General features: G+C 38.3%; 12 protein-coding genes and 1 pseudogene across 25 annotated transcripts in view; 8 read left to right on the plus strand and 5 right to left on the minus strand.

Annotated features, from left to right (window-relative positions):
- Positions 1-3,318, minus strand: part of LOC140858201 (kinesin-like protein KIN-10C) — a 6,400-nt gene extending 3,082 nt beyond the window's left edge. Inside the window, 13 exon segments of the mRNA XM_073258579.1 lie at positions 41-87; positions 166-443; positions 551-638; positions 712-852; positions 968-1,105; positions 1,189-1,366; positions 1,469-1,770; positions 1,856-2,061; positions 2,167-2,298; positions 2,301-2,337; positions 2,460-2,660; positions 2,758-2,923; positions 3,017-3,318. Coding sequence (XP_073114680.1) covers positions 41-87; positions 166-443; positions 551-638; positions 712-852; positions 968-1,105; positions 1,189-1,366; positions 1,469-1,770; positions 1,856-2,061; positions 2,167-2,298; positions 2,301-2,337; positions 2,460-2,660; positions 2,758-2,923; positions 3,017-3,198 — 2,096 coding nt within the window. The 5' untranslated portion in view covers positions 3,199-3,318.
- Positions 3,319-15,277: 11,959 nt separating this feature from the next.
- Positions 15,278-18,241, plus strand: LOC105045668 (mitochondrial import inner membrane translocase subunit Tim9). The gene is made up of 2 exons (XM_010924032.4): positions 15,278-15,485; positions 17,737-18,241. The coding sequence occupies exons 1-2, from the start codon at positions 15,391-15,393 to the stop codon at positions 17,921-17,923; spliced, it is 282 nt and encodes a 93-aa protein (XP_010922334.1). The 5' UTR covers positions 15,278-15,390; the 3' UTR covers positions 17,924-18,241.
- A 1,827-nt stretch (positions 18,242-20,068) lies between these two features.
- Positions 20,069-27,046, minus strand: LOC105045667 (protein TRIGALACTOSYLDIACYLGLYCEROL 2, chloroplastic). 2 transcript variants are annotated; one of them, XM_010924031.3, is made up of 6 exons: positions 26,883-27,046; positions 24,952-25,483; positions 22,396-22,725; positions 21,202-21,317; positions 20,553-20,643; positions 20,069-20,468 (listed from the first exon to the last, which is right to left on the minus strand). In XM_010924031.3, exons 2-6 carry the CDS (start codon positions 25,465-25,467, stop codon positions 20,376-20,378), a joined length of 1,146 nt encoding a protein of 381 aa, XP_010922333.1. In that variant the 5' UTR covers positions 25,468-25,483; positions 26,883-27,046; the 3' UTR covers positions 20,069-20,375. The 2 variants fall into 2 exon arrangements, 1 of the variants encoding a protein (XP_010922333.1); XR_832102.2 differs by having other exon boundaries at positions 20,114-20,468; positions 21,202-21,328.
- A 4,190-nt stretch (positions 27,047-31,236) lies between these two features.
- LOC105045666 (uncharacterized) lies at positions 31,237-37,595 on the plus strand. 4 transcript variants are annotated; one of them, XR_003800987.2, is made up of 3 exons: positions 31,237-32,480; positions 34,700-34,784; positions 37,099-37,595. XR_003800987.2 is itself a non-coding variant. In XM_010924030.4 (2 exons), exon 1 carries the CDS (start codon positions 31,399-31,401, stop codon positions 32,467-32,469), a length of 1,071 nt encoding a protein of 356 aa, XP_010922332.1. In that variant the 5' UTR covers positions 31,237-31,398; the 3' UTR covers positions 32,470-32,480; positions 37,099-37,595. The 4 variants fall into 4 exon arrangements, 3 of the variants coding, with proteins under 3 accessions (XP_010922332.1, XP_029120679.1, XP_029120678.1); XM_010924030.4 differs by lacking the exon at positions 34,700-34,784; XM_029264846.2 differs by lacking the exon at positions 34,700-34,784 and having other exon boundaries at positions 37,108-37,595.
- Positions 37,596-38,716: 1,121 nt separating this feature from the next.
- On the minus strand, positions 38,717-45,081 carry LOC105045665 (uncharacterized). Its single transcript, XM_010924028.4, has 2 exons — positions 44,615-45,081; positions 38,717-41,339 (listed from the first exon to the last, which is right to left on the minus strand). The coding sequence occupies exon 2, from the start codon at positions 39,637-39,639 to the stop codon at positions 38,980-38,982; it is 660 nt and encodes a 219-aa protein (XP_010922330.2). The 5' UTR covers positions 39,640-41,339; positions 44,615-45,081; the 3' UTR covers positions 38,717-38,979.
- Positions 45,082-45,149: 68 nt separating this feature from the next.
- Positions 45,150-47,383, plus strand: LOC105045664 (glucan endo-1,3-beta-glucosidase). 3 transcript variants are annotated; one of them, XR_012141700.1, is made up of 3 exons: positions 45,150-46,184; positions 46,285-46,452; positions 46,734-46,915. XR_012141700.1 is itself a non-coding variant. In XM_010924027.4 (3 exons), exons 1-3 carry the CDS (start codon positions 45,150-45,152, stop codon positions 47,160-47,162), a joined length of 1,344 nt encoding a protein of 447 aa, XP_010922329.1. In that variant the 3' UTR covers positions 47,163-47,383. The 3 variants fall into 3 exon arrangements, 2 of the variants coding, with proteins under 2 accessions (XP_010922329.1, XP_073114683.1); XM_010924027.4 differs by lacking the exon at positions 46,285-46,452 and adding an exon at positions 47,134-47,383 and having other exon boundaries at positions 46,734-47,013; XM_073258582.1 differs by lacking the exon at positions 46,734-46,915 and having other exon boundaries at positions 46,285-46,551.
- An 809-nt stretch (positions 47,384-48,192) lies between these two features.
- On the plus strand, positions 48,193-50,373 carry LOC114914215 (uncharacterized; annotated as a pseudogene).
- Positions 50,374-52,288: 1,915 nt separating this feature from the next.
- Positions 52,289-66,858, plus strand: LOC105045662 (transcription factor MYB3R-3). Of its 3 annotated transcripts, none has more exons than XM_010924026.3 (9): positions 52,289-52,591; positions 52,729-52,933; positions 57,377-57,428; positions 57,978-58,035; positions 60,381-60,475; positions 60,578-60,681; positions 61,884-62,012; positions 64,024-65,212; positions 66,482-66,858. In XM_010924026.3, exons 2-8 carry the CDS (start codon positions 52,779-52,781, stop codon positions 65,201-65,203), a joined length of 1,773 nt encoding a protein of 590 aa, XP_010922328.1. In that variant the 5' UTR covers positions 52,289-52,591; positions 52,729-52,778; the 3' UTR covers positions 65,204-65,212; positions 66,482-66,858. The 3 variants fall into 3 exon arrangements, 2 of the variants coding, with proteins under 2 accessions (XP_010922328.1, XP_073114684.1); XR_012141701.1 differs by having other exon boundaries at positions 52,290-52,933; positions 66,482-66,627; positions 66,706-66,858; XM_073258583.1 differs by having other exon boundaries at positions 52,290-52,933.
- Positions 66,859-69,241: 2,383 nt separating this feature from the next.
- LOC105045661 (uncharacterized) lies at positions 69,242-80,703 on the plus strand. The gene is made up of 4 exons (XM_010924024.4): positions 69,242-69,671; positions 79,672-79,764; positions 79,874-79,985; positions 80,375-80,703. Exons 1-4 carry the CDS (start codon positions 69,336-69,338, stop codon positions 80,470-80,472), a joined length of 639 nt encoding a protein of 212 aa, XP_010922326.1. The 5' UTR covers positions 69,242-69,335; the 3' UTR covers positions 80,473-80,703.
- Positions 80,704-88,847: 8,144 nt separating this feature from the next.
- Positions 88,848-92,258, minus strand: LOC105045660 (transcription factor AS1). 4 transcript variants are annotated; one of them, XM_010924023.4, is made up of 2 exons: positions 91,854-92,258; positions 88,848-90,230 (listed from the first exon to the last, which is right to left on the minus strand). In XM_010924023.4, exon 2 carries the CDS (start codon positions 90,141-90,143, stop codon positions 89,118-89,120), a length of 1,026 nt encoding a protein of 341 aa, XP_010922325.1. In that variant the 5' UTR covers positions 90,144-90,230; positions 91,854-92,258; the 3' UTR covers positions 88,848-89,117. The 4 variants fall into 4 exon arrangements, with proteins under 4 accessions (XP_010922325.1, XP_010922324.1, XP_010922323.1 ...); XM_010924022.4 differs by having other exon boundaries at positions 88,848-90,244; XM_010924021.4 differs by having other exon boundaries at positions 88,848-90,247.
- Positions 92,259-97,540: 5,282 nt separating this feature from the next.
- LOC105045658 (triosephosphate isomerase, cytosolic) lies at positions 97,541-107,793 on the plus strand. The gene is made up of 9 exons (XM_010924018.4): positions 97,541-97,698; positions 98,189-98,264; positions 102,443-102,566; positions 103,810-103,894; positions 104,793-104,925; positions 105,281-105,375; positions 106,526-106,604; positions 106,952-107,034; positions 107,590-107,793. The coding sequence occupies exons 1-9, from the start codon at positions 97,660-97,662 to the stop codon at positions 107,638-107,640; spliced, it is 765 nt and encodes a 254-aa protein (XP_010922320.1). The 5' UTR covers positions 97,541-97,659; the 3' UTR covers positions 107,641-107,793.
- A 2,436-nt stretch (positions 107,794-110,229) lies between these two features.
- LOC105045657 (receptor-like cytoplasmic kinase 176) lies at positions 110,230-113,780 on the plus strand. The gene is made up of 6 exons (XM_010924017.4): positions 110,230-110,728; positions 111,244-111,569; positions 111,695-111,830; positions 112,019-112,161; positions 112,260-112,383; positions 113,077-113,780. Exons 1-6 carry the CDS (start codon positions 110,665-110,667, stop codon positions 113,511-113,513), a joined length of 1,230 nt encoding a protein of 409 aa, XP_010922319.1. The 5' UTR covers positions 110,230-110,664; the 3' UTR covers positions 113,514-113,780.
- Positions 113,781-116,245: 2,465 nt separating this feature from the next.
- LOC105045656 (serine/arginine-rich SC35-like splicing factor SCL30A) lies at positions 116,246-127,616 on the minus strand. 3 transcript variants are annotated; one of them, XM_010924015.4, is made up of 9 exons: positions 127,461-127,616; positions 123,280-123,444; positions 123,025-123,102; positions 121,914-122,078; positions 121,765-121,805; positions 120,125-120,197; positions 119,851-120,033; positions 116,475-116,621; positions 116,246-116,391 (listed from the first exon to the last, which is right to left on the minus strand). In XM_010924015.4, exons 2-8 carry the CDS (start codon positions 123,432-123,434, stop codon positions 116,498-116,500), a joined length of 819 nt encoding a protein of 272 aa, XP_010922317.1. In that variant the 5' UTR covers positions 123,435-123,444; positions 127,461-127,616; the 3' UTR covers positions 116,246-116,391; positions 116,475-116,497. The 3 variants fall into 3 exon arrangements, with proteins under 3 accessions (XP_010922317.1, XP_010922315.1, XP_010922316.1); XM_010924013.4 differs by having other exon boundaries at positions 116,246-116,621; XM_010924014.3 differs by having other exon boundaries at positions 116,246-116,621; positions 123,280-123,449; positions 127,461-127,615.
- Between the last annotated feature and the right edge of the window lie 14,730 nt (positions 127,617-142,346).

Consider the following 142,346-nt stretch of genomic DNA (forward strand, 5'->3'; position numbering starts at 1 on the left):
TTTCCAGATGATCTTGTCACACTGGGAGAGCAAAACTTACTTGCTAGCAACATTCAAGAATGCAAGATATTCCTGAAGAAGAGACTCCTGTGCATGGAAATGGCATCGTCAGTAATATAAAATATGATTGCCAAAACAATGACACCATTAAATATCGATGCAAACCTTCAAGTTAGAGCTCAATGCATTGAATTTGTCAAGAGGGGTGCCAGAAATTCCAACTTCATCCCTCTCGCAAGTTGATTTTGGAGTTTTTGGGTCTAACAAAATGAGACAAACGCAGTCATCAGATGACAGATGCTTGACTGCTCCTATGTTGGATGAAACTGGAGACAGAACTTTTCTAAGAGAATTTTTCAATTCTCTAATCCTTTCAGTGGCTGCTGGCGATCCCACATTATTTATAAAAGGAAGATGTAAATTCTCCTTCTCAAAAGGGGTTCCTACACAAATAATTACACAAAAAACAACAACCTAGATATGAGTTCCTCATTACAAACTAATAAAAATTCATATGACATTGCTGGAATTTTACCAAACCAACTGATACCAGGAAGATCAAACGTCTTGGAGAACTTAGCATCATCAGTATTCTCTCTGTTATCATCATTGGATCCAATAAGGGACAATGGTACAACCTGCAAAAGAGTTTCAAAATGAAATTTTGAATTTATACGTTCTTTTTAACAAGGCTTAATATTAAAACTTTACCTTAGACGGCTCTAACTGATCACCACCATCTTGAGTTGCCATATATATCTCAGAGTTCTCATATTCATGAAGGGATGAACAATAATTTAGCAGACCATCATCATGTTCTTTTGAATAGCTAGCTCCGCATGAGTGCATATTCTATTAAAAAAAAATCAAAAAAGAAATGATCAAAAATTCAAGGTACACCAAGGAAGAGTTTACATTCACATATTTCCCTTTTTTCCTATTAAAGCAGGAATGGATAAACACAAACCTCAGATGTCTTTTCTTGAACCCTGTCATACAAAGCGTGTGTGAGACCTTCACAGATCTCATCCTTTACAATGCATGAAGAGCTGTCAAGCCTGATGTCATGCTGGACTTCTTTATCTACTTTGAATGGACCTATTTTCTGATAAAGAAACATATATATCAATTATAACATAAAAACGAAAAACTGAAACGCATGGAGTATGCATGAGGGACCAAACTTACTTCCTTCAAGAGTGATGCATTATCTGCAGCAAGATCACTTGGAAATATGTTTCCCTGATGCAAAAATGAATGTGAATTAGGGAGAGCATTCATGTCTGGGAATAATGCGCCGTCTGGTTGAAGATGAGCACATACTTTCTTAGCAGCTGAAATAGGAGCCCCTGAATCAAATAGCTTCCTGTGAACAACACACCAAGTGGAACAAGACATATTATGAGCAAATAGAGGGGATATAAAGAGAAATTACTAGGTAGATAAAAAGACTAGAAGAGAGATTGACCTCCCCTTAGTGGCACCCCTATCAGCAGTCTTTACTTTTGCAGAAGACCGGACTGATCCTGGTTGCTTTAGATAGCTAATAGAGGTTGGAGTTTTGCCCACAAACGGAGAACAAGGGCCTTTTATTCCTTGAATTCGCTTGGTCTTGCCTTTAGATTCAAGCCAGGCTCGAAGCTTTGCCTCCATATCAACTTTCACTTTTGGGATCTCCTTTTTGTTGGCGGATCCTAGATAGTTTACAATCTGGCGAGAGCGAGCAGCCAAGCTGACAGTGTGGACTGCTTCTTGGTAGGACACTGGATTCTGCACCAAAAAATCCAGTAAACTTCAAGTGCACATCAAAACAAAGCCACCAAAAAAAAATTTCCAGCATATCTAAAATTCCTACGAGACAAGCGATCATCAAAGCACGACTGGTCCCTCCCAGTGAATCCTGCAATATCCTTGTCAGTTTGCTGTCTCGGTAGGGAATCCATGGCTCGCTGTTGTTGAGAGCATATATGACGTTCGATAAAGCAAATAAAGATTGATTAATCTTTGCACTCTCTTGGAGGCGGATTCCTTCATTGCAGGTTCTTCTGTTATCTTCATTACCTATAGAAGATTTAAAAAGAAAATATAAACTACAACAATGTCGCTTGAGAATATTTTCAGTAATCTAAAGAATTGAAAACAAAAAGCTCTCGAGAAAGCAAATACCTGCCAAGTCTATGAGATTAAGCTTCCCTTTAACAGCACCATTCGTAACAGCAATTGCAAGCACTGCATGGCTTCTGCTGGAGACGTCATTAAGACCTGTGTGCGCTACTTTTCTCCTTTGGACACCAGTAGAAAAACATCACAGAACTCATCCATCGAGTGCACTGGGGCCTTAAAATCATAATAATAATAATAATAGTAATAAGAAGAAGAAGCAACAACATGAAAATTAATCAATTTTCAACTCAGAAAAAGGTGGACGGCTAAGTATGTGACTAGCTGCAAGACCTTACCCAAGAAAGTCCCTTCATTTGAAGCCTTCCCTCTTTGTCATCAAGAGTCATGATCTCCTTCGCCTTAGGCTCTAACAAATCATAGCACCGGTCCATGTAAATTTCATAGTATGCAATCTCCACGGAGCCTTGTGCGTTCTTGCACGAAGAGAGAATGGTTGACATCGCTAATGGAATCAGGCCTGGTTCATCCTCCGTTCCCTGCTCCGTCAACCAATCGAGTCATGATACCTCTAATAGAGAACAGAAGTGGAGAAATATCATGGTATCAGGACTCATATTTATCTAATCAACTCACCAGCATCGTGTACGTCTTTCCACTACCTGTTGCCCCATAAGCAAACACAGTGGCATTTAATCCTTGAAAGATCCCCGGAATCACAGTACTGACTTCCCTCTGGAAGATCTGACCCACTCGGTCTTCTTGCCCAAAGAATGAATCTAAATGGTAGCACTCGTTTCGGCTGCATGATGAGATCAAGATCAGAACTGGCGACCCCCGAACAGAAGAAAATGTAATTTAACCTTCAAACTCTAGAATTGAACAGGGGTGTCACCTTGTCCATTGGTCTTTGATGTGAACGGTGACTTCCTGACCAATATGGTTTTCCTGGTCGAGCAGAGTGATACATGGGATCGGGCTCCTCTCCTTGGACTCGATCTCCGAAGGAAGAAAGGGACGAACTCTCAGCACAACTCTGACTCGGGAAGATTGAGAATTTGCTGCTGCGTTTGCCATCGCATAGAGAGAGAAAGAGAGAGATGGAAAGCGGTGTAAGGTGATTGACCGTTGCTAGAGGAAGAAGAGAAACAGGGAGAAACAGAGGTGTGGGAGAAAGGAACCGGGGTTGCAGGTTGGTTGACCGTTGGAGCTGGTGGACCGTTGGCGGAGAGCGGTTTGAATTTGAACTGGGTCGCGGTCTGGTGGACCGCGTGTCAGAATAGGGGCAAAGCGCACCAAAGGAAACACCCCGGAGCGGGCAAACCGGAGGAAACTCGTGAAGTCGTAAAATGGCTAAGTCCACGTAGAGGGTTTCGCATCTGTTGCGGTACACCGAGCTTAATTTAAATTTCGAACTTCGAATTCTCACAGCAGAAAAAGGTAAATGCAACTGGACCGATCCATCTGCTTTAATCCAAGTACAATCAAATCTAGGCTCCAGGCTTTATGTAATTTATTTATTTATGTATTTAAGGGATGGAATCAAACAATGTTTGGTCCCTTGGATTCTGTCTGAAATTTATTTAATTAATCTTAAAACTGGATGATCTATTAATGTTAAGTCAAAAGGAAATGACAAATTTTCTTATCTACAAATACAACCATACAACCAATTATGACTTCTTATCATTCATCCGGTCATCTTTTTAACAAAAGAGAATTAGTCAAGTACAATTAGAGTATACATGAATTGAATTCACAAGATATAGGCTATTAGCATCAATGGTTGAATGAAAACTATAGAGGTTAGTCAAGCATTTCCTAGATTAAGATTTCAGATTTGTGAAAGTTGATAACTCTCTCTAAACCATATTATACAGACAAAAATTGTATTTGTAAATGATCTTTTTTTTTTTTTTGAGAATTATTAGGACAGAAAATAACCTGCTCAAAATCTGGGTGAGGGACTAAAATCCAGGTTCTTTAATGCGAACTCACACAGAACTAGTTTGCACCCTTATTTACTCATAAAAGTTGCTAGAAGAAGTTCCACAAGAACATAGCATAAATTGAACCCTCTTTACCTGAAGGAGGAAGCATTTCATGATACAAACAATATGTTTTTAAGGATTTATGAAGCTAGCTTCTACCACAAAAAAAGCATTTATGAAGCTCGTGATGACAACAGTGTCAGCAAATGCCCATGAAAAGTATCTATATAGCCCAACTTTGATTCCATAAACGTACCTGCGATCTGTTTCCCTATTAAATATAAAGAAAATAAACATAAAAATACTAACTAATTTGGTATGTACGTTAAGAAGGAGAAAAATGATACAATGTCTCCTAATTGTCTTCAAGGTAAGTAAATTTGAGTTTTGAATTTTGAGAGGTAGGTCAGGGGTTCAAAATTGGTGTCGCAATACATTAACAATTGAATTACATGTGCTTTGCCCTAATTTGATTAATTTTTCAATTTGTAGTCCAAAAGTCAGACCTTAGAAGCCAAGGATTATCTTTATCAAGAAGTAAAATATCATAACGGATAAATCTTTGTCTTGTCAAACATAGAAATAACATACATATGGGAAAGTGAAGGCTTGGTCATAAAATAGTTGCTGGAAGAAAACTAACCATTTTGCTTATTTTGATCATAGAGTCACGACAATGCATGTGATAGCCCAGCCAGCTCAAAAAAAAAAATGATGAAGACTCCCGCAGGGAGTCTTCTTCTCCCGACCGGCTCCTAATCGGAGTCGAAAACCTCACCGGAGAGGAGTCAAACTCCTCTCCTCCGATTCTATTTAAAAGGGAGACCCTTCTCCCTTCTTCCTACCAAAGAATCCCGGGGCAAAACGGCGGCAATCGCCGGAAAATCCACCGTGGAAGACCGTCCCTGTGCCGTCCAATTTCTCGCCGGAAAAATCTCGCCGGCGTCGGAGGTAAGCTTCCTCCCCTTCCTTCCCGTGCCGATGTGCACGCTCGTCGGCGACCGGAGTCGCCGGATTTTATTGCGGAAGAACCTTCCTTTTTGCCGTTTTTCCATCGCTGTTGGTCACCGCCGACCATCAGTTTGATCTCCTCTTGCCGTCGGATCACCTCTCCTTCGGCCGCCGACCATCCCGCGCCGGCTGCGCCGCCGGCCGGCCAACCAATGAGGGGATCAAAGATCCCCTGTTTCGGTCAAAAACAAGCCCACGGGAAGAAGAAAAGAAAAAGAAGAAGAAGAAGGAAAAGAAAAAGAAAAAGAAAAGAAAAAGAAGGAAAAGAAAAAGAAAAAGAAAAGAAAAAAAAAGAGAAAAAGAAGCAGAAAAATAATATAATAATAATATAATAATAATAATAGGATTTTCTCTCCTCTCTTCCGTGAAGAAAAAGAAAGAAAGAAAGAAAGAAAAGAAGAGAAAAAAAAATTTATTAAATTAATTAATAAATAATGATATAAATAATAAAATATGAGAAAGAGAGTTTCTCTCTCTTTCCTCTCTCTTCAGCCTGAACTAGTATTTTCTCTCTCTAGAATTGGACTTTCTCTCTCTACTTTCTCTCTCTAGAATTCTCTCTCTAGATTATTTCTTTCTCTTAAGATTTCTAGAATTTTGAGAATGATGATGAATTTAAATGATCTTCATGATGGATTTTTGATCTGTGATCGTCGGACGGTACACCGACATCCACTTTGATCAGATCAAGTATTTTTAGATTTTATTTCTCATAATTTTATTGAATTATCCACATGATAATTTCAGCATGATTTGATCTGATCGATCGGATTTGTTGAATCATATTGTCTGAAGAATTCAAGATGAGTTTTCTCTCTCTAAAATTTTCTCTCTCTTGATTGATTCTCTCTCTAAAAAGGTTAGTGAATGAAGAAATTTCTTTTAATAGTCCTGATCTGATTCTAATGAAGAACCCTGATCCATGGTTGTCAGACAGTGTACTGGCATCCATCTTGATCAGACCATGAATCTTTAGATTTGATCATCCATGATTCCGATCTAGCCATGACTTGATTTGATCATGTTGATTTCACCAATTGAGATATTGGACCCATCGTAATGTTAGATTGTGTCACCTGATCAATTCGAATTATACCTCATGAATTCTCTCTCCTCTGATTTTCTCTCTCTACTTGATTTTATGAAATCGACGAAGAAACCTCGATCCTATCACTTCTTATCCGATTTGATCTGATAGATAAACTTTGGATCGTTTAGGTCCTAATTAAATTTTGATTAGATGAAATTAGATGATCGGACCCAATCTAAACCGTTGAAATATGGTGTTCGTATTCTTTCTAATTATTGAAATTGATTCTGTATAGGATTGTGGATGTTTGATCATGGGATATCGCGATATGATCTACGAACAGAATTTTTGAAAGAAAATTTATAGAATTATGTGGATTTATTGGAAAGCGTTCGAGGTAAGTAATGTTTCACTTTTTCTAGATTTATCGACAAATTATAATGTATTTTTCTGACATGATTTGTGAAAGATGCATGAATTGGATGAATGGTATTTTGTTATGAAAATATCTTATTTGAAATGTTATGGTGAAGCACGATTGAACATATTGATTCATGATGCATTACATTGATTGATTTCGATATTACATGATTATATATTTTATTATCGAAATTAGAATATGAAATATGATTTATGAAGAATTATGATATAAGAAACATTATGAATTGACAACCTGACTATGTAAAGGACCCTGCCAATGGGAGCATATACGTTGGCAATTGATTGTCCAGAGGGTTTATGTCGCCAGCGAGACCAGCGACATGTCGCCAGAGAGACCAGCGACAAACCGCCAGCGAGACCAGCGATTCTAAAAGACATGGCTGTCAGATGATTCGCAGCCTACCGCAAGCAGATACGCGGTATTATGACTCTGTCACAGAGAAAATGTGGTCATAGCTCATGGTTGACGAAAAGAATTGAAGAACAAAAGAAATTGAAATATGAAAAGAAACTTGAATTTTCAAAAAAGAAATGAATTTGGCATGAATTATATTGCATAATTGAAATTGATTTCGAATTGATGAACTCTATATGCTTATTTTTTATAAATGATTATTTACTTAAATGCCTGATGAAATCTGTTGAAAAGTGATCATTGCTTACTGGGCTGTCTAGCTCATTACCTCCTATTTTACTGTTTTTACAGATGTTGAGGAATTAAGATGATACAAGATATGAATGGAAGAGTGATCAGAAGCAGAATCTTCGTACTTTTATTTTAGGTTGAAAGGCTTATTGAATTAGATGTAAAGCCTATGAATTATTGTTGAATTTATTGAGATATTAAAGAAGAAATTTAGATCGTTATGTTTTAGATTTAAATTATTGTCTAATTATTCCATTATTGTTTTAAGATATCATAATGAGATGCCTTGCATGCTTATGGAAAAAGTTTTCTATGAGTATGCGGCGATTGTCATGACCCTCGATTCACAATCTCGGATCGGGGATGTGATAATTAAAATGGTATCAGAGCATAAGTGGATAAATTATGAAACATAGAATCAGTTATAGAATGGGTATAAGTGGATAGACACTAGGGACATTATAGTGTAGATCTTTGATGATTGCAGTGGGAGAAATTTTTATGAATTTTTGGTTAAATATTGAGATTATGTATAAAAGGATCACAAAAGATTATGACATATAGAATTTGAAATATGATGGATGATCTATTGATCATGATATGATTAGTTAGATTTTGATAGAAAGTAATTACAAAAGGATTGACATAAAATTTTATTATGCATTATGGTTATTAATTTGATCATTAGTTATTCAAGTGAATCGTAAGTTCAAATTCGATGTGAGAATAATACTATGATATTACTTCTAGTTGAGAAGTTGACTATTATTGGCAAGATAAAGATTTGATGATAAAATATTGTTCCAGGATGGACTAAGAAAGTCTCTTATGATGCTTGATTAGAATATTTATCAAAATTGAACTTGGTATGTGGATCATATATAAAGTGACATATTAGGATGAATGTATATTTGAGGATATTACAAAGAAATCTATTTCTTATTGATGAAATCAATTATGAGGTTGTAGAATATTCATCATACTGGAATCTTTAATCATCATCCTTAAATCTAAATAATGGATCTTATTATGTCTCTTAGAGACTACATGATGTGTATAAAATTTTAATCTAAAGATTTCGTATCTAAGTTGATCAAGAGATTTTTTGATATTATTGTTGAGGTTGTTAATAAAAAATTGATATCTTTAGATAAGATAAAATATCTGATTTATATTTATTTCAGATTAGGGGATCCATGTGAATTTACAATTTAGAAATTTTGGATTTAAGAATTGATATGGAGTTCCTTTGCTTTTGTTAACGAGGTCTCTAATTGAATCTACTATTAAATGGAGATTTGATTTTTTTGAAGCTTGTATGATTGTTATGAAAGGATATTTGATAGATATTGAAGATCCTGATGATAAAATTTTTTTTAAAAAAAATAATAATTTAAAATTCTTATATATTCTGATTATGTCCAAATTTGGTGGAGCATCGAAGGATTTTTTTTTATTAATTTGACTTATAAGGATTTTTGGTTTGAAAATTATCGAATTAAATTGATATGAGAATTAAGATTTGATTCATATTGATTTTAGTAAATCTATATGATAGTTTTAAATATGATATTGGACTCAAGGGTTAATCAAGATTATTATACACCAGTAAAAGTATGAATGAGAATCGAAAGTTAATCTTTAACTTCAATTGAAATTTAAAATTTGAGATTTTTTCTATTGATAAGATAAAGAAATAATTTGATCAAAATTTTTTTTGGTGAAGCTAAGAAATTTTGATTGTTAGATCAGAGTGCGCAGCGGAAGCATGGTAATCTGGATTACTTTGAGTAAGTCAGGAATGTTGATTCTTTGAGTCAAAGAATTATGATAGATGATATGGTTTGAAACAAAAAATTTATTGATATTAGAAAGAATAATATTTTAAAATTTTGAATTATTTTAGATATCCTAATGTGATTTTTAAAAGTAGTGCTTCCACCTACTATGCTACAAAAATATTTAGCATCCTAATTCTAGGATGAGTGGATCCTTGATTTTTTATTTTAGATTTAGAATATTTAGAGATAAATTTTCTCTATCCTAGAATTAAATTTTATAATTCTCTATTTATTAGAAAAAAATTGAGATCGTTTATCAAATGATGATTTCAATCTTAGATTATTATACTCAAATATTTATCTTCAGGATATAATAAAATTTAAAGTTTGGACTCTTTGATCATTATTATTTCTCTGACTGAATGAAAAAGATTGAGGTTATCTATTGATATTGACGATTGTTCTACAAAAGATGGATTGGAGTTATTTATAAAAATGAATCAATTAATTAAGAGTTGTTAATATTTAGATAAAGAAAATTGATATACTTACTTAGAATAGAGACATTAATTTTGATTATAAAAAAAATATAGTTTTGATTTAGATCAATTTATGAGTTATTAATTTTTATTATGAAATGACTTAATGATAAAATTTACTTCAAGAATTAGAATATTTAAGAGTTTGAAGCTTTGAGTAAGAAAACTTTCGATGACTAGAAATAGGGATATTGATTCAATCAACAATGGTGATATTGATCTTTATGAAATGACTTAATGATGAAGTTGTATCGAGAATTAAAATACCAAAAGTTCGAGAATGAGATTGAAATGATAAATCTTCAATCTTTGAAAGTACGAATAAGAGATAATATTTTTGAATTTTGATTGATTGGGATGTCATCATATGATTCATAGAAGTATGTTTTCCTATCTTATGATGAGTTGAAATTAAGAGTGGTTAATATTTTAGAATAAAAAAAAAATGAATGATGATGATGAATGAAGTTTTTATGCAAGAATAGAGATATTGATTTTCTTCTATTCACAAGAGATAGATTTGATTTTAATTTGAGTCATGAGATATTGAACATGATTTTTACAGGAAATGAGATCATAATTTCGAAATATTGAAAATTTTTGAGATGTTGATCTTGATAAATAAGAAAATGAATGGTTCCATTTTAGATCGATATTAATGTATTGACTTTTTCCTTATGAAATGATTTAAGAATGAATTTGTATTAAGAATTAGAATTTTGAAATATTTGAGGATGAGATTCAAGTAAGAAAATATGAAGACTCAAGCAAGAAAAATTTCGAGGACAAAATTTTTTTTAGAGGAGAAGAATGTGATAGCCCAGTCAGCCCAAAAAAAAAATAATGAAGACTCCCGCAGGGAGTCTTCTTCTCCCGACCGGCTCCTAATCGGAGTCGGAAACCTCACCGGAGAGGAGTCAAACTCCTCTCTTCCGGTTCTATTTAAAAGGGAGACCCTTCTCCCTTCTTCCTACCAAAGAATTCTGGGGCAAAACGACGGCAATCGTCGGAAAATCCATTGCGAAAGACCGTCCCTACATCGTCCAATTTCTCACCGGAAAAGCCTCGCCGGCATTGGAGGTAAGCTTCCTCCCCTTCCTCTCTTCTCTCCCTTCCTTCCCGTGCCGATGTGCACGCTCGCCAGCGACCGGAGTCGTCGGATTTTGTTACGGAAGAACCTTCCTTTTTGCCATTTTTTCGTCGTCGGTGGTCACCGCCGACCACCGGTTTGATCTCCTCTTGCCGTCGGATCACCTCTCCTTCGGCCGCCGACCATCCCCACACCGGCTGCGCCGTCGGCCGGCCAACCAATGAGGGGATCAAAGATCCCCTGTTTCGGTCAAAAATAAGCCCTCGGGAAGAAGAAAAGAAAAAGAAGAAGAAGAAGGAAAAGAAAAAGAAAAAGAAAAGAAAAAGAAGGAAAAGAAAAAGAAAAGAAAAAAAAAAGGGAAAAAGAAGCAGAAAAATAATATAATAATAATATAATAATAATAATAGGATTTTCTCTCCTCTCTTCCGTGAAGAAAAAAAAAGAAAGAAAGAAAAGAAGAGAAAAAAAAAAGAAAAATTATTAAATTAATTAATAAATAATGATATAAATAATAAAATATGAGAAAGAGAGTTTCTCTCTCTAGCCTGAACTAGTATTTTCTCTCTCTAGAATTGGACTTTCTCTCTCTACTTTCTCTCTCTAAAATCCTCTCTCTAGATTATTTCTTTCTCCTAAGATTTCTAGAATTTTGAGAATGATGATGAATTTAAATGATCTTCATGATAGATTTTTGATCTGTGATCGTCGGACGGTACACCGACATCCACTTTGATCAGATCAAGTATTTTTAGATTTTATTTTTTATGATTTTATTGAATTATCCACATGATAATTTCAGCATGATTTGATCTGATCGATCGAATTTGTTGAATCATATTGTCTGAAGAATTCAAGATGAGTTTTCTCTCTCTAAAATTTTCTCTCTCTAAAATATTCTCTCTCTCTTGATTGATTCTCTCTCTAAAAAGATTAGTGAATGAAGAAATTTTTTTTAATAGTCCTGATCTAATTCTAATGAAGAATCCTGATCCATGGTTGTCAGACAGCGTACTGGCATCCATCTTGATCAGACCATGAATCTTTAGATTTGATCATCCATGATTCTGATCTAGCCATGATTTGATTTGATCACGTTGATTTCATCAATCAAGATATTGGATCCATCGTAATGTTAGATGTGTCACCTGATCAATTTGAATTATACCTCATGAATTCTCTCTCCTCTAATTTTTTCTCTCTACTTGATTTTATGAAATCGATGAAGAAACCTCGGTCCTATCACTTCTTATCCGATTTGATCTGATAGACAAACTTTGGATCGTTTAGGTCCTAATTAGATTTTGATTAGATAAAATTAGATGATCGGACCCAGTCTAAACCGTTGAAATATGGTGTTCGTATTCTTTCTAATTATTAAAATTGATTCTGTATAGGATTGTGGATATTTGATCATGGGATATCGCGATATGATCTACGAATAAAATTTTTGAAAGAAAATTTATAGAATTATGTGGATTTATTGAAAAGCGTTCAAGGTAAGTAATGTTTCATTTTTTCTAGATTTATCGATAAATTATAATATATTTTTCTGACATGATTTGTGAAAGATGCATGAATTGAATGAATGGTATTTTGTTATGAAAATATCTTATTTGAAATGTTATGGTGAAGCATGATTGAACATATTGATTCATGATGCATTACATTGATTGATTTCGATACTACATGATTATATGTTTTATTATCGAAATTAGAATATGAAATATGATTTATGAAGAATTATGATATAAGAAACATTATGAATTGACAACCTGACTATGTAAAGAATCCTGCCAATGGGAGCATATACGTTGGCAATTGATTGTCCTGAGGGTTTATGTCGCCAGCGAGACCAGCGACATGTCGCCAGAGAGACCAGCGGTTCCAAAGGACATGGCTGTCAGATGATTCGCAGCCTACCGCAAGCAGATACACGGTATTATGACCCTGTCACAGAAAAAATGTGGTCATAGCTCATGGTTGACGAAAAGAATTGAAGAACAAAAGAAATTGAAATATGGAAAGAAACTTGAATTTTCGAAAAAGAAATGAATTTGGCATGAATTATATTGCATAATTGAAATTGATTTCGAATTGATGAACTCTATATGCTTATTTTCTATAAATGATTATTTACTTAAATGCCTGATGAAATCTGTTGAAAAGTGATCATTGCTTACTGGGCTGTCTAGCTCATTACCTCATATTTTACTGTTTTTACAGATGTTGAGGAATTAAGATGATACAAGATATGAATGGAAGAGTGATCAAAAGTAGAATCTTCATACTTTTATTTTAGGTTGAAAGGCTTATTGAATTAGATGTAAAGCCTATGAATTGTTGTTGAATTTATTGAGATATTAAAGAAGAAATTTAGATCGTTATGTTTTGGATTTAAATTATTATCTAATTATTCCGCTGTTGTTTTAAGATATCATGATGAGATGCCTTGCATGCTTATGGAAAAAATTTTCTATGAGTATGCGGCGGTTGCCATGACCCTCGATTCACAATCTCGGATCGGGGGCATGACAATGCATGAGTACATAAAAAATATAGCTAGCAAATAATTTGAGACCACAATCAATCGATTCTTAGTACCTCATGTATCATGGAGTCTAACTTGCTGCATAATTGGTAAGCAGTATGAGCTTATACATGTGGAAGTAAATTAACTAGGACATAGGACAAACACATTATCTGGATTCAGCATGGTTCATGTTATCGAGTGTAAGAAAACACTCGGGATAAGAATACACACTAGATAAGAAAAGAATGATGAGATAAGAATGAAACAGAAGTCATAGCAATTTGCTCATGCAAAGATTTGTTTCCCACCTCTATATGCACCTTGGTTGATCTTCAACTTAAATTGACAAGAAAATATCAGCAAAATTGCAATTTCATAATTTATCTGGTTTTCGTGTGCTAACCCCACACCATAACAAATTTTGGCAAGTTCGGTGACTAGCTTTCTAATGTTTACAATTCAACTTCAAGGATTTTGATAACAGAAATGTTTTTATATCACTTATGTGACCAAATGTGTATGGGGAACTTGGCTCTTGCTCTTAGAGTCTAAATTACATTGGCTTCATTCAAAAACATATTAAAAGATAAGAGAACACGTTGACAACTTATTCTAGTCCAATCCGTTTTCAGACCTTGGAATGTATGCTCGGGAATGCTACCACATTATGTTGGGTGACTCTTATTCCACACATGGTCCATTGAAGAGATCGGGTCAGGCTTGAGTTTGAACAATAGAAGCGTACATTAGGTTCGAATAGAGAAGAGGTCATGGCAACTAATTTCATTGGCTTCATTTAAAAACATATTAAAATATGAGAGAACACATGAACAACTTATCTTAGTCTAATCCATTTGCAGGCGCTAGACATATGTCTAGAGGTGTTACCTTGTCAGGTTTGAGTCTTATTAGACCTAACCTTATATACTTTTGATGTTCCTAGTCTAACTTTTATTCCATATATGGTCCATTGAAGCAATCGATTCAGGTTCGAGCTCAAACAATAGAAGTCTTTCTTGGGTTTAGATAGGGTAGAAATCAGGTCAAGTTTAGAAACCCATATGATGTAATTTCATCTTTCGGAGACCAAAATTAATCAAACTAAACAATCCATTTATACAAAAAAAAAAAAAGCTAAATAACCCATGCTTAAAAGTTTTATTAGTCAAACAATTAGTGTATACAACAAAATTAAATCATGAACATCAAGCTTTAGCTTTACTATAATAACAATGGAGCAAAAATGAAAAGATACATGTTGTTCATGGTTTAGTATAAATACCCAAATATGGTCTAACACATCATTACCTTTTATCTTTCAAATTAGAATATATATATATATATATATATATATATATATAAAATAAATCAGATAATTTATACATGATTGGGCCATATCAGGTTCGGGGTGGGGTGAGTAAGGCTATAAATGGATTGGTTTGACCCATAACTCGATCCAATCCAATCTAATTAGACTTAGTCCGACCTATTCTTAAAGACTCATGGGCATGGTTGGATTTAAATATTAGACTAATTTCACATTGCAAATCAGGTTTGGATTTTATAAACTTTAACCTGACATGATCCGACCCTATTTGAATTGACCCAAATAAAATATTTCAAACCATTTCTTCTTTTTCTATATGAAGAGAAAAGTATTCAAATTAATTTCACTACATTAAGACAAGCCACTTGTTGATGTTATTAACCACTTGAAGTTGATTGCAGCTTTGGATAAGCATTAATTAATGAGCTTTGACTGTATTCGTAAATAATTTTTTTGGTTGTTAAAATTTAATTTAATTCATAAGGACAAAATTTTTTTCATCAAATTTTGTTAGTAAATAAATAAAAAATCTAAACTTGAATTGGACCCAATCAAACTTGAATATTTTGGATTAGATCTGGGCCATTCATGATGCTGACCTGATATTGCCCCATGGAGGTCGGTCTAGAATTTTTTTCATGGACCCGTTCTGAGATGATGATCTGTTGAATTGGGTCAAGGTCTAATAGCAAAGCTTGTACACGTAAGTAGGGGTCAAACAAACGTCTGTCCAACCCGACCGGTTTACAGCCCTGGGTCGAGGGTTCGATATGTAGGCGCGGTGAACGGCGGCCTTGGGTTTTAATCGTTTGGAGCCGCCAGTCTCCGTCGCCCCAAAACCCTAGAGCCCCAGGAAGGTAGAGAGCGAACTGAGGAGGACAGGATGGACAAGAGCATGCTGGGAGATCTGGACTCGCTTCCCGAGGAGGACAAGATCAGGATGTCCGCCATGATCGATCAGCTCCAGATCCGCGACAGGTCTTAACCTCCTGCATCGATTCTTCTGTCCTCTTTGTTTGTTTTTTTTTTTTTTTTTCCATCTTTCTCTGTATGAGACGTCTTCTCATGCGATTCTTCTTTTCTTCATGTCATCATTTGCATCAATTTTACCTTTTCGGTTTTCCCCTCGCACAATTTATTGCGCAGAATAAGTGTATTGTTGAAAGCCAAAATAGAAGGGATCCGTTTGCTTTGGTTTAATTAGTTTGAGTTGGATCAAAAGATTGAATTTTTTTTTTCGTTTTAGTTAGAGTGGTTTCTGGCACAAAAGGGATAAGTAGGGTGGGTTTCAGAGATTGAATTTTTGATTGTCTGTTTTTCCTCCCATAGTTAGGCAAGGGATATTCAAGGATAAGAAGTCCACTCGCAAGCTGATCTTTTGGTGTCAGCACTTAGCACAATGTAAGTGTCAAAATTTTGTAGTAGTGATCTATTAGGAATTCTAGTCATAGAGAGATAGTATGCTAATTCACTGATCCAATGAATCGAACATTATGTGGCAGATGAAGTAATTTGCAGTTCCCATTTTGAAAAAGCAAGGGGTGTGTGAATTACAATGATTAGTTCAAAATTTATCTCATAGGCCATATTAGAAAGAAGTTTGTGGTGGCATCACTGCGCTTCTCAACTTGCATGTATTAATTCTGCTGTGACTATAAGAGCTTTGCTTTTGAGCTCTTTGTTTGTGGTATTGGTGACTTTCAAGATTTGTGTCCTCTTGGAACTTCTGTGACTTTCTTCGTCGACTCTCTTGTTATGTAAAGTTTGTATCTTAGTTTGTGTCTTCCGTAACAGCTACTAGCATTCAATATTACTCTCTTTAATTTCAACAGTCAAAATAACAATTTATTCATTGAAGTCAACCACAAACGATATTTTTCATGTGTTTAGTTACAAGAAAAAGCTCATAGGATTTCTACCTAATGAAAAAAATTTTATATTTCCTAGAACCTGTGAGGCAATTTGCAAGGAACCTCATGCGAAAAGAAAAAGAAGATGAAAGTATTCCAAATGGAGTACAAAAAGTGAGTTTTCTCTAAGCTTTCGGTTCACTATAATCAAATACTTATTCTTTATCTTTTTTTTAAAAAAAAAAAATTTTGCGTGTGTGTGGTCTATTGGTACCGTTAAGAATTAAGATAGATTTGCATGGATAGGTTTTGGATGTCTTTTTATGAAGTGACAATTAATTTCTAATCATTTGGACTTGCAAATTGAGCTCAAGAGGTCTAAAGGAAATTTTTTGAAATGTTTTGAGGGCATCAGAAGGGTAAATATGCTCAAACTTTAAATGCATACTTCAGAGATGATGTATGCAAAAAAAGGAATATATATCACCTTTTGTATTTCTCACTACACTAGAAATTAATCTCACGAGAAATATTGTCAGCAGGCAATTGATTGGTCATCTAAGAAAATAGGATTGATCTTACTTGTTTCACTTCTTAAGGTCCATTCATGATATGATTGTTTCAATGATTTTCCGGTAACCAGGCCAATATGCTGAAGGAAGGTATGAAACGCTTCCCCCCTCCTCTTCCTGATTCTTTTTATTAGGCTATGCATGGTCATGTAGTCGTTGTATGGGCATTTAATGTAGATTGCCTACTTAAATTCAGGGATGACTAGGTTTAGAGGTAGTATTCTTTCTTGGAAGATGTAGATAAACCTGGACAATGCACTATGACATGGCCAACACAGAGGGGGCTCCCTTGTAAATAACTGAAGGTCAATTTTCCTACTGGGAGCTGCCGTTACATTTTCATTGAACTATGTTGCAACTCCAATATCGTATTGACTGGCTAGGCATATGGATTGATTTAGTCAATGGTATCTGTATGGTGTACTTGCTCCTCCTCTCTTCCACCTGGAATTATCATTCTTAATATTTCATTTTGGTTTAGCATAGTACAATTTCAAGTTCATTGTGACTAGGTGGGAACACAAGTTGGCTTGCTTTTCCTTGGGGGAGCTCCAGTCCCCCTGGCCTGTCTTCCAAATAGAAACTCGAGGATGTTGTACGGTAGAGCCATTTACATAAGAATTTATACTTGGTCACAGAACAAACGTAAGTTGGTTTCAAAGGATGGATGGCCAACCACTTGGTGGTTTTGAGGCCTTTTTCAAAGTGTACACAGTGATTAACTTTTTATCACTACTAGTTAGATGACAAAATAGGCTGTTAGCCTGTTGCTAATTGGTTCTAACCTATTGTTATACTACCTTGCAGTTTAAGAATGTATAATTCACTGGTAGAGAGATGCTTCTCTGATTGTGTGGACACCTTTCGGCGCAAGTCTCTTGATAAGCAGGAAGAGACGTGTGTCCGTCGGTGCGCGGAGAAGTTCCTGAAGCACTCTATGAGGGTTGGAATGAGATTTGCAGAGCTCAACCAGGGTGCTGCCACACAGGATTAGTCCCCATGCAATTTCAAAAGAAGCGAAGTCACTGTGATTCTGTGGTTTTTTTTTGAGAAATCACTTCGGTCCTAATACAGTGCTCTTTTTTTTTCTGTAGTAGATTTATTTCTCAGCTCAATGGTTGTACCCTTGCTGAAAGGGGATGAAGGAATTTTTATTTGTTTTGGTGAGAAGATTTGAGTGTTAACAAAACTTGCAACAAGTTTTTGACTTGGCGGTTGTCTGACATAGCTATTGTTGTGTTTGGCACCAATAGCATTTCTAAACTGTTTGTCATCAGCAGGAGCAGCGAATAATATGAACTATTGTCTATTATATACTTCTATGGGTATGATGCTGTTCTCGTTGGGATATTCAGTTTGGTGTGTTTTTTTTCCCCGTTGGCTGTCCCTTCAAATAGTAGAATGACCCCACTTTCGAGTTGTGGTCGGCTGATTGGGTGAGGGTATTTTGGGAAGTGAAAAGTGGGCATAATTTTGGCGTTAGTTCTTCTATCATTTGTCCTTGGCTTTCCAGGGCAAGCCTGTGCCGTGACGTAGGCAGATTTTTTTTTTTCTTTTTAAAAAAGAGGGGCGTCGTGGCGCTTTTAGCTGGCAGGTTTTGACGGGTATCTTTCTCTGGCTCCGATTAGCCTCGGGAACAAGTCGTTGAAAGAGCTTTTTTTTTTTTTTTTTAATAAATATTCAGAGAAAAAAATATATACAAGCCAATTCCAGAGGATAACGAGGTAGTTTATTTTATTTTATTTTATTTTTAAGATATTAGACTTTGACATCTATAGGAAAGACCGGGTTTTTTCTTGTTTCATTTTTATTTTCTTGTTTTGAGAGCTTTCGGATTCCGCTATCCAGGAAGCATTAATAGTAGGTTTGGGACATTTTTGTCAATTGCTTTTGACTTGCCATTGGGTTTTACAGGTGGTTTTTTAGATCTTGTGAGCTGCCCTTCCTCTTTGCTGCTGGGATGAAAACAAGCACATAAAACCCACCTATTATTTGACCGACCACCCTATAGTTTTCTTTCTTTGTTTTCTTTTATTTTGTCCATTTCGCTGATGATTGCTTTGAACTGCTATAAGGACGTTGGCAAGTAGCTTGATTGAGCAAGTATGCTTGTTTTTATTATTTTATTATTAATTAAGTGTAAACGAATCTAATTGCTCGCAAACTACTTGAATTCAATTTGATTCAACTATTGTTGAGTTCGAATAATAGGATATTCAGTTCGAAAGCTTACGAATCTACTCGAATATATATATATATATATATATATATATATATATATATATATATATATATATATATATATAATATTATTATTAAATTAAAATTCGATTTTGAATTTAAACTCCAACTCGAATATGGTTCAATTGATATCCGAGTCAAACTGGTCTCGAATTTTATCTATTTTTTTATCGAGTCAAATTCGAACTTAAGATACCAAGACTGGAATGATAATAGATCGAATTTTGAATCCGAATATTTTAAATCAAATTGAACTCAAGTTTTCAACTACTCGATCGCACCCTTAATTAATTGATAATTGAATGGCTTTGCCCTCCCAAAAGGTCTAAAGGGATTTTTCAAATAGACCCTTTCCCTCATGCTCAACTCTATTTCTCCCACCCTGATGTTCTATATTGCATAAAAATCAATGGCAAAAAGAAAGAAAGAAAGAAAAGGAAATGTTAAAAAAAATATTGTAATAAACCTGAGGGTCGCTTACAATGCCCTCAACCATGATATACTGGCATATTACCTCGACCATATACGACAAGGAATACTCGGACACCAGCACCTGAGGCAAGTGCCCACCCGATATGCAATCGATGGGGAAAAAAATTTAAATTATTCCAAGCTTAATAAGATTCTCATCTATTTTGTTCTTATATTTGAGCAGTCTTTCTTTCACCTATATAGTTATAATCTAACTGGCAATGCCATAATCTCAAGGTAACCTCTATCACCAGTTAAAATAGTAGAATCCATGACTTTATACAGTAAAATCTTTTTTAAAAACAAAAAACCCAGTATCGAATATATTCCTATAAAGTTAACTCCTTGCTGTTCCAACTGGTAATAGCTACAGGAATAACCAGCACTGCCATAATATAACCAAAGCTCAAGAAATTCACACATCATAAATCATAATATTGCTTTGTGATAAGCAATTCACATAAACTGGTAATTGAAAAGTCATTTCACCTGCTGACCACAAGTGAAAAACTCAATTTAACATTTCAATCAGCGGGGGTGGGTCGAAATCTCAAGGCAGAATTTGTATACAGAAACAAAACATAAGTTATATTAGGATGAAGAAAAAAGCTAATGATTTGAGCCAAGCACATCCTATGTTTCCATATTCGTTTGTCTAACATATGTTGCCTGTTCCCTGCTGACAGATCAATGCCATTGACATATACTACTCTGCGGGCAGGTTCCGGTCATCCTCACAACAGTCTGCTGAGTGACCTGATAAGCGACTTCAAATTCTCTCTGGTGGCCTCATCACCTGTGAGACCTAAAATGTCGGAGCTTATACCCTGCAAATCCATGAAAAAAATATATATTTACATTATAAAACCATCCTCAGGTATACAATACTAAGACCAGGAGAAAAACATCACCTCAATATTCTTTAATGTGATAACCAGTGTGGATACCGACTTCTGAATCATTTGAGTATTTTCAGGAGTGAGGATGGAAGTGTTGACCTTCCTGCAAGACACAGATGATAATTTCAAACAAGTGTGTTCATGGGTGAGCCAGTGTTCTGCCAGTAGAACCCAGGACAAGCTCCCACCTTGCTCCCATTCCCTTTCCCTTTCATCTCTATAACAGATGCCTGAATAAATAGTGGAGATATACTGGAGTGAAGCTTCATGAGCAGGTCCGTTTTTTGGAGGGTTCGGGTATGAACCACTTAAGTGCCATGAGGGCACACTTTCTTAAGGATTCATGGTGAGATCACTTAAGGAGTTTAGTTAGCATACAAGAAACGAACTAGTGATATTTTGTTAGAAGGATTGGAAAAAGCTAGGCAGGGTTTAGAGTTTGGCTTTGAAGTAATAACATTTAATTCTGGCTTGCTCCAAAGAAATGGGGTCAGTAGGTGTGCTTTAAATAAATTGGGATCCATCCAATTTTGCTGGACCTGGGCATAATCAACTGCTAAACCCCATACCCCTGACCTAGAGCTTATTTTTCAGTTCTAGGAGAAGTTGAACTCATTAAAACCTGCTGATTTATGCAATTTACAATATACACTATACATACCTCAGATCTTCAGTTGCTTCAGCCAGGCTTTTAGTTAAACTCTCAACTTCCTTCAACAAAGCACTATCACGAATCTCAGCAAGCAAAGGTTGAATTGCTTCAGCCATGGCTTCAATCTGTTGTGACACTACAACAAGCACGTTTCCATGAGTATTCCTAGTTGCATACGTCTAACATTATACATTTTATCCAAAAAAAAGGGTGATTCTCCAAGTCCAGGGCCTTTCTCTAAGCAAGGAAGTAAAGCAATGCGGTAAATAGAACAAATAACAATGAAACATGGACAACATGCACAAGAGTGTGCTCTTAGTCTACTTAGCTACAAAACTGACAGAACGAAAGCGACATTAGGTAGACTAGATTATAGGTGCTATGTGCTTTTAAAGCTTATGATAATATTTCAAATATAAAGAAGAAATACTATATAAGATATCTTTGGTCTTGGATCTGGAGATTCACATGTATCCCTATCATTCAGAATTGCATATTTAATAACCAAATAATACAATTTTCCCCCTAACTGTAAGATTTCTCCGATCATCCAGGAAAATAAGAATGAAGCTTTCCGATGCAATGTACTGATCCAGATACGCTACACAAGTTGGCAATAAGACAATGTATCAGGACTTCTCATTGGGAACAAAAATATGATAGGACCTTTAGAATCAATTAATCCACTAAGCTCAACATAAGGAAGGATCACTACACTGCAAACAAAAAATAAGATAAATTTGAATAAGTTTATTAAATTATCTTGTGTTGATTAGCTTTTTCTAAAAATTTGCATGTAATTGTCGTGTGGCCAGCTGAAGCATCTTCAGAAAAATAGCCTATTGATGTTAAAATTGAACTCTTATTAAGTTGAAGAAAGGTAACAAAAGATAATCCTCTTCTTGACCTCTGCTTTCTATTCTTGTATGAACATGAGGAAAAGCTGGATGGGGTTTTAATTGTTCTCATGCCACTAACCCCTTTCTTTTGGTCACCACATAACAGAATACTGATACTGTTGCAGAATGTCGTAAACAAACTCATTGGCAAGATTATAAGGCAGTTGATTCATAATTTATTACCGAGGAAAAAGTAACCACAACAAGTTACAAGAATGTTCACAGTTACCACTATTAAGAACAAGATATATAAATAAATTCGAAATATCCTCTACAAATGGTTACGCATTTAAAGTGCTCAAACCTTTGTAAGCAGAGGTTGTGCTTCTTCTATGACAGCTGCAACTTTTTCAGCCAACTTGTAGCTTCTTTTAATACCTATTTCCTCCATTTCCCGTCCAAGACGGGTGAGTATCCCAACCAATGCATCCAAGCTCACCCCTTCTTGTCCCTTTATCCTCTCTCTGTCACAAACAATAAGACCTTCTTTGACACAATCTGGATCCAGAGGGCCAGCTGAGGGAGTTGGTAGTGGATCTCGTGGTGTGATATCAATCAATGTCTCCATAAGAAGGCCAGACTGATTCACCTCAACCAATGAATTTCGAGGTATAATAGTCTTATCATCTTCAACCTGCCAGAATAAAATGACAAGGAAATTAATCTCAGTTAAATAACTTATCATGCTGCAACCAACATTAAAATATGTAAAGTTTATGGCATTTGTGCGGTCCTGGGAACAACACTTTGGCATGAATTTCCTTCAATGCCTGTTTTTTCACTGTTTAAGACAGCTGGCAACTTTCCATTTTCCTAATTTTTCTCCAGACGTTATATGTAATTTTCACTGAACATTTTTCTAGAACTTAAAAAATGCAATACAAACAAAAAACATCTTCCGCTAATTTTCTGCATTTTTTTCCTTTTTTGATAAAACTTCCTATGATGTTTGATGCATCAAAATATGGAAAGAAACATCAGCTTTTACACAAACAGAAATAAAATATGAACTGGAAATATAAATTTCAGAAGTTTTAATTATCAGAATTTGAATATGCACAAATGAGCTAGAAGCCAAAGAGGAAAAAAATAATCAAAGGCATTTTGACGAGAAGAGGCTGACGTGAACAAGGCACTTACCATTTATGCAGTGGTGAATCATGTGACTGAGTTAACCAATTCACATGATAAGATGCTGACTAGCAGAATTAATGATGCTCTATCAATTCAGGAAAAAATTTTGACCTGGAAACAAAAGTGTGACTAAAGGAAAGGAAGTAAAAACAAGCCTACCTTGGCTTGCTCATCTGGTGGGGGAAAGCTAAAAACCATTTTGGCATATTATTACGTTCTATTTTATTGTGGTGGTATGGTTCAGTTTTGGCATTGCTTTAAACCTGCTCAACACAAAGGACAGAATAAGGGGCTAAACTGAGAGAGGCATGATTATCATACCAATAACGGATACTTCGAAGGTGGAAGACCTCATGGTGAAGTTTTATAAATTCTGTAAAAGACCTGACAGTGAAATTTTGTGTTCAAAAATACCACAACACCCCAAAGCAACTGGAGAGAACTGAATATTTAACTGAGGCCAAAAGCAGAATTTGTGCAATTAGAAGGGGCTCACAACCTCCATTAGAGAACACCAAGTAGTACATGTATAAGAGGAATACATTGAATATATAACATGACCAATATAATGACTAGAAAACAAGGATAAATTAGGATAACACATTGAACATTATGTATGTATGAACGACCATACAGGTACAAAGCTATCTCAAATAATTCCATAACTCCAGGTGCAGATAAATCATTTCAAACATCAGTGAAATCTTCCGATGTTATGTTCAGGAACATGCTGTAGTGGCACTCCCTATCAACATTCTTAGTTCACTGAATGAAGGCTGCCTGTGCAATCAAACACTTGAAAATATGTGAACCTCTTGGGTGTGGATGGCAACATGCAAGCTCATGACATTTAAGGCAGCAACAAGGCACATGTTGCTGGTTAGATAGTTCTGCATTCAAGCATAAATGCTTAGATTGTGCTGGCCATCTTAGGCCCACTGTGCCTATTTAAAAAAATAGTGCCTTTTTTCAGTCATGTTGAGGCCAACTTTTGTTAAAAAAAAGTAGGTCATATTGTTTGTATTGAGGTGATCTTATGCTCATAAATGCAGCAAACGTATTCCAAATGTAGGATATTAGAAATGTGCAAACTGCATGTTTGATGGTGCAACTTCACAAATGAAAATAATGATGACTCTCTGTACAAAGCTGTCATATTTAGTTTAATCAGGGAAAAGAGATTCTACTGCAAATTGCTCGCTACCATTGGTGTCAAACACTTGGGAAAATAAATAAATAAATAAATAAAAATGTGTGTGTAACTATTTTGGATATAAAAACATAGTAACAGGACATTCTAAACCCTGCATATAGGCAAAGCCTGGATCCTCAACTACATGTTCAAAGTGTGAAAACAAAGTTACAACTAATAAGGAATGGAAATTGAGTAGAATGAAAGTTATATTTGTCTAAACCATTCGATAATATAACAATTGATATTTGGGAAAACGATAAACTATATTGCAGATGTTAACTGGTGTCTGCTGGATATATAAATTTTAACAACTTGTTAATAACTTTGTGAGTACTGCATGTGATATCATATAAAAGACCTACTACTATTTTCAATTCCCTGGAAAATTGCAACAAAACGAATGGAAGATGCCAAACGGAAAAGCTATTTTGTTGATCCCAATACACAGGAGATCCATAGCATAATTAATAACATCTCAAAAAAAACTCCATAATATACATCTACATTGGTACCTCTAGAGCATTTACACACCTCAACAACTGCATCAACGCTCTTCAAAGAAGAATCAACATGGATGACATTTCCAACAGTCACACCTCGGATCCTAACTGGAGTTCCTATGCAGATCCCACAAGCTTGAGAGAACTCGAACACTGCCTGATACTTCCTAAATCGTGACTTCAAATAAAATCCCCTCAACCATGCCATACTTAGAGCAAAGAGAACAACCCCAGAAACAATGAACAAGCCAACACCCCCCTCCCAGACGCTCCGCCGGCCAAAACCAAAATCACTCAGCGGCTGCAAGGTCTGCCTCCAGATTGTCCGTGGAATCTCAAGAACGAGTGCAAGAGGGTTTTTTCCTTTTGAAGACAGTGGTAGATTTTGCTTGTCATCCATTGACTTTGCTTTTACTAGGGGAAGTTTTCTTAAGGGCTTCGTGGGAAGACAAGGAGCAGGATGCCGTAACCTATTAATAGAAGCACATATTGGCGACAATAACATGGCTTTAGAGGAAGAAGCTTGGACCCACATATTTGAAACCATCTTCGTACAATCAACACTACAAAATTTCAAACAAATTTGGACACTGAGCTGATAAAATTACTAAAATTTCAACAGAAATTGATGGAAAGCTGATGTGTTTGAAATTGTTATTAAAAAAAAAAAAATCCAGAACTAGAATGATTTCTTTCTTTCTCAGACTAGATAATAACATTTCAAATGGCTCAAACTTTCAGAGGATTGTGTCCAAGGCTCCTGCTGATACTGAGTCATCAGTTCAGCCTACTGAAGCAGTGCCTTGATACAAATTTCTTGCTACCATTTGGGACTGATCTTTCCATAATTCATCTAAATGTTGATTCTAGGATATGACCAGAACTAGACTAACTAAGACTCTTTGCTATAACCTGCATTGCAAAAGGGAGAAAAGATTTGACCTCTGTGATTACGGAATTTAGGTTTACCATATGATAAAATCTTTTGTATATATAAAGCAGATGCCCGTGGTTTCAACCCACTCTAGAGAACTCAATACCACTTTTTATACACTTCCAAAACTGCTCTTTCTCAGAATCAAGAGCCTCACCCCCTTTCAGCCATTTAAATTATCCAACTCTACATGGTTGAAGCTTGAATCTAGATGCTCTCTTCCTCCCCGACCCCTTCCTTTTTCGAGTGGTAAACCTAGATAATGCATACTCCGATTCATCTGTTTAGCTTGACCTTTGCTTTAACCTTGTCAAAGAAACGAGCATCAGAGAATGTTCAACACAGGAATCAGAAGAGATGTGATGCAGTAGTCTATGTACCTACCAGTGTGCTATCTGATACTTGAACTAGCAATGTTCGGTAATGGTGCTGGTTTCTATTGATCCACCAAAAATTCATTACAGTTTGAACAACGTATTCCTCTACAAATCTATAAAACGAATGAATAAAATATTCTCATCTCTATACATACAAACTCAGTCATTCAAAGAATTTCCTCTCCTTTATCTATCACACTGATAGGTTTCTGTGGTTCCCGTTGTGATTCCACCGATGCTTCTGGCAATTTAGGACTTCGCCCTGATACATTCCGGGGTGAAGCAAATCTTGCAGGCCCAGTGCCTCTTGGAGATAGGTTGACTTGTTCTTAAGCACGGAGCTGAAGCTTTGATGGATGGTCCCTCACACACCCAATCCAAGGCTAATTACTTAACCTCAAGGTCTAGAAATCAATAAAACTCTACCATCTAGTCCGAGAAAGAAAGAAATCAACGATCAACTGCACTCAAATTGGCCGCCAGCGCGACACAGTCAGATCAATTGAAGGAAGGGAAAAGGTTGGAACTTTGTGAACAAAAATCCACGCAAGTACGCTTAGTTCTTCCGATTTATGAGAAAAAGTCGAAAAAATTTTTGAAATCTGACAAGAACGAAGAGAATGGTGTGAACAGGAATGGAAGGAAGATTACGGCTCCGGTCTTTCCAAGAATCATTCACCGCCCGATTGAGGAACGGAGCCGGAGAAGCCACTCCTCGGCATCTCGCCCTCTTCTCTTGCGACCTGATGATGGGATGGATCCCTCGCTACGGAAGAAAAGCTAACCCTAATGCAGCGAGGCCCTACTTCTCCAGCTCTGGACTCGGTAAACATAAAAGCGCACTAGATTGGATAAAGTTCGTAAGAGTACGCTATATTCTATTCTAGACCAGTGAAACGCCAGGTGTGGCCACAGAATAGCTATATTCTATATTAGTTCACCATCACAGTATCATTTGTTTAATTGTTTTCGGTAATTACCATCGCGGCATCATTTGCGGAGTAAATTACCCATGCTCTGTGACCGTGCTTAAATTATTTTGAGTTCGCTAACCCACCGCACCGCCACCCCGCCACAACCTTTGCTAAACCACCATTATTTTTTATCGCTGGGGTTGTCGATGGGGATGGATTTCCGAACCAAATTGGGTATTTTACAAAATTAAATTGGAATGATTTCGATGATGAATTTAAAAATTAAAATTTATTCAGTCTGAGTTTTGGGTTGTATGTTTGATGATTCTTCGACCTGAAATCGAACTCCACATCGTATCCGAAGCTTAATCCAAAACCGAACATATACCTCATTTTTAATATCTTTCATGTTCTTTATATTTAGTATAAATCTAAATAACTAATTCTATGGGAATGACCATCAAATAATCCTAGCTCTCTATCCCACTCGATATATGCCGTTCGTAGCCACATTGCCATGGATCTTAACATTAAGAGAGGCGGTTTTTTGATGCTCTACCTTTCTTCAGTATTCTTCAAATTCCCATCCTACCTAAGATCAGCAAAATATCATCAGATCCATCAATCCGACTTATATTTGATTCACCATAAACAGATTTAAATTTAAGCTAAACATATTCGAATCATAAACAAATCGATTCATTTAATATTTGAATTAGATTTAGATTTCAAATATCTGATCCATTTAATCTATTTAATATTTAGATCGAATTAAGTGAGATAATCTATTTAACTCATTTAAAATCGAATTAATCTATTTAAAATCTGCTTAATATGTTTCTGACATGTTTAATCCGATCTGTTTAACATGTTTAACCTATTTAATCTGTTAAAAATTTATTTAACTTATTTAGCATATTTAACCTAACTTCACTCGTATAATAAACAGATTAAGTGGGTCAGATCGGATTATCCATTTAATAAATAGATCAAATTTGAGTTAACGATTTTTTGATCTAATCCATATCGATCCGACATGTATCCGATCCGATTCGACCCAATTGTCACCCTATCCATAGCTCCCCCCTCAAAAAATCATAGCCTTGCTTTCTGGCGTGACCAAGACCTCCCTTCACCTCATGACCATGACCTTACTTCACTGATCTGCTCGTCCTCCTACCTTCTCTCTCCAATCTACACCTTAATCTAGGGGCAATGCTATATATTCTTGATGAGATTATCGTTGGCGTTGCTATAACCTCCCCCTTTATTTCTCATCAAAAAAATTATAGGTCAATCGAGTGATCTACCTCCATTGCCTCCTTCCTTCTCCTTAGTGGCTTCTCCACCCTCCCAAACCACACCACCCCTATCTCTCTCCTCTCTCTTTTTGATCATTCTATCTTAATTTAGCAATTTTTGATTTTTTAGTTTCAATTTTAGTTTTATAATTTTCTTCCAATGGCGGATTTTTTTTTTGCTTAAAAAATCATTTGATTTTTATTTCAATTTGAAATACAATAATGGATTTCAATTTTTATTTCAATTTTTTCTGACTATATAAAATCCACCTATTGATATCCCTATTTATAGTTGTCCCTATCATATTATCTTCACCTATATGGCTACCACCATTGCAGCCATCATCATCATCTTTATAACATCAATATCGTTGTTGCTACCACTTTTGATATGCCATCGTCGTTATTATTACTGGCCCCTTTATGCCCCCACTTTCAACATTATCATCACCTTTGCAATCTCAAAACTTCTATTTCCAAAATAATTAATTAAAATAAATATATTTATATTTTAAAATTTTAAAAATATTTTTTAAAAAAATTAAAATTAAAAAAAATGAAAGTGATATAAAATGTTTCTCTCGTTCTCATCACCCATTATTAAAATGGTACGGCAAGTGACTTGTTCATTTTGTTTGTCATCTAGATTATTTGCAAGTTTTTAAGTAGATCAAAATTATTTTCAAGTCCATCATCTAACTTGTTGTAATTTAAAATATAATCTAGACACTTCAATTTAAACCCGGCAAAGTAATTGCATTAACCAAACATCCTCAACTTTTTGATTGATCATGTCTTATTTTTATGTTAGATTGTCCCCTTTTTTTTCTTCGAAGAATATTCTACTTTCCCCATTTAAACCTATGGCTTAAAGCCCCCAATAAGTTGATAGATAAATATATTGATATTATTATTTTTTTAAAATTGTACAATGCAGGTATTAGATTTTATCCTACCCCTTTCTAGTAAGTTGAAACAAATAATACCACCACAATATATTATAAATAAGATGAATATACTTTGCTTCGGAGAAAACATATCTACTTCTCTCGTGTCCAAACTAATAACATGGCATTTAAATCATATGTACAATCATTCTTCATCATAATATATACTACTGAAAATGTCTAGAAACTAAATATCATATATCTTAGTGGTTTCTAATACGTGCATCATATAAATAAAAGATAAATTATTTTTATTATACTTATATATTGTAATATATAATAAAATATTTAAATTAAAATTCTATCTCATTGATGATCATCTATGCAAGTTAATCTCTCTCTCTCTCTCTATATATATATATGTATATCGAAAAACTGTAGATTTTGATGCTTATAATGTAATAAAAAGTGGTTTAGTATTATTTTAACTTTGTATTTATGCACTAACTTGATACATCAAGGACTACATAATTACATGATTTTTTGAATTTTAATTATTTTTCATGGCACATATTACGACCAATGGCATAGACCTTCAATTTGGATGTTCCACTATTAATCTTAACTTGAGAGGAATAGGTACCTTTTTCCATCGAGAAGAGCAAAGTTCATCCAGTAGTAAATTAATCAAAGATAACCTTGCATGCTCCTCATTCCTGCACCATCTCAGTACCAATGTATATATTTTATACTATAATGCATAAAGGATCTTTTTGTTGATCATCACAATCAATTACTTGAGCCTTTTGTTCATGATACTTGGGTTCAAGAGTCCACTTATAATGAGGTGCAACCTTAATAAACTAGAATATTGTATGTGTGATGTACATGACCAAAAGGCTAGTACGGAGCAGATAGGTTGGGGGATTGAGTGCGTGTTATACGCTGTAAATAGATATACATCATTGTCCAATTTTTATTTAGGATCGACTTAATTTGAAAATATTAAATTATAAAATAATCAAATGATTTTTAAAAATTATTTATCTTAAAAAAAATAATTATAGAAAAAAATAAGTTTGATTGGTAAAAAATTACTTTAAAAAATGATATTGAATTGATTGAAGATCATAAAAATATGATCGAATTTATAAATATATTTATTAATAAAAAATAATTTTTTAATATAAAATAATATTATTTTTAATTTTTTTATATAATGACTATAATCACGTAGCTCTTTGCATAATATCATTTATATTTTTTTTAAAAAAAAATTATTAAATAAATATAGAAAGATAATACAACAAAATTCAATAATTATATGTATACTTTATTTTTTGAGCTTTATATTTTTAATATTTTTATTAACAACAATATCTCATTCAGCACCTATAATTTATTGTATTGAGGAGTTTGAGAATATTTTTATCAAATATGAATTATCATCATTTAGAAATTTATTTAATACTAATCATTCATGATATCTCTCAAAAAAATTTTTTTTTTTATCATCTTTATCTTCTATTTTTTATACTAAATATAGTAATTTGATATAAAATTTTATTTTTCCATACTAAATTCCAATCAAACGGATCCTTCAAAAAAAAATAAAAATAAAAATAAAGAATAAAGGAGAGGTAAACAAAAAGGTGTTCACGGGGGAAAATGGGCGCTCCTCCAACGATATTCAAGTTGCTGGAGGCTTTATGCTTTTTCTCTGGGGACCACGTCGGGCCATGGATTTCTCCACGTGCAACGCACGTGATAAGAACCGGTGCGGTATTATTTCACGTATCCGTTCGTCGTGTAGCCACGAAAAATATATTTTTTTGATCACCGCCTAATCATATCCGTATTTCGTACCTGGCGACCCAACCACGTTTTATAAAGCGGGCGACGGGTGAATGGAGGAGACCAAATCAACTTTTCAAATCCGAAACCCACTTTTCTCTCTACAGCCATCCACAGAAGCACCAAATCGAGAGCCTTCGATCGACATCCTTCCAAACCCTAACCCTAATCCTAGAATCCGTCTCAACAGCGTCCTCCATCGGCTGTCAAGATGCCGGCGACGGCGGGAAGGGTGCGCATGCCGGCGAACAACCGGGTCCACAGCAGCGCCGCCCTCCAGACACACGGGATCTGGCAGAGCGCCATCGGATATGATCCCTACGCCCCCACCAACAAGGACGAGGACGCCTCCAAGGGCGGACACGCCGGCAAGCCTGGCGACGACGGTGCCGAGAACGCCTACGCCAGCTTCCAGGGCCTTCTCGCCCTCGCCCGCATCACAGGCTCCAATTCCGACGAGACCCGCGGCGCCTGTAAGAAGTGCGGCCGTGTCGGCCACCTTACGTTCCAGTGCCGCAACTTCCTCAGCGTCAAGGAAGACAAGGACAAGGATGCCACCGCTGACGCCGCTGCCCTCCAGACCGCCTCGGCCGTCTTCGAGAAGATCAAGAAGGCTGCCGGGAAGAAGGAAGAGGAGGAGAGCGACGAGGAGGAGGACGAAGAAGAGGAGAGTGAGAGTTCGGATTCTGACATGGATCCGGAAATTGAAAAGATCATTGCTGAGAGATTCGGGAAAAAGAAGTCTTCCTCCAAGAAGAGATCGCCGGTGGAGGGTTCAGGGGAGGAGAAGAAGGGGAGTCGGAGGAGGAGAGGAAGGTCCAAGAAGAGGAGCGGGAAGAGGTCGAGCCGGAGCGATGGGACTGATAGCGAGGAGGAACCTAGGAGGAGGGAGAAGAGGAGGAGGAGGAGGCATGGGGGTTCGGATGATGATGTGGAAGAGGAGGATGGGAGCCGTAGGCACAGGAAGAGTCGGAAGGAGAAGAAGAGGCGGAGGAGCCATCATAAGAGGGATGAGTCTGATGAGTCATCGGAAGATTCTGGTAGGCGTCGCCGACATAAGCGACGGCATGGGAGGAAGGATGTGTCTGAGAGTGACTGGGATGGTAGTGATGATTCATTGGATGATCGGAAGAGGTCCGGCAGGCACCACGAGCGCTGGAGGAAGAGGAGGTCCACTTCCTCTGAAAGTAGTGCATCGGATGATGAAGACTATCGTGGAAGAAAGGGGAAAATGCATTCTCAGGACAGGAGCAGGAACCATAGGCGTGAAGAGAGGAACTGAAGAAGGGAATGGTAATTGCTGTGTGTCATTGATGCGACTTTTCTGTTACCAGTGATATGGGTTGTCTATTAGCTTCAAGTTTGTGTTTAGACAATATTGGTTACTATGATTTGCATTATGCTTGGAGTTTCATAATGTTTTGTGATAGTTGATATAATCTGCTCATGTCGATCCCTGCCATTGTATCCTGGTATAGTGTCAAACCCTTTTTTTTTTTTTGTTCCTGTGCGTATTATTGTAGTAATTGTAACAGCTTCTGCTGATATGGCCATGTTCTAGAACCTATTTTATTGATCTTGATCTCCATATGCTAAAATATGTATAGATGGAAAATAAATAAATTTCCGTGCTTAGATCATATCAAAACATGATCCCACATCATATTTATGGTTCATTTTTGCAGCCACTTGATGCATAGGTTAGAGACTACTAAAAATTATGATTTTCAATTTCTAAGCATTTTTAGTGGTATAGATCATGGGATCTTCAATTTAAATGTCTCATTATTGATTTTGGAGTCGAGTCCCTTCATATTGAGAGGAGAAAAGTCCATCTTAAAGAAACATTTTGTATTGAGAAGTATATTTTTTACAGTTTTCATCATGCAGTTAAGCAAGGTCTTATTACATTCGAACTGTTGTTTGTATTTGGGTGATTAAATCTAGATGGTAAGGATCTTTTTTTTTAACCGTTACATTTAAAAATTGGAGTGAGTGATGGCTTGAATTTGCAGATTAGAACAAATGTTGTATGTAAGATTCTAGTGTTTATAGGTATCTTGGTAATACTAATATTTGTTATTTTGACTTGAATTTATATATTTGATGCATCAGATGCTTACCAAGCACTATGTGATACTTCTAAAAGGTGTTTGCTCTATTTATTTTATCTTGTAGTAGTTTTTGATATTTTAGTTATGCATTTCTCAAAGAAATTTTAGATCATCGTCAGACTTTGCAAAATGTTTTCGGTTATCGGAACTATGCAAAATATGCTGAATGCCCTAAACAACACAAAATGCACGCACTAGAAATATGTCTAACATATCTTTTTGTGTTTCCCCATTGATTTTTGTTTAAAGAAAAGAAGATCCAACACAGTGTTGTTAAAGGCCCTAGGCGCGTCTAGGTACTAGGGATCCCTAGAGCCTAAGAGCAAGGCGCAAGGTGCAGGCGCGGGCCTGAGAGAAGTCAGGCACCAAAACTAGAAAAATAGAGAACTAGCTATAGACAAAAATTTCAGCTAGTAAAAACTAGCATCTTATTATTTAAAAGTAAAAATAGAAAAAGATCTAGCTATAGGCAAGAAGTTCAGCATGTAAAAACTAATTCTAATCCAAAAACAATCAAATAAGTACTTTTTAAATTCCTAATTGGCTAATCCTCCTCATCATCATCATTAAGCAAACTAATTTCATCATTTTCTTCTTGTTCCTTTCCAATATCTTTCTCATACTTATCTTAGAAAATAGAAACTAGAAATTAATACTCGCTGGAATCATATGTAATATAATTGACCTTTCCTATGTACTATAACTAACCTTTCCTATGTACTATAATTGACCCTTCCTACATACTATAACTAACCTTTCCTATATACTATAATTGATCTTTTCTATTCCTTTGGAACTAGAAATTAATATTATAACTGACCTCATTACATCTCAGAACAATGCAGAGGCGTGCGCCTGAGGTGCCTAGGCTGTGCCTAAGGGCTGTCACCTCGCCTGGGGGGTACAGAGGCGATGGCCCTTGCATCTAGCGCCTTACCTCAGGCACGTCTTTAATAACGCTGATCCAACATGTTAGTTTCAAAGTTAAGATGAAGTCATTGAAATACCTGAAACTAGAACTAATTTGTCCAGCTGATATTGAAACTTAAACTGTGTTCTTGAACCATATTCCAAAATTGATTCCTTGACCCCTTTCACTGCAGCAGAAGGCTACTCACTGTGTGAAATAAAAGAAGATAACCATAATTCAATTAGTCACTTAATAAAAGACATCAGAGGATATTGCAAATCAGAATACATGAACTTCCTTGTTAACATCATTTTGCCTATTTTATGCTGAACTAGCCTCCAGATCGATCTGATTTTCGGTTACAATGTTGACATTCTCATGTTCAGAACTTTATGATGAATGCAGTCATCAAACAAGTGGATTAGTAATAAAGTATTGCAAGTCCATTTGCTTATATTGCTTCTTATCAAATGATAAAACTTTGGAAGGTTATATGGATAACGTTGGAGAATCATGCTAGAATGGATCCATGTGTTGCTCAACATCCATCATTTAAGGCGCGTATACTGCCTGGTTAGTATTATTATTTGCAACAGATACCCTTTGATCAATCTCTATCTAATGGATCTTGTGGTTCTTTAAGAATCCCTTCTGGAAGTTGGGTTTGCAAATAGGTTAATACGGTGATTGGTTTGGGAACTTCATATGTTCTGTCAGATGGCCCCATTTTCCCCTCAGTTCTGAACTTTATTCTTCATGGTGTAAAGCTGTTCTATGACTCTTTTCAAGTGAGAGATGCACTTCTAGTTTGTTAAACAGCTTATCATGGAAGTATTGTTCCATATTGCATTTGTACATTGGCATGTGCTGGAATTGCTGCTGGGTTTATACCTAAGATATTCAATTAAGCCATGAAAGCCTGTTGATTTTATTCTGAAAAACATATACTAATGGTGAATTGATTTTCATTTAAAAATGTTTCCAGTAATTCGGTAAACTTTGTATAATTTAATGAGAGCTGGATCTTTACTTGCGTACAGTACTTGTAAGGAAATCCTTGTACTTATTCAAGGAAGTATAAAACTAATTGACAAATTTTCTTAATCAGTGCTGGTGTTATGACTTATGATATTATGTTTTGGGTTGGTATGTTATCCAACACCTAGAAGACACATTAAACTTATAACCAATTTCAATTACTTAAATTTCAGCCATTGTGGATTACTGATTTTCTATAGATTTTTTTTTTAATGTTTCCATTATTTTAAAAAAAATCAACTCTATCTTTATCTGCTTTACTGGGCATATTCAGGGATAAAGAACTTCCATTGTCATTCCATCCTGCAGCCTAGCTATCACTTTTGTGGAATCTAATTCCACTGAAAATAGGACATCCAAAGGAAAAGTTTTATTGGCATTTCTCCTGTTAAATACTTATGTAACCACTTCGAACCAAAAGTGTCTTTAAGGAATTGGAAATCAGCTGTGGTTTACAAGCTATATTGAGTGCATATCGTATTTGTCTTTACTCTAATTCAATAACCTACAAAAAATGGTGAGTTAAACTTGACACTAATCATTAATTGCTGCTAGATGGTTTTGGCACATTGAACATCTGGACTGCGGCATAAATTATCTTTGATTATCCATCGGCCAACCTTCCCATGTAGTTTCTTATTAATCATCCATTTGTTGTTCCAATGAAAGTATGTTCCCTTTGTTTTAGTTCTGCTTTGTAAGCTTGTTGGTTTCAGTTATGCAGCTTATTGCTCTTTGTTCTTGGCTTGAGGTCTTAGAGTTATGGTTGCCGGACATCTTAGATCATGAGTCAAATATATCTTGTTCAGTCTTCTTTGTGAGAAAGTGGCACATTATTGGTTTTATAGTTTATCCTGCACCATATTGTTCTTCTACTTGTGATTGTCTCCTTAAATCTAACGTTGAAGTTATTCATATACATGATTGAATTTGAATCAGTGTGGAGGTTAAGTTCCTTTTGCATATGATGGTTCAAATGTGCATATTTTGTAATGGTTACACGCACCACTTTGTACCTGGAAACTTGCACTTACGAGCTTCCATCTCTCTCTCTCTCTCTCTCTCTCTCTCTCTCTAATTGTCTATTTTATTCTGTATTGACTTCTTATTGAAAGTAGTTCCTTCAGGTGCGGCCATGTGAAGTGTTTTCCCATGGCATGGCCAGTTTGCAAGGGAAATTTCTTATTAAAGAACTTGACATTCTTTATTTATATTCGTTCTTTAAGTTTGCTTTTTCTTCCCATCGTATATGAAAATTTAAGCTGCAGATCTTCTCATTCATCTAATCAAGTTATCGGAAAACCAAATGGCCTTTATTTTGCATCCCGATAGGAGAACGTACATGAAAATGGAAAAATGACGATGAGGTAGCCTGCTTCTTTGATGTCATATGATGTTAACTATTTCATCTATTCGTTGCATTTGTTATTTACCGGGCTGTAATTATCATGTAAATTGGAAATAGTTCTTAAGTTGCTAATAGTCTTGATGCTTCAAACCCCTTTAATTAAAAGCATCCAAAGTTTTGTGGGAGGTGAATTACTTGAACCAGAGCCTCTCTTACCATAATTGTTTTGTATTGGAGTGATGATGATGATGATGAATGTGGTATTACTGAAATTGTTGCATTTTAATTTTTTTTTGTGACTTGAAAATGCACACAAGTGACCGAGCAGTGTTAGCAGGACCTTGGTAATTGGTCATTGGTTTCGATAATGTGACCATCTGGCAAGCCCCAGACATGGGTGGATCTTGCATGGACGGTCTATGATTTTGTATAACGTAGTTGCTTGTGTTCTTTGAATGTTCTATGCTGCCTTTTCTCTCTTTTTTATTTTTTGGTTTTTAGCTTTTGTAGTTTCGTGGTACGTTAGTGATGTTGGTTCTCGAAACACCGAATGATAGCTTGAAGGTGACTCAGACATGCGGCCTTCAAGCTATGCAAACGGAAGGACAAACAGCATGTTTGGTCGGTCGGCAACTCGAAGCTTTGATTGCTGGATTCAATTCGGGTGGCAACTTAGCGTGGCAAACCTTTATATCGCAAGAGTGACGCTGTCCAACTTGTCTGGCCGAACCCTTTTGGGTGGGTTAACATGCCTACTAATTAGTGTGGGACCAGGTCTATATTGTGTTTGGTGGAGTGCTGGTGCTGGTTCATCTTGGTGGTCGTATATTTGTCGAGTACCTTTTGAAGTGAATTCAGATGGAGGCAACCTTTTTTTTTTTTTTTTTTTTCACTCTTCTGCCACCTAATGATGGTCGTATTAATCGTTCCCATCTTATACAGCAAATTTTGTAGTGCTTCTAAAAATTTAAAAAAATTCGGAGTACTGCTTTGGGTTCCCTTTATCATGTCCCGATTGAGCATCAGCCCGGGCTTTTCATGAAGGACAAAGTATTTTTTCTCTTAAATTTAATGTCAAAGAATAGCTATTACTTCTATAATTCTATCATTATAGAATACAAATTTATAAAATAGATATTATTTCTTATATATTATTTAGGATGCAGCTCTTATATTATATATTTGTTTGCTTTCATATGTACAGAAATTGCGCATGTATTAATCAGGGAAATAAATTTCGGCTTAAAAGGCACGTTACATTGGAGAAAATCAGCGGATGCCTTGTCATCGAATCGGTTAAAACTAATATTCAAGAATATAAGAAACGAAGCCCTGATTCATGCTCCATTAGCGGGATGTACAGTAGCCCTCGAGCACAGCGGTGCACGATGTGCTAAAACGTGTATGCTCTAGTGCGGGAACCTAGTAGTTATTTCATGGTTCCATCGCCGGTCCAAAAGGACAGAAGAGGGGTGTGGGGGTCCCGGGCATGATTAAAGAGGTGTGAAGTAAAGCAGGCTGGCTTGTCTTTCTTTTTGGTAGACTAAAAGTGGGAAATTCTGAACATAGTTGGTCAGGTTGGGGTCCCCCTCCCTTGCTCCTTCCATAATGGAAGCCACCTTTTCTTACGGTTTAGTCATCATCATTCCATCCACCCAACTACCCCTTGCCCAACTCCTCAGTCTCCAAAGACCGCACCCGAGTCCTATCCTTCTTGAAGGTATCTCTTCTAAAATCTATACTAATGTCAATGTCGCAACGTTTAGGCCCCTCATAGATCTTATAGAAACAGCACCATAAAATTCCTCCCGTCTTTTCAGATGACTGCTCCCCACCCAAAGCATCCTCCCACTTTCTCAAAGATTCTGTACCGGATCACTTTCATCCATAGAATTTAGTTCCCGTCACCACGAACAAATTTAAGCGAACAACACGCATTGAAAATGAAGGATCAAAATCATCTTTATCTTGAGACAAATCAAAGATGAGCTTGCTTAATTTCTTTCCCACGATTATGAGACCAGCCCGAGGAAAACTGAAACATCTGTCCTCAGGTAAAGCACAATAAATGAAGAAGAAGAAGAAAAGAAAGCCAAAAAAGAGGGAGACACACCAGCAATTCTTAGGGATCAAAGCCCAAACGTTTTCACATGAAAGAAGATAGATACATAGAATTCTGTTAAAATGGACGCGTGCACCACTCTGTTCATTTGTACTGGAGAAAAACATAAAACACACTCAACGAATTCCCTGCAAAAAGGAGGGAGGAGGAGAATAGGGTATGTCGAACAAATTAAAAAAAATTAAACATGTTTAATTAAGTTGCCTTCTTAGTTGTCGATAATCTAAGAGAAGTAAAGGAAGGAACCAAAAAAAAAAAACTCAATGCGCCATGGCGACCGGCGGTGGGAAGGTGATGCTCCGCTGGCTGGGGAAGGCAAGCATTGCTGTATGGTCCAAAAAGTCTTGGAGAGCCACCACAGCCTCCAAAATGCTTCTGAGATCATCAGCGCAGGAGAAGCCGGCGGCCCCCAGCCGGCGCACAGCATAAACGTAGAAGGTCAAGCACCCTTTCCTGAACTTAAACCTGGCCATCTCGCACCCCGAGAGCCCGCGAATGAGCTTCTTGTTGACATCGCCCAGAGGAATCATCGGTGGCCAGAGCTGGTCTATCGCCGACTTCATGCTCTCGGACTCGAACACGAAGAGCACCGCCTTGGACTTCTTGGTGCCGAGGCCGAGGGTGAGGGTGTGCCACGCGTGGTGAGCCAAGATGGTGAAGTTGGTAGGCAGGTAGGTGGTGGTCGAAGGGAAGGGAAGCGTCTGGCACTGGCTCAGGAACGAAGGGGGGATGTCCAGGAGGCGTAGCAGCTCCAGCGGCGTGGCTCGCCGGACGGTGAAGGACTTGACGACGAATTGGCCGCCGAAGCGGATGCCTTTGACGTCGGAGCTTGGCTTGAAGTGAGGGTCTGAGGTGGATTTGTTAGGCTGTTGCTGTTGATTTTGGTGCTTATGTCTGTGTTTCTTCTTCTCCTCGGCCATGCTTAAGCTTTTGGCCTTTGGTTTGTTGCGAGTGCTTCGTGATGTTTGTGGACTAAAAAGTTTTAATGAGGTTGCTGGTCAGGGACCAACTTCCATTTTTTTTAACCGCCTTCGTTTTTTTGGTGTTACATCACACCATGGTCAAACGGAAGGACCACCCACCATGTCGTAGTTTATGTCGAAGTGGTTTAACTCTTGGTGCCTTCTTGTGGTCTAGCAACTAAATTACATGTACATCACAAAATTGTCGATCAAGATGAGCACACTTAGAATTATGGAATGGCGGCCAAGGCTCGCTAAAGCCAAGCAATACGAAGTCTTTGATCATATGAAGGAAATTACAGTTCTTTGCCAATCTATTATTGTGTGATGTCTCTTTCCTATTCATTTCCCTTAAACTAAAAGCAAGAATACCAGAAAGAAAAAAGTAAAATAAAGAAAAATGTGATCACTACACTAAACTTCACCTCGACGGTCCTGGTGCCTTACTGGATTGGAATTGGAGGGAGTAGTCATCCACAGACTGATCACCTACCTTGTCTGATGGGAGTAGGTATAAGCGAAAAAATGATCTCTTCTTGAATTGGAAGGTATAATATGCTTGCATCATAACATGATCTAAACTTTCGATGATGCAACAGAGGGGCTGCACCAACCAATGCTAGCTTTCTGTGTAATATTTTATCAGCTTTCAGCCAGCAACTATGCATGTTTGAGGTATTAATGCACAGTCTAATTTGGTTCTGTACATAACTGGAGAAGGTTCGGCTTTTGGTGAATATTTGATTCTGCTATTTCTTTGCGCTAAGAGAGAGATATTATTAGCATTTAAGTGCATATTTAAATTGGCAAGAAGAAGGAAGAAACAAGGGAAGGAGGAGAAGATGAAATTTCTGTAATTCTAATCAATATATGAATTGATTATTTATAACAGTATGTAATGGGTGTATCATCATCATTACATTTTTTTTTTTTAATTAAATGGAAAAGCTTATCCAATGCCACCAAATATCATGACTCTTTTGTGCTTACCTTGACTTCACTGGTGTCAGCAAATACCCACATTTGTTTTAATTTGAAAAGAGGTGACTCAGCTGTGGACCGACACCAGACTTTGGAGTCTTGAAGATGTTAGGTCATTGGGATCCTTTTTGAACAGGCCAATTCACAGTCACTTCATGCTGTTACTAGTTTAAAGAATAGAAATGAGGTATAGAAGAATACAAACTTCTTTATTAATTTATATATGGTTGATAACATCATAAAATTGACTGTCTTGAATCTTGATGATCTTGGCAAATCATGCGCAGACGCTGATAATGAGAGGGTATCTAATTCGGAATCCATCTGTTGCTGTAAGTTGGTTTCAGAACAAGGGACAGATGCTTGTCGATATGAAGTAAATCCAAATACATGGTTAATCCCATAAATATATGCAAATCTAACAAAAGTAAAAAAATCATAAAAAACACTATAAATTCCGAATCTAAATGGTGTACATGGAAAAAAGACGCACCTGAAGTCAGGAATCACGATAAATGTGTTTCTTGCATCTGAATAATTTCTAAGTAATTAAAGATTCTAGTAACTAAAGAACTTCCCAATAACTTGAACGTCGAGCTTCGTATCAGAAAGACTGGGGCATCATCTCTCCCGTCCCCTTCTCCTCCTCTCTCTCTCTCACAGTTGAAGGTTCATACCTTGGTAGGATCAGAAGATACTGGAGAATGTGAGGTCATGGATTTGAACATTATCTAACGAAGAAAGGATAAGGCAAAGAGTGATCTCTATTTCTTTAAAATGCTGCAGTGTCAGTCTTTACACTTGCCAGCACCACAAAGAAAAATCTTTTGATTGCTGAATATTTAGGCTTAAAGTGCATATTTTTCATTCTAACAAATGGTCCTTTTACCTCTTGAGTACTTGGGATCATGAAAAAAAACAAAAATAGTATTAATCATATAAGATGATTATAAATTGATGAAAGTTACAATACAGCCACCTGTGATTTATTGCAAGTTCTATGTTAATTACAAATTTAATAGTCTCGAAGCTCAACACTTTTTTCAATATATTTTTTGACCGTTGTAGTTCATTAGCAGAGCACCAATGAATTGCCAGCACCCATTAAAAGGAAAGATTTACTTCCCAAATGAAAAGATTTACTTCCCAAATGAAAAGAGTTCTTTTTTTTTTTTTTTTAACAAAAATCAATTCTGTGGTGGATTTCTGTCATATAAGTTGTTCTTTGTTGATTTCTCACAGTCATTCATAACTATAGGCATAATTGTGGAGCTTCATTCAAAGATCCAACTATTTGGGTTCAGTCTTTCAAATCCTTATTTGCCAATAATAATTAGTAAGAATTATTCTATATTCGATCAATTATACAACAATGTCAGTTACACTGTCTTACAAACTGTAGAAGAAAGTGTGCGTGTGCTCTGCTTCATCCCAAGTCTCCACACTCTCCTGTACCTCATACACTGGAAGAATCTAAGGTCCTATCGTAGGCTTCCTGAGAATTCGTTTGTTTGAACCACATGATGAGGTGGCACATTTTGACTGGAGGTGGAACATTTTTCTCCAGGCACAAATCAAATTCAGTTCCATAAACTTAGATTTCTTGCAAGAATAAGACATTGAAAGGTCCTACTATTTATGTCACCAGTAATTACTTCTTCCAGTGACAATTTATCACCAAAGGTTCATCAGTCTGTGGGAACCTAAACTTCTCTCCATGTAACTCTTATGAACCAAATGGTATTTAGAGAGATTAGCATTCCAATCTTACATGCAGATGGGCGAACGATATAATAATGGAGTCCACATTTACCCTGAATAGCTTCAAAGTATCCTGATCGTTGTAGTCCGAAAACATGAATTTGTTTTGGTCTTATAGTTTATCAAAAGGGTTCCTCTTGGCTGCGACCTCCCAAAAAAAGGAGGACTTCCACTTTTACAGGGCAGTGGCAACTCAGAGCCAAGCTTCAAGAGATCTCATGCCCTTCCCTCACTCACTTTGTATCGTATGTTTTAATACACTTCCAAAGCAAGAGAGACTACAGTATCTACATCTTCTACTAAACCACTCTCCATCTTCGAAATCTTATTACCGAGTAGTTGCTTACCAAGTAACAATAGTTCCTTTTTCAAGCACTTCTGTCTCCAAACCTTCTCAAGTTTGTATTTTCCCTTTCCCATCACCAATCAATTTTTGCTTCATTCACACTTCGGAGAAAGTGTTTCTGAGACTCTTTATTCTAACAACTGCAAATGGATGGATCCCAAATAATCATAAAAGAAGACTGTAAAGGGGCAATTTATTGAAATGATCCATTTTCTTCAGGGGCATGATGCCTTTAATGGGGGAAAAAAAAATCTGGGCAGTCATGGCTGGTTCACCAGCACCCGACCAGACAAAAACAACCAGAGGATAGGCGACTTTCCTTTCATAAAATGCCACTTATCATGACTAAAGTTATCCTTCACCAAAGAAGAAGTCACTTTATTCCTCAATCACTTTTCAGTTCTTTTCATCCTCTGGATCCCAAATCAAAGTGAATATTGCCAGTGATCTCAAGAGGAGGCTCAAATGTAAGTTTTTCAACAAATTTCCTGTCTAGATGGGGAATTTGGAAAAAAAAAAATATAGCATGATGCAAGAAATTATTATTTTTTATACTACACAAAGATCAGGTTTACTTTAAAACTGACAGCTATCTTGAAGCTACCAATCATGCATAACATTCCAGTTTTTATTATCTTCCTCGTTAAAATGGCTTTAACTATGCAAGTATCATCTTGTACCCCCTGCCGACACCAAAGTCGGTAGCTCTGAAACCAAAAAAGTTCAAAAGACTTGAAAGAAAAATCAACTCTGCAGCCTAAGATATTTTGAACTGTGATGAGCTAAAAGCTTCTGGAATCACTTGCAAGTATTGATTCAACAGTGAGGCAATAACCCAACCTACATTTTTAATGGACCAATACTATGAATGCTTTCTCCCAGCAAATCATCATTATGCTCATAAGCACAAGGTCTTTAATTTAATCACAGGAACCATGCAAATATCCCACCACATTCATCTTGAAAAATGATTCTATGCTTCTGAAACAACACATGTTCTGATGTCAGGGAATCATGTTAAAACTAAAGGAATACATTCTTGAATCTAGATTCATGATTCCTACCATTTAGAAGTTACAGGCTTACATACCTTATTTTTCCGAGGTTTCATAAGAGGAACATACATCTTGACAGCACCATAGTCTAATCCTAAGCAAGACAAGTTTCCATAATTAAGAAAGCATTCTTTCTATACCTTGCGAATAATCAAATCAATGTGAAATTCACCTCGAAGCATAACACGAGATATATCAATTCAAATCCCATGTGCATATTATGCATGCGATGTGCATGTGACTTAACCCACATATGCATGATGCATGCTTTGATACATGTACTCTTTTATATATATAGCTTGGTGCAATGACGAAAGGTTTGGCTAGATAAGTGCAATGATTTCGATTCAAGCCTCGGAGAGCTACATTACAAGAGGAAAAAAAAAGGGGTCAAAGGTTCCGTTTGTCCATCATCTGCCAGTGCTGAGACGGGACTTTTATATCCATACAAATCTAAATTAATAGAACAATTTTAGCAAGCACCCGAGAGAGATACATCTCTTAAGAGACATTATTAAAAAAGAAAATTTATCTGACAATCAAGAATCTACGCATCAAATCATGATTCCATCATTATTAAACTTTTTTGCTATATAAATAAACGAAAACGTGGTATTCAATGTAGAGTAGTCGATCAACAAGGAGAAAATAGTCGATATGCAAAATTAGTTAAAACTAAAACAGTTTTTTTGAGACATTTTCTCGAACAAGTTTGTCTGATCTCCGGAAAGCCTACAGTCACATGAAGAGGCAACGTGAAGTACAGAAGAAGTTTAGGATAAATTCTAACCTTAAGTGCTCCTCGTACACAGATGGGTTATACCGAACCCGGTCGGAGAGGAAGAAGGGATCGTTCATTACCCGCGACAGACGTAAGCGCAGCTAACGTGTTAGATAATTGCCGCACGAGCTTGCCGTCCGCTATTCCAGAAGTGACAGCCAAATCCAAACACGCGAGTTCCTTCATCATTATATGCCGGAACTAAATGTACCAAATTAGGTTCCACGGCTTCCCAGACTGCAAGCATTTTGGTTTGACCCGGCGTTTGTCACAGGGGTAGCGGACGGCCGTGATCTTCCTATTTTCCAATCCAAAACTAAAAGCCAAGCATAGGTCACCACAGCCACTGGTGAGCGGAATCCTTATCGCCCGACGCGACGCGCCGCGCCGCCCCACGAACGCCAGTACACGCGTCTCACGCTGTAGCGCGTCAAACAAATCCAACGCCCTCCCTCATGTTACGGCCCAAATTTTAAGCAGAGCCCCTTATAAATAGATAAGATCTCAGCCCCTTCCGGGACTAAACCCACCGCCTCTGCTACCAATGGCGCCACCACCAGCTCTCCGCCTCCTCGCCCTAACGCTCGCCCTCCTTCTCTCGCCGGCGGCGTCGCTCTCCATCGGCGTCAACTACGGCACCCTCGCTGACAATCTCCCGCCGCCGACACAGGTGGCGGCTTTCCTCAAGGAGCGCACCTTCATCGACCGCGTCAAGCTGTTCGACTCCAACCCCGACCTCATCCGCGCCTTCGCCGGCACCGGCATCTCCGTCATGATCACCGCTCCCAACGGCGACATCCCCTCCCTCGCCAAGCTCCCCGGCGCCCAAGCCTGGGTCGCCGCCCACGTCGCCCCCTTCTACCCCGCCACCAACATCTCCCTTATCGCCGTCGGCAACGAGATCATGGCCACCGGCGACCGCTTCCTCATCGCGCACCTCGTCCCCGCCATGCGCTCCCTCTCCGCCGCCTTGGTCCAGGCCGGATTCCCCAAGATCCGCGTCTCCACGCCCCACTCCCTCGGGATTCTCTCCGCCTCCGAGCCGCCTTCCTCCTCCCGGTTCCGGCGAGGCTATGATCGGGCTGTCTTCGCCCCGATGCTGGATTTCCACCGGAAAACCAAATCTCCGTTCGTCGTCAACCCCTATCCCTACTTTGGCTACAATCCGAGGACCCTAAACTACGCCCTCTTTAAGCCTAACCGCGGGGTGTTCGATCCCGTTACGAAGATAAACTACACCAACATGTTCGACGCGCAGCTCGACGCCGTTTACACGGCGATGAAAAAGCTCGGGTACGGCGACGTGGAGATCGCCGTCGGTGAGACGGGGTGGCCCACGGCGGCGGAGCCGGGGCAGGCCGGCGTGAGCGTGGAGGACGCGGCGACGTTCAACGGGAACTTGATACGGAATGTGAACTCCGGCGAGGGCACGCCGTTGATGCCGCATCGGATGTTCGAGACTTATATCTTTGCCCTGTTTAACGAGAACCTGAAGCCCGGGCCCATCGCGGAGCGGAATTGGGGACTCTTTCGACCGGATTTGACTCCGGTCTACAATGTCGGGCTTATGAAAACTCCGGTAAAGTTCGTAGCTCCTCCTGCTCCTCGTGGTGTGTGATTTTTTTTTTTTTTTTTAAATTCTTGGTTTTGTTTATCTGTGGAATTGCGATGGCTGCCAGCTGGGGGTGTCGGCCTGTCTGTCCGGAATAGATCACTATCTCCGCTTCTCGATGCCCCGCGTGGTGGTATTTTCGTAGTTGTGGGGAAGTTGGTGGGTTTTCAGTTCAGCCACGACGCGTTTTGTTATTCGTGGCTCGCGTAATTAGCTGAAAGCCGAGACGAGTGAGGTAAAAACATTGTAATATAACCTATTTCTGTGTGCCGCGTTCACGAATCGTGATCCAAACAAGCGGCTTTCTTTTATTTCAAAATGACAAAAACACCCGTAGCACGTGTTTGTAATGTCCCGGTTTTGTCGTTTAGAAGGCACAGCGGTTTGTCGTTTCAACTAGATACGACCAGCCTTATTCCACGACACGTGTCTCATATATATGCTGTGAAGATACTTTTCTCCGTCTCCTTGGTTAACTTTGTTCCGTCTGAAGTTTGTTTCTTTCTTTGCGTGCAGTCCGGTGGTGGTGGTGGTGCGACGCCGGCGCCGTCGGGCAGGAAGTGGTGCGTGCCCAAGTCCGACGCGAGCGACGCGGCGCTTCAGGCGAACATAAACTACGCGTGCAGCAGCGGGATCGTGGACTGCAAGCCGATCCAGGAAGGAGGGGCGTGCTTCCTCCCCAACAGCCTCCGGGCTCATGCCGCCTTCGCCATGAACGCCTACTACCAGGCCGCCGGCCGCCACAACTTCAACTGTGACTTTTCCAACTCCGCCGTCATCACCTCCGCCGACCCCAGTAAGATAGACTTTCCAATTAGAGAGAGAGAGCTCTCTCTCTCTTCTCATTATTTTTTGGGCTCTAATTGTTGGTATCAATAATAATTTTTTTATTTTTTATTTTATTTTTTGGTTGCAGGCTCGGGGAGCTGCAAGTTTAGCTCGTGAGCGTCGGACCATGCAGCTAGCATCCGGAGTCGATTTTTATTTTCATTTATTTATTTGCTGCTTCATTTCACTCGCTAAGTTATCGGCCTTCGTTGTTGTGGGAATAGTGGCTAGTATTTATCTATTAATTGGAATGATGGAAGTTTTGAATCCGATGGCGTAACATTGTAACTGCCAAGCAAGAACGGTTTCAACTAATTAATATTGTTAATTATGTATTAGTAGGCTTTTTGGCATTTTAAAGTTCAGTGCCTTGGCACGTGACTTCTCTCTATTCTGAATACAATTGCTGAGATTTTCTGGACGGCGAGTGTTGTTAAGACGGGAAACCAGTGCTTCTTGTTGGCCATCAGGTCTTGTTTGTCTGAGAAATGAATCGAAGGGGTGGCAATGGGACTCAAGTTAGAGGCAGGATATAGTGTCAAGGTGTCTCAATCCAAAAAAAAAGGTTCAACAGGCTATTGGTTGGGTTTGGTTCTCGGAGCAAGATCTAAAACCTTGTCCCGTTGGTTCCATTGTAGGCAGATTTGACTCAAGTATATCGAATCATGTTTGTGTAGTTGGGTCTAGAATAGAGCTGCTGGTTTCCCAACTTAAGTTTTAAGCCGTCCTCCAGCTACCCTAACTCAAACGCAGCCAACCCAACTTGCTACTTCCCCAGGCTTTTAACCAAGCAAAACTTGTGCCGTGGAGGATTATTTTGGGTTGGTTAGGCTTGGATCGGTCATGTAATCATTGTAGGTTAACTTATTGATGTCAAGTTACGATGAGGAAAGGGCAAAGGTTTTAGAGCCAGATGGTTAGAGTTGGATCAGGTGTAGATTGCTTTCAGTCATCAACCTGATTTCAGATCAATTTTGTATTCATCAATTCAGACCCAAACTCACCACCCAACCCAAACTACAACTCTGGTTCAAGTTTGCGCTGTCCAAATCGATTCTTCGGTAGGCAACATCGATTTCATAAAATGAATTATGGGGGACTAGACATCGAATGATGGCGGAAATTTTGACATTGTCCTTAATCTCTGATTCGTTTAATTTTCCCTTCTTGGATACAAAGAGGAGAAAGACGACCTAGAAGCCATAAAACCCTTCCTCAATCTCATCCAGAGTGGTCAAGGCCCATCTCCACTGCCCTCATCTTCGATCTCCTCGTAGCTGCCCGCGTTCGTCACCAACACGCGGATCCCGCGGCCCTCTACCTCCACCGCATGCTCCAACTTGGCCTCGCGCCCAGACCCACCACCTTCAACGATCAACAACCTCCTCCACTTTCTCCTCTCCTCCCACCGCTTCCCAGAGGCGCGCGCCCTCTTCCAACAAGCTCGAGGCCGAGTCCAGTTCGACTGCCACAGCTTCGGCATCATGATCCGAGGCCTCTGCAATGTGGGACAGCTCAGAGAGGCTTCGTCGTTGTCCCGAATGAGTTCACCTGTACTGCAATGTTGAACGGATGCTTCAGAAAGGGCATTCGAAATAATGGGTATCAGCTCTATGATGAGATATGAAGGGAAGAGGATTACCTGCTAGTCTTTACACATATAATCCATTGATATCCGCATGCTACGAAGACGGAAGCTTTGATCTTGCGTTCAGTGTGCTCGACGAAATGGGTGAGAATGGAGTTTGTTTAATGTTGCGACATATAATGCATTACTTGGTGGGCTTTGTAAACAGGAAAAAAATTGCAAGTCACCAAGAAATTTTTGGGAAGAATGAGAGGTGGAGTGAGGCGAGCTTGGTTACATTTAATATACTCATTGATGGGTATTGTAAATCAGAAAAGAGATCGAATCCATTGGTCGTAGTGGATCACATGAAGGCAGGCGGCAGTTCTCCAGGTATTGTTGCTTATAATGTACTCATCGTTGGCTTTTCTTGGGTCGGGGATTTGGTGGGGCTACCAAGCTTACAGAGAAATGAAGGAGAGGGGCTTGACTCCTATTAATGTAACGTACTCCATTCGTATTGATGTTTTTGCTAGAGGAAATGATATGGAGAGGGCATTTGAGATGTATGGATGCATGGAGAGATGGTTTGGATGAATACACCTATGGCGTTTTGATACGAGGGCTCCTGAGTGGGAGGTATCATGAAGGATGTGTGGAAGTTGTTCAAGTCGATGAGTGAGAAGATGTTGAAGCTGAGTGACATGATGATTTATGGGCACTCTAAGGAAGGTAGCACTTGTCGGGCTCCAAGGTTGCTCAAGGGAATGAGTGAGAATGGGATGGCCCCTAAAGTTGCTGGCTATAGTGTAAGCATCTGTGTGCTTTGCAACGAGGGGAACTGGCAAGAAGCTGAGGTTCTGCTTAATGAGATGCTGGTGTCTGGCCTTCAACCAAACGAGTCCATCTATAGAGTACTGTCTGATGCCAAGCTGAAGGGCCCATAAATGCTTCAGAAGTTTTCTGATGAACAAGCCAGGGCAATCCACATGCAACTCACACCTTGAGGAGACAAGCAAGCAAAAGAGGATCCAAGTGAAGGCTGCAACATCGACAGGGAGCAACATCAACAACCATCGAGTTGATTGCAGCATCAATAGGCTATTAAGGTCTGAGCCCTTGGTACAGAATGTGGGATCAAGCCGTGTTGGCTGATTCAATCTCTTTTCTGATTACATGCTTTGCTTCAGGATGCAAATCAGCTGTCCGCTTGGATGCTATCAATCCATTTTATAATGGAAATTGATATTTACTCTCAAAGCAAAAGGGTTACCTTTCCATTTGATGGCTGTGGAAAAGACCTAGTGAGCATTGTGCATTAAGTTGCATTCTAACAGCTGTATTTCAGAACATGTCAAAAGCATCATACACATTTCTGAATTGCAGATGATATTCTTGTAGATTATGGAGAGAAGGATGCAAGTCACTAAATTTGGCGTGGACCTGGAGGTGTGACAATTTATGAACCGGAGACTAAATTTGGCGTGGACCTGGAGGTGTGACAATTTATGAACCGGAGACTAATGGATGATGCCACCACAGATGCTCGAGTTTTCCTTCATTCTGAATGTGGACTTTAAATGTGGTAGATGAGGTAGTAAATTTACCAACAGTGGTGGTTCCAGTTTTTGATCATTTAGAAATATGCCAACACTTATCTGGGGAGTACTTCCAGCATTATATTTATTATTGGAAGCATGATTGTTTAATTAGTACGAAATCGTTTGAAATCAAAATCTGCAAGCTATGTGACTTCTCTGATATTTTGAAATTAAGATGCCAAACTAGGATGGCCTGTCAATGTTCGACAGGAGGATGTTGATTAGCAAATAGCAACGGATAATATAAGAGGTGGATTTCAGATAATTGCGCATGGCTACCAGTAGTCATTCTCACGGAGTTAATGGGTATACAGATAATTTCTGTCTATTGAACAGATAGCAATCTGGTAATTAGGAACATTTTTGTGGACTGTGGCTTCTCTTGATATAATTGTCTGGAGATATTTGAACAACCGCTATCTTACTATATTGACTACGTTTCAAATTTTCATGCAAGTTGTTCACACTTTCAGAGTGTTTCATCATTTAAATAAAAAAAAAAACATAATTAGATGCAGGACCCATGTGACATTGCTTTCCTTTTATTTTTGTTTTCAAAATTGATGCAAGGGCCATGCAAAACAGTTGATGTCACAGAAGAAGACCAATCAATCTTTCGTGTGAAAGATACAACCTGAACCCAAAAATAGAACCAGGGAATAGTGGAAATTCTGTGGAAACATTGTCTTTCACGTCAAGTTCCACATGAAATTTTATTAATCTAATATATACATATATATAAAAATGGAGGCCTCTCAATGGAGAAGCTTTCATTTGACACGTGATTTATTAGGAAGAGGAAGAGGGAGATACGTGGATAAGAAAAACCAGCACCCATGTGCCAAAGCTTCTCTGTCCTCTCACGTTTTTTTGTTCGTCCGCTTCGTAGAAGATTCTCTATTCACCTGCAGTATCTCGATGAAAGCCTTCCACCTCCTAGACGGTAATACCGCCGGTGAGATCGAAGGGATCCATGGGGAAGGAGAGTACCTGAGGGAGATCGTAGGGGTTTCTTAGGCTCTGATTGGGGGGGGGGGGGGATGGCGGCGGTCGGTGGCGGTGAGTGAGGGAAGAGGTGCGGCCGCGACAGAGGAGAGATAATCGGGGTCTCAATTGTGGAAGTCTCAAGATCAGGGAAAGAAGAGGGGAGAAGAAGTGGAGCAACAGGAGGATGGGGTGGCGGAGGGCTTCTCGTCGGTTTGGTGTTGCTCCAACTTCGGCTCTGGTGGTAGTGGTGAAGATCGCAGGACAGTGCCACGAAGGAGTTACTAGCTTCTTTGTGAGGAAGACGGAGAAGATTGTCGATATGCCACTCAACAGTGATAAGATTGCTCATCACCAGCGACAGACGACAGAGAATTGACCGCAATACATAATAATAATAATAATAATAATAATAATAATAATAATAATAATAATAACAACCATGTCAACCAATAATTTAGATAATTATGATATATGAATAATTATATATAGTTTCATCACAACCCGCCTATCATACACCAGCAAGAACTATGATATTGATGTTAGGTCCACCTATATTCCGGTATGCAAAGCCTAGACTCTACTACGTCCTTCAGCTAACACCGTGATATTAATTAAACTTAAAACAAATGTGGTCCGTACCAATTCCACTAATGTCCTTCAACTAGTTAGCGAAATCCCCTTCCCTTCGTTCATCCAACGAACCGCATTTAATCCATCTATTCACCAATTAAATCCGGCCATTAAAACCCCATAGCCCCTCAGTTAACTCCAGTTAGTTCGAAAGGTCCCCTTCATAACCCCCCAGCATTAAAACGTTGCATTAAAACCCTCCCTCCGGATCCGACGGCCCGCGTAAACCCGCGAACGATCCGACGGCCTCCTCCACCCCTTACCCCTCACCATAAAAGGGGGAAGGCCGTTTGAGGTTCAAACTAGTTCGACAACGGTAACGGGCGCCGTCAGTGACCGTTACCCGCTTTCCAGCTCACGTAGCGATATCGCTGATGGTGCCGTCACTACTCCGTGACGCGGTCGCTTTCCTTCACCATTTCTTTCCTTCTCTAAATATTAGTATTTTAATTCTCCCCCTTTCTCTCCCCTTTCCTTCAACGGGCAAGGTCTTTTTTGAAAGGCTTCTCGGCTTGGCGAGAGCTTTCTTGGATTCGAGGGTTTCGAACCTCTCGGCCCCCCACCTGGCCAGTTCTCCGGCGATTCCCGCCCCCGCCCCCTGGCGGAAGGTTCTCGATTTCTGGATCCTCTTCGGTTCTTTCTGCCTCTCGCTGGAGGGATCTTAGTCCTTGAATTCCTACCGACCGCTCTGGATTGCAGTTCTTGATCCATCCCCGCTTTGATTCCTCCAGTTGCTTGATCCGAAACACTGGAAATCTGAGGTCTTGTTCCAGTTCCCCTTTTTGCTGCTAATTCTTGGTGTTCAAGATCCGTGGTTCTTGAATTGGGATTCGAACGTTGGAGTTCTTTTGTCAGTTTATTATATTTTTTGTTGATGAGTTCTTGGAAGTGATACTAGGGTTCTTGTGGGGTTTATTGATTGAGGATGCGGCGTTGGGGAGGTGATCCATGGAGGTGATGGCGGCTGTGAAGATAGAGCAGAGCTGTGTGGAGAACAAGCAATCAGCTGCTGCTTCGAGTTCATCTCTCTCCGAGGGAAGTTATGGCTTTTCTAGGATGTCCCCTGCTGTTTCCAGCCTGGCGACATCTTCGCCATCACATAGGTAATGGTCTAGTTTGTGAATTTGGATGGGGACTTGATCTTTCTTGCTTTAATTTAGTGCTCTGTGCATGTTCTTAATTCAATTCATGACTTTTTCTTGTTTGTTAATTCTTAGAGTTTGGATTTAATAAGTTGTAAATTTGAAGGGGTGATCTGTATGTTCAAACTGCTGGAATATGTAGGGAAGAGGAACTAACTCTGTGTAGGTTGCTAGGGTTCGATTTCTTGCTTTATCTGTGATTATGTATATTGCTTAGGCTTCCAGGTTGGACCAATTTTCTTGTAGCCTTAGAAAGTTTCTCAGTTAGAAGTGCAACATATATCAATAAAATTTACACAGTTGCCAAGCGTTTTGACATAAGTGATACAAGAAGACATGCATGCTTAAAGGCAAGAAAAAGAAAAGAACGAGTGTCTTCAGTTAGCCACAAAGTTTCAGGAATGAAGATCATCGACCAAAAACAGCAAAAAATTACTGTTGCTCATGTTTTATTTAATGTTGTCAAGAGTCAAGACCTGTGCGCTTTTTTACTGCTACTTATTAATACATCTTCTGTTTGCCACACTTCAAAGTAGACTTCCCACTGAGTTCCATCAAGGCAGCTATTTTGAATGTAATGTAGTTCTATCCCCAGCATAGCCTTCTAAAATATTGAAACTCCTGAAGACATCCTAATATGGTTGGAACTTCAGATTCTGCATAACGTGCCCATCATATTCTACTGGGGTCGTCTTGTTAAAAATGAAACTTGTGAATATATATGAGTCTTCAACTGTTCGATATGATGATAGAAGGATGACACTATCATTATTGAAGCAAAATGATTAAGTTTATTTGATAAGCAACAACTGTGTGTGAAATGAAAGGAAGAGCAATGAGCTAATCATAAATTTAGCAGATTGTTAGTGATTTTAATCATTCTGATCAAAACATAAGTTTTGTGGTGAAGGAGGTAAATTTCTTAAAAGCCCCCATTCTTCACTCCTCAATTCTCATCTATCTGCCTATCTCTTGCCTTCCATTTTTCTTGTTGCTCTTGCTGTTGCTATTCCTTATCAGTGCTCCTATTTCAGAAATCCTACTTAACTTTTGGGATTTTTTTTTTGGTGACTAAATTCTAGAAGCAATTTTCAGGATTTGCTAGTGTATTATGCCCATACTTGACCCTTTTAATTGATGAACTTTCCTGATCTTCTTTAGGGTGGTGAAGTCTCTAGATTTATCAATAATACGGCCACCCTTTTCAACAAGATAACCTGTTTGATTTTATGATTTATTAAGCTTTTCATATGATTATGGAGCTTTTGTTGATGATAATCTAGCATATCATATGTGTTACAATGCAACAGCCAGCCCATGCTTAACATGTTAGAATCCTCTCTGTCATCTCATAGCTATCCAAGCGAGTCAGAAAATTGTAAAGTGTTTTATCTGTAGTACCCTGAAGCATAACAATTATGGTGTCCATCATCAAGATACATGTTTGCAGCCCTCATTTGAAATAAAATTCAGTTTAAACCCATCTCATCAGACATCCTATGTTCAGGGATTTGTGTACAACTTGTGTTTGTATTTTGTTAATGGAATCATTGAGATCCTTTGGCATTCAGTTACAACCTATCTCTTACACTTATGAATGTTGAAATGCAATTATCCTTGCTAGTCCTCTGTCACTTAGTTGCATTCAATTATCATGTATCTAATTTAACTCATTCATGCCTGATCTTGGCTTTCTTTGGCATCTGAAGAATGCTAGAACCTTCACATAAATTCAGACATGGCATCATTATATTGGTAAGTTAATAGAGAGTTAATTATGAATCTTTTCTAAGATATCCAAAAGTCATACTGCTAACAGAATTAAATATCTTCATGCAACTCAAAAGTCCTGTAGTTATCAAACAAGCCACCATAGGGAGATTCTTCAGAAGACTACAGATTAAAGCTACTTCGGAATGGATATTGATGCAAGCTTATATATAATATATCTGATTACTGGAAATTGAATTCTCGAATTGAAATTTTTCTTAAGCTATTTTCCTCCTGCTTTTTAGATTGTTAAGCGGTTAGAATTGGTAAGGATTTCTGAACTACTAATAGGAAAATGATTTTCACTTTATTGTTCCATTGGATCATAAATTTCTACCATTCATTCACATTCAAATGCGGTGGCAGCTAAATGTTCAACAATTAGTTAATTTTCCTAGTTTAACAACCTTTACTTTAATTGCCAATGCACATAATGAAGTAATCTTTGGATCGCTTGTATTCTACTTTGTTCTTCCAACTCTTGTGTTAGATAACATACTAACATACTTCTGCTTTGGAGGACACAGTGTCTTCAAAATGGAATGTAAAAGGCTACTTATGGTCACCTTATTTACAGGAGTGCTAAGAAGTAGCAATTCCAGTAAACTTTGCATGCAACTCATTACAAAAAGAAAAGCTATCTCATTTATATGTTAAATTCTATTCCTAACTCATGTCTCAAACTAAGACTTCCCCAAGAATAACCGGAACTGTTATAAATTTTATTACAAAATTCAAATTCGGAGTTCCAATGAAACCTTATCTAGATACTACCAAAACTATGACTCGGTCTATATACTTAAATTCCTTAAATAGAAATCATACTTCCAGAGTGAGGATATTAAAGCTTTTATGTGAAAATGGACCGCTACAGAGAGAATGATATGGATTGTTTTTTTTTTTTTTTGGTCTTGAAGAATTTCTACATCATGTAGGCTCCAAAGTCTTTCAACATGGTTGAATGTTCATGTAGTTTTCAATCACTCTCCTTTGGTTTCTACATGAATGATGGTTCTTCATCTTCTTTTCAGTTATTCATCAAAATGGAATTTTGATATCTTTCTATAGAAGCTCTTGTAACTGTGCATGACCATGGTGTTGACTGATGAGTCAGATTTAAGCTTTAATCCAAACACTTGTGCAGGAAAGGACTTGAGAATTACGAAATTACTGCAAGAAAGCAAGATTGGGTGTTGAAGTTTGAATTTCAAACTCAATGCCAATATAGGTGGGAAAGGGCTAGAAAAGAGCTTTTAGGAGATTTCAAAAGTCAAGTGTAGAAAATGAGGGTTGTTGAAGTTGTGGCAAGTAGTCACCTCTATCTTAGAGTATTCACCAAAAGTTTCTCCCGGATTTGTTATCATAAGTATCAAAAAGCATAATATCTCTCTTGAGAACAGAAACTATTAAGCTTAAAATGAATCTGTGTGCTGAAAGTAGCAGATGACAGCACATGTTTCCTTATATTAGATGGTCAGAAGATGGTCTTTCACGATCGTGATATTGACACAAAACACTTCTTAATCGTTCTGTGGCATTCCGCCAATTAATGATCCTCCAATGACCTAAATTTCTTATTGTTCTCCTACTTTGGTACTATACAAGTTCAAGTCCAAAACTTTAACTTTGCTCTAGTTTTGCTTGCCTTTGATCTGATCTGCTGATCCATAATTTTGTCAGGTTTTATCTGATGTTTTTTGATCTGTTGTTACAAAGTCGATGAGATTTCACCTCAAAATCGAAGTTACTTATTGCTGTATAAACATATTATATAGGATTAGGTTGTCTTAGATAGAGGGAGAGAGTATGAAAAGACTTTGTATTCACCATGAAAGTGGCTAAACCACAATTTGCAGTTTGTTTCATGCTAGTGAAGATGATAAAGGTACTCTGATCATCTTAAATATGTGCAAGATGCATCCAAAATATTTGACAAGTGGAGTATTTATGAAACATTTGATGATTAAAGCATACGTTACTTTTAGTTGCATGTGAAACCAACATCAAGGAGATGGTTATTTTCATATCCATTAAATGGAATTAAACAAACTAATTTCAACACTTTTTTTGTATTAAATTTATAGCTCATAGCAGCTGCCACATGAGCTGTCTTGGTTACTGCAGGCTGAGCTCATTGCATGATGTTATTCTCTCTCCTGGGAGAGGAGTCCTTACTCTCTCAGTTGAGCTTCACAATCACGACGAACCTTTGCCAAAGAGGCCCTCAAGTGGACAAAAAACAAGTCTTTTTTTGTGGAGTACAAAATAAGTGTAATACATAGATCATTATCTTTTGATTTGTGTTATTGTAGAAAGTAGAGGTCTGAGTAAGCAGCCGCATATAAGTTCAATGGCTCAGTGAATAGGCAGATAGGATTATTACACATCATCTATAGATGCAACTTTTTTCCTTGTGATTACTATTTCCATTCATCTTTTGAACTTTTAAGTGGTGAAGTAGACTTGCTGCTTGGATTTGTTCACCTGCTTCTGATGATTATTTTGTCTGTATCCTATTGGTTACAAATTCCTAGTCACTACCTGCTTTTTGATGCAACAATTAGGTTTCCCATAGCAAAATAGATTTTGTTACTAATTTTTCTTTTGATGCTATTGATCTGCTTTTAACTGTAGGAGGACTAGTGGCCCAATAAGGCGAGCTAAGGGTGGTTGGACACCCCAAGAGGTGAGAACATTTATTGCAGTTCCTTTTTGCCTTTGATGTCTATATATCACACAACAATTTAGGCTGTCCAAGATCTCAATGAAGATGACTTTGGGGAAGGTTTGATTGAGTTTTGCATGTATTTTTTTCTCACACCTACATTTATCTTCATGACTATTTGATTATGGAGTTCTCTTTCAGATATTTCTTTTTTATGTGATACAGAAGGTTACTTGTCACAAAAATTTTTTTTATAAAAAAATGTAGATACATCTGAACCTAATATTGCCTCTCCTTGTACCATGTCTTTTGAATTGGTAGGATAATTGCAGGTTCATGTTATATATTGGTATCTTAACCTTGAATGCATTAGTGCATTACTTTCGTAGCCTTCCTATGCCTCAATTGATGCCCTATGGATTAGACTTTTTGAATTTTGAAGATTGTTTTGGCCATGGTAGCTTTGGATTTTAATTACTTGGATGCTTGAATAGGAATAATGTTTTCTATATTCTTATTATCATAATACCAATTTTGCCGACCTCTGACATGTTTCGGGATGCCCCACAGGATGAGACACTGAGGAAAGCTGTTGAAGCTTACAAGGGAAGATGTTGGAAGAAAATAGGTTTCCACCTATCTGTTCTCTTTTTTGTACTTTTTGCTGTACCTAATGGGAACCATTCTGAACACCAGTATTCATGACTTTTTTTCTCCTGTTGTATGATGTCTTAGTAGGTTTTTGTAGTGATATATAATTTGACATAGAGATGATTTTGGTTGTGCCTTTTATTTTTAGAAGTGGTAAAATCAATGGAACGTTTACTTTTTAAATCCAGAGCATAAAGCTGGACTGCACATTAACCTAATGCATTCAACGAATACATACACTGAAAATCCGATGTGCTACGAAGCCTTGAATAACTCAAAAATTCTGCAAGTGGGTCAGCATAAAGGGAAAGTACCCCAAAAAAAGAAGTGTCATGGGCTTGTCAATGAAGGTTGATGATCAACTATTTGGTAACTATTAGTACCAAATATGAGATTTGCAAATAAATACTGGCAGATTAGTGTCATAAATACTAGATCATCTTTCTAGTTATATGTAAGATTTCATAGGTGAAAATTTTCAAGTCAAAACTCTCTTTCACTCACCCACTCATTGATTCACTCATTCATTCACTGAGGGGAGGGGGCACTCATGTGACTAACCTTTTCCTCTAGCAATTTGAGGGGGTGCTGCTGCTGCTGCAACCTGATTAGTTTCATTATCTTAGATCAAATAAATAAATGGGGAAATAGGTGAAAACATCCATGGAATGAGAGCCTGGTGGATGAAAGGAAAACTGCATTGAGAATCTATGCAAATACTGTGGATGCTGCCTTAGTGACTTGAAGCATCTATAATGATGATAAATTATGTAAAATAACTCAAGCTAATTAGTGAAAGGGACAAGGAAATAATGGTTTTGTGAGCTTTTTCTTTCAAATCTCATAATGAGCTGTGCTCCATAATGAAAACTAAAGCAAACTGTCTAACAGATCCAACTTTATTAGCTTTTATGGAGATTGTCATTGAAGAAGTCACCAGTCATTCGTCCTGAAACCTACTGTTCAAGGCAGGAGGACGCTGTGGAGATAAGATTTATTTGGGTGGATTGGAATGGATGAGCCATTTGCCAACGACAACTTCTTGAAGCTATTAAAAAACAATCGCAGAGTAACTGAAACTGCCAGTCTTGGAAGTTTACGGCAGTGCAATGAATCCATAGGTGAGGGAGATGTCTAGATACATGCAATCAAAAAAAAAAATGGCAGTAGCCCCTAATAACATTTGGGCCCTGATTTATTCACACAAGAGAATGACTTAATATTGGATGTTGGCTCTGCTAGGTGAAAACATCTATAGAATTAAAGCCTGATGGCTGGGAAAAAAAAAAAAACTGCATTCGAAATCTATGCAAATGCGGTAATGCGGTAGATGTTGCCTTAGTGACTTGAAGCATCTCTGATGGAGATAAATCAGATATAATATTTTGAGCTACCATGCATGGGTGAAATGGACATGCACGATAATGGTGGGGGTGAGCTTTTTCTTACAAATCTTATAATGAGCTGTGCTCTGTAATGGAAAAATAAAGAAAACTGTATCCAACTTTATCAACTCCTCTGATGATTGCTGTTGACAAAATCACCAGTCTTTGGCACTGAAACCTACAAGCAAAGGTCCAGGGAGGTTGCGGCGGAGGTTAAATTTATTTGCGTGGAGTAGCAATGGATGTGCCATTTTATAGTGGGGACTCTTTGATGTTATCACAATGGTCTTGATGTAACTGAAAGTGCTAGTGTTGGTAGTTTACAGCAATGCAATGAGTCAATGGGTGAGGGGGATATCTAGATACATTCAATTAGAAAAATATTAGCCCCCTAACTTATAACATTTGGGCTTTTGATTTATTCACAGAGATAGAATAAAAGGCTTGGGCCAATGAGCACAATGGTGTAGGTTTGAGTATTAGGGCAGCCACTTTGTGTTAAAAAGATGCCAAATGTTAGGTCTGTCCGCAGTCTGCCCCTCCCAGAAACCTGGGTTGCTAGCACAATAACGGGTAAAGGCTTTAGATAGAATAGCCTAATACAGTCCTTTAATATATCTAATATCCGTACCTATGAATAGTGCAACTCATATTTTCAATATGATGTAGATTTCCCTTGCCAATTTGAGTAATTGAATGAGCCTTGTTTGTCTGCATTATTGCATATATATGCCTGTCATGCATGTTCAGATCAAGTTATTTGCTAATAGTCTTAGAACAAATTGGCACAGTCCTGATAGTCATATTTACAAGCATTAGAAATCTGGGGAGCTTTACTGAGTATCTAAAACTAACTCCTTCCAGTTTTAACTTTTTCTAATGCAATCCATTTGAGAATTTGGTCTGATTTTCTGATTGTTTATATGTGCCTGTGCAGCTGAGTTTTTTCCTGATAGAACAGAAGTGCAATGTCTTCATCGGTGGCAAAAGGTTCTCAATCCTGAACTAATAAAAGGTCCATGGACTCCAGAGGTTTGATGCTGGCCTACTACCGAGTTCAGTAACAGTTTTAACAAATCAATACTTCAAGATGAATATTTTTTTTTTCTTTCCCATTGTTCCTCTGCCTTACAGGAAGATGAACAAATCATTACTCTTGTACAGAAGTATGGGCCAACAAAGTGGTCTGTTATAGCTAAATCTCTGCCTGGCCGCATTGGGAAACAATGTCGGGAGAGGTATTTCCGAGTCTAAGTACTAGTTACTTAACAAATCATCTTTTGTACTAGTTCTGTATTGCATATTTCTTTGAGAAATTTCACAATCCATTTATTGTTCACTGCTAGCTAGGTATATGATGCAAGGTGCAGAATAACCATAACCAGGATTTAGAAAAGATGGTGTAATGAATCCCAATAAATGTTACAGTTCACCATACATTTCAATCATTGGGCAAATAGTTGCAAATTTCTGGCAGGTGCCAACTCTTTGACCCGTAATTTATTTTGCGAAGAAGATTATGAATGGTAGAATAGAAAGAAAGTGGCACAGCAGTCCTACGCATCTCCTTATGAAAATTATTATGATTCATGAAGCAGGGCCTAAACGGGGAAAGTAATTAAATGATGATGTATTGTTTATATCAAACTTTTTATTTTTTTCCTTAACTCTTTGCATAAAATTGCAAGATATGTTGATCCTGTGCTATTTTTTGGCTGTGATTTTGGATGAAGATCAATGTTAACTAGGATCCTTTTATATAGTATTGCTATCATTTTTTGTTGGATTTATTATTGTTGTCAATTACAGAGAAGTGTAAAAAGTTTCTCAAATAGGTAGCTTAAGGCCTAACAGAATGGTTTAAGCTCATATATCAAGTATTTATGGCTACTTATTATGGTGGTGATTAGGATAATTCACAGTGCAGTCTTGAGGCAAAAGATGCTTCAGGGGCTGTATCCTTATGGTTAAGTGCAAGGCCTTATAGGAACACAACTATGCTAGGCTTGCTATAAAACCCTTATATTTGATCTCATGCAAGATGACTAATGCATAATTCACGAGTTCACTTAGATAAACTTTGCATCTGCTAAAGAGTAGGTTCCACCTTTTTCCCTTATTTTGGTCATTATTATCTATTATAAGAACTGTTAAGAGAGCACACTTTAATGGCTTATCACCTCCCAGTAACCATTTCTAGATATTTTGTTTGCTTTACTTTGCAGGTATCTTCTCTATATATTCAAAACAAGGGAAATATTGACTTGTTAATCGCCCATTTTGTTTTGGAAATAAAGTCTTTTATCATTAACTCCTTAAAATTATTAGTATAAGAAACTAAGTTTCTTACAGTTGTAAATTGCTCCACTTGACATCATAAGATTCTATGTTTTTATCATATTAAGTTTGCTAACTCATTCGGTCTCTAACATTTTATCAGGTGGCATAATCATTTGAACCCTATGATAAAAAAGGATGCTTGGACAGCAGAGGAGGAACTTGCTCTCATGAATGCTCACCGCATACATGGAAATAAATGGGCAGAAATTGCAAAAGTTTTACCTGGAAGGTATTGATTCTCATGGAATATTATCCTTTTGAGATTTTTTTCCTATTTTCCCTCTAAAGTAACAGTGTCTTAGTTTCTACTTTAATTTGCTTCTTTAACTATTAGCAATGACTGAACATCTTTTGAAAACATGCACCCTTTTATTGTAGAAATTATATATTGGATCATATGATTAAGAAAATTGAGATGCATAGATGCACATGCATGCATGAGCATATATGTCTGTAAGTTCATCTAAAACTGAGGAGAGTACAAGTTGGTAAACAAACAGATCTTACTACTACTTTATTAAGATGACAGTTTTTCTGGAACATCTTCAAAAGGTGGTGTTTCATTTGTAATATCCCCAGCGTACTACTTGTGGCACCTCTCTTGTTTGAGTTTTCTCTCTTCTGCTCCTTGAAGGATTCAAAACCAACATTGACTACTCCTACTTCATGATTGGAGTGGCATTGTTAGCAAAGTCAAATGAAGTAAAAGGCTCATCACTTTAGATTGACCTCAATCACTTTTTTAATTGACATTTTCTCTAGTGATGTCTTCTAAAATTTCAGTTCATAAAAAGGCTTGGATTTTATGTGAACGAGAGGATAATAGAACATATTCCTTCCAACAGCAAGGTTTACCTTTAGAATAAAGAAAGCTATAGAAAGATTCAACGAAGAAGATGCCATTGGACTTCCATCCTGTGCATGTGTAATTTTCAGTCTTTATCCTCTACTACTTTGGAGATCATGAATAACAAAGGGTAAGCTTTACTAGTTTCCTTAATTGTAGGTTCTCAAACACATGGTTACATACTCCTTGTGTTCCTGTTTACATATCAAACTCCTCGTAGAAGCATCAAGGACTTGCACCAGCTGAAGTCCTAAAGGACAAGGAATTACCAACACTCTCCATATGATCACCCATTATGTTAATTCTGATGTTGTCACCTTCCCACCAAGAAACATAACCCCCACATTATAGCAAGCCACTCCCTTTCCCGATGAATGTCTTTCTGCATACTTGACATGATTTTAATCACTTTGTCATTCCATTCATGAATTCCTATATCATGTCTGTTCTAATGAACTTTATGAAATTCTTATAATCATGAACCTCAAAAAATACTTACAAAGGGGACCGCATATCCATTTCTTAGATTACGTAGAGCCCTCCTTGTTTCTTATTAAAGGCCAGTGGAGAAGTTATTTTCAGCAATTTCACATCCTCTGTCTCTACAGATTATTAGGTTGCAATCTTCTTGTTTAATCACTTGTGAAAAGTAGAGCTCTAAAGGTTAGACATATCACATACAGGAGGCCATAACTGCTTCAGTAGGATGATTCTTCCCCTGTCCCATTAACTTCTTAACAACCCTTTCTGTGACATGATTTAGTTCATGCTTCAAAGTCTATCCAACATCAAAGGCTTCCATGATGCTCCAAATGAAAGCTACTTTTGAATTTCCATGATGATAAACCTAGCCTCTCATCCCTCTTCATAGAAATAACCACAAGACCCTCAAATTGATTTTATGCTGAATTCTCTCAGAGCAGAATCTGTTTCTAAAGTTTTCTAACTTTTTTATGATTTTCTTCACAAAAAGAGGAACTAATCAACAGGTCAAAGTATAGAGATCCATTTCTTCTTAAGAAAAACATTCTCACTTGGTTTGACTATTTGAGGTTTAAATAGTTCTATCTTTTTTTTTTTTTTCACTGGAGTATCAACTTTTTGCTTGTTCCTGTGGTTGGTGCTTCTTCTCCACCAGTTTGATGCAGGATTCCATTGCTACTATAGTTTGCTTTTGTAATCATTCTTTTGAATTTTATTATTTCTGAGGGTGTTCTATCCATGTCATACCGGCTTCTAATTGCTTGCTTCCTTCTGCTTATTAAATTTGAAATTTGTATAATTCTATAGAATGTGGTCACCATTTTATGGATAGTTAACTGCTCATCCTAGTTGATGGTCTGAGGCTATCTGATCTATGTTTATTTTCTTCCTTCTTCCTTTTTGTATCTAGGACTGATAACTCGATAAAGAATCACTGGAATAGTTCATTAAAGAAAAAGTTAGACTTCTACTTGGCAACTGGAAAACTTCCGCCGGTTCCAAATCCTGCTGTGCACGGTGGTTCAAAAGATATAGTAAACCAGGCTAGTGGACAATTATTTCTTTCTTCAAATAAAAGGTCAGATACAAGTACTGAAGCTTTATCAGAAACTGCTGGTTCAACCCATTCTTGCCTGCCTTCCGAATCAAGTAAATTGGAAGAGCATAGGGAGTCGTTGGAGTCCATAACCATACAAATTTCTCGTTCAGAAGCTTTTACAGGTGTACAAATAATAGGACTTAATACTTCTGCTGCTGAATGCCAGGCACCAACCCTGCAAGTGGATAATTTGTGCAATGGATCTGATCCAGGAGTAAGGTTGGGGAGTTATAGTAACACTGGTGAAATTGATAAAGATGACAAGATACCTGGGATAGCTCTGCACTCTGAACTTTCTTCTACATTCGGTTCTCTCTGTTATAAGCCACCTCAGTTAGAAGATCTTGGTCTTTCTGTAGCTTCTGCTCTTTTAAGCACATATGATCCCGCTCAGCAGTCATACAGCTCAGGGACAGTTACATCCCCCATTGGCTACTCCACTCCACCCTTTGTGAGTGGAAAGAATTCAGGTCAGCATAGTGCTGAATCTATATTAAAGAGTGCAGCTAGGAGCTTTCCTAATACTCCCTCTATTTTACGAAGAAGAAAAAGAGAGGGAGGCACACCTCTTCCACCTGATATAACTGTACAAACAGATCGGATAAAAATCCAGGACAGTTCTTGTACTCCTATAGAAGGAAAATCTAGAAGTGACCCAGAGCCCTTGAAGTCTTCCAAAAGTCCATGTGGTGATGGTGGAGTTGTGCCACATAATATTAAGACTTTCAATGTTTCTCCTCCATATCGGTTGAGGTCCAAAAGAACTGCAATTATCAAATCTGTGGAGAAGCAGCTTGATTTTACATCGAGGGAAGACAATATTGATGGTAAAGCGAAGTCTCTGGGTTTGGCTATCAATGGCAGTTCTCATAGCGCTGATTGCAATGGCAACCTTCCAATCATGCAGGGGAGGAAGCTGAGTGAATGTCCAGTTGGATTGGAAAGTTTGGCCAATGACTTGGCCCATACAACTAAGTTGGGTGTGACCTAAGCACCAACTGTAAGTATGAGCTTTTATTCAATTAATAAATGCATGTCAGTTGGTATATTCTGTTGTCTATGGATATCCTACAGTGTAGGATACAGTTACTTTCCCATGTAGTATTTTTTGTTTTTCTTTTTTTCGATCAATCTCATTGGTGAGCAAATTAACCCTTTTTGTCTAATTCTTAATTAGCCTTTTCATTTGCTTAAATACTTTTGACAGCTTTGAAGACTTGGGACTTGTCATGTAATCATTTCATTATTCCATGTGTATAGATTATGTTCTAATTGCACTAATTATTTTAATTTTCTTTTGGATCCATATTCAATGAGGCTAAATATTAATACCTTATTAAATCATTTCACCGAAGTTATTGTTGATGTACAATCATTGAATATTGTTGTGTATATTTATATATACTCATCACAGATGCATGCATCTATGCAAAATGTGTTTGAGTACAGTTTTTAGGGGAAAATCTTGTACATCCATTGCACAAGAAAGGTAAGAGCAATGCTATGGCAGCCCGAGCATGGTAGCAAAAAAAAGTCACCTCATAATTGAAGGCCACCTGACACATCCTGAAGCATTTTCTTGGTACCCGGTTGGGGCCTGGAAGCATTTTCCAAAAACTAAATTTGTCCTCGTTTGACAAAAGCATTTCATATTCTACTAATTTTCTGAGCCCAATAGTTGGGATGAGGCTTTTAGTTGTCATAATAATTATATACTAGGCCAATTTTAACTCGAGATATCTAAAAATCTTGATAAATTCATAATGGCCTATTTTGATAAAAATCTTATAGGATTTGTGGGTTGGATCAGTACAACCAGCAAAATTATAAGATTATAAGCTGGACTAGATTTATATTCCTAAATATCCAACAGTAGCTTTGGAGTGGACCAGCTCGATTCACATAGGGAGAAAGCCACTGGATTTTTTCATTGATATGGCTTTTTAAATAACAGTTTAGCAAATGACTGGCATATATATTACTGGCTTTGATTTTTTGCTTGGGTTTGGGAGCATCCATCCACAGTGATTGGTAGGATCTCACAGTCCATTTAAATGGTGATTTGCATGTCTCAAAATTTTTCCTATCTCAGGCTCAATGTTCTTTTAGTTGACTCCTCATCACTTTCTCCCTCTCCATCTCAACTGAAATGAAAGATACTAGCTCTCCAGTAACTTTGGAGTTGAATTCTGGAGTCCTATATGCTTTCGTTTGTAACTATGTTGTGGTTATGAATTGACCGCTGATTATGTTCTTTTGTATGTTGTAGGTTTGAAGTTTTACATTGATCCAGAAGGGTTGAAGCCTCGAGATGTCTTCATCACCAGATGATAGCTCCAAACAAGAAAATTTGGGTAAAAATTTCATTGCGGATTGATATTCTGGACAAAACCAGTCTCTGCATCATACAGAGTGGTGAGAAAATCTAAGAAGCTTGCATGTTCCACTGTTAACAGTTTGGATAACATCTCATGTTGCATGTAATTTTTTCAGTACAGAACCAGGATCTACATAAAGTCAAGATGTTCAGACGTTAGAAAAGGAATAACTTGTACATAGACCTTCACAAAAAGATAAGTGGCTTTAGAACCTTTTAGTTGAATAAGAGGTTCGGGTAGAATTATATGCATCACCCTTTCTTTCTAATATCTCTGTTTGCTTTGCCAAAGTCAGCTCCTAGACATCACTATTTTCTTTTTTTTTTTTTTTGTTATGATCAAACAAAAACCTACTTGTAGGAGCCCCTACCTCATTCATCAAGCTTTAATAGTATTGAGCTCAGCATATTCTAAGAATTGCATCATTTTAATGGCCCTCGAAGTCTAGATTCCTCCTGCTTTGAGATATTCTAAAATGCATAAAATATTGAAATAAAAGACAAGCAAATCAAAGATGCATAAGAACAAGAGCATGTCAGCAATAACCAGTTTTTGCAGTTGAACAAACAGGAAAAATGATGTAGAAGGGAAAAATAGAAGTGAGATCTTGAGACCAGGACTTTATGGAAATAAGAAACATGCTTTATGCTTCAGCATGCAGCAAAACTTCAAAGTTTGGACTGCGTTGGTTAAAAGTAAGAAGAGGCATCCTTTGGCAATTCCATTTTCCACTCAAAAATCTCTTGCTCCGTTTCCGTAGTCGTAGTTGATAAGGGTTGGAAAAGAGAGCCACAAACCGGGATGTAAACATCCGCCATACTTCTAATTAGCTAAGCCATTTCTAGTGATCCAAACACTCTAGATGTGATGCTTAATTCAGGTACTGAGGAAGGAATTCCCTCAACAGTCAAGATGACAAATTTTATGAGACCGAACCGCTCTCTGACTTCTCACGAGGGTTTATTCCAATATGAAATACATGGCTGAAGAAATCTGCCATGTGTTAGCAAAGTATATATCTCATTATATTTAAACCTTTTGTTTTATATTGTATTGTCATACTTAAGGCAAAAGATCTCTCACCAAGCCTTGACCACTATACTTCAAAATTCTGAAATTGAAAAAAAAAAATCCAAATTTAATTATCAATTGCCTCTATCTCACTCCATTAATTTATTTCTATTGGAAATCTTGTAATAGCCGTCACCTTCGATTAGTTATCTTAAATCCAATGATGGAGGTATTTCATAACACCATAGAGCATATGTCTCTCTATACCTAAAAGTTTTTGTCCTATACAGTAGGATGAGATATACTCCAAAATTTCCAAACACAAAAGAAGATACAAAAAGATATGGTTAGCGACCATTATCATCTTACTGCATTAATTCCTTACCAATGAAAATCTCATGATAGCTGTTGCCTAGATAGGCCATCTTGAATCTAATGTTATAGCATTCTTCCAAAACTTGTAAAATATATATCTCACTAAATTTAAATATTTTGTTCTACATGATGGGTAGAGCCACACTCCACCCAAATATAAAAAGGAGATAAAACCCAAATAGGCTCAATAATCGCTGCCATTCTTACTACATTAATTTGACCAACAAAAAATCTTATGACGGCCATGGCTTTCTAATTGACAATCTTGAACCCAATATGCCCCACATGGGGCTAGCATGTGTACATAAAAGAAGTCAAATTGAAGAAAACATGGACAGCCCTATCACTAAATGCTAGTCAAACCAAGAATCAAAAATTAATTTTAAAATAAACACTTTACGGAGCCAACGGACCAAAATTTATCTAAAACAGATTTTCATGTCCATGCGGACTGCCATTAGTGTTGCATTAAATTATAGTTTGAGATGTGGTCCAAAAGATAGTAAAGATACACTCCAAAAAGCATATATATCACTGCATTTATATCTTTTTATCCTGTGTGGCAGATAAAGATAAAAGATATAGCCCAAAATTTCCGAACAGAAAAAAAATTAATATAGTCTAAATTTGCTCAGCAACACTGTCCCTTTTTTTTTTTTTTTTAGTAAGCTGGATTTATTAAACCCATTTAGTATAAATACATTCATAAGAATAAAAAAATAATATATTCAAAAATTCATAAAAAATATCTAGCATAACGTTCTCGTTTTTTGACTGCTTTAATTTCTTACCAACTGAAGCCTCGTGACGGTCACAACTGTTAATTGGCCATCTCAAGTCCATCGGCTCAGAATTTTGCTGGCGCTGGTAAAGCGTATACCCACTGTATTTAAACCTTTTCGTTTCCACGTGGCCGTCAAAATTCCAAAACGGAAAAAAGAGATACAGTCCAGATTTGCTCACAGCCGTTACCATCTCACTCCGTCAACTTTTCGCCGACGGAAACCCCGATATGCTCACAACCCCCGGTTTTCCGTCTCAAGTCCAACGGCCCACAATTTTCCACAGCCTGAGAGTCTAAAAAAGTGACAATACTCACTCAAAGTAACGCTATCAATCATCCACCGCTCATCTCAAAAATATTGAGCATCTAGACATGCCACGTTACAGAGAGTGCAATTCCAGGTCCATTCATTGTTTGCCATAAAATTTTGATATAAAGATGCGAGTTCAGAGGAAACACCGTTCGGACCCCTGAGAGCCCCACCAACTTACCAGCCCGAAGCGCCGCCGTGGCTGTCGGTGTCGCTTCCCCCCCCATCACCAACCGTTGATCACCATCACGCAACCACCGGCACCATGTCCAGCGCCTCACAGCCCAAGTCCCTAAGTCCGGAGGAGGAGACCTTGGACTCCTCCCCGGCACCCGAACTCCAACACCTCTCCCGCCACCTCGACGGAGTCCCCTCCAACTCCAAGCCCGAGCTCGAAGGCGAGGCCCCGCCGCAAGGCCACGAGCTGGTGCTCGTGACACCAGACTTCCCCATGGATGCACCGGCGTTGCAGCCGCCGCCGCTGAAGGAGGAACCGCGACGGCGAGGATCCCGGCGGCGGGCTGAGTGGACTCCACCAGAGGGCTTGCAGATGATCGTACAAGAGAGGAAATCTGGCAGGAGCAAGGGAAACAAAGATACAGTTCGTCTCTTCCCCTGACCAACTTCTCCTTCGTCTCGTTCTTCTCCATTCTATCTGTTTTCGTGTACGTTCTCGGATTTTAGATAAAACTAGCGTCATGTTTGTTACCTGTGAGCATGCATGCTATATAGAACGACGTGGCAGGTGAGAACGAGCTGCTTCTAACCTGCTACGTACGTTGTTTTGTAGAAGGCGAGCTTGCAAAGTGACGAACATAAGATCGGCACTGAGAAGCATTTGTGTGATAGGTTTCTTGGATTCATTATCTGAAATTGAGCCTTTTCATTAGAAGTGATTTGACTGATCAGCTGTGTTTAAGCTTAATAATTATTATTATTATTATTTTGTTCTTAATCTTATGGTGTTTGGTGTGAATGAAACGAATCTATGTGATCATTATCTTAGATTTATTGCTAAGCGCGAAAGATTTGTATTGTTCTTAGAGTGATTGATTAGCTGATCTCTTTTTCAGCTTCATTATAATAGGATTTCCTCCTATTCCTCTTTTTTTTTTTGGAATCCATTTGAAGAAGATAGAAACTGGAAATAAGAAATCCACGGATATCCACAAAAGTTAGCGTGAAAACGTTCAATAATAGAACGGATCGAGGAGTTAAAATATGAAGAGAAGGATCGGTAGGTTTAAGATGCGGTTAATTCAACATGACAACAAGTAGGGGTCACAGAAAACGCAAAACGTACAGAAACAAAAACAGAAGGGAATAGCAAGGTTCCAAGAATGATGCATTGTTTTGATGGAAAAAGCCGCCAAATAGAGAATCATGTTACAAAATTTGATTACTTTATGTTGAAATTCCTTTTTACTAGTCTGTTGTCTAGTGAATATGTAACCTTTTGTAAGCTAAAATACCTGGTCATATGTTATCGCTTGTTACTCCATGATGCACCAAGTCTAAAATATGTTGTTTCCACTCTTAGGATCAAGTAGTAGGCTTTGTAATATATGAAGGCTGTTATTGATGGTTCTCTTGCATCTCAGTTACATCATACACATACAAAATGACATGCAAAACAATGACAATTGTAGATCCATCATTGTTGCAATCGTATTGTTGAGCAAAATTGTCGCAATGGTGTTCTCTGCAGTATCATGTGCAATACTAATTTTGCCAAACAAAGATCTTCATGTATCATGCGAATGTCTTGCTTTAATTGAGCATAGGCATGAAACTATATATGGAGCTTGATTATATAGATCAAGGTTTTATGTTCCAGCAGAATTGGAGGCGTTTCAGCCCTCCCATTTTATTTCTGTGAGAAAATAGGACTGGGACAGACTCAGGACTCCAAAACCCATTCTTGCAGGGAGAGAAAAAGGAAGAGGAAAGAAGAAAATGAAGGAAAGATAAGGAATAGGCCAGAAAAAATAAAAGAAAAGAAGAAGAAAAATGAAAAAATAAAAGAAAGAAAAAAAAAAGGAAAAGAAAAGGAAGGGAAAGAAAGGAAAGTAAAGAGAAAGAAAAAAAAGTAGAAATAAAGAAAGAAAATTAATAAGAATGAAAGAAAAATAAGAAAAAAATAAAAGAAAAGAAGGAACAAAAAAAATAGAAAAATAGAGGATATCTACTGAGATGCATGATCAAAACTATTGTCAGGACGAAATAGGATAATAGGGCATCATGTTCTATACAGAAATCGGGACACCTTTGTCCCACTAGATTAAAACCTTGATATAGATTGTCTTTCTTTTTCAATAAATACCACAACTACCATGAAATATGTATTTCTTACTCCACTCAATGTTTCATAGAAAATGAATTTGGAAAATGAATTCTACTATATTTTTCTAAAATTAGAAGAATGTTGGAAATAGGGGTGGCAATCAATCTGGGTCGGACCAAATATAGGTCGGGTCGGGTATAGGATAGATTAAAAATTTATCAACCTGAATCTCATCTGTTTGTGAACTAGTCAAAAATCAAAATCCAAACCTGACCATTTTATTAAATAAATAACCCAACCTATAATAGGTTAAATTAAGTTAAACTGGTTAAATATTGCCACCCATTGGAAACATGGCAAACACTACAAGGGAAGCCTATATCTCCAGTCTAGCTAGAGAAGTTGCTAAGTTACTCATGTTTGACGTATCAAACCTAATTCTATTAATAATGGAACAAGGATGAAGGATAAAGAGAGAGGTGCAATTATCAAATGTGCATCCACTATAACAGAACAGGGTATTTGTTAGAATTAGGAGTTTGGTGTATGCATATGTATTTCAAAATTTTATTTTTCAAACACTGCAGTGAAGAACAAGATTAAAACACTTTTAATCTGAATTATGTATGCATGAAAATATAAAATCACATCAAGCTATTTTATATGCTGAAATTGATATATGCTGAAATTCAGATTGTGATCAAATCACATACCTGTTTCACAATCCTTCTCTTCAAATCTGGATCTGAAAGAGAAGAGATTCTCTCTTAGCCGCACTAGTGTTCGGTCTTTACGAGTATCTACTTGAGATCAGCTTGGAACAGTCCTTTTTAATCTGAATTTTTTCTTCAAAAATTCAGCTTACTGAATCTGAACGAAGCTTAGATCGTGATCAACACTTGATCTCTTTCTTTAATCTTTTTCTTCTCCTCTTCTCTAGAGTTTTTTCTTACTATGTACTGCTACTAGATACTAGAAACTAGTAAGGAAGAGGCACCCAACAGTCTTAGACGTGGAATATCTTGTGATGCGCGTTCCAAGAGAAGGGACGTATAGAACGCCCAAGAGAGAAGAGAAAAGAGGAGGAAGAGAAAATAGGACTGGAACGGTCTCAAGACTCCAAAACCCATCCTTGCAGGGAGAGAAAAAGGAAGAAGAAAGAAGAAAATGAAGGAAAAATGAAGAATAGGGAAAAATAAAAGAAAAGAAGAAGAAAAATAAAAAAAAGAAAAAAAAAGAGAAAGGAAAGAAAAGAAAGGACAGTAAAGAGAAAGAAAGGAAAGTGAAAATAAAGAAAGAAAATTAATAAGAATGAAAGAAAAGCAAGAAAGAAATAAAAGAAAAGAAAGAAAAAAAAAGATTGAAAGATGAAGGATATCCACTGAGATGCATGATCGAAACTATTATCGAGATGAAACGGGATAATAGGGCATCATGCTCTATACAGAAACAGAGACACCTTTGTCCCACGAGATTAAAATCTTGATATACATAGTCTTTCTTTTTCAGTAAATACCACAACTACCATGAAATATGTATTTCCTACTCCACTCAATGTGTCATAGAAAATGAATTTGGGAAATGAATTCTACTATATTTTTCTAAAATTAGAAAAATATTGGAAATAGGGGTGGCAATCAATCTGGGTCAGACCAAATATAGATCGGATCAGGTATAGGATAGATTAAAAATTTATCAACTTGAATCTCATCTATTTGTGAACTGGTCAGAAATCAAAATCCAAACCTGACCATTTTATTAAATAAATAATCCAACCCATAATAGGTTAAATTAAGTTAAATTGGTTAAATATTGTCATCCATTAGAAACATGGCAAACACTACAAAGGAAGTCTATATCTCCGGTCTAGCTAGAGAAGTTGCTAAGTTGCTCATGTTGACGTACTAAGCCCAATTCCATTAATAATGGAATAAGAATGAAAGATAAAGAGAAGGGTGCAATTATTAAAGGTGCATTAATTAAAAAAAATAATGAGAATCAATTAGGAAGTAGGTGTTTGGAATATGTTTCAAGGGAGAATCTTGTCCCTAAGGAGATTCAAAAGAGGGCATACTACTCTTCAATAGAAGAGTCTTGCTATTAAGAGAAGAAGATATGGAGAAACAGAGTGTGTGATAGAGAGAGGTACAACCACCAATCATTGTCATTCCTGCTCTCTATGTCTTTATTGGTCATTGCTCCAAATCATAACCTTGCAAAGAGAAGTTTCAACAGGGATTTCCAAGTATGAAAAATCTTATGGTTAATTCGAATCTATAAAATATTCATAGTTGATCTATTTGTATTTGATTTCTTGCACTTTGATTAGAGGGTGAGCTTTGATGCAATGATAAGATTCCATTGTGACCTTTTGAGTTTAAAAATGAAAATAGCCTTTACACAACGACAAGGTTACATATATCTGACACTTTCCAAATGCCATAATGGCCGGAGTCTCATGCAACGGCCATCCTTTTTTCTCACACTTTGGTTCTATAAAAGATATATAAAAGGTATGTTCCAACAAAAAGAGAATTATTATATGATGAAGACCAACATATTTGGCATTAATGGGAGCCCCCTTTACTTCAATGGAAAGGGGGGAATCGTCATTTCACAGCCACTCCTCTATAAAATTTTTATCTATCTTTTCAACTAATATGATGATGAAAAATGATAGAAAATTACATAGATAGGAGGAAGAAACGAACCAAATCAGAACTCCGAAGCAAAGAGGAATGAAATGGAGAAATGATTGGAACAATTAAAAAAAGAAAGAGAACAGTGGCCCTTTTCATCCTGGGGACATTGTAGGAGAATAATATCTAGAACGTGCTTCAAAAGTTATTCATTATTTATATATACAGATAGATTCTGATAGTGATCTAAATCTTTTTGTAAATATATGGATTTATTAAGAAATTTCTATTGATCTGATTTCGATGGGTACTCAAAGTATAATTTTTCTAAATACTTGCCATTCAAAATATATGAGTGAAAAGACTATCAAAAAAAGAAATTAGCCTACTCCAAATGGCGGCCCACTTTGCAATGAAGGATAAAAATTAGTAGCCACCTTCTCCATGCTCCACCAAATCATCATGATCCTTTCGAAAAGATATTGGACATATGCTTTTAACCAATCTAAAGCTTTTTAGACAACTTAAAGATCGAAAAATATCAAATCTACTATGAGATCAAGATGGAATTTACTCCACATACTAATATATTGGCAAGAAAAAAATTGAGTCTTCATTTGAAAATCATCTAAATCATCGACACTTGTCATCATAATCTTCTCTACCTAAGAACTAAGATTAAAGTAACAACCAAGAACACACCCACTTGTCCTTCACATCCTCAATATAATCTTCGCTCTCAGAGACCAAATTCTTTCCACCACATATGAAGATTGTGACTCATTTTTACATCTTAACAGTAACTCCAAGAGGCTTAAATCTTCCTTCCCTCAAAAATACAAGGGGAACTAATTTATGATCTCTCCACAAATGGTCTAAATAGTAAACTAAAGTTGCATTGCATTAATTAATTGCCTCATCTAAAGAAACTAATCTGAAACCATGCTTTTTATTAGTTTCTCAATGATATTGTTATGGGGTTGCCACTTTTTCTGTCAATTTGTTACTTTTTCATCATTCCATTTTTCTTTACTATGTTTAGGTGGTGAGGGTTCCAAGACATCATTTTTTCCTACTTACATATTGCTTCTCACATTTGTGTATTATAGTAGTAGTGATATTGAAAAGAAAAAAAATCATGGTTGAAAGACTTAGTTCCAAATATAGTTGATGGGATTGTATTTCTCTAGAATCAATAACATGCATTGCACTTGCTGAGTAATTATCTTTTATGGATTTTCTTCTAGCAACACAAACCATCTAAATGTTGTGCTCAAGTATGATCTAGGAGGATAATTTGAACCATTGAAAAATACTTTGGCCACTTGGGAAGGCCAGTATATAAAGTTTTGAAGAAAGACCACTACATCTAAGACTCAATCATTATTTCCAATTTTCAAGGGTCATGATTTTCTCATTTGGCATCCTTTTTTGTATGCCATGCACCAAAATAAAGCTCTCAAAGAATGTTGCTACAATGCATCTTTGGTTAGGGGCCTCGATGATGGTTCAGCCTCTAAATAGGCCGGTTCAAATAAATATTTTCTTTTCATAAAAGATTTTAACCAGCCATAATTCACAATCCAGGTAAAATTAGACGAAGTGATTACGAACAAAATTGGTATAGGAAGAAAAATCTAGCTCTAGTACGATTTCAGCTTTTTCTTGATTATTTCAATCAGTTATGGCTATGTTAGAAAAGCTATAATAACCTCTTCTAACTAGAGGAAGAATTTGATCTAAATTTGATAAGGATAAACCTCATTTGTATAAATAAAGGCATTATAACTGATTCTATTATAAATTGATGAAAGAAAAAAGAAATTTAGTTGGAACTCTACTTTCAAAATTATTTTAGTTTCATTATTCTTTTAAGAGGTCTGACTTGGATAATTTGAAAGAAACTCTTTCTGTTTCTCGATCCAATCAAAGTTGCTTGTAGGGGTATTTAGATGTTGTACGCATGAAATATCTAATTACGCACCTTAACATAAAAGATTCTTTTAAAAGTTCATATAATAAAGATGGGTCATTTCAATAGTACCATATAAGTTGAGCATAACTACAAAAATATTGGTATATTTTGCTATTATTTTTATCCTTAAATCACATGAAAACTCCCCTGCACTTGTATGGAATTTGAGGAAATATTGAAGCAAATTCCATGTTACATAATACGGTGCCCTGCCATGGCAATACAACATCAAGATTCTAGATAGTAATAGCATGAAATGTACTTCATAGGTCTTTGTTAGATGGATCAACTAGTGAGATTTCATTTTCATAATCCTATATACATCTCAAAAGATCTTGCCTATTTGGATAAGATAAAATATGATAAGCAAATTAGAAAATGTACTAGCCATTCTCCTACTATATTTGTTACTCTTAAGGGGCCTATATTAAAGATAAAAGTGTTTATTCTATGGGCCTACTACATACACCATGAGAATGTATGAAGCACTTGAAGCACAAAGAGCACCACAATAATCTATCTGAAGTTTGAAAAAAAAATCAAAAATTAGATTTTGGGTTTATACCTTTATGGATGAGCTTGAGGATCTACTTAGAGAGTATCTTCGTGATGAGAGGCTTCACAATTGGAGTGATCTACTAATAGATGATGCTCAAGAGAAGAGGAGGCGGCAGTGATGGAGCTAATTAGGGCTGAGACTAGTAACATTCGGTAGAGGAGGAGGAAGAGAAAAAGGAGGAGGACAAGCTGGTAGATAAGGAGAAGAGGGAGGTTGAGTATGCTGACAAGGAGCTTGGAGTAGATGACGCTTAGGAGAGGAGAGGAGGAAGAGGAGTAGGCCAATGGGGATCTCAAAGTGGATGATGTTTGGGAGGGGAGGGGGAGGAGAAAAAGGTATAAAGCTTTGTGGGGCAATAAAACTTACACGAAGACGAAGCCACCGAAACGATCCAAGACCTCTCCCATCAACCTGCATGTCGAATCAGCAACCACCTACAACTATAAGAGAATCAAGCTGGATGTGCTTCTCGCTGTCGTTGAGCAACATCTTGATTTTTTAATCTCAACTCCAAAAATTTTTAATAGGGAGGATTTCACAAGCTCTTGGATAAGTTGGTGACCAAGTCTATATAGGGTATCCTTTTATAACATACCTTATCCATCAGAGATAGTATCTGAATCAATCATAAAGATTAAAAAATGGATGTTATTTATGATAGTTATAAAGAAATTAATTTTATTACAATAACCATCAAGGATATGCTTGTCACTTTATTGAAGACATCTTTAGTCAGAGTCCAGACTAATTAAGCCAACTAAAATAAATTTCGATGTATGTTTAGTATGGGCCACATTCGGATAGGACTTAATCAGATAAATTCTAACAGAAGGCCCCATGAGGAGAGGACACTCAAGAGAGGAGGAGGTTAGATGAAGAGCAAGAGGAGGAGGAGTTGGGATCCATAGAGGATTAGGGTTGCAATGGATAATCTGAGGGTTGCTGTGGATGGCAGTTCTGTGATGTTCGACAATGCTTATAAGTATCATTTTATGGGATATTTTCAACAGTGTACCTTAGCATCGTCTAATGAAAATGTATACTAATATTCATCTCAAAAATATCAAAATAAATAAGTTTAAAAGTGCCAACGCTTATAAGTATCGTCAAGTTTTGATATTTTTTAAAAATGTCAACAAGATTTGGCATAGTGGTTCACTTTTCGACGCTTTCTACTAGCGTTAATAGGTGAGAGACGGGATTCTCCTATTTTTTTGTAATGCTATAAATATTAAATACATACTATGGGTAGTAAGAGAAATTTGATTAGTTTGCAAAATCGAAGATAGATATTACTACTATTATTTTTTACATTTGGCTATTCAGATGGGATCGAATTTAATTCAAAATATTTGAAGGGATGAACTTTTCCATGTTGGGAGAATTTTTCTATATTGTGATGAACTTTTCTATGTTGCAAGGGACTTTCCTATACTACTTATAGGTTGTGAGTTGGATGCCAAGGAAGAGTTAGAAATAGGAGTTGTCTTGAGTGGGTATATTGTCTATGAGAGATATTTGCTTGTGTAAAATGATGCTTAGAGGCAGAATCTTTTTTTATTCTTTTCAAGAAGATGATTGTAACTATTTTGTGATGATGCTTAAGATGATCCTTGAGGATTAGGGTCCGATCCCATTTGCTCACGAGGTACACATATATTTTTCTATAGAACCATTTGTAATCCATGGTTTATCTTGTTTTAAGGGAAGCTATGCTTTCAATTTGAATTGCTAACTATATTTTTTGTTGAAAGTCAAGTATTTTCTTCCAAAAGGCTATGAAAGTAATCAAACAATGTAAACCTAATGCCTAACAAGATTAAAGATTCAAGTGGAGCAGACTTAGGATTTATTAAGTTTCGCTTCCACATTTTTATTATCATTAGGTTTGTATCACATGATTTGGTTAAATAGATAGTTTTTTGAGTTTCTTGTTTTGTCACTAGCCAAGGTCAATCCCGTATTAGAGGTTGCACTTGATCTTTCTTATACATTATATATAGGACTAGCGAAAATTAATCTCATGTGGATTAAGGGGCAGGTTTCATGGACCGTTCCTCACCAAGCATTCCTATTTAGGGCTACTCAAGGGGATAGCATTCATAAATATCATATTTGGAGTTATTTCATAGTTTGACATGCTTTTTATAACTAATGATCAACCTAATGTCAACATTCTACTTTTTTCATCAGGATGTGATGAAAGAAATTTATATTTGATAGATCTCTCGAATTCATTACTGAGGGGGTGCTTGGTCGGGAAGAGTGTGGGTCAAGAATCGAAATGAAAATGGATGACTCCCATTCCAACCATTTAGTTGGGAAGAGTCCTATTCCGATTTCGATTTCGAGATGGAATGGGAATGGCCCAATCTACATAGAACTCAATCCCTACTCCTCTGTATGGATTCAAATTTTCATTCCAATTTCAATTCTGATCACGAACCAAGCACTTTAGAAGATTTGGCTATTATGATTCTGATTTCAAGCCATGTCAATTTTCGTTCCGATTTTGATTACGTTTGCGAACCAAGCACCCTTTGAAAGTAAAATATCTATATTGTAGATGAGATACCTAGGTGTAAGCAGGATTTGAATCCAACTCATTCGGTACCATAGCCCAGTGGTTTTGCCAGCTGAATTAGTTAGCACCCACACGCAGAATTTTAATTGTTGTACTTTATTAATTGCAACATGTGAAGCTAATGTGATTAAAATACCATATTTTGCTGATGATAATTTTATAATCTTGAGCATTTGCTATTTTACATTGTGCATAGCATACAAATGTCAAATGTGATGGATCATTTCACTTTACTATTAATACCTCTCTACTGCCCCATAGAAAACCTGACATCCTAAACTATTATGGTATTGCAATTGTTTTTAGCAATTGAGCATTCTAGTGGTTGAACTGAATTAGCAATGTTGCTAGAATAAAATGTTATATGCATTATCAGAAATATTTCTTTAACTTTTTCCTCTACCCCTGGTACCAAACTACCTATTGCCTGCAGAAGAGTAATATATCTGAACTTTTAGCTGAATCCTTCTAATCAGGCTCACCAAATGTGTATCTTCTTTCCTGCAAACTGCTTGTACAATGTCATATCTAAACCAAAGCAACATTTTTGGGTGTCGCAGTATTACACTCTTCCGGGAGTACGCACAAAATTCAGGTCCATACCAGAAGTCCAAAGATATCTCGAGAAAAAACCCGTTAGGATTTGGAGGAAGGTAAGGTTCAACATTTTTAATGCTATAACGTGTTCAGAATTTTTCTAATATCTTTTTGATGACCCATGTGAGCTCCCGTTATTGCTATCATTTACTCGTAAATTCTCAGAATTCTGGAACTCGGCCTTCCCAACCTGCTGAAGCCGGAAGTTCCTCTAACCCGTCGGACCCACAACCAGCTGCAGAATCTTGTCCAGAGGAACCTAAAGAACAAACTAAAGGTATTCCCAAAAATTCTGGATTTATAACATCTAATTTTCATGCTTGTCTTTATGCTTACTTGCCTGACTTGATTCAGATATGAAGTTTTTTCCTCATTTTTGGCTTCTATTTTGATTGTTCGACAACTTAGACATGCATTATCAGTTTACCCCAAAATATATTATATGAACAAAAGCAAGTGAATATATTATTGGTTCGTACATTTAGACTGCATGTATTATATGAACGCTTGCTATATAATTGCTCCTTATTTGTTGATGAGTGATGTTCCTCCTTTGTTGGTTCATGCGGGCGGTAAAGAGCACTATAGTTTTCTGCTTTAAAATATCTGCACCTATTCAGCTTTTTAGTGATCTTCTTTGTTTTTTGTGTGTCTGTCCTTGAATAGATGAGGAACGAGCAGAACGACCTAAGAGTAGACCAAAGTTATGCGTGCAACGGAACTTGTTCAAGCGTTCTCGTAGGCACAAGCACAAGAAGCTCTGAGGCAACAGAAGAGGGGGATACTCTTTTTTTTTTTTTCGTTTCAGTTTTGCCTTGTAAATAATTCTCTTATTGCTGTCCTATGAGCATTTTTTCCCTCTGCAGTGCTTTGGTGCCTGCCTAAACCTTTGATGTATAGCCTTACCATCTCAAAATCCAATAATGTGCATACCAGTACTTACAAAGATCTGGTGTTTTCAAGAATCTTTAGATGCTGTATGAGATCGTACAAAGTGGAGAAGAATTTAATAATTTGTGTGAAGCATGGGACTAATATTTCTTCATTATATTGTATGGTTGTGACAGAATCTACAAATTCTTTTTACAATACTATCATATGATAGTGATAATTAATCATGTAATTCTTTGAATCTCTGAATTTTTTCCATGATATACACAGCAATATAGGAGGTATCTTGGACGAGAATTGCTGCTAATGGATGACAATTAAGCTGCACTTTTTTGGATTGTTCGTCTTCAAAGGATACTGACTTTGTTGATTGTCAATGAATTAGGGCATATTTTGGAATAGTGACTGATAGGTTGAGCCTACTACATTTTAACAATATGCTAGAAAGCGCTGAAAATTTTCTTGCAATATTAGATGCCAAAGTCTGTAATTTTCTTTGTGTTATGGTCAACCATAAGACCTTCCATCTCTTGAATTTAGACTGATAGGTTGCGAGTGGGTTGGATAGACCAATTTTTGATATGGAATCTATGCAACATTAATCTAGTCTAGCCCAAACTGAAATTATTTAGATTAGGCTTGGATTCAGAGATATGACCTGCTTTGAATATAAATTGGATTTGGATTGCTAAACTTTTGCAATTGAAACCTGAACCGACCCAAACCATTGTGAAACTAGTACAATATATACTTTAAATTCCTCCTTGATTGTAAGAAATTGGTTTCCTTTTGTCATATGGTTAGCCAATAATATATGTTGTTACTTTTAACCATATGTTTTTTTTTCAATCAATCTTCCATTGAACGTTCCTTTTGTTTAGTTACAGCTCGGCTTTATGAAATGGTATAGGCGTACATATAATACACATCAACTAAAACTAGAAGTATGCATGATTTCCCTTATTTTGTCATTTTCAACCAATTTTAGGCTTTAAATGAAGGGGAAAAAAAAAAAGGAATGGAGGAAGCAGGTGTCTATACCAAATCCTACCTTAGATTAGGACTTTAGAAAAAGGAAAACTAGTAGCTCCAAATGATTTTCCTCACCTTCCCCCTTCCTCTTCTTGTTCTGGCATTTGACTTCTCCACTCTTTCTGGTTACCGAAGGGTTTAGAATCAACATGAATCGAGTGGAATCAAGATTGAACCTACAAACTAACTTTGTTCTGCACAAATTCAATATGGTATCATCCAGAGTGAACTATTCGGGTCAACCATGCAAACCATGATTTTAATATATTTTTTCATTATTTTTTTAAAATTTTAATATTTTCTGCTACATTAAATTATATTTCAGTTTTCAATGGCTATCAATCTTATAACAACTAATGACTATACATAAAATAGAAATAAGAAAGGTGAATAATATACTTCACGAATGATAACTAAACAAAATGTGAATTAGCCCAATGTTTAAATACTAGTCAGAGCAAGGGTTGAAAATTTAATTTTCAATTGAGTGAGAATGGGCTTATCTTTAAATTTAAAATTTGTAATACTCCAAAATTTATATAAAGCAGGTTACATGCCGCATAGATGTTGCCATGAACGATAGGTGGAGATATCGTCCGATACAATCAAAAATTTACTGGAGAAGCACATGGATCACTACATTTAATTTTTTTGATATATATGGTTAACAGAGATAACACTCCAACTTCTTAAACAAAAAGGAGATATAATCGGAATTTGGTTAGTATCACTAAGGATGTATTTGGTTATATTTTTTGATTTTTATTTTTTAAAAAATATTTTTTATTATTATTATTTTTTTATTACTGAGTAAAAATAAAAAAAAAAAAGTAAAAAGTATGTTTGGTAACTACGTTGCTATAAAGCAAAAAACAACGATTGGGGATGGCAGGTGAACAGCTCGATGAAAAAGAAGGATTCAGAAAGGGAGGAAGAAGGAGATGGGGAGGTGACGAACTCGACGAGGGAGAAGAATTTGGATTCTTTACTTTTTTGGTTTGGCGTTTTAGATGTGTGGAAGAAAAAAAAAGCAGAAAAATAAGTTTTGGGAAGCAAAAAATTTTTGCTTTGCATATAAAGCAATTATTTTGATTTTTACTTTTTGCTTTCCATGATGTTACCAAATATTACTTTTTGATTTTTATTTTTTAAAAATTAAAAAAATAAAAAAAAAATATATTTTTTTAATAGCTAACCGAACGCATTCTAAGAGTGCATTTGGTTACACTTTTTGATTTTTGATTTTTAATTTTTAAAAAATATTTTTTATTTTTTTGATTTTTATTATTTAGTAAAAATAAAAAAATAAAAAATATGTTTGGTAGTTACATGGCTATAAAGCAAAAAACAATATTTGGGGATGGCGACGAGGGAGAAGGATTCGAAAAGTAAAAAAGAAGGGGATGGAGAGGTGAAGAGATCGACGAGGAAGAAATGTTTGGATTTTTTACTTTTTAATTTGACATTTTAGACGTGAGAAAGCAAAAAAAAATAAAAAAATAAGTTTTAAAAAGAAAAAAAATTTATTTTATATATAAAATAATTATTTTGATTATTTTGATTTTGATTTTTTACTTTTCATAGTATTATTAAACATTATTTTTTAATTTTTATTTTTTAAAAATTAAAAAATAAAAAAATATTTTTTTAATGACCAATCAAACGCACCCTAAATTAATTTATTAGAAACAGAGACCTTGTGGCAATCACTGGTCTCTTGTTGGCCATCTTGAATCCAAAAGCGCAAATTTTTTTTTGCACTAATGAAGCATATACCTCAGTAATTAAAACATCTGGCACCCCACAATTCTCAAACAGAACAAGATATACTCCAGGTGTGGTCCATAACCATGACCATCTCACTGCATTAAATTTACCAACAAAAAACCGTGACAGTCACTGCCGTCGATTGACCATCTTTAATCCAATGGTTCAAAAATTTTTTCACGCATCTCGAAGTCTCATTACATGGTTGACATGTTAAACTGACTATATACACCACAGATTATAATATCCAAAGCCCGAAGCACCTGAACATGCCATTTTGTTGGCTCAAATGCTGGTTTTCTTATTAGTTGTCATAAAAGCTTAATAAAAGTAGAAAACCAACCATGGGAATAACAACCAAACGAGTCTAAACAGTCAAAACTATGAAACAAATACAGCATAAGTGTACCTATCATACACAACAGGAGTAACGACTAAACAAAATATGAACAAGCCCCATTGTCAAATATTGGTCTAAACAAGGTGAAAAATTAAATTTTAAAATGAGCGAGAGGGTGAATATCTTTAAATTAAAAATTTGTAAGGACCAATACTCCTAAATTTAGATAAAGTAGATTTCCATGTAGACTGCCATGCATTTGGTGTTGCCATAAATAATAGATTAGAAATATGGTCCAAAAAGTAAAGATAAGCATATATATATATATATATATATATATATATATATAACATTTCTAGAAGATAGAGATACACTTCAAAATTATCAAATATAGAGAAACAGACTAAATTTGGTTAATAATCACTACCATCTCACTATATTAATTTATTAGTGCTAGAAACCATGTGACAGTTGTCTCTTGTTGGCCATGTTGAATCTAAAAGCCTAATTTTTTCATATATATCTCACCACATTAAATCCTCTTGTCATGTATGGTAAGTAGAGATATATTCCAAAATTTGTAGACAAAACAAGGGACAGTCCAAATTTGACTAAATAACCATTGCCATCTTGAAGCAAATAATCCAAAATCTTATAGAACTTCTTGAAGTCTCCATACACACTTTCACATATCAACCTTACTCCAACCAATCGATCAATGATTGTCTACAAAGCCTAAAGCATGTGAACATGCCGTTTTGATGGGTATAATGGCAAGTTTGATTTATTAGTTGCAATAAAATTTTAATAGGTAATCAGCCAAAACATAACCTAAAATTTATATAATATTTAGAAAGCATAGAAGAGTCATGACTCAGAAAGAAAAATGGCACAAGTGTAGATAAAATATATTAAAAATAATAACCAAAGTAAATATGAATTGGACCAACAAGTAAATGATCATTGAAGCAAAGGCACTGAAAATTATAAACTAGTGTGACGGGCTTATATTAATTTAAAGAAGAGTAGAGGGGTAATGCTCCATAATTTACATAAAGTAGATTTTCATGTAGAGGGACCCTAAGATGTTGCAATAAATGATAGAAAAAGATATGGTCCAAAAGTTAAATGTCCCATCCAAATTTACTAGTCAAGCATATTATCTCACTCCATATAAATCTTTTAACCTATATAGTAGGTGGAGATACAGTCCAGAATTGTTAAACCGTAAAAGTAATTTGTCCAAATTTGAGTAGTAAGTACTGCCATCTTGATACATTAATTTATTATTGATAGGAACCTCCTGATAGTCATCATCTCATGTTGGCCATGTTGAATCCAAAAGTCTAGCACTAGTAATGTGTATATCTCACCACGTTTAGAACATCTTGTCATGTATGGCAAGTAGAGATACATTCAAAGTTCTCAAACAGAATCTATAAAATCCAAAACTGCTTGATAAACATCTCTACCTTTCTACATTAACTATCAGCAAAAACCCCATCGTAATCGTTGCTTACTTACTGGCCATCTGGAATTCAATGATCCAAAATCTCACTCGCCACTTAGACATATTAAATTGGCAGATTTATTTTATTACATGCCATAAATTTTAAAATAAATAAAGAACTAATCCACGTAGCCAAAAATTTTATAGAGCAATTCTTTGTGCACCGCATACGGTGATTGGATCGTATGCAGGAAAGAAATGGTATGAGACGGAATAAAAGAAAGGAGAGTTGCGTGCGCACCAATCACCGCATGCGATGCAGAATGAGCTGCACCGCATGCGGTGTAATAAGAGTTTTACAAATTTTATAACATGCAATATGCACGAAACTATCATTAGTTTACGAGGAATATAGCATAAGTACATGTATATATATATATATATATATATATATATATATATATATATATATATATATATATATATAGCATGCATCACGAATGATAACTAAATAAAATATGAGTAAATATTGGAGTTTAGAGCTAGTTGAAGGAGGATTGGAAATTAATCTTTAAAATTAAGATTTATCTGTAAATTAAAAATTTGTAGGGGGTAATATTCTAAAATTTATGTAAACAAATATCCACATGCCTTGCATACCGTCCCATAGGTGTTGGAATAAATGTATCACATTACATTTAAATCTTTTGCCGTGGGTGGTAGGTAGTGATGTGTCCACGTCAAACAGATCATCGGAGTCAACCGCTGTTCTACCCCACGAAGTATTGTCCGCTTTGACTAGGTCCGAATGGAGAGCGTATCCCGTGGTCCCCACCAGGGGTTGTCTCTGGGGCCCCTGATCGGGCCCATCGGGGGATGTGTCCCCCGGCCCAGCGTCACGCAGACGGCCTCACGATTTTATCTTTTCACCCTCTCGCGGGGGAAAAGGTGCCTCGTGAGGGAAGGACGTGCTCGTATCCCTCTTAAGCACATGACACTTCAGAGTTTGCCCGATGTGGAACTTTTAAGGGAGGTCCCCCCGTGGCCTGCCCACAACATAACCCCCCATTCTGGAGGGGCATGTACTATGGAACAGGGGACGGGTGGCCACTAATGTGTCCACATGTCAAGCAGGTCGTTAGAGTCAACCGCCGCTCCGCCCCACGAAGTATTGCCCACTTTGACTAGGTTCGGATGGGGAGCGTGCCCCGTAGTCCCCATCGGGGGTTGTCCCTGGAGCCCCTGATCGGGTCCCACCGGGGGATGTGCCCCCCGGCCCAGCGTCAAGCAGATGGCCTCACGATTTTGTCCTTTCGTCCCCTCACGGGAGAAAAGGCACCTCGTGAGGGAAGGACGTGCTCGTATCCCTTTTAAGCACATGACACTTCAGAGTTTGCCCGATGTGAGACTTTTAAGGGAGGTCCCCCCGCGGCCTGCCCACAACATACTGATGTGTTCACGTGTCAAGCAGGTCGTCAGAGTCAACCGCCGCTCCGCCCCACGAAGTATTACCCGCTCTAGCTAGGTCCGGACGGGGGACGGGGAGTGTGCCCCGTGGTCCCCACCGGGGGTTGTCCCTGGGGTTCCTGATCGGGTCCTACCGGGGGATGCACCCCCCGGCCTAGCGTTACTCAGACGGCCTCATGGTTTTGTCCTTTCGTCCCCTCGCAGGGGAAAAGGCGCCTCATGAGGGAAGGATGTGCTCGTATCCCTCTTAAGTACATGACACTTCAGAGTTTGCCCGATGTGGGACTTTTAAGGGAGGTCCCCCGCAGCCTGCCCACAACATAGCCCCCCACTCTGGAGGGGCATGTGCTGTGGAATAGGGGACGGGTGGCCCCTATCTGGCGCGCCACTGATGTGTTCATGTGTCAAATAGGTCGTCGGAGTCGACCACCGCTCCACCCCACGAAGTATTGCCCGCTCTGGCTAGGTCCGGACGGGGAGCGTGCCCCGTGGTCCCCACCGGGGGTTGTCCTTGAAGCCCCTGATCGGGCTCCATCAGAGGATGTGCCCCCCAGTCCAACGTCACGCAGATGGCCTCACGATTTTGTCCTTTCGCCACCTCACGGAGAAAAAAGTATCTCATGAGAAAAGGACGTGCTCATATCCTTCTTAAGCATATGATACTTTAGAGTTTGTCCGATGTGAAATTTTTAAAGAAGGTTTCTCTGCGGTCTGTCCACGACAGGTAGCTAGGGATATGCTTCAAAATTTTTAGAAAAAAAAAAGATCCATTCCAAATTTGCCCATTAATGATCGCCATCTTACGACAGCAATTTCCTACCAAATGAAACCTCCTCCAATCGGCTACCACTTGCTACCAACGGGCCAAAATTCTCCCGCGATCTTGAAATCTTCCAAAACACTAAACTAACGCGGGTCACAAAATAACCACAACCAATCGGCCAAACGTACGGTGATGCCAGATGCCAGATTAATGCCTAACAATGGATGTTTCTCTTTAGTTACCATAAAATCTCGATGTTTTAATATAAAAACAAGAGTGGCAAAGAGAAGAAGATCCTTGAGCCCCACTTGCCGCGAAAAACCCTCGTCGCCGCCTACTGTAGGTGCCACCATCACCAGCCATTCTCCTTCACCTCATCACCATCACACACACACACACCCACCCATTTCGGCCGCCTCGCAGCCTCCGTCTAAGAGTCCAAAGCGGGACACATTGGACTTCCCTTCTCGCGCGAATATTCCATATTCTCTCCGGCCACCTTGGGGGAATCCCCTCCGACGCTGAGCTCGAGCCCTCAAGCGAACTCTACCTTGCCGAAGCCAAGGCCCTCTTGGACGCTTTGCCGCGAGGCGGTGAGTTGGTGCTCCTGGCCGCGGCGGTGAGGAACCCCGCCGCGAATACACCAACGGCCGGGGACGCCACCCCAAACGCGCCAGCAACAGGGGATGCCGCCACAAACGCACCAACGACAGGGGGACGCCGCCGTGAACGTGACAGCGATGGGAGATGCTGCCATGAACGTGCCGGCGGAGGGCGTCGCTGCGAATGTGCCGGTGGAGGGACCGCGACAGCGGGTGGTGCGACGGCAGCGCCGACGAGAGCAGTGTAATCTGCCAACGGGCCCAACGACAACCGCTAGGGAGCGGAAATCCGGCAAAAGCAGGGGGAACAAAGATAAAATTTGTTCCTTTCACTATTAGATTTCTTTCTTCTCCTGCTCTCTATTCTCGTGTATGTTTTAATTAGATTTTAGCTGAAACACAGAGCATATCAACGGTAGATTCTGTTCTGTTAATGAATCTAAGACTATATCACTGCCATTTCTCCTTACTTGCCTGCATGCTTGCATTTACATAGAACAATGTAGAACGTGAGGGATTTGCTTTTTCTGACATAAAGCCTACAGGCACCCTCAGATAAGCTTACAATGACTTCAAAAGTAATATCACTGGAGATGGATAATCTCCGTGGAGCAGGATTTTGTTTTCCAAGGGAGCTCCGTTTTGTTTTCCAGCTTTTTCACAAAATTGTCTTCATATACCATACTATTTAACGTCTAGGGGAAGATCATCTACATGCAGTAGGGAATGATCTAGCTTGCAAGGGACTCTTGCGGCAGCCTCAAAAATCATATGATGTTTTGCAATAACAAACAAAGCTTCATTAAGCATGCATACACCACAAGGAAAACCTGAATCAAACAAGATTTGTCTATAGAAATAGTGTACTTCAAAATTATTGAGACAAAGGGCAAGATAAAGCATGATCATCTCCTCTGTCCGCTGACAAACTAGAACAGAATACTTCATCATACTAACTGGATGCCACCACTTAAAATTACAACAATACATGGATCAACTAGCGCTCAGTTCTATAAAGAAGAGAGAACAATCATACATGACTAGAAGGTCGGATCAAGCGACCTCAAAACTTGCCTTCCTACTACCATTCACCTCGGTCACCGACCATTCATCTCAGTCCCCGACCATTGACGACAACCCATCTGCTCAAGAAACTTGGTCAGCCGCATGTGCTTCGCCGCCCACTGCTCCGCCAACTTCTGTTCCTTAACTTCAGCATCCCTCCTCAATCCTAAGATCTGCTCCTTGTACTCTGCTTCAATCCTCTCCAGTGCCCGCTGCTGCTCCTCCCGGAGTGCCCTCACCTTAGCCTCGATCTCCTCCATCTTCTCCCTCCTCTTGCAAGCCTTCTCCGACTCCAGCTGCAGCTCGACCCTCTTCAGCCTCCATGCTGCTTCCTTCTTGTGCGCCACCCAAGCTCGATGCCCTTCTTCTAACTCTCTGCAACACTCTACCAGCTCTGAGACTGTCTGACCATCCACTGAAGGAACTCCTGATACCATGTTCTGCTGCGAACTAGCCAAGCCCAAGCTATTCTCCGCTCCTCGTTCTGTTTGAAGCCAGGGAATTGATGCAGGAGGCACGGTGGAAGGAGAAAGAGTTAGAGTCACAGAAGGCGAGGATGGTCTGTGGGAGCTATTGGAGTTTGAAAGCCATGGAGGAAGTAGTGGTGTAGCCATGAGCAATGGGGTGATCCGGTGCTCTTTTACCAGCTTCTCTGCAAAGTTCTCGAGAATGCGATCGTATTTTCCCTGCTCGAAGGAGCTCAAGACAGGTTTGCTGCTCTCTCTTTGCTCTCTCTGCTGCTTCTCCTTGAAGACTTCCCACCACTTGCCAAGCCTCTTGGCGGTGCGGCCCGGGACCTCCGCGGCGATCTTCTTCCACTTGTTACCGTGCTTGGCCTGGAGCCTGATCACAAGGCGCTGCTCCTCCTCAGTAAGAGAGCCCTTCTTGATCCCTGGCTTAAGGTAGTTCTTCCACCTCTCCAAGCAGGATTTGGCATCCCTGTGAAGGGGCACGTTCATCCGCTGGGACACAAGGTTCCACTCCCGGGGTCCATACTGCTTCACGTATGCGCGCAAGATTGCGTCCTCTTCAGCTCTCCAGCGCTGCCTTTCCTTCATTTGCAGTGGCCTCCGCCCATCCCCTCGGATTCCTCATAACGTATCTGAAACGAAGGCAGCCAGAGTATCTTGACCTGATAACAGCAGCTGCTGCAAGAATCCTACTGGTTCAACAAAGAGTTTCATAGCAATAAATTATGAAAATAATTAACCATGAAATGCTACAAGAGGCTAGCGAAAAGATTAATGGGAGTTTAGGCCCAATCAATGAGGAATATTCTATTGTTCTGAGGCACTAGCGAAGCAGGCGCTAGAATTTGGCTGAAAAGGATCGAACAGAGTTATATGAATGCTTTGAACATTCAACCATTACCGATAGACTCCAAATCTACTGCACATCCATCATTCAAAGAAAAAATCTGAAGGACAGATTTCAGACAAGCAGCGAACTCTGATAACAATGACAGATAAACCACAGAAGCACATGATCATTAAATAAGCCAAGGTGGCCAGCATCATACAAACAGTATTCAAGACTAATCTATTGAAAATGAAACGTATATCAACATCACAGAATAGTGTTGAATAGTTATCTAGTGAACGAAATCCTTATGTAAGGCATTAACATGGCTTATTTTCTGTTCAAAAAAAGGCAAACCGGCAAAGATTGAGATGGACAGATACATGCATCTAGAAAAGGAAAGATGACCTAAAACAAGTAGGAAAAGAATCTAGAGCGGAGATGGGCTGCTAGATCGACTGTAATCACCAATACCTTCATCTGGCGTGCTACGTGGTTGTGTTTATTGACCGAATATGGAAACGGGGATGTATTAAAATTTGCTTGGCAAGAAGCAGCGGCTGTACAAGGAAATGATTTTCAGAGGAAATGGGTAAACATCACCAAAGAGACAGACAGACAGACATATACATGTAGGTATGTATATGTATAGGGTGGCGTGCGAGAGAGAGAGAGAGAGAGCTTTTGCGTAAAAAATCGAGGCGGCAGCGCAAAACACTCAGATGCTGTGGTATTAATCTTTACTTCTTTTTTTTCCCTTCGCATTACCTATTATATCAGTGATCTAGAGCCAAGATTTGCAAGATTTTATATCATCGTCATCGGATTAAGCTAAACTTAACAACACAGAGCATCTCATACGAAGAATTAAAGTAAATCCGGATCTACAGGTCCACTAGGTCCATCCTGCAACCATTAGTTTCTCGATTAAATAACGAGCATACCAGTTCTGAAATAAAGCCATAAGTGATCGTCCGTGGACCACGTCAAAAAAATAAAAATGAAAAAAACACGGATCTGCAGTAGATCCAAGAGATTCGGAAGCAAATTTAGTTTGACAGGAAACATTATTATTGTAAAGTAAATTGTCGTGATGGAATGAGCCTTGAGAAGCTCAAAGGAGGTCTGAAACCATACAAAAATGTTACTTTTACGAAGACATGAAACCATTTCGGCCCAAGGCACTATATTTTTCCACTATCCTGAGCTTAATCTTTTCAATCTCCTGAAAAGATGTGAATTGCTGCAGTTAAATTAGTCCAGATCGTACCCTAACTAATATTATATCAAAGTACTAAGTAAAAGACCAGAGAAACAGAGCAGCTCGACCTACTATGTTCCCTTGCTTCCCCACAGTTAACTAAACATATGTAAACTTTAATTTGCAAAGGTTCACAAATAAGTGATAGATAACCACAACTTAAACTGAAAAAAAAAAAAAGAGACAGAAAGGTAAAGAGATCTCTTACAGCTCAAAAAAATGCTAGCGCCGTCTTCTTTGAAATCCAGAGACCCACAAGAAGCAAAGGCTCAAGAGTAACGAGGAGAGATGAGAAGCTTAGAGAGATGATGAGAGGGAATAGCAGAAACGAGAGAGAGAGGGGGGGGAGGAGAATGGGAGTAGATGAGATGGTGGGATGTAAATAGCGAGGGCCCTGACAGGAGCGTAAAAGAAGGGCACGCGCAGGGAAAAGACGACGGGTCGCGGGGGCGAAAGGGGAGTGCAAGATGGGGCTCAGTCACTTGGAAGAAAGAGAAGAGTTTTTGCGGTCGGTCGGTGGTGATCTCAGAGGGGAATGTGCTGGCGTCATCCTCGGGAGCACGACGCCGCTGCAGAGAAACCGGCGGTTCCAGCGACGCACCGTGAGCCCCACCCCTTTGCCATCGAGAACGAGGGAAAAAAAAAAAAAAAAAAGAGAGAGAGAGAGAGAAAGAAAGGAAAGAATAAGGAAAGAAAGACATGTTGCTGCCAATTTTCTTATCATCTGATCATCAGGAATGAATATTTATAAAATAAAATTCGTATTGGTTGAAATTATCTTCGAGCTCAGCGAATAAAAATTGGTTCATTCAAATTTATTATCTTATTTTTTTTTTATAAAATAGATCATCGTAACTATCGGATATGATTTCACATTTAATAGTGTAGGATCATAGGACGGTAATTTTGTAGTGCATAATTAACTTCTATAAATTATGCTACGATATTAGTGAAGTAACCGTTTATGACGGTTATGATATATTTGAATGAATCGATCGGTCGTATGTCGGAAGTCGATTATTGGTTAGTAATATTGAAATATCGATGATTAAAATAATTTATTATCTATAAAATTTGAATATTGATTGAAAATAATATCGATCTGTTAAATTGATAATTAATTTTAGAATTATTTTTATTTAATGGATCATTTTTGTTTAATAGATCTGAGACAGATGCCGGGCAAATTACATTGGAGATTGGTTTATATACGGAGGTCAGTGGTTTTATCTCAAATAAAGCCTTTCGTTAGGTCTTTTCATGATACTCGACAGAGAGAAAGATCGAGAGCTGGGAAAAGCTCACCAGCCACCATTCCTTTGATGACGTGTCCCATTGCGGTCGCACATAAGGTCCATTATTGCAACAAATTTGATGATATCGCGTTATCACGTCGAGCTGATTGCTGTCCGCGAGAAGACAGCTGATGCTTCTACATTGTTACCTAAAACGGAGCGGATAGAGGATAACGGTAAAGATATTTTGACATCTTCACATGGTAACTTTAACGGCCTTCCAACGCGGAGAGGGGGGACAAGGAAAGAGAGGTAAGGGTACCGGAGGGGCGAGGACCCCGGGAATCGTGTTCGCGCACTACCGTGCTGGCAATCAATCGGGTTCGGGTTTCGTCCTTCGCGCGAAGGAATGTTCTTTGCAATATCAACGACAGGGCGATTGGCACAGCTCTCAAAGCACTCCAAATTTTTCTATCATCCATTTGCACATATCTTGAAATAGTTGTTGTGCGATCCAATGGTTAATCTAACGAAAGAAGGTGAATCATTCTGGTCTTTCGCGCGAAAGATACAACCCGAACACCAATTAATCAGGAACCAGCACTTGTACGGGGGTTAACATCTAACTTCCCCTCTTAATTACCGTTGGGGTCGCTAATTTCCAAGCCCAGAGATGCTGATTGGTCGGCGAGTCCGACGGATAACCAGCGCAGCAAAAGCCGGTCAAAAAAGCATAAAAAGCGGTCGGGTCACCGACCTCACTTGGATCTTAACCTCAGCTCCCACGTACAGGATCCAGCTCCTTTCTGGGAAACGGACTTTGAATTACCGCGCTCGGGGGAAGGTAGCGATCTCCGCCCCGGTACGGACGGGATCTTCGTCTCTCTCAGCGAGAGCCATCATTAGAGAGAGAAAGGAAGGAAAGGGGACTGTAGTCCGCGTTTCGCGGCACAAGGAGACAAGGCGATGTGGACTTGACCTCCCGGCCACTCCTCTCAAGGTGTCAGCGAGTGGTAACGTCGCTCTCTTTTTTTTCTCCTTTTTTCTTTTTACCCCTCTCGCTGGGGTAGAAGACTGCAAGTACGGCGACGGGTGCCCATCTGTCCCCTGGTCCCCTCCCGGTCGCGGACGGCTTGCGATGCTGTCCGATGACGCGTTCTATCCTGATGGGTCTCCATGAGACCCTGGGCCCTGCCCACTGTTTCACATGTCATGGTCTGTGGGCCCCGCGAGTAGAATCTGGCCGGTTATATTGCCCGATGAGGGAGGGGAAGCCTGAGCAGCGTCCCGGCGTCGCCTTATCTCGTTGTATCATGTCATCGTAAAATGCTGCGAAGAAGTCACGTTACTGGGAGGTGGGGAAGGTGTCTGGTTTGAGGTGTTAACTGGTGGTGGCGCGAGCTATGTATGGTAGCGTCACGTGAAAACCATTCGGGCTTCGGATTGCAGGGTCTCTCTCTCTCTCTCTCTCTCTCTCTCTGAGGGCAGGTGGAACGAGACAGGTCAGGTTATGGTCCATGCTGTGGCTAAATATACAGACGTGGGTGGACGGGTCCAGTCTTGTCTGATTGGGTCGATCTCATGGATAACGCTCTAGATTCGTAGGCCGGTTTGAAGATTTTAAATCGGTAGGTTCTAATTTGTTCTGACCGACCGTGTCCTCCACAAACGAATGGTCCCGGGCCGGATCTTATTTGATTGGAGCCAGAACTTCTGAAGCCATGGTGAAAATATTATGCCCGATTGATTCACATGATGTTGTTTCTTTCGTTTTCGTTTTCTTTTCCCTGTTGTACAGCTACTTTTTTTGATTTCTTTGTTTCATCTTCGATAATCAAATCTATCTAGAGAAGTTTCATTTGTTAAAATTATCTAGGTTAAATTTTGAGAAAATAAGATCATTGTGATTCTAACTGGAACAAAGATACACCAGTTGGGCTATAACCCAACTGGTTATAGCCTAGTCGTTTGACAATTTCTTGTACCATTTTACGCACTAAAACCTTTTTTTTTTTTTGGGTGGTGAGGTTTGAAGAAATTAGTATGTGGACCGGTCCAAATCTTTGGGCATGGTACCGTTAGATGGTCCCCTCACCACATAGCCAGTTCCATCCTACGAAAGGGGTTTTAAACTTGTTATCATCGCTGCCTGTTTCAGCGTTTCATAATTATATGGTTATTTATCTAGACATTTAGTCATCTATTAATACGTACGACGATAAACCCGCGCCCAAAAAGCTCAGACGGTGGCAGTGATGTACAACTTATTCGTTGTTCTTGCCCAAACCTCAGATTGCTTGGTAAACGTACATGTTTGCGATTCAATGGACCATCAGCGAGGTTTACATAGAACACCTTTAAATACTACTTTTTGAAATGATTGTGTTTCTTTCATCTAGTGATTCCTTGATTCTAATGCATGTAATTTGTCGGGATATGGACATGACAACCAACTTTCAAATGTAAATTTATAATAATTTTTTTAAAAAAAATACATTGCGTGGGAGTCCCACCAAAAGTGCCATATTTTTATATTTTTTTAGCCAAAAATTATTAGTAAGGCCCATCGACGTAGTTTATTAAATAATAATGCATTGAGCGATAATGTACATGCTAGTGCAGCTCAAAATATATGCATGTTTGGTCATGGATTCTCATTTCACCCATTGTAAATCTTCAGGTTTGTTGATCTGTGACTGATTTATTAGTCGTACCTCTAATGCTTCTAGATTGCTAATTCTTAAGCTGTATGGACTAAGATTGCACTACCATAGGATGCATGTTAATACCTCTTGCTTGCAAAAAAAAAAAAAGACAGCCCTCTTCCTGCTTGGTTTATGAGGATATTTGTTTTTCTCTTTTCTTTTTCCCTTTTTATTGTTGTGAGGATGAGAGAATCATAAAAATTCAAAGGGCCTATCTAGATGAGTGGACCCAAAATCTCATAGAAATCATATGTTTGGCCTAATACAACAGGTCTTATTTCTCTTACAGGACTCAGGCAGAGCTAGATCTCTTTCATGTGACTGTATGGATCCAAATCCATGTGATTTCTTTAGGATACTGGTCCAGACATCGAAACAGATCTTAAAAATGAAAGATTCCTCGTCTTAAAATGAGCTCTACTTAGTGTTGTCATAATGAGCAATGCTGCGAAGTTGCCAAGGTAGAATGTTTCCAGCTAAAGGCAAGATATTATTCACATAATATTTTTACAGTAAATAAAATCATCTCTCGGTTGTTATCTATAATAATATTGAGAAAAATATTCAGTACACGCGACAGAATTCCGTGCATATTGATGTATATGCATCCAGGTAGGACTTAGGAGAGTTGGCGGTCATGTAAAGTAAAATGCTCTACCTCGATCCTAACAAGATTTATTTGCAAAATATTATACATTGCCTATTTTCTGCTATTATCCTTGCAGGTCATTGGTAAATGGACCATAGCTAGAGAAGTCTGTGGTATTGCTACCATTCAGAGGGAGAGAGACTTTAAGATTGCAACATGGTGGTCAAGAATTTGGTAGCTGGAAATAGAGGACTTGGAGGGTTGGAGTTTGTAGAAAGAATATCTCAAAAAAAAAAAAAAAAAAAAAGTTTTTTCACTAATATATTAAGATCTTCTTCAAGAAAGTATGCTACAATCATGAATCCCTTTTATCTAATATTGTAAACATCTCTAACGGGTGCATTTTTTTTTCTATTTAGAGTTCATCACTGATGATGGACAAAAAATATAGAAAGAGTAGGCTATATTTCTTCACCAATATATTAAGATCTTTTTCGAGAACATTTGTTACAGTCATAAATCCCATTCTATCCAGTACTGCAAACCTCTCTAACTAGGACTATTCCTTCTTATGCTATTTGGAGTTCATCACCGATGATGAACAAAAGATAATGGCAAGAGTAGTCTATGTATAAGGTTGCATTAAGGAATCCTATTATGTCAAGATAGAGCTTTTAATTCATGTTTCTTTGAGATGATTTCTCATCACTAGGACCAATCCACAATGACTTGTATTCAGTCAATTATGCCATTCGAGTGAAATAGGTATGCAAAAATGCAGTTAATTGGTTCTTAGAAAAGGAATTTTTCAATCATAATTCTTGATATTGGGCGAGTAGTTTATCACAATAGTTGGAGAGAACTGCAACTCCGATGTTAGTTTTGTCTTGTTTGATAGAGTTATCAGCAATGTATTGACGTAGGCCTTGGCTTTATTAGAGGAAGGGAGAGAAAAAAAAATAAAAATAGAAAAAGAAATAAAAAACACAGGCTCAAGAGCCATGCAAAAAAAAAAAAAAAAAAAAAAAAAAAAAGGCCAAACAGGATTTATAAGCCAACTCAAAAAAAAAAAAAAAAAAAAAGCCCAAACAGGATCTATAAGCCAACTCAAAGTTGGCCGCCAAAGAGCAACATTAGTAGGCCTAACTCTAGCATTACACGCAAAACACTGGACCAGTCTTGGGTGGATCCCGGCCCGCTTGCCCTGGCCTTGGTCCGAAAAGGCGTTCGCCGTGCTCGAGAAACAGCTAGCCGAACCCGCTTCCACTGCGCCCACGATGTCTTCGCGCCCATGGGTTCGCGATCCACCGTATGTAATCCGTATCACCCGAAAAAAATCGAACGGCGGAGATCAGATCTCGGTTCCCAATCTAATCCCCTCCCCCATACCTTCCAATCCACTCGTCCTCGTATCTAGCTCCTCCCCCCCTCCGTCCCACGCACAACCCAAAATCCCACCATCCAGTCTCCGAGTTACGAAGAAATATGGGCAGGAAATTTTTCATTGGCGGCAACTGGAAATGCGTAAGATTTTCTTTTTTACCATTAAATTTCTCTTTTCTTCACTCTCAGATCTGTTTTTAGAATTTTATTCTTGCTGCAATTTTTTTCAAGTTCGATTCTTAGAATTCATCTGGTTCCAGCACTACTTTTCGCCGGATCTGCTCGACTTTAGGGTTCCGGGCATCCGATTTTAGGGTTTGGATGTTTGAAATCGGATGGCAACATCCGATCAACAGAAGCAGTTTTCTTGAACTGTTCCATTTTACTTGGATTTGCATTTTTTCCACGAATTTTTGATGTCTGCGAAATTTATTCTCTAATTATTTGACGGAGTTATAGAACATACTTATAGTTGATCTTCGTGCAGTTTTTTTTTCCCATTTACTTTTTGTGTGTGTGTGTGTGTGTGTTTAGCTGAAATTATTGCTTTTATTCGAGGTACATGGGGATATTTATAGTTTAAATAATTCGATTCATCTTAAAATGCGGTTATAATGGGAACTCCGTGCAGAATGGAACAACCGAAGAAGTTAAGAAGATTGTCACTACCTTGAATGAGGCTGAAGTACCCCCAGAGGATGTCGTCGGTATGGATATGATCCTTATGGACTTTGTCTGTATGTTTTATTTGATTTCATAATCATATTATTGACGGGAAATTTTGCGCCTAATTTCAGATGTAAAATATACGTAAAAAGCGTTCATTTTGTCGGTTGAGTATGAGATAGCATAAAATTCATTATTAGGTGGATTTTATGTGAATTTTTCTTGGTTATAACAATCTCATGGGCATCTGGAAGTTAGTATCGTGACTCCATTTTAGTGCTGTTGGCCTGTACAAATTGTTTGCAATGTCATGCCACTTGATTCCCACGATCCATTTCCACCAGGCAAGATGGACATTTATCATTCATTTGCTATCTTTTCTTCTCAAACAATGCTTCAGTTTCTTGAAAAGAAAAGCTGTTCTCTGGCACCTGGAATCATAATGTATGAAGTTCTATTGTCTGTAACTTTATGCGAAATGCTATTGTTACATCTTGGTTGGCTGTGACTTTGTTGATTGAAAATAAGACCAGGCAGCATTCACTCTTAAGGTTATTGTTGCAGCAGATTCCCGGCTTGGGCCAAAGTTGCTGTAGTGTGGCGGTGTCCAGCGAAGATGGTGGTGATCGGACCTGCAAAACAACTCCCGAGCCAGGGGTGGTTCTGGCAGAGACTCTCCGATGCTCAAGCCAAAAATCTGGAACAAATGGAAAGGAGCATGCAAGAGAGTTACATATCTTGGGGGTCAATTGGTTGCCTTTATTTATAGAGGTGGAAACTATAAGAGGAAAAAAATGTGGGAGACCTTTCTGCCTCCATCGAGCATACCCTTGAAATCCTCACTCTAATTTCCATGAATTTGGGGGGCAGCATTACCTCACCGACAAGTGGCTGGCCACTTCCATTAATGGCTCCAGTAGGAGCTCTTGGGATCTGACAGTTGATGTGATCTTATCCCACATGCGGCCAGCCACTTGCCTTAATGGCTATGATTTGAGTACTTGAGATTCGAAGATTGGACATGATCTTTTCTTGTGCGTGGCTAGCTGCTTTCCTTAATGACTTGATTTGAAAAGGTCGTATTGGAGCTCTCTGCCGACCTTGTTGAATATGGTAACCAAAGTTGGGATTGGAGGAAGTGTGGCATGAAGACCCACCATACGTACTATCGAGGATGAGAATCGGTGGTAGGTGCCTAGGTCGGAGCCAATGTGGGGTTGGTGTGTTCCCTGAATCGGCGTCCAATGTTCGGATGTTGTTTTGAGAATGGGAGCAACAATCACTGTGGATCGATAGTCTAATGTGTCTAAAGAGGGGTCGGTCACCGATGTCGGGGTCGGTAGTCCAAGTATGGATCGGTGGCCTTTGAACACAAATGCCAGGGTGGCCGACCTATGTGTTGGCCACCAACCCCTACATCAGCCACCGATCTGTGCATAGGTTTCTGACTTCTTGCTGGTGTCTGCATTCAAAGGCCACCAATCCATACTTAGGCTGCCGACCCCGGCATTGGTGGCCAATCCCTCTTTAGACACCTCAGACTGTTGATCCACATGGTGACTGCTGCTCACATTCTCAAAACAACATCCGGACATCGGACGTCGATTCGGGGAAGGTGCCGACCCCCACATCGGCTCCAAGCTAGGCACCTACGATCGGTTCTCATCCTCGACAGTAGGGCCGAGCATGGGTCGAGTTCGATCAGGTTGAGAGAAAAATTTCATCCGATCGAATGCAATCAGGTTGAAGAAAATTCAATCCGCTATCAATCATTTACCATGTATTAACTGTTTGAAATCGAAGTGAATAGTTTGTAGCGGGTTCAGATGGGTTGTGTGGGTTTGGGCTTCAATGTTGACCCAATATTGATTTTGAGTCCAAAATTGACACTTAAGCTTATTTGTTTTTTTTTTTTTTGTCAATTTAATGTAAAAATGGCCTAAACTTTATAAGTTACAAATTTTAGGCTTATTTTTGAATCTGTACAGAATAAAACAGAAAAAGAAAAGATTTACTCATCTAAAAGCAACTACATCTGAAAGCTTTCACTTCAGAATTATTTTAAATTGATGTGCTTCCATCAACAATTCAATATTAATATTCCCATGAATCTAAATGGGTGATGAGGTGTTTTTTAGAATGAAGTATTAAAGTCTAAATGACTTCGTCCCAAAATGAAAATGAGTTTGTGAAATACAACATCGGTCAGGTTCGGTTTCATACAGCTTAAAAGTGTAGGAACCGAATCCGATCGTATAATCGATTTTTTACAAACTCTAATCCGATTCCATCCGATTTATGCCTTTCAACTAACCGAAATCGATGTTTATTGGGTCGGATTGGGTGGGTTTCTTTGGGTTTCAGTTATTTGCTCAGCCCTACTCGATAGTATGTATGGCGGGTCTTCATGCCACACTTCCTCCACTCCCAACTTCGGTTACCGTACTTAACAAGGTCAACAGAGAGCTCCCATACGGCCCTTTCAAATCAAACTATTAAGGAAAGCGGCTAGCCACACGCAGAAAAATATCATGTCCAATCTCCAAATCCCATAGTTTTTAAAGAAAACAGCTGGCTGGACATGGGATAAGGTCATATCGACTGTCAAATCCCAGGGGCTTTGGCTGGGGCTATTAATGGAAGCAGTCGGCCACGTATTGGGTGAGGTGATGCCGCCCCTCAAATTCATGGAAATTAGAGCGAGGATTTCGAGGGTATGCTCGACGGAAGAAGAAAGGTCTCCAACAGTTTTTCCTTTTATGGTTCCCACCTCTATAAATAGAGGCAATCAAGGGACCCCCAAGGTATGTAACTCTCTCGCGTGCTCCTTCCCATCTGTTTTAGATTTCTGACTTGAGCGTCGGAGAGTCCCTACAAGAACCACCTCCAGTTCGAGATTTGTTTTGCAAGTCCAGTCACCGCCATCTTCGCCGGATGCCACCACACTCTAGCAACTCCGGCCCAAGCTGGGAATCTGCCACAACAGTTATCTTATTATATCTTTAGATGGAAATTTTGACCAGTTTAAGGGTAAATAATGGGCTACTATTACACCATTCGGCCTCTTTATATTCTTATGCAACCAAAAACTATGTATTGCAAGATATTTTTAGGGAAGCTAATATAGGAAGAAAGAGATTAAGAAGAAAACTTTATAAGTTTAGGGAACTGACATCACATGCAAAGATTGATAAAGTTTTCTGTTAGCAGCTTATATATTATTTGATTTGAAATTCCTTCAGACATGCATGTGCATGAATTGGTGACTATGCATGCCGGGCTGCAAAGCAGAAAGTAAATTGCTACCACAACTAGAAAAGAGGTGGCTGGTGCATTTGGATCTTTTAGGGTCTGTTGAGAACTATCCTGCAGAATCTAGCAGGATCGCATGGGAATCGAGTTAGGAGTGTTGGGAGGGAGGGAGGGAGCGGGGGAGTAGGAGAGGGAGAGTGTGGGGAGACACACCCTGCTTGCAGCGGGATTACCAAAAAAAAAAAAAAAGCCCTTCCTCCCTTTAAGCTCCCTCTTCCTCCATATTGTGATCCAATCATGGCCTATCCCACCGGATTTAGCCCAGTAGGCACTTACTAATTTCCCAGGCATTTTGAAAATATTTAAGTTCAGATTGTTATGTGGTTGCTTCATGATGATATTTTAAGGAAATCTAGGCCAGTCACTCTAGAAGATGGTTCAAAATTGCTCAGCCATTTTCCATGTTCCTCCATAGTCACCTATATTGGATTTCATGTTCTCTGAAATTCAGAAGCTGTTGTTAAGAGATGCATTGGCTTGATCATCATGTTTGAACTATTAATGCTGGGAATGCAAATGGTGTGTCGGTCTGTCCTACAAGAGGGTCATGCATATCTTAGTTACTTCATCTGAAATCTTGCCTACCTGGTCGAAGCTGATGAAATGTCATCCAGCTTTATCACTCAAACAACTTCTCACTTATTATCTGCAAAAAAGCACACAGAGAAATCATAATTGAGGGCAGTTATAAGTGATTAAGCAGTAAAATTTCAGTAGTCAAGCCCATTATTCTAATACTTTTTTGGGTCCACTGGAATTTTTCATTGCCACATGTAGTCTATGTTTTGGCATTTACTTGTGCATTTTATATAAAACTAAACCACGTGAATTGCTGTTCTTATAAAAATGCGCACCTATTATAAAAGCATACACAACTTATTCATACGCTAAATGGTTTTTCTTGCAGAGGTTGTTGTAAGCCCTCCATTTTTGTTCCTTACTTTGGTAAAAAGTTTGTTGCGATCTGATTTTCATGTTGCTGCACAAAATTGCTGGGTGAGGAAAGGTGGTGCTTTCACTGGTGAAGTCAGGTAAGAGATGAGTTCATTTGATGTGTATATCAGTACCAATTCACTGTTCCAGGCTCAACATTGTCAATCAAACATGTACTGCTGTTGAATTTTTGAGTAAACTTAGAGAATTTCACATTGTTATGGCCCTTTTGGTCATGACTTTGATCCTGCGGGCATAATTGGCTTCTTTGTTAATAAGGACAGAAATTGTTTGCACAGACTCTTGTGCTACCAATTTTGTGGTTCTCGGGAGGGTCTGACACCATTTTTGCTCATAAGTTTCAATGTAGCTGGGAGATTGACTATGATCAAAGCTCGAAGTCTGGTATTCCTATGATCCAGTCTTACATATTGATGGCTTGTATTCAAATTGAATCATAATTCTGGTGAACAATAATGGCAGTTCCAATATTTTTGAAAGACTGCACTCTTGGCTGTGTTGGTGCCTTAGGCAGGGTTACTCGCTTGCTGTCTAGACTCCTACCTTGAAATTCAGTGTCATGGTTATGTATGGAGGATGAGATCAATTTATGAACTAGTATTAAATGTTGCCAAGTTGGTGCTTTTCTTTGATTGACTTCATCTTTTTTGATATGTTATATTTCATTTTTTAGATCATAATAATATTTTTATGTTTCCTTTTACATTTATTAGGATTTTACATTATTGTTATTGGGTTGTCTTGACATCTAGGGACCCATTGGGCCTAGAAGGCCCCTTGGCCATGGATCTATTTTGCCTATAGTCTTCTAGAAAAGTTTGATCTTGGAGGAAATCTATCCAAAATATTCTTTTTGATGCCCATCACACTTCAATCTTGTAGAGCAAGAGTTCTTTTCAATTGTATATATTGGTTTTATGCACAAAGGAGGTTGTGCATTCAATGTCATTCTCTATTGATGTACTATATTTGTGACTTTAAGACTTATCCGAGGCAATGTCTTGTCAAGACCTGAGCCTATGCCCTAGTTGACCGCTACCACCACAACCACTCAGACAAAAAGATAGATGTTCGGATGAAGCCATCTAATTGTCAAACTTTGTTAGTTCAACAATGCATATATTAAGAAAAATCTGCAGTCTACCTCCCTCTGCCTTCTTGATCTTCATTTGTGAAGAACATTATTTATGAACACGTTGGCAATTTTGATTGCTTCTTATGATTCGTTTGATGTTCTTTAGATATTGAGTGCATGTAAAAGTGAAAGTATGTTCTTCAGTTTTAACTTCTCTGCATTAATTCTATTTTTCACTCATGCAGCGCAGAGATGCTTGTCAATCTTGGCATTCCTTATGTCATATTGGGTCACTCTGAGCGGCGGCTATTGTTAGGTGAATCTAATGATGTGAGTTACATGAAGGCATCTATATGACTTTTATGCAATCATGTATATAGCTTGTGCAATGCATTAGTTAATGGTGTTTTTTAAAATCCATACTCATAATGTGCACAATAAACATCTTTACTATCTTGTGTGTGTAATGAAAATGCAACATTACAAACGACTCACTTTTTACCTTTTTTTTTTCCCGCTTGCCTTTTCTTCAACACTTTCCTGTCTCCCTACTTCATTTTCATTATCTTTTATATTTCATATGTCATTACACAATTCCAAATTATGACCTTTTATTTATCAAACTTACCTATTCCTTCATGCTGTAAAGCCTGTTACATCACATGTGAATACATAGAGCACCAAGTTGGTGTGTTTTTATGTGGTCTGAAGATCAAAGCATTACATTTTTTTTCTTCACTATAACATGTCATTGCATTTTGTTTCAAAGGTTCCACTACTGCGATCTGCAATAACTATTTTCCAGATTAAATATTAGGGGATCTACCTTCATTATATTATCTTTTGGTGCAAGTTGCCCAACTTGCTCTGGTTGGTCTTCATTCCTTGACCTGTGGGTGCCAAATTCCTGCCTTATCTAATTTTACTTCAGCTTCCTGCGGAGCAATTCAATGCTTAAAAATGCTTTTAAAAAAAAATAGAAAAAATGTTATGGGATGCAAACTACAGGCAAGCTGGAAAGCCTAGCTATTCTAACCAAGAATCTGGTTTGCCAAACATGGGCCTGGCAGTTTGTGTCAGATATAACTTTTTACCTCATTCAGATCTTTCTTTCACCCAATGAGCTGTCCCAGAATGCCTTAATCTCATGACTTTTTGCAGGCTTCCTTATTTCCTTTTTTTAATTTGGAAAAAAGAAACCTTATAGTTTGCCTCTATGTAATGGCAGTTTGTTGGAGATAAAGTTGCATATGCACTCTCTCAAGGTCTGAAGGTGATTGCTTGTGTTGGTGAGACTCTTGACCAGCGAGAATCAGGATCAACTATGGATGTTGTTGCTGCACAAACAAAAGCAATTGCAGGCAATTTCCCTCCACTCACTCCAAATTCTAGAAGCTACTATTCTCCCTTTTGAACCACTTATTCCTTTTAATATTGTTGCTTTGCATTGTTGTGGCACACCTGTTTATCAACCATACTTTGAACTTATTGCTGAAACAGCTTCTTTTTTTTTTTCATGGGGTTGCGTTTAATATGCAAAATGTGGCCCTCCCATACTTGAACCATGTTAGAAAGAGTAAATGGTATTCTGTATTAAGATGTATCATCAATTAAATAATTGTAGTCCATTTTGTATTTTGACTGTTATCTTTTGTGATGTAACAGATTCCATATCTTTTTTTTCAATGTAATTTGCTATACCGTTTTGTCTTGCAGATAGGATATCGGATTGGACCAATGTTGTAGTGGCCTATGAGCCGGTTTGGGCCATTGGCACTGGCAAGGTTGCAACACCTGCTCAGGCTCAGGAAGTATGTGCTGGATGCCTTACATGGTTATTTATGCCTATTATATCATGTTGTTAGTTAACTTTTGTCATAGAATGTTACTTTGGCAAGAAACATATTAGTGTGTTGCAATTTTTTTCAGCTTCTGGCCTAACCTGTCACCTCTCTCGCGCATGATCATCATTTGAATGCAGGTTACATTGTTAATATTACTTGTACTTTTCTGAGACTGAAAATGGGGTGGGCGACTTATTCTTTGCCATCTTCATGAAGCTGTTCTGTTAGTTGTCATAATACATTTATGTTATCACTGGTTATCGACTTCTTTGTCATTATTATGTCTTGGAATTCGAAGTGTTGTTTGATATGACTCTTTCAAATAATTGCTGTTTCTTGTGCTCAGAGTTAAACTTTTGGTATTGTTGTTTATTTGTCAGCTGCAGAGAGAGCTGTAAATGTTTTTACTAGGGTGGTGGTAAGATCATCAATTTATCACTATGATAAACTCAAGCATCTTGCCTAAGAGAAATTTTGCACTTCCTGGGTAACTAGTGCGCGCTGGCCAATACAGGGAAAAATGCAAGGCGTGCTTTCTTTTCTTTTCTTCTTTTTTTTATAAATGTATAGATCTTGTATTTTGATACTTTTGTTTCAATCAGTGTTTTCTCACCCTAGAAGATATGCCTCTTTTATGTTTTTACCATTTTTGTCTACCCCCAATTTTTTTTTTTTCCAAGATGTACCTAATAACAATGTTTGATCCTGTACAGTTTCAGCTAGAACAAAATATGTGTGCAATAATTTGATTATGATCAGTACATTCTTGCCAAGGGAGGTCATTTGCATTATATTTAGAGCAACAAGTTGCTATCATACAGCATATTTCTATATTTAGTCAAATAATTAGTTGAGGTAAGTATTTTAAAGCTTTATTCATCTTCCGAGTTGCAGTCAGTCATGCTGATACTACCTTTGGTACCCTAGCTTTTCCATTCTAAAGGAGCGCCATCATGCCTTATTAGTAAATGCAATCCCTTTGCAACAAATGATATATTATGTTCTCGTTGTAACGTATCTTTTGTCATTTTTAACTGCCTATTACCAAAGTCAAATCACGTTCACGACTTGTCTATAATCCATATGCTTATGTGCTGTAATATCAATTAAATTCCAGGTGCACTCTGTCCTGAGAAAGTGGCTTCATGCAAATGTGAGTGCTGAAATCGCTGGATCGACTAGGATCATATATGGAGGTACATGTTCTCCAAATGCACTGGCAAATACTTAAAGTTTTGCAAATTGTACCACTATATATACATTTCTTGTTATCCGTGTATAATAAGAATTGGATGCAAACATTTACGTATTGAGGTTTGGTTAATGAATCATGAAGTACTCTTACTAAGAGGTAGATCTAAACTGGAATTTTTGCACATGACGATTCTTAAAGATGATCATAGATAGCTGGGACGAGTCTTAGTTGTTATGGTTCCATTGTGGATTATCTGTTTGTATGCATTCGAAATGTTGTGCCTGTAAAGATATGGAGAACTTTTCTGCTTTTTAATTAATTGCTTATATTGTATCTCTTTTATTGCAGGTTCTGTAAATGGAGCAAACTGCAAAGAATTGGCCGCACAGCCGGATGTTGATGGATTTCTTGTTGGTGGAGCTTCTTTGAAGGTATTTGTTTTGAAACTTGATTTTTTCCTCCCCTTTAATGAAATCTAGAAATTGATTATTAGAAAAAAGAGCACCAAGATATTGAAAGAATGGATCACCTGGTCCCACTGGTTATATGCTTCAGCTGAAGCTTATAGCCTAAACACTGGGAAAAAAGCTTTGAATGTTCACCCTTTCATGAACGGCAAGCAACCTGGTCAGCATAACCATAACTGTTAACTAACTTATCTTGAGACATGGCTGACATATCCACCTAAATTTGATGTCGTACAATTGATTCAAGTTTATTAATGATATTCTGCTGAATACCAACCTTGATGTTCAAGACATCACTAGAATCATTTACTTGTTGATGTGCATGGTGCCCTTGTGTAACAAGTTCTGATAAATGACACTGATGGTGGGCCATGTACATCCCTGTCACTAGTTGATATGATGGGTTGGAGTAATGTATACCTGGTCTTAAGAAGTGGGCTAATCTTTTAAGTCTCCTTGCATGAATTGACGGTCAACCCTTGTTTTTATCTAAGTTTTTTTTTCTTTCGACACTTGCAGCCTGAATTTGTGGACATCATCAAGTCTGCTACGGTCAAGTCATCCGCATAGAAATACTTTTCCCAATCAGCGTAAACTTTATCTTGTTGCTTTAAGAAACAATGTGTTTCGAATGTCATCTTGACTTCTGTAGCATCCTATCCGAAACATGATGTGACACAGTTTTACGAGGCGAATAAATTGTGCTGTAATTTTTGTTTTAAATTTGGTAAATGCTCCGTTGCGTCAGCTTCTAATATATCATCAGGGGGCGCTCCAACGATAAGTAGTAGATACACACATTTTTTTTTGGGTAATGATGATATGATGTGACATTCTGGATTGATATATCTCTTGCTGGTAGCGTGAGAGTTGCAAAAATGGAATTTGAGAACACTACAAATTATATCATATCCGCGGCCTCACAAAGGGTGGAAAACTGCCGCATGAGCCTGCTAACCATGTAATGTTTGCATTCGATGCCAAGGTCATCACAAATATAAGTTAAATATAAATAGGGGCTCTCGGGATTGGTTTGTTTTTTTTTTTTTTTTTTTTGTTTGGTAGTAAGGATTGGTTTTCCCTTTTTTCTTTTCCTTTTTTTTTTTTTTTTTTGGGGTAAAACGGATTGGTTTTCTTTTAAAACAATTGTTAGACACCTAATCTTGCGCCTTGCCAGTTGCAACAAAGCCATGAACTCGACTATTTTACACCATTTGCCGTAGAAGGTGATGTGTATCTTTCGGCATATCAGGGAACTTTCGAATCTGTTGTCAGATCACGTACTTAGCCATGGAAGATTTGACACCATTTCTTGTGCGGTTCGGAGGACGAGGCCCTGAGGAGTACGTCGAACGTTATTGGGATGTTTTATAACCCGGTTAAGGCAAGAACAGCTCGACCTATAAAAACATACGTCTATGTTAGCATACTAGGAGTCTAAATTTATGGCATCTGTTAAGCGTATGGCCGGTATGAGATTAAATAAATATCCTAAGAAGATTCTTATAAATTTTTTTTGTTTAAGTTTTGACATTTTTATTAGATTAAAGATCCGAATCTATTCAAATCTAATCACAAATATCATAATTGATCCATGATCAATTCTAATAACTCGATATTATTGTAATATCTAATCCATATAAGTCATGAGCAAATTTATTTTGATACCATTTACAATAACTTAAAATTTTATTCAAAAAAAATCTAATAGAAAGATATTTTTTAAACTTTTTGACTTCATAAGTATTTAAAATTTATTTAGTACATAATTAATGTAAAACTAAATATATGTATATATATGATTTTCATAAAAATTGAACAATGGACAAAATATTAAAATCTCAAAAATTGGACACCTAAAGCATCAACTTGGATGAACTAGTAAAGCATAGGCGGAAACATCTACCAAAAAAAAAAAAAAAAAGCATCGGCGGGGAACCATAATTCAACTTGCAGGGCGTGAACGATTGGTAGCCATATTCACCATACGATCAGATGCTTGTTTTGCTTCAGGATAAAAACAATTCCAAGAGAAATCAGGGGAAGTAACCATGAACTTAATATTCCACAGAAGAGGATGGGTACTGGTCTCGGCATTAACCCATGCAAGACCACCCTGCTTGCATGCAAATCCACGACCGCAGCTTTCAATCTTGCATGAATCATCATCACACATGCAGATGGTTTGTTGCAAGAAGGCACATGGTGTGCTCCTCCACTTTTCTTCCATGAGGTTTCTTTCAAAAGGAAAAGAAAAATAAAAACTTCCTCCATAAGGTTGCGTGGAAGTATAATACACCAATAATCTTTGGAAGTACGAATCTTATCATATGCGGACATCACCGTAAAAAACCGTGTGACGCATGACGCATATTGTTTGATGGCCGCCCATTCTTTGATTGCGGCCATCCAGGGATGCCACAAAGCCACCAAAGTTTTCCAGGCTTTCCATCTGGATGGATATCCACAACTAGCAATCCAAAAGGTAGGATACCGTAAAGCTTTTTGTCTCCACCCGAGGAACACCAGCGGAACGAAAAGGGCCCCGCCCTCCCATTTCTCCATTTGCTTCCCGGACTATTCCTCCTCTCCAAATGATAAAATGGCTCTGACGACCGGCAGAACTTTCGTAGCTCGGTGGGTCCCATAGTTACCAGCGTGAATCCTTTCCGCCCGAAAAAAAAAAAAAAAGGTTGGTGAAGCTGGTTGTTGCCGAGTTTCTCGTCTTCCGAAAACAGCGTTGGGTTGTGCCCACCGTTGGTCGGCGGTAAGCCAACCCCTTCACACCGCTCCATGTCCGCATCAGCGTGCCAGCCCCGTTCCCACCCGAGCCATCAAGTCAACTTGACGCAGTAATCCAGGTGATCGCAGCCGTACATTCCCTCCCAACCTCACATCTGAAGACACCGTACCCACGTCGAGTCGACACGACACGACACTCAATGGGAGTCACACGAGCCATCACTCATCCATCAGATCGAAATCCAACGGCCAGCACACCACGGCACCGTATGCGGAAGCCTAACAGGGCCTTGGGTATGGAAGCTGATATACTCACGTAGTCTCACCCGCTTTGCTCAATTCCTATACAGACCACGAGACGAGTACAACCGTAGAATCGGCGGAGTTTATTTATCAGCTAGATGGGAAGTCGGGCACTTCAGCAGGGCAAGCGCCCGCCATTAGTGTCCCCCTCGTCTCCCCCCAAACCCACTCCCTCTCTTCATCTGAGACTCGAGGAAGGGCGAAGCCCTAGCTTCGAGCTGGCTGGCCCGCGGTCTTTTTGATTGGATTCGAGCTGCTCCTCTTTGATCTTTTCTAAAGACAGGATCGGAATCGGTTCTCTTTCTTGATTCGGAAGGCAAGATTCTTGGGATTTGGCAGCCGGAGATCTGTACGGCGTCGCTTTTTCTCTCTCTTATTTCTGCGTGTTGAGGTTTAGAGGGGCATTGAATTCGGGGGTGGGTGGTCGGGGATTGTTGCAGCCGGGGAAGAACGTTTGGTGGCCAGATCCGGTGGTATCGGTTGCGCATCTGGCCGCGGACTCCTCTCGTTTGATGCGCCTCGAAACGTAGTTCTTTGTTTGGGTTGTTGATGGGGAACTGCTGGAGCGTGAGGATCAAGGCGGAGAGCCCCTTCCACAGCGCTTCAGCTTCAGGTATGATGATGAGCTAGTCAAGCTTTTCGTTTTCGAGGAATCTCGATGCTTTGCTATGATTTTAACCATTTTTGGGGTCTTCAAGTCGAAATCTCTTCGCTTTTAGCTGTTTAGAGGGTTATACTTCGATTAAAAAAGATGTATTACTTGGTATCAGGGAGCTAGTTTACTTTGAAAGTTTGGATTTCGTAGGGTTTCATGATCATATATTTCGCCTGCGTGCTTGTGGAGTCTATACAGATGAGAGTTATTTGGTTCTTTTGATTCTATCCCATGGAGAGTCCCAGCTGTTATACCACAAAGCATAGATTTGGCTAGTCATCTTGCGAAAGGTTACTTTAATTTGATGTGTTCTTCTCTTGGGTGTTGCTTTCAAATTAGTCTTCTCGTCCGCCAAGGTTTAGGGATGACAAGATTTTATATTACTTTATTGTCTATGGGAGCTTTTCTTATATATATATATATATATCTACTTCGACTTGATTGAAAGGAATCGACTTGTTTGGCGCATGCAGGTGTAAACTCTAGGAATAATGGCAAAGATGGAAATGGGTTGAGTGGTTCTAGCAGCCGGGTATCCTCATCTTCTGTGCCTTTGACTTGTCGTAGCGAGGATGAGATCTTGCAGTGTTCCAAACTGAGGTGCTTCGCCTTCAGCGATCTCAAAACCGCCACCAGGAATTTCCGTCCCGATAGCGTATTGGGAGAGGGGGGCTTCGGTTCTGTCTTCAAGGGGTGGATCGATGAACATGCATTGACGGCATCCAAGCCTGGGACTGGGATGGTTATTGCTGTGAAAAGGCTCAACCATGATGGTTTCCAGGGTCATAGGGAATGGTTGGTGAGTATAATTTCTTGTTCTTTACTGGGCTGCCTGTCAAAAAGCGGTAGAGTTGCCGCGTATTGGTATCAGAATTGAGGTCTTTATTTATTGGCTTGCAATTTCCTTCTTTTTCTGTTCCTTAGGCAGAAGTCAATTACCTGGGTCAGCTGTACCATCCCAATCTTGTAAGATTAATCGGATATTGCTTCGAGGACCAACACCGTCTTCTGGTCTACGAGTTCATGTCACGGGGAAGCTTAGAGAACCATCTTTTCAGAAGTAGGTTTGCTTCTAGCCTACCGTCTTCCTGTTGGATTTGTTCTCATGATGGATGGGTGCTTTATGTTTTGATTGGAGGAAATAGAATCCTTGTCACATGTAGTATGACCCAGTTTGGTTTTAGAAAAGCTAATGGTCCATTCTGGTTTTCTTAGATGGTAAATAACTGGGCTGGAATGTTGATGCAGGGGGGTCATACTTTCAACCTCTACCTTGGAACCTTCGAATGAAGGTTGCACTTGGAGCTGCCAAAGGACTGGCTTATCTTCATAGTGCTGAAGCAAAAGTTATATATCGTGATTTTAAGACGTCCAATGTCCTCCTTGATTCAGTATGTGAAGCCATACCCCTTCGTGTTCTGCTTTTATTTTCCCCATTGAGATGTCGGCGAACACACCTTTCCGATAAATCTGTTTCATGACTGTACAGAACTACAATGCAAAGCTTTCTGATTTTGGATTGGCAAAAGATGGTCCTACCGGTGACAAGACCCATGTCTCAACCAGGGTTATTGGGACATATGGGTATGCGGCTCCTGAATATCTTGCAACAGGTATTTTTTTCAGTTGGCTACTCGTTATTATCACTCTTAAACTGGGTTAGCTGTGTATTTCAAATGTCATATGACAGTTGAGTTTGAAGTTTTGTTCGTGTGCAACTCTTTTGAGACATGTTGCTAAATCTGCAATACCCCATAATCCTATATTGAAGTCTTGACAGATTAGAGACTGCTTGTCAGGTTTTGAGCATTTGTCTAATGTGTTAACAAAAGAATGCAAAACTGGGTCCAGTCACCCCCATATGTGAGACTAACAAAAATTTGGGGATAAATCGATACTTACTGAACTTTAATTCCAAATAAATTGCCACTATTATCATTAGATATACTGTATTTTTCTAAATTGTCATTACTTCAATCAAATTGCACCTTTTTTTTTTCCCCCAATTGAACACCAGGCTTTTATATCAACACTTCTTTGTAACTACAGAACCTTATTGCCATGCCCACAGACAGACACGCACGCACGGTTTGATCATCTATATATAGAAGTGGGCACCTTGATTCAAAGACGACGAATGGTGTATGAATTTTCAATATTTACAGCTCGGTTCTATAGATTGCGTTTCCATTCTCTGGTCTGATGCCTTCTACACAGAGATGGCTAGGTGAATTGTATGATATTGCTTCGTTCTTTTTTGTCACATTCTAAAGCCCTGACTGTAATACATGGTTCCAATTTTATAGGTCATCTAACTGCCAAGAGTGACGTGTATAGCTTCGGAGTTGTCCTTCTAGAAATGTTATCTGGCCGACGGGCCATTGACAAGAATCGCCCACCTGGAGAACACAATCTGGTAGAATGGGCAAGGCCTTACCTCCCACATAAACGCAAGATATTTCGTGTCTTGGATACCCGGCTGGAGGGGCAGTATTCGCTAGGAGTAGCACAGAAGGCTGCTGCACTTGCATTACATTGCCTGTCCACAGAAGCCAGGTTCAGACCCACCATGGATGAAGTGGTATCGACGTTGGAACAGCTTCAGGACAACAAGGACACGGCAAAAAAATCTGAGTCTGAACCAAAAGAGCATTCTCGGAGCCTTGGTAACAGCGGCCACGAGCTGAGCCAGAGAAGTTTGGAAGAGGCTGGGGCTAGGAAGGTTGCATATCCGAGACCATGAGCTGCACCTCTTCGTTCCTAGCTGGGCGATCCAAACTGGTGGGGCCGCCGAAGGCTTCTAAGGAGAGAGTAATACTTAAGTGGTGTAATTATATGCCTCTTTCATTATTGTATAGCTACTCGTGCTAGTCTTCTTATAGTGTATCAGCAAAGATATTTCACCATCACCACCTCAGGTGACGTCTCAGATCAGAATGTCATGACCGCTAGAAGCATATAATGTTAGTTATATTGACTAAGCAGATGAAGAGGCTTTGTTTCTCTTTTATTTCGGGCTGACCGTTCTCATTTATCTCGGCATGTGAATTCTCCTTGTGGAGTACACTCTTTTCTGATGCATACCCTTTCCCATAAAGCTGAAGAATTACTTATTTTAATCTAGTTTTACTGTAATATTTTCGTTTCCATGACTAGCGTGCAGGACTTTTTAGCCGACCCTGGAATTATGAAAAATTCTCGCAAGATCAATACCCGGCAGCTTGGAACACTTTCACCTCCCACGAAATCTGTGTTTTTTTGTGTTTTTTTATCGTGCTATGTTTGCCGTTCACCCGGTACGGATCAGAGCCAGGAGAGTTCAAGTTTGTTAACCCAAGGACCGGGCCGCGGGGCACGAACTACATTTGAGTAGGATGTGACTGGTAAGCCCATTAATAGTGATCCAACATCCTTCGTGAACGAATGTGTCCGGCTTAGGGGGACTCTTCACTGAAAATCAACACGAAAAATTTTTTTGTACACTACGAACAGTGTAAAAAATTTAATATAAAATATATTATTTTATCCAATTGATCTATATAATCATCGATTTTTAATGTATATTTAATATTTATAATTTTATTTTTTCGTTTAAAATTTTGAATGATAAAATTATTTTATTTTTTTAAAAAAATTATGATGACATCCTACATCAAATTATAACTTTCTGCATACAATATGTTATAATATACTTCAAAAAAATTATGACATTCTGCGTTCAATTATAACTTTCTACAGGTAGGATGTTATAATATAATACAGAATATTATAAAATAAGAGGTATTTTTGTCTAACTAATTTTCGACACGCATTTAATGTCTACAATTTCATCTTTTGATTTGAAAATTTTAAATGATCAAAAAAATCTACTATTTAAAAAAAATTATAATATCCTATGACATATTATGAGATCCTACATTAAATTATAACATACTATACGTAAAATTATGATCTTCTGCATATAGAATATCATAATATGAACATAAGAAGTAATATTTTTTTTTAAAAAATAAAAATATTTTCATCATTTAAAATTTTAGATGAAAAAATAAAACTATAGATATTAAATATGCGTTGAAAAATTATGATTACGTGAATTAATGAAATAAGATGTATTCTATGTTAGATTTTCTATACCACCCACAGTGCATTAAAAATTTCTCATCGACACGAGAATCTAAACAGGAGTCCTTTATAAATGTTGGCAAGATGATCACGAAGGTGGTGATACAACACCCCCAGTACTCAAGACTAGTTATAATAATAAATGGCTACTACTAAATAGTATGAACATCGGATAACTTCAGAATATAATATACATTATATTAGTAAACCAGCTTTTTAAATTGGAGGGGTATTTTTTATCCTCAAACCAAGACCGCTGCCCTGGAATGATCTTCGGCTCCTAATGTTAAGAATAGATATCACATTTTTAAATTGGACGATGATTTAAGAAGTTAGAATGGCTTGGAAGCTTTACAATGTAATTGTATCTTAATACAACCAAACATGATAATTTTATTACAATCATCCATATCATCCTTGATCTTGAAATGAATCACATGCTAAACACCCCCTCAAAGAGCATTTGATAAATTGGATAAATGAAAACTTTCCCTCCAAAAGGGTATATTGTCCCGCCAAAAGCCGAAAAAAGTCATGGAATAGCCTTATTCAAATAAGGCCACCAATTTGGATAATTTTATCTCACCAAAATAATGGAATAACATTGTTCCATAAAACATAGAGAACTTATTTCCTCCTATTTACAATTGTACCCTACTATGACTTATTCATTCCTCCACCTCTCTCTCTAACCAAATGCCCAAAAGTAAATTATTCAACAAAATATACAATCCTATCTATAAATGACAGAATAACCCTCCAAAATTTATTCCCGTTACCAGAGTCTAAAAGTCAATAAAATATCACTTTATAGAGTTACAAATAAAACTAAATATTTAAAAATTATGAATATTAATTGAATATTCAAATTTATATCCATATCTAAATAAATTTAGATATAAAAATAAATTTAAATATAAATTATCCAGTAAAGTTTTCCCTTGAACCTTCTATGGGTCATAATTCAAACATGAACAAAAAATTTTTATTAAAATTATTGTTAAAATTGAAAAGTAAAAGAAAATAGCTGCTTTTATATAATGTCAGCATAAAGATAGAACCTCAATTTCGCACCTCAATTGGGACCAGTGGGTCGAGAGATCAAAGTAGACTGGATGCACAAAGCCACCCCAAAATGCTTATGGTACCCCAACAATAGCAGATATCAATGGGGCAAAGCCAGCTCTACGCATATTCAACTACATTAATGAGCCCCCCCACTTGGCCGGGTGCAGTATCATCTGACAAACGCCACCCCTCAAAGCTTTTAGAACAATGTGAGCAATCTTCAACACATACATCATGCACAAGGATGGAGAGAGAGAGAGAGAGGGAGGGAGTGGGGGCGGGTGTTTAAAAGCATATCTTCCATAACATCCTGCTTATAAGTTAAGCTACACAAGCATTTGTCCATGCAACCAAAACACTAATCAACACTCCTAGAAACGTATATCATGACAACCAAAAAGGCAAAATGAGAAACAGCAACCCAAGCACTGCAAGATACAGCAAACAGGGCAAGGTACAGTCATTCAGATGCACAGAACTCTAATAGCAAACCAAAAAAATTCATACTTGCCTATACTTCCAGTAACTTGCTCATCAACTGCTACGCCTGGGGGATGAATCAGCAGATCTTGAACGTGATCCAGGTGGTGAACCTGAGGTTTGTCTCGGTGATCTCCAACGGGAATGTGATCCCTCCTCAGCATCATATGAATCCCTTCTGTAAGTGCATCACAGTAAGATAATAAATTCATTAGTTCCCCTCTGTGTGTGTATACATACATACATATATATACATATATTAGAAATATGGACAGTTACATGCATGTATTTCAAAACAATTTTGAATTAATAAAACAACAGAAGATATCTAGATTAAATCCTTTGAATCTAACATCCATCAGATCTAATCTGTTAACTATCCATGTCCGAAACTATAACATACATAATCTTAAATCAAGCATGCACAATCTGAAACTTCAAACATGTAGATCTTATCTACGAAGAAATTGAGATTAGATCTCAATATCTTGCGCGGATCGAAATATATTATAGTTGATGATCGTGGAATTGAAGGTTCTTTAAGCCGCACATGCGTTCGACCTCCACAAGTGTATCCACGCGAGGCTCCGATCCAATCACAGGTACGATGATTTTACCGAAATGCTAGCTCGCTTGCAGAGATCTTCTCTTAATGGCTGATCTGACTCTTTCAGAGCTCTCGGACTCCTCCAGAAAAGAAGAAGGCTATTTTGAAGGAAGAAGAGGTGGAGGAAGAAGATAAATAGGAGAACACTTTTCTCTTTCTTCTCTTCCCAACCCAACACCTAAAACCTAGAACTCTAGAGTTTCCTACACGCCAGAAGGAGTCGCCCACACCTTTCTCACGCACAATCTGATCTTTCCTCTAAGATACTCGATGAAAAGATTTCTCATAGTGAAAAAAAATCTGGTTGCTCACCAAAAAGAAAACATCCCATTTATGGTTGGCGTCCAAAAAGGGATAGAAATTATCCTTATCAAATAAGGAATCAAATCAAATTCAAACTTGAATTCAAATCGAATTTGAATTCAAACTTGAACTAACTTCTATATTCACGCTTGGAGAAGAGTGGGCGACAACATCAGATTTGCATGAAGAAATTTCACACAAAAACCAAATTAACGTGAAGAAAAATCAGCATCAATAAGAAGGGTGGCGCAAGGAAAGAGTCCAATCTGCTTTGGACTCTTGGTTTTTTCTAATTTGATCCCATCCAAATCCTATTTGGTTAGAGTCGAATTAAATGAGTAAACCCAATCCAATTAGGCACTTAAACTCCTTAATTAAATTCTAATCCAATTAAAAATCAATTGAACCCAAATCCTGATCAAATCAAGAATTAATCTTCCTTAGCGATTAGATCATCTTATAACCTAAATAGATCAAACTTAATCGAATCCCATTCAATTAGACTTGATCCGAACCCCATTGCTCAATCAAAGTGAGCCAATTAGCAATCCAATTGCTTATTAATTCTCCTCTAATTTACTAACTCTCAGTGAATTATTTTATTACAACTTTTACATAAAGTTAATCATCAATGGCATTGACGATTATATCCTTCTACGATTAATAACCGTTGAGATATACTGTGATTTCAATCACAATATCATCGAAACTCCTTTCGATAGGTTGAAACAATTCCAACTCTGCCTTTCGAGGATCATCGATCATCAAAACGACGCTCGACAAGTCTCACAATTCACCAGTGACACCTAACAGTATATAATGACAATCCAGCAGAATGAAAGTATTAAACCTCTAGGTGCAGTTATCGCGTGATTCAGTCTTTTTATTGTGAGTCTCGACTTGACAAAGATCATGAAGAACTCATTAAACCCCAACATCAGTCATATGCTAGATTAACTCGACTCGAGTTCACTTGTGAATCTCATAAAAACTTCTTTTCAATATTCACACTTGCTTCGACCGAAGACTTCCTGAACTTAATCTTACGAATCATATAGGACTACTCCTTTTCTACCAAGATCGATAGATTCCATCTATGTGCATCCTCCTCCTAACAACGAACTTGAACCCACCGAAGCCAACATACACCGCAAGGATCCAAATGGCTAGGGATCCAGTTTAGATGTAGTCAAACCCAGCAATCTCACTGCGAATAGTCAATGCATCACTCACACTACTGCAGCATTGAGAAAATCATTGACGAATGAATAGACATCCAAATGGTTTCTCATGATAGTCACGCTCAGTGCAAGTTGTTCTCAAACAACTACCTGTACTCTCACCTCAATGTCTCCACACTACAGACTCGAGACTCATCTGTCCAGAAAGGAAGTGATCCGTACACCGATCTAACTGGATCGATCACTGTCTTCCGTGATGATCCTCCGATCGAAAGCATTTAGAAATAAACCACTAATGATGTATGTCTCAAATTCTCAACACTTTGAGAATATACAAAATTATCTATTAATTTCTAAAACAAATCATGAACAACACATAAAATATGATTGAAAATAAAAATATCTTTTATTAATAATAAATATTTTACAAATACAAAATTAGATCCTAAAATTATAAAATATGTTAGCCAACAATTGACTTTTAAGACACACATCCAACACATACACACAGACACACACACACACACACACACATATATATATATATATATATATATATATATATATATATATATGTGTGTATCTATATATATATGTGTGTACACACACACACACACATATATATATATATATATATATATATATATATATATGTGTGTGTGTGTGTACAATATATATATGTGTGTACACACACACACACATATATATATATATATATATATATATATATATATATATATATATGTGTGTGTGTGTACACACATATATATATTGTACACACACACACATATATATATATATATATATATATATATATATATATATGTGTGTGTGTGTGTACACACACATATATATATATATATATACATTAAAAAAAGATGGCTTCACGTCAATAAAAAAAAAAAAAAAAACTGACTCCATTTAGCAGCTAGTTTTGCTTAACAAGACATGAAACTGCTCCATACTAGTGTAGAACCAAACGCCTGCACCTAAGGGTCTCTCTGGTTCTCTCTCGTGTCGAAGTCATAGCTTACAGCAGATGATTTTGGATTGCTTTAACTGCATATGCCCAATATAGTTGCTCTAAACACCACAGGCACAATATGATATTTAAAATAATCAGTTCACTACATGACAAAATTTGATGAACTCTAGAAGAATCACTAAAATGAAATTACTAATTAACTCTGTATTCCAATTATTTTTGTAACAAATGGAACAGTCAGCACCAAGTTGTAAACATGATCAAGATTTGCAAGACTATCTTCGAGAAAATTAACACATAAAGAAACTTACAAATGCATGATTCAACTTACTCATCACGCCTGTTGTCAGCTTGATTATGGTTAGCATCATTCTGACTTGGAGAGTGTGATCTCCGACTTCGGTCCTCATCACATCGTGGTGGATTCTCTCTTGGGGATCTTGTATGACCTGATTGCCTTCTCCTTGGGGAAACAGATTGATCACCTCGGTATCTCGGGGCAGGTGAGTACGATCTGTTGATGAAAGAAGGGTCATCAAAGCGTTCCTCGTCTATCGAGTCAATAATTTGCTTCCTTCTGTCAAATTTCATCTTGCATCACCTACCGTGACCGCTGTCTAACCCTATATGAGTAGCGAGGAGAGCGTGAACGAGACACTGAACGAGAGCGCGAGCGTCCTATTACATTCATCATGCAAAAAAAAAAAAATCTCAGTAGGAGATTAGATGCATGTTTCTTAGCAAACAAAGTACGCATGCAACTTGTAGAGGATTAGACTGCTATGATTTAACACCAAAGTGAATACTATACATACTAAATTCCCAACCAAAGACCACCATATAGACAGCAAACAACCAACCAAATATGACATCATTTAGAAGGAACAGAAATTTTGTTTATGACCATCTAGCTATGACATGGACGTGAAAAAGACAAACTTGGAAGTACTTTGTAAATATAAAATTGTGTACTGTGATGCTAAGATGCAAAAAGCAATGCCAACTTAAAACTCAGAAAGGTACGTTCATATGCAAGGCATGAGACTTTGATTTAGAATTATACGCTTGTCAACTTATGGAAAAATTGTAAAAATTACTAATTATTTTGAAAGAAATTCACCCTAGCAAAGTTTTCCTATTAACAAAAAGTTGACAGCAGCATCTTGCAGCCTGACACATATGATACTAATTTGGATAAAAGTCAGGCAAAGAGGCAAGCATCGTTATTTTTCACGGTGGGACTACGAGCCTGGCCCACTCCAAATTAAGTATAAAATTGGGGCTAAAAAAAGGAGGAAAACAGCTCACATAAATTCATAATTGCACAGGTACAGAGTAAAAAATTATTTGCTTGCCTATCAAGCACAAAACGTACAAAGGGAGCATCAGAGGAATGGGAACTGAACAAGCATCGGATGCAAATGAAGTGGCCCACTTGCCAAACTTTACATTGATTAGGGTCAGGTAATCAGAACTGCCATATTGAAAATAAAATACTGAATATCATTGGCTTAGGCCTGGTTCATTTGCATCCATCATGCGAGATGATCCCATGACCACATACTGCCCACCCTAATGTCTTCAAGCGGGCAAGCAGGAACTTGCTTGAACAAAGAATCAGCATGAATGAGCAAAAATCAAACAAGCACATTAGATAGTCTATCTTATATAGTTATCATTATGAATTTGTGGCCCTTGGCAGTTACATCCTCCATTAAAGAAGCAAAGGTCGTAGCCTTCCAGGTTCAAGTCCTCAGTGGTGCATCCCCTGGTACTTAGATCTAGGTAATTATAATACACGTGTCCTTCCCCTTTCTCTCAAAAAGAAATATGATAATTTATTTAAGCAACAAGAAATGAATGTTCAGAAATATATAAAAATTAGATATCTTTAAGAGATCCTAACACATATATATATCAGAATTTTATTTTAAGAAATCTTTTGGATCTAGATGCAAATAGAAATTTCAAAGCACATTTTCTAAGCAAATCAACTTGTTTAGTAAATATTGAAAGAAATCAAAAAATGAATATTCTTGACATAACGATTCAGTTGTTTCCATTTCTTTATCATGAATCTTCTTTATTAAATTTAAATACAAATTCTGGATGAGCTTTGCTGTTACCTATAAATAAGAATATAACAAAATGGATAAATATGCACGAGCACTGATGACAATATTCATCACTTCCAAACAGCAGGTCTAAGAGAAATTTACATAATAATAATGAAACAAGTGATTACCATAATAAGAAGAACGGCGACCATCATAACCAGAAGGCCCTCTGTACAAAAGATTTGGTCACAAGTAAGCATATTCTAAGACAAAATATCATGATCAATTTTAGAATTATCAAGCAAAATCAATTAGATGAAAATGGTCATTAAAATACCTAGGCCTAGCTCTAGTACGCATTTCCTCAGGCCTTTTCCTCGATTCTGCAGCAAGAACTACAGTTATCTCCCTACCACCAAATATTTGTCGGTTCATGTGATACTGGGCTTCTGATGCATCATAAGGGTCAACAAACTCCACAAATCCGAATCCTCGGGGCATCCTGCATTGGACATAATAAAATACATATATTCAAATAAGGAAAACACATCATTAACAAACCAAACAACTAGGAAAGGTTGAAAATCCACATGTGTCTGCTAAGTTTACCGTCAAAATGAAATCACTTAATATGCCTTCTATAGTTCTTGATGGAGCACAGACAATGACTTAATAGCACTTCCATCAAAAGGGTACTCAAGTGTCACAAAAAGCGGTTAGCAGTCCATGCACTAGTTTCTGATGTTTCTTCTCTAATGACTATGTACAGAAACTTCATATAATGCATTTACTTCAAAATCTTCAACACGAATGTAACCAACATTGCTTCAAATTATCTTCTCATGCAACCCACTTCAAAAGATCAGCATTCCATCTTCTCTTCCCCAAACTAATTTTGACTTGGAATTAAAATCTCTCCAAACAGGAGGAACTTCTTCATTTGAACAAGACTCAACCCCTCAACCAAATGAAAAGGTTAGACAATGCTAAACAGTGTCTTCAACAAATGCAAGGCTTGTATTTACTTCAAACCAATATACCCCTGAGAACCAGTTCAAAAAATAATTCATGTTGAAAGCAAAAGAGAGTCGGATGATATTATTACAAAAGAAGCATTCCTCTACCAAAAAAAAAGGAAAAGGAAAAAATGATCTTTTTACATACTTAAAGATATCAATCAATCAATAGTCAAAGGGAAAGTAATGCAAAATGTAAGGAAACTAAAGTGGTCAAACTGACTGACCATTGTAAGTGTTACTGATATATTTTTGGCCTTTATGAAGCCTCAGAGCAGGTTTCAATTATTACTATCCAAAATAATAATGGTGAAAGTATGAACAGGAAAATGGCAGTACAAATCTGCAGGCCATGTCACAAACAGAAAAACAAGTGAAATAAGATTATACATACTATCACAAGAATAACTGATTTAATATACAAACGCTCACCCAGAATAATAGTCCTTGGGCAAGTAAACATCCCTGACTGGCCCAAATCTTTCAAATGAAGCACGAAGGTCCTCCGGTCTGCAAACCAAAGATGAAGACGATAGGAAAAGGCTACATAAAATAACTCCATAAATAAATCACCAAAATATAGACTCCAAAATAGTAATATATTTCCCTCAACTGACATTGTTAACCAAAAATTAAGTACACAAAATTCACTATCATAATATCATATCCAAAGCAAGAAATCATTACCTGCAATTTAGGGGAATGTTGCGGACCAAAAGACTCCTGTTGTTCTGTTCCTTGCGGCCACTGTACCCACCATATCCCCTTCTTGGTGGGCTTCTTCCCCTTCCAGTATATCCCCTCCTTGGAGGGCTATAGTAGGGCGGACTGTACCTCCTCATGATAGAGCAACTATGCTAACATACCAAAATTTTATCTTGGATGACAGATGTATAACCAAGGACAACAAATAAAACTAACGCAATTTAAATCTTAGAATACACAGTAAGACAAAAGATGGAAGAACCACCTATGACGTGTCTTTAATTTGCTGTATCTAGAAACAGCAGGGATAAACAGAAAGATGAAATTGTTCATGGTCTGTGACATGTACCAAGATCTCCAGAGGATCCTGAGACATCTCACCGTGCAAATATTTTGTTTTCAAGGATAACTCGTGCATTATCGGACACTTTAAATGCAATCAATTAAAAGTTTTCTTGGATATTAAGCATTGTTTGAAAGGCAGTAGAAGTGTAAAAAAGCAATCTGATAGGTAAAATTGCAGGCACCAAGAGAGCTAAGTAGATTTTGTCCCAACTCTGAATGAATTTTTATCCAAGCCTAAGTCAACTTATGGAGAACAAAAATGAAGATTGATAATTCCTAACCAATTAGAACATGGTTGTATATTTCGTAGGCCATGACCAAGCTTGTGTTTGTGAATACAATAAGAATTTAATCAGTTTCAGATAAGTTCAGCCCAAACTATTGAAACACTATAATACGGAAACTAATGGAAGCAGTGCTGGTGGTGTTTAGGAAAGGTATGATTGCAACTGCACTAACCAACTGAAGCACAAGTTATGTGCCAAAACTGGAACGAACAATGCTTTAGAAAGTGGCCACGGCATGTTGGAAATTGATCACATGGTGCATGTATGGTATGTAGAGCTGATCAAGGCCCAAGCCTTTGGCCTAAACTACAATCATTTTTAGACGAGCTTCGGGCCAGGTTTATTTAAAATTTGACATTTTCTGTCCCAAGCCCAGCCCACAATCAACTCTATGCAAGTGCACATGCAAGAACCTAGTAGGTCAATATTTTAGAAATATTTAAAAATAAATGGAATTCATGAAGCTAGACAAAAATAAGTTAAAATTCAGAAATAAGGAATAAAGTTTCAAGAAAAAAAAAATTTAAGCATATGCTTCTCCTTAGCTCAGAGCTTATTTGATATAGTATGGCATGCTAATCTTAAAAACTAATACTACTTTTATCCAACCCATGCTCAAATTTCGAGCAAACTAATGCAACAAACAAAATTATGAATCATCAAATGCTGAATAACCAAAAAACAAACAACAAGGATGTATCGCTTATAACTAAGTTTAAAATACCAAGTTACAAACAAAACATGTGATATTTAAACTACTAACTTCCAAAAAGATGTTCAAAAGTCAATCTTCTTCAAGTGACTTATCGTTCACTATCACAATGCATACATGCTCAGGCTGCATCAACAAGCTGCTTGGGCCTACATAGGTCCTTGACAGCTTATTATGCAGACAGGCCGCAATGCAGTGCAGTCACCAAGAGGCATCCATATATGCAGGCACATAGATGGCCCCATGAACTGCATTTTAGAACATTGGTCCCAAATTAATGAAATAGGCTAGATGGGCTACAGATTGGGGTTAGAAAAATAATCCTAACGTTTGGATTGGAATACAAAAATTATTGAATCGGGTACTACAATCAGGTTTCTGTCAGGTATCTACAGACCAACGGAAACCCCAAGCCATGGGAATTCCTTGTTAGGATTCACTGGATTGTCATTACATGATCATATCTCAATCTGAATGGTCATGTATCTTTTATTAGTCCAGTTACATGCTTAAGTGATGTAATAATCCGGATCTTTTCTGAAAGGTTATATGATCTTCCACATCTATTAAAGCAACATTTATCAATTCACAACTCATGAGACTATAAAAATTCATTAGATGAGACATTTGATTTGATCAAGATAGAGGATTGCACAAGAAAATTCGACAGAAGGACTTTTGGACATGAAAAAGGCCCTGAATTGAGTTTGAGTGGTTGTATTTTTGTTAGGCAGAAATTTTGAAGTTAAGGTTTTTTTTTTTTAACAAAAAAAAAAAAGGTGCATCAGTTTTTTTTTATTTATTTATTTTAAAAGACCTTGGCATTAAAGCTTACATTAATGCTTATGCTTTCGACCTGGTTTGAATTTGCGTGAATTGCAAGTATTAAACTTGAAGCGTCCTACCATATTTTAGAGGGGGAGCGGCCTATCGCATTAAGGCCCGCAACTCATAACTAGGGCTGGAAGTGGGCTCGGGCCGGCCCGAGGCCCATCGGGCCAGACCGGCTTTGGGCCGGGCTTCGGTCCCGGCCCAAAACTTTTCGGGCCGGGCTCGGGCCTAGAAAACTGGGCCCGATTTGCTTTCGGGCCGGGCTCGGGCAAACCTTTGGCCCGGCCCGAGCCCGGCCCGGGCCCAAGCCCGAATCAGGCCCAAAGTCAGGCCCGATATTTCTTCCGCCCTCTAGTCCCTCCTTTGCCTTTGCCTGGACTCTGGTACAATCAAATCGAAGTCGACGGAATGGGAAGTCTTCCTCTTGATCGGAGGGAGCCGCTGTCGGGAAAAGACGACGCACCGATGTCGGAGGTGGAGGCGGCAGTGGACTTGGCTGCGGGAGATGGCGGCTATGGTGGAGGAGAGTCGAAGGCGTTGATGGTGGCGGAGCTCTTCGATCATCAGTCCTAAAGGTCCCAATCTCGAAGCGTCTTGTCTGGATCCTCCTGGAAGAAATTCGGAAAGATGATCAACTTCAGATTATTGGCGATCTGCGATAGATCCCACCGGACGGTGTCGCAAATGGGCTCCGTCAGCGTGTTGGGCGGCGATTCGAAGCCGTCGGCCGCGATGCTGCCGTAGGAGCTCTCGATGGAGGGGATGCTCGGCGGCACGACAGTGGGAGCCTTCTGGTAAGCGACGTTCTCCGGTACTCCTCCATTCCCTCTGCTCCTCCCTCCTCTCCCTTGCCTCCGACCGTCCCCTCCCCCGCTCATCCCCTCCCTTCGCAAGGACTGCAACAATCTCACCCAGGCCCGATTGGGTTCGGACCTTACACCTTATACCGATTTGGAATCGGGCCAGCCCAATTGGGTTCGGGCCGGTCTCGGGCCCGAGCTCGGGCTGGGATCGGGCCTGTATTTTTTCAAAAAAATCGGGCCTAGGCCCGGCCCGAAACCCGAAAAATTTTTTCGGGCCGGGCTCGGGCAGGGGTAGAACCCGGCCCAGCCCGGCCCAGTTCCAGCCCTACTCATAACGAAGGAGGCAGAACTCAGAACACCAAAAGGACAGGATGCTGGGTGAATCAGTGCAAACATGGCTGTTTATCTCTTCAATGGGGATCAGCCACTACACTTGGTAGGCCCTTATAAAATTCCACTTCTTGAAATGAAATCATATTTATGAGATTTTTCCTTTGTCTTTATTCTTTAAAACTAACTTTCGAAGAGATCTTTCAATTAGGAATTAGAAGTCTTCAACTTGTAAGTTAGGGCAGCTCTAAGGGTTTAAAGGGAGCTTCCACAGTACTAACGTCAGATTTTTGCACTAGAAAACAAGGCTTTGAAGTTCCTTTCTATCATCTTGTCTCTCCTTTTGTTCGTTTCATCACATCAATGAGCAGAAGAACCGCCAAATATGGATCCTAGGTTACATAAAATTCACTAAGATGTACTGGAAACCCAGAGTTATCTCAGATCTGGGATTGTATTACAGATCTTAAGATGAAATTCCAAAAAAGTCGATCTTCTTTCACGTTCCAGGAAAAGGTTCCCTGCATGGAATATATTACATATAAATCTAACGCTAATTCGAAAAATCCAGGCGTAAGTAAAGAAATCGCTCAGAATCGCAGCATCACAAATATGAATGAAGAAACAATACACATACAAACATTCACAAACATTAAACACACCCAGAGAGCTCATAACCTGAGTTGGAAATAGTAACAAGAAACCCTAAATCGCATCTGGGAAAGAGAAATCGGAGTGCTAGCACTTCGTAAAAAAAGAAAACAAAAAAAAAAAAGGGGGCACGGTTGGAATTAGGGTTACAGCAGATCACTCACGGATCATAATCCATAGAAGCGATGGACGAAAAGCTCGTACCTGGAAGAAAAGAGTGCAGTGTGGACCCTAGATTCGAAGCAGAGCGAAGATCGTGAGATAGAAGGCTAAAAAAAAAAGGGGCTGGGTTCGTTCGGCTGCCTTCAAAAATTTTCGATACTTGGAACAGCGAGGAGGGCCCTAACCGGCCATATAAAATAAGGGTGTTAAAACCACCTGAGAAAGGAAGCCCGGTTCAGGCTTTTGGTTCGGGGAAACCAGGCTGGATTGACGCTTCTTGAGGCTATATGCTCGAACCAGCAATATGGGCTCTGCAAACGAGCTAAAGATAGACCCGGCAATTGTCGGATTATAAGTCCAGCAATCCACAATATTTAAATTATTTCAAGCTTGAGTGTTTATCTAAATTTAAATTTTATTAAATATTAATCCGATTTGAGCTCAATTTTAAGGATTCAAGCTTAGTCTCATATTTAGCTTGATTCTAAATTAACCTCAAATCAAGATCAAAATAATAATAAACAAATCAAACTTGGTCTCAATATTTAAGTCAAAGTTAATTTCAAACCAAGCTTATTCGGATCCTAGCTCAATCAAGCTCAGTCCAATTGCATCCCAACATACAGATAGGGGGAAGTGGTCCTTGAGGGAGAGAGGAGATAGATAGAGATTATTAGTATTTATTGACTTGCAACAATGACTTATATTGATCCTCTATTTGATATGGAGGATGGATGAGAGAGAGGATGGCAGGATCTTCCATCCATCTTTTCATATATTTAGTAAAATATAAAAGGATGAATAAAAATAATTTTCTCCTTTGTTTAGTATAGGAAGAATGAAAAGAATGACGGATGATATTTATATAATATTTTTATTAGATTATTCTTTGATAAAAAAATATTACTATTATCGATTTATAATATTTATTTATACTAAAAAAATATATATAAACTTATAATCATTATAATCCATAATTATATGAAAAATTATATAAATATTTAATTTAATTTAATTTAATAAATAATTTATAAATTAAATATTAATTAATTATATAAATAACTAATTAATTAATACTTTAATTTGAATAGTTAATTAATATTATACTAATAGTTAATTAAAAATAATAAATAAAAATAGAGAAATAGAAGATAATTGATAATTCTAGTTATTTAATTATAATTATCATAATTTCATACTAAAATTAAAATAATTAGTAATAAGATTTAATAATATATGATTAATAGTATATATAAAAATATATATAAATAATATGAATGAAAAAATAAAGAAATATTATAATTTTATTGTAAAAATTAATAAGAGATAATTTTATCTGTGCAAAAATCCATCCATCAATGCTCATTCATCATTTCTTACATCCTCTCAAGTTGAAAAAGTGCAAATTAGTGGGTCAGGATGGATGGACAATCTTTCTTTTTTCATCTATTCTCACCGTAACTTTTTAAACTAAACAGTCGATAGAGACCATCCATCTTCGCAATCTCACCCATCCACTCTCTCATGACCACAACCAAATATAGGATAAATGTTTAATGGTGTAACCGTGTATTAGTTTAAAATCTAATCTTTGAGAGAGGAGGAAAATGGAGTGCTGTGGTTTGGGTCTACTAATCTAGAGGCTGTGGGTGGTGGCAGTGTTACTTCCTTTACAAGTCTTACACCTCCTATAGCTCTGACGCCTATGGCCGGGTGGGTCAAATCCCTCAGGCCTTGGGGGGTTGGCCACTTCACTCATTTAGGCCAGTTGATAACACAACACAAGATCCAATGGATGCTCGTCGAGCCCAGCTGCAGATGCTTCAGCAAGCTAGCGATTTCTGCATTTTGATTTATGATGTTGCAGGAACTCAATGAGCGATTGTGCCTATCTTGGTGTCCTCGTGTGGCTTTGGGAGCCGAGTGATAACAACATTGATGCAAGGAAAACAAACTGATTCTCCAATTTAGTTTGATCCTCCAAATCTTCATCAACTTGGTAAAAAGTTGACCGAATCCTTTATGATCATAAAGCATCAAAGCAAATCTCAAAATCTTCATAAATTCAGAAATAATTCTCCATACCTTTATCAATTTAGCAAGAAATTGGACAAATCCTCGATGATTACAGGAGATTAGAATCATTCTCCAGACCTTGTCAACTTGGCAAGAAATTATGCAAATTTTCTATGATTACTTGACTACTATAGCAACTTAAGAGATTCTTTCCTCTTATACTGAAAAAATTTCTAGTAGTTTTTAATTTAAGTTTTAAATATAATATTCTTTGTAATCTTGATGATATGTAGAATCATATATTGTTATTATATATATAATGACATAAATGCTCAATTCTTATGTTGAGATTCAGCCGCCAAAAGCCTATTATCTTTCATTTGTCTCAGAGTCCTCCTCTCTCTCATGATCCCTCATCCATGGCCACATCAAACTCATCTTGACATTCAAGTATCTCTATCCATCAACTCTAAACATAGGAAATTTTGTATCATTGAAACTGACACAAACAAACTACTCCAGTTGAAAAAAAATCAAATGCTTGGTCTTATTGAGAGCCAAGATCTTCAAGGCTTCATAAATGGAGATTATCTAATACCAAGTCCAACCATACTCGCTTCTGTCCCAAATAATGGTGAAGCAAATGGCAAGAAAGAAGTAAAAAATCAAGACTGTGCAGTGGAGGAGATCAAATTGTCTTTTACATACATGGACAGTTGAAACTCTCTTAGAAGAGATCCTTGCATATGTTGCTAGTCTATAAATATCTACCAGAGGTATAGCATGCTCTTGAGATCATTTATGCTAGAGCTTCTTAAGAGCGAGAATTTTCTCTATTTCAACAAGTTCAAGATATGCATAGGAATCGTTATTTATCATTGAATGATTACATTCTTACTTTCCAAAATATTTTTAATGATTTATTTGCAATTAGATGCCTTCCTGAAGAGTAAAATAAGGGCTTTTGTCTACTAAGTTAGGACCATGTTATGAGCTCTTTACTTTCATAATGCTTAAACTACCAATGCTTCTGTACAAAAAAATTGTGTCTCAATTGCAAGGCTATTAGAGTTGGGTTAATCTTTATGACCCACTAGAGTTCAATAGAATAGCCAAAGAAATCTTTATACTAATTGTTGTGACAGGCTATGGGAGGACCTTCTTTAATAGTCCCACATCGGGCAACTCTGGTGTGTACATATGCTTAAGTAGTGCGGCCTCCCTCTTGCCCCGCGAGACGCTTTTTGCCCAAAGGGGTTGAGAGGACAAAATCGTGACCCCGGCCGCGTGCAGCCCGTACGAGCGGCGCCGCCGGGAGAAATGGACAATACCTTGCGAAGTGATAGAGAGGGGAAGGCACCGTAGGGAAAACGGACAATACCTTACGAAGTGGTAGAGAGGGGAAGGCGCCGTAACCTTAACACGTGCGCACAACAGTGGCGCGCCAGGTAAGGGGCACCCGCCCCCTGTCCACACATGCACCCTCCAGAGTGGGGGGGCATGTTGTGGCAGGCTGTGGGGGGATCTCCCTTAATAGTCCCACATCGGGCAACTCTAGTGTGTGCATGTGCTTAAGTAGTGCGGGCTCCCCCTTGCTCCGTGAGGCGTCTTTTGTCCAGAGGGGTTGAGAGGACAAAACCGTGACTCCGGCCGCGTGCGGCCCGTACGGGCGGCGCCGCCGGGGAAAGCGGACAATACCTTACGAAGTGGTGGAGAAGGGAAGGTGCCGTAACCTTAACACGTGCGCACAACACTAATAATTATAAGAAAGAGAAGCAAAATAATTTTTCAAGAAGCATCCAATTGACATCAAAGGCAGAAGCTTTTCTCATTCTGGACAATGAAACAGAAAATTTTCATATGAGCAACACTCACAGCAAAACCAACTGCAACACTCATCTTGAGCAATTTATTTGGACCTTGAGTTGTGATTTGCCATGAAAGATATAGGTTCTCTTTACTATTTGTTGGGAATTGCGTCTTTTTCAGCTGATTTGTTTCTTAGCCAAACAACGTATGCCACTACTATTCTTAATCGTGCCAATATTTCTGGCTACAAGCCTGTTCGAACATCAATGGGCATCAAGTCTCGATCACATACTACTGTCGAACCTTTTCATGATCCAACAGTGCGTCGAAGTATGGTTGCGCTCAACGATACCTCCCTCTTATATGGCCTGATATCTGTTATACCACAAATTTTACTTACTAATTTATGCATAATCCAAATGTTAACCATTTTTAGATTGTCAAGAGAATTTTACGCTTCATCAAAGGCACACTAACTTATGGCATGCAAATTTTATCACAATCTACACCTGAGTTATTTGCATATTTTGATCCAAATTGGGTAGGTTGCCCTATTACTCAATGTTCCACATAGGGTACTCTATTTTTGTTGGTAGCAATCATATTTCATGGAGTTGTAGGAAACAAAGTACCGTGGCAAAGTCTAGTAATAAAGCCAAATATTGATCCATGGTATCTACGTTTGTTGAATTAACTTGGATTTTATATCTTTTGCGGGATCTTGACATTCCTTAACCCTGTCCACCTATACTCTTCTGTGGTCACATTAGTGCTCTTCGCACGACTATAAATCTAATTTTTACATCCATACTAAATATATTGAAATTGACTACCATCATGTTCATAAAAGATGGCTTTTGGATAACTTATCACTCGATATATACATTTTTATTGTTAACTAGCTGATATTTTTCACCAAATCATTGTTGAATCATGCTTTTGAATTAGTTATGGGTTAAATTGGGCCTTTGGATTTCTCTCGAGCACAATCCATGGGGACTATTACAACACTAACATAGCAAATCAAACTAATTCTTCAAATTAATTTGATCCTCTGAATCTTCATCAACTTGGTAAAAAGTTGACTAAATCCCATGTGATTATAGAGAATCAAAATGATTCTCCAAATTTTCATGAGCTTGGAAATGATTCTTTAGATCTTCATCAACTTAGGGTGCATTTGGTTAGCCATTAAAAAAGTATTTTTTTTACTTTTGATTTTTAAAAAGTAAAAATAAAAAAGTAATATTTGGTAACACCATGAAAAGTAAAAAATCAAAAATAATTAAAATAATTATTTTATATGCAAAGCAAGAATTTTTTACTTTCCAAAACTTGCTTTTCTGCTTTTTTGACTTCCACATATCTAAAACGTCAAATCAAAAAGTAAAGAGTCCGAATTCTTTTCCTTCGTCGAGCTCTTCACCTTTCCATCTCCTTCTCTTTTCCTTCCTGAATCCTTCTCCCTCACCGAGCTCTTCGTCTGTCGTCCCCAAACATTACTTTTTGCTTTATAGTAACATAGTTACTAAACAGATTTTTTATTTTTTTGCTTTTACTCAATAGTAAAAATCAAAAAAAAAAATATTTTTTAAAAATCAAAAATTAAAAAGTGTAACCAAATGCACCCTTAGAAATTGGGCAAATCTTTTTTTGATTGCAAGAGATCAGAATAATTGCCTAGATCTTCATCAACTTAGCAAGAAATAATACAAGTCTTCTATGATTACAGGACTATTATAGCAATATAGAGATTCTTTCCTTTTATACCGAAAAGATTTTTCTATTATTTCTTGTTTAAGTTTTGAATGTAATATTCTTTGTCCTTTAAAAAAAAAAAAGTAATATTATCCGTAATCTTGATGACATACAGAATCACATATTATTTTTGTAAATATAATAACATACATGCTCAATTCTTATGTGAAGATTGAGCCATCAAAACCTGTTATCTTTTATTTTTCTCCAGGTTGTATCCTTAATATGAAAAAAGATTCACCTTCACTCATGTGAATCCGTTGTTGGATCACGAATCACGTTGATCTCAAATCACTCCACACTTTGTCATTCATCTGCGTGTGTAGCTCTCAAAGCAATTAGTGGATGATCTAATGGTGGAGTCATGCGAAGAAAGATTATCCTTCTTTGGTGCAAAAGATACACTTAGGACCTGTGGCTCAAGCCCTCACAGGCACTTTTCAACCCCTCCCTGTGGCTGTGTTCGGCTGCTCCCATTCACCAACGTTGGCACCTTGCATGGTGAGCTATGCATGTGTATTGGCTTCTAGGAACTCACAGTGTATCCTCTTGATCTCTTATCATATTCCTCTACTTGATGGAGTACAAAGGCTTGCCTCCATTTTACCATAAAAAGAAGAAGAAGAAGAAGAAGAACCAAAAACAAGGTCAAGCATTCATGGAATTCAGCTGGTTGCATAATCTACCAGAACGGTAGCTCTCCACCTAAATAAATCAACATACTCTTCCCTAATCTTTTTTACAAGGTCTTGATTGCCATGGTCAAAGATAACTGCTAAAAATGTAATAACAAAGATGCTTAAGTGGTAAATGACGAATAAGGTGATTGAGCGATCTGAAGTTAAATATTGGCTTTTGGGGTAAACATAAATAAAAATATATAAAGAGAAATTAAGAATAACTGAAATTCAAAAACCAAAAGATGAGCGAATGGCTGTTCAATTCCACTCTTAAAAACAAGGTCCTGATCGACAGATCTCACCATAAAATTGTAGTCAAGTAGCTTGGAGGTTCCAAAAATTATATTAGTCTAGTGTGCACAACTTTTAATTCAACTTCTATTTGGTTAAGCTTTTGGAGTGTCAGAAAATATTTTCCGATCCTTCCAAAATAGTTTTGGATAGTACAGTAATGTTTGGTAAAAAATCAAGAAGCTATTTTGATTTTATCAAAAAGCTCAAAAAGTTCATTTAGAAAAAAACTCTATTTTAAAGTTTTCTCCAAAAATACTTTTTAGCAATATCGAAAAACTATTTTGACTTAAATAAAATTTTTTTAATGATCGAAATATCCACTAACAAATCTTATAATTACACTTTATATCGAATCATATTATACTATTATACTATAAATATAATATAATAATAAATTAATATTATAATATATTATAAATATATAATATAATCATATAATCATAAATTAATATTATAAATATATAGTATTATATTATAAAAATATAATTTGATACCAGAATATTTAATATTAATATAATATTATTATATTATAATAATATAATATAATATGTTATATTATAATTTATTATTAGATTAGATTATAATCCATTATATTATATTACATTATAATTATAATAAAAATATAATATAATATAATATAATATTACAATATAATATTACATTATATGATAATAATGTTATATAATAAAATAATATTTTAAAATATAATAATAATATAATATAATCTATTATTGGATTAGATTATGACCAATATATTATATTATAAATTATGTCATAATTATAATAATTTTATATTTTATTATATTATTATATTATATACTAATAATATTATATAATATTATAATATTTTAATATATAATAATATATGATATTATTTTTTACTATACAATGTAACTTTTTTATTGTCATTTTAATATATCAAAAATATTTTTTTATTTTAGTTACTAAATATATGTTAAAATTTTAAAATATTTTATAAATATTATTGTGAAAACTTTAATTCTAAAAGCTCTACTTCTTGGAAATTATAGGATTTAAAATTTCTAAAAAGGCAGCCTCTTAAGGCAAGAGTTGCCAATGGACTAACTGCTTGAATATTGCCCTGGTGCTTTATTGCATGCAGAAGAATGGATAACACGGAGTAGTACTGGTAAAACGTGACAGGGAAAAGATTGCTGGGTTGATGACAACGGAGTAGTACTAGGTAAAACATGACAGGGAAAAGATTGCTGGGTTGATGACCTTCTCTTTTGCACAGTGTATTTGGAAAGAGAAAAATATGAGAAACTTAAATTGAAGGAATATTGAGCAACCGGTTGCTCTGATATGATGATTAATTACTGGATGATCTCCTTTGGTGGATCCTGTACAGAAATTTGCAGTAACCGCTTTCTTCAAATATTTTAAAATTGTGACATCCAAATTGGCATTGAACAATGGATTTTCTATCAAAGAAAAATAAATTACTGCAAGTAATTCGCAACCATTATTATCCATCACGCAGTGCCTTCTGTGGTCTATGTATTTCAAAGAAGGTAGCAAGGAGTGAGAAGAGCGAGACCAATGAAGAGAACAGGCATCCATGCACGTTTATGGACTGATAGATTTATGTACATCTGTCCTTCAAAGACTCTTATATTTTACAATCTCACTTGACGTTGATCTATATATCAGCTTGGCATGATTTACTAAATTTCTCACAACTATAGATGTCACCAATTAAGAATAACACTAACCATAACTGAGAAAACCTCGCACAAACAATAACAGCAAAGGACATTAATGTGGCAAATATTACCTGCAAAATCCGTTTCTTCATGGAGATATGCTAAACCGCATGCAGAAACTTGGGGGCAATTTTTAACCTGTTTAACTGTCCTATGGGAGATTTGATTAGACTTGGGCTAAAAGGCGATCCTTCAAGCTTTTATATTGGGCACTGCTCCGGATATATACACTGGGAGCCTTTGTATCCCCATCTCATCATCTTCGGCACAATAGCCCACTAATTAGACAAGATCCGGACGCTTGACTATGCCAAGGATATTAACTTCTGCAACCCATTCGCCGTGTCCCTGGATACCATAAAGTAGATAATTAAGTAGAGGAAACATCAGACGGACACTAATTCAAAAAAGATAACTTCGTTCATGTAGAGTGATCAATCAAATTTCAAACCAAACCCATCACATTCACAAACCAAGTAGCTGATTAACTGGAAAAGAGAACTTTTACGTATCATAGAAAGATCCTGGCAAGAATGTAGTAACAAATCAAATGGGCATCAGCCACCCATACCGTAACAATTTTGCATCAATATCAAAATGAAAATCCCACGCCAAGGATCGTAGTAGATCTATATAACCATTTCCCAAGAAGTGACTACGTACAATTGTCTAAATTACCCGAGTATAATATTGGCCAAGTAGTGAGAGGGGCTGAAATCTCTGCATCGTTGTGGAATAAAATCTACTGTTCCATGACAAATCTAGAAATTAAGAAGACGGAAATTCTAAGATGCATCTGAAATATCTATAAAACAGTGAGGAGGCTGGATCCTCTCCAGTAACTACAGACAGACATGGGGTGATCTGCACCAGATCTCTCCATTCCAAACGTGAACTGAAGCGGATCCAAGCCGAGAGATCCATGAATCGAGATCCTGATGCATATAGATACAAATGTTTCAATGGGAGCAAGAATTTTCAGGAACATTTGAAATATTTCGTTTCTCAGTTATGCATAGACAAAGAACAAAAAAAGAAGAAAAAAATTATGTAGTATTTCGGTACCCATCGAGACTACGTTACTGTGCCAGTACAAAGAAATCATTCTCTTCCATGAATGTAGAAATGTATTTTCTCTTTCTTTTCTATTCTATCCAAATTGAAAATTTGGATAGAATAGAAAAGAAAGGAAAAAATCCAAATTTTGGTGTGTACTAGATTAAAATAACTAGCATAAAGATTATTATTTTTATTTTTCCTGATGGATTCACTGTAAGGTCAGAACGAGGAAATAAGTTGATCAAAATCCATTGCCGTGGTTATTCAATATACAAGAATTTCGATTTTTGAATCGAGGGTTCATAATGTAAGACTTATCTGGTCTTATCAATTTTTCAAATTTTGATTTATCGAATAAATCATGAATTTAGCAGAGTATTAAATCATCGAAAACTTACAGCAGCTTGCCAAACAAAGGCTAAGAGAAAAAAAAGTACAGGTATGACAGACATAACATCTTCGATTGGATTTAAAAGGCATAAGCTTCGGGCAATTTGGCAAAGAAAAAACTACTCAAATAAAAGATAGAATTAAGACAGATGCAGATTAAACTAAAGATATTAAGCATAACGAGTGACGTCCGCTCTTTCTTCAAAGAGGTAAAACTCCAACCATGGGATCTAGCCTTCGCCGACTGAGAATACTTGCTGTGGGATTTAGCGGCTCCAGCCGCATTGACAATAGTCCTTCATTGGATTGCACGATCAAGATCAAAATGTCCGTCCGTTCAGTGGCAGAAGTATGTCCCCGAGCCCGAGGTCTTAACCTTCCTGCCTTTAAAGGAGCTTGCCTTGGGAGAAAATACCAAGCCCCTTTCATTCCATTGCTAGTTCGAGGGGATCTCTATTCGAACAGCTCTTACCAGTGATATTAACCCTTACTTAGCTGTCAGTGAATCGACGCTTGCTTCTCGAGACCTTTTCGATCTACACATGGCTATAGCCCGTTGGTTGGTTCGTAGCCTCTATAGCGAGCACCTGGTCTAGTGGCATACCTTTCAGTTACATATACTGCTCCAGATGCCAGTGGACTCGTCGATCAACCAATGGAGGGAATAGAAGCATAGGTATAGGCAAAGGTGGGAGGGATGAGAGAGCAAGCTGGCGTGGGGGCAAAGGTAATAACATCCGAGCAAAGCAAGCCCTAAAAATCGGCAGGGTATGAATTTGTCTCCTTCGGTATAGGCTGTCCTGGCTCGTTAGGTCCCAATAATCCAAAGGATACAAGCTTCTTAAGGTTGAACAACCTGTTCTAATAGGAAAGTCCTATATCCTAAAGTCCTATATCCTATATCCTTTTCTTTTTTTTGAGGGCTAAGGCTTTCCAAAAAAGAGGTGGAAGCACGCTAGGTTAATCCAGCAGGCCAGTTTGAAACCATTCAATTGCGCAAGAACATCCAATGGATGTCCTGGGGTAAACCTATCCAGCTCTACTTTGAGTTGCAGGTAGAGCAAAAATGAAATAAATTATATTTAAGTAATTTTTAAATAAAATAAAAAAATTAGATTTGAAAAGAACTTCAATTTTGATCATTTCTTTTTTTTTTTCAATAAAAAGCTCGCAAACAACGGCTACGAAGGCTTTCTCAAACCTCCTCTGTTTTCCTCCAAACCGGAGGGTCACAGTATATTTTTGCTTTTCTTGAAACCAGAATTCATTTCGAAATTTTGGTTTGCTATCAGTCAAAAATTGAAAAAAAAAACCAAAACAAAGTGAAAAAATCTTTCATCACTGTTTTTTGATCTTCAATTTTTGAAAATTTATGAAATTCTTCTGTCAAGCCCTGACATGAACAGACGCTTTTTCTGATAAACGATAGGCTAGCCGGCCGGCTTTGCTCATGGCAAATGTTGGTGCAAAAATCTGCCTGCGCCGGAGAAGCTGGAGTTGGGGAAGCCGCGGTCGCCGCCGGAACCTGCAAAGGAAGTCTAAACCGGAGGTGGGGTTGCTCCGGCAAGACCCTCCGATGCTCAAGTCAGTTCTCTGCCTCAACAAGAATGGAGTGCTCGAACGGAGAATTTAGCAGAGTTTTGAGATAAGGCAAAAGAGCTTAAAGAATAACGTATCTGAGTCCCCCCTTTTATAGGCGGGGGAGGCAACGGACTGATGGCGACGTTTGTAACCGCCTGGTAGTGGGCCGCCCATGGTCAGGGAAATTGATTGCGAAATATAATGGAGCAGATACGTGGGCATCACCTCGACTCGCCACGTGGAATCTGTTATGAGGGGTGGAGCAGCGCCCGTCGTCAGGAGAATCACATGGTATCCGTCGCAGGAGGTAGAGCAGGTTCGTGGCCGTCACTGTGGCCTGCCAGGGGATGTGGAGCTGTGCGGAGTCCGCCACAGGAAGTGGAGCAGGGCGGCTATGGCTACTGCGGCTTGTCAGGGAATGATGGTACCGCGCGGAATCCGCCACAGGAAGTGGAGCAGGGTCGTGGCCTGTCAGGAGGCGTGGATCTGTCGATTGGAGCTCGGTAACGGCCGGAGCCCGATTTCTGTTGAGGTCCGGGTGAGGCCCTCCTGGCGGTAGGGGTCGTGAACGGAGCCCGGCTCCCGTAGGAGTCCGGGCGGAGCTGCACTGCAAACAAAGTTAAGGGTGGACTCCGGCTCTGATAGGAATCCGGATTGAGCTTACCAGCAGTTGATACTGAGAGCGGAGCCCGGCTCCCGTGGGAGTCCGGGCGGAGCTGCGCTGATGTCGACAGTGGAGCCCGGCTCCCGTAGGAGTCCGGGCGGAGCTGCACTTGCTGACGGCGGTGGAGCCCGGCTCCCGTAGGAGTCCGGGCGGAGCTGCACTTGCTGATGGCGGTGGAGCCCAGCTCCCGTAGGAGTCCGGGCGGAGCTGCACTTGCTGACGGCGGTGGAGCCCGGCTCCCGTAGGAGTCCGGGCGGAGCTGTACTTGCTTATGGCGGTGGAGCCCGGCTCCCGTAGGAGTCCGGGCGGAGCTGCACTTGCTGACGACGGTGGAGCCCGGCTCCCGTAGGAATCCGGGCGGAGCTGCACTTGCTGATGGCGGTGGAGCCCGGCTCCCGTAGGAGTCCGGGCGGAGCTGCACTTGCTGACGGCGGTGGAGCCCGGCTCCCGTAGGAGTCCGGGCGGAGCTGCACTTGCTGATGGCGGTGGAGCCCGGCTCCCGTAGGAGTCCGGGCAGAGCTGCACTTGCTGTCGGCGGTTCCGCCGTGGGTTCCGGCTGTGGGTATTTTATACCCAACACCAGTCCCCCTACATCCGAGTTTTGAATTTCAAACGAAGGAAGTACACAGAAGTGCAGCCGGAACAGTCCCTTCGAATCCCGTGCCCCGTCGCTTCCAGATATTTTGGCATTAAATGAGCGCGTGCCGGAGTCTTTTCGGATTGGGGCGGTACGAGGGCACGCTTCAAAGATCCCGCAGGTACGCTGACATAGGTACGGCGCAATTATGATCCTGTCAATCCGCCAGCCGCCTTCAGCCGTCTGCCACGGGGAGTGGGACACGCGTCGGATGCGGACTGGCCTGGGGGGATTCGAGATCATTATGGCGCCGGATCCCAGGGTCTATTTAAACCCGTCCTCCCCCCTTCAGGCGCCCCACTCCGTTTCTGATTTCTTGCTGGCGTCTGTCATCTCCCCGAGAGTCTGCTCTAGCGAACGCCCTCTCGAGCCGTAGGCGCCTTCCGCTTCTCGCTCCCCAGGCCCCCAGAGCAAGATAGGTTAGTGCCCACCTTTTTCCTCTTACCGCCTAGGGTCCTCTCCTCCTTTCACTTCTTTTGTGCCTTCTCCTGAGTTGACCTCCAGCGTCTCCCTCCCTTCTCGTCTTGCTTTTCTAGGGTCCTTTAGGTTCTCCCCCAAAGAAAAATGTCTTCCGATTCTTCTGCCCCCGTAAGTTCCGGGAGTTCTTCTGCTTCAAACCCCCAGGCCCCTGTCTCTGCGGACGAACCCGCGTTCGGGGCAGGGCCTCGCCCGGTTTTCGCACCGGGCGCCATTCCTTGTTCGTCGACTCCGGACGAACTTCTCCTGATAAGGGCTCGGTACGGGGTTCCTTCAAAGTACGACCTGGAGCTTCCTGGCCCCTCTGACCGGGCCAGCGCTCCCCCTCCTGGTCGCTTTTGTTTGTACCAGGAGGCATTCCGTGCCGGACTCCGGCTTCCGCTTCCTGTTTTTGTTGCCGCCTTCTTTCGTTTCTTAGACATTTCTCTCGCCTCTGTCGCCCCGAATTCCTTTAGGTTTTTGATAGGGTTTCTCTCTCTCTGTCATATAGCCGAGGTCCAGCCTTCCCTCTCCCTGTTCAGACATTTCTACACCTTCAAACGCCATCCTTCAGCGAAGGACTGGTGGTACTTCTCCCCCTAGTTCGGTAAGAAGGGGTTGCTGAAGGGCGCCCCTTCTTCGATTCACAACTGGAAGGGAAAATTTCTCTTCATTTACTGTCCGACCCTGGAACTGGGCCTGCCCCCTTGGGGGTCTCTGAGGGATTCCGTCCGCCGGGCTCCCAGCCTGGGAGAGGACGATCTTCAGGCCGCCCAGAAGCTCCTGAGCTACCCCGCTCCTTCCCTTCCAAACCTACTGAGGGAGCAGCTTCTTTTCAACATCGGCCTGAGCCCTCAGGATCCAGCAAGTATATATCTTTCCTTTTCTTGTCTTCTTCTTTTCTCTCTTTCTTTCTTTCTCCTTTTCCTTCTTTTCTCTTTCTCTTTTTTCTTTCTTCTTCCTCTTTTTTTTTTTGACTCTGGACTGATCGGTGCCGCTTTTTCCTTCTTCTTCTTTTTTTTTTTTTTTTTTTTAGCAATGGACGCCGAAGCCACACGGATGCTCGCCAAGGCCATGAGAGCCCAGAAAAGGAAGGGCGCGGCGACTTCTGGCTCGGTGAAGAGGGCCAGGGTGGAAGAGACGAGCTTGGCTGCGCCCGTCCAGGCGACCCCGGCAATCGACATTCCTTCGGATGCTGAGCCAGCGGCCCCCCGGGCTCCCTCAAGGAGCCCGTCGATCGGGGTCCCCATTCCGGAGGTCCGCCCCGCGGAGGCGCCCGCCGCGGGGAGGAGGAGAAAATCGGTGGCCCGCAGGCCAAGTAGCCATCGAGCCACCGCAGACGAGTCCGTCTGCTCCGAGGGGGGATCGGAGAACCCCTTCAACGACAAGGCTCTGATCCGTCGGCTGCTCGATGGTTGTATTCTGTCCGATGTCGTGGAGAGGATCGACCGTGCCGATCCCGAGCAGCGGGCCTGGGACACCTTGGGGTCCTTTCTTGAAGTAAGCGGATTTTTATTTGCACAGTTGCTCGGTCTTTGTTGTAATTCTCCATCTGTCCTTGCAGATCGGGCACCAGCTCTTCGCCTATGTCGAGGCGTCGGGCCGCATGAGAAGGGACCTTCTTCGGGCGGAGGAGCGTTGCCAAGACGAGGTTGCTCGTCTTCAAGCGAAGACGGCCGAGGTGGCCGCCCTCCGGGAGGCCTTGGAGAGAGAGAGACAAGATTGGGAAGAGGAAAGACGAGCCCGGGAGGAGGAGAGGCGAAGCTTGGAGGAGTCGGCAAGGAAGGCGGAGGCCGAGGTCGCCCATCTGGCCGAGCAAACTCCGGTTCTGGTCTCGGAGGCCAGGACCCTTGCGGT

Source organism: Elaeis guineensis, chromosome 5 (genome assembly GCF_000442705.2).
Source record: "Elaeis guineensis isolate ETL-2024a chromosome 5, EG11, whole genome shotgun sequence".
NCBI lineage: Eukaryota > Viridiplantae > Streptophyta > Magnoliopsida > Arecales > Arecaceae > Elaeis > Elaeis guineensis.

Bases quoted from the DNA above. Each gene is read 5' to 3' on its own strand.
- LOC105045668 (XM_010924032.4), top strand. From the start codon at position 15,391: ATGGACAAGAGCATGCTGGGAGATCTGGACTCGCTTCCCGAGGAGGAC. The intron at 15,486-17,736 runs GTCTTAACCTCC...ACTACCTTGCAG, and splicing joins CAGCTCCAGATCCGCGACAG to TTTAAGAATGTATAATTCAC.
- LOC105045667 (XM_010924031.3), bottom strand. From the start codon at position 25,467: ATGGTTTCAAATATGTGGGTCCAAGCTTCTTCCTCTAAAGCCATGTTA. The intron at 21,318-22,395 runs GTTTGAGCACTT...GTGTCACAACAG, and splicing joins CACAACCTCTGCTTACAAAG to ATTGAAGCCATGGCTGAAGC. The intron at 20,644-21,201 runs GTATGTATAGTG...TGTGTCTTGCAG, and splicing joins GAAGCAACTGAAGATCTGAG to GAAGGTCAACACTTCCATCC.
- LOC105045666 (XM_010924030.4), top strand. From the start codon at position 31,399: ATGCCGGCGACGGCGGGAAGGGTGCGCATGCCGGCGAACAACCGGGTC.
- LOC105045665 (XM_010924028.4), bottom strand. From the start codon at position 39,639: ATGGCCGAGGAGAAGAAGAAACACAGACATAAGCACCAAAATCAACAG.
- LOC105045664 (XM_010924027.4), top strand. From the start codon at position 45,150: ATGGCGCCACCACCAGCTCTCCGCCTCCTCGCCCTAACGCTCGCCCTC. The intron at 46,185-46,733 runs GTAAAGTTCGTA...CTTTGCGTGCAG, and splicing joins TCGGGCTTATGAAAACTCCG to TCCGGTGGTGGTGGTGGTGC. The intron at 47,014-47,133 runs GTAAGATAGACT...TTTTGGTTGCAG, and splicing joins CATCACCTCCGCCGACCCCA to GCTCGGGGAGCTGCAAGTTT.
- LOC105045662 (XM_010924026.3), top strand. From the start codon at position 52,779: ATGGAGGTGATGGCGGCTGTGAAGATAGAGCAGAGCTGTGTGGAGAAC. The intron at 52,934-57,376 runs GTAATGGTCTAG...TTTTAACTGTAG, and splicing joins ACATCTTCGCCATCACATAG to GAGGACTAGTGGCCCAATAA. The intron at 57,429-57,977 runs GTGAGAACATTT...GATGCCCCACAG, and splicing joins GTGGTTGGACACCCCAAGAG to GATGAGACACTGAGGAAAGC.
- LOC105045661 (XM_010924024.4), top strand. From the start codon at position 69,336: ATGTCCAGCGCCTCACAGCCCAAGTCCCTAAGTCCGGAGGAGGAGACC. The intron at 69,672-79,671 runs GTTCGTCTCTTC...TGGGTGTCGCAG, and splicing joins GCAAGGGAAACAAAGATACA to TATTACACTCTTCCGGGAGT. The intron at 79,765-79,873 runs GTAAGGTTCAAC...GTAAATTCTCAG, and splicing joins CCGTTAGGATTTGGAGGAAG to AATTCTGGAACTCGGCCTTC.
- LOC105045660 (XM_010924023.4), bottom strand. From the start codon at position 90,143: ATGAAGGAAAGGCAGCGCTGGAGAGCTGAAGAGGACGCAATCTTGCGC.
- LOC105045658 (XM_010924018.4), top strand. From the start codon at position 97,660: ATGGGCAGGAAATTTTTCATTGGCGGCAACTGGAAATGC. The intron at 98,265-102,442 runs GTATGGATATGA...TTTTTCTTGCAG, and splicing joins ACCCCCAGAGGATGTCGTCG to AGGTTGTTGTAAGCCCTCCA. The intron at 103,895-104,792 runs GTGAGTTACATG...ATGTAATGGCAG, and splicing joins TGTTAGGTGAATCTAATGAT to TTTGTTGGAGATAAAGTTGC.
- LOC105045657 (XM_010924017.4), top strand. From the start codon at position 110,665: ATGGGGAACTGCTGGAGCGTGAGGATCAAGGCGGAGAGCCCCTTCCAC. The intron at 111,570-111,694 runs GTGAGTATAATT...TCTGTTCCTTAG, and splicing joins AGGGTCATAGGGAATGGTTG to GCAGAAGTCAATTACCTGGG. The intron at 112,162-112,259 runs GTATGTGAAGCC...ATGACTGTACAG, and splicing joins CCAATGTCCTCCTTGATTCA to AACTACAATGCAAAGCTTTC.
- LOC105045656 (XM_010924015.4), bottom strand. From the start codon at position 123,434: ATGAGGAGGTACAGTCCGCCCTACTATAGCCCTCCAAGGAGGGGATAT. The intron at 122,079-123,024 runs GTGAGCGTTTGT...TGTCCAATGCAG, and splicing joins CCCAAGGACTATTATTCTGG to GATGCCCCGAGGATTCGGAT. The intron at 121,806-121,913 runs GTATTTTAATGA...TCTTTTGTACAG, and splicing joins CGTACTAGAGCTAGGCCTAG to AGGGCCTTCTGGTTATGATG.